At 37.9% G+C, this 144179-nt stretch overlaps 4 protein-coding genes across 8 annotated transcripts; 3 read left to right on the top strand and 1 right to left on the bottom strand.

The window, feature by feature from the left end:
* Window positions 1-42516: 42516 nt before the first annotated feature.
* Window positions 42517-84969, bottom strand: NNT (nicotinamide nucleotide transhydrogenase). 3 transcript variants are annotated; one of them, XM_068175817.1, is made up of 22 exons: window positions 84858-84969; window positions 83731-83925; window positions 76553-76782; window positions 75230-75447; window positions 74578-74665; window positions 73880-73968; window positions 72883-73070; window positions 72006-72139; window positions 70088-70279; window positions 69001-69154; window positions 67940-68101; window positions 67057-67167; window positions 66170-66315; window positions 64434-64629; window positions 63626-63859; window positions 61653-61813; window positions 60526-60705; window positions 56434-56593; window positions 54998-55079; window positions 47501-47619; window positions 46679-46794; window positions 42517-45439 (listed from the first exon to the last, which is right to left on the bottom strand). In XM_068175817.1, exons 2-22 carry the CDS (start codon window positions 83879-83881, stop codon window positions 45290-45292), a joined length of 3261 nt encoding a protein of 1086 aa, XP_068031918.1. In that variant the 5' UTR covers window positions 83882-83925; window positions 84858-84969; the 3' UTR covers window positions 42517-45289. The 3 variants fall into 3 exon arrangements, with proteins under 3 accessions (XP_068031918.1, XP_068031917.1, XP_068031919.1); XM_068175816.1 differs by lacking the exon at window positions 84858-84969 and adding an exon at window positions 84708-84847; XM_068175818.1 differs by lacking the exons at window positions 83731-83925; window positions 84858-84969 and adding an exon at window positions 78998-79250.
* An 88-nt stretch (window positions 84970-85057) lies between these two features.
* On the top strand, window positions 85058-112252 carry PAIP1 (poly(A) binding protein interacting protein 1). Of its 2 annotated transcripts, XM_068175822.1 has the most exons (12): window positions 85058-85187; window positions 86634-86751; window positions 90042-90223; window positions 95603-95791; window positions 98659-98771; window positions 101924-102035; window positions 103609-103734; window positions 105730-105836; window positions 107837-107954; window positions 108486-108540; window positions 109153-109246; window positions 110866-112252. In XM_068175822.1, exons 2-12 carry the CDS (start codon window positions 86721-86723, stop codon window positions 110957-110959), a joined length of 1221 nt encoding a protein of 406 aa, XP_068031923.1. In that variant the 5' UTR covers window positions 85058-85187; window positions 86634-86720; the 3' UTR covers window positions 110960-112252. The 2 variants fall into 2 exon arrangements, with proteins under 2 accessions (XP_068031923.1, XP_068031922.1); XM_068175821.1 differs by lacking the exons at window positions 85058-85187; window positions 86634-86751 and adding an exon at window positions 88452-88680.
* Window positions 112253-115271: 3019 nt separating this feature from the next.
* On the top strand, window positions 115272-125780 carry CZH5orf34 (chromosome Z C5orf34 homolog). Of its 2 annotated transcripts, none has more exons than XM_068175820.1 (12): window positions 115272-115347; window positions 115769-115858; window positions 118004-118638; window positions 119243-119338; window positions 120394-120517; window positions 121343-121434; window positions 121647-121716; window positions 122012-122182; window positions 122585-122673; window positions 123411-123503; window positions 124390-124430; window positions 125182-125780. In XM_068175820.1, exons 1-12 carry the CDS (start codon window positions 115300-115302, stop codon window positions 125373-125375), a joined length of 1743 nt encoding a protein of 580 aa, XP_068031921.1. In that variant the 5' UTR covers window positions 115272-115299; the 3' UTR covers window positions 125376-125780. The 2 variants fall into 2 exon arrangements, with proteins under 2 accessions (XP_068031921.1, XP_068031920.1); XM_068175819.1 differs by having other exon boundaries at window positions 115272-115494.
* A 295-nt stretch (window positions 125781-126075) lies between these two features.
* Window positions 126076-138560, top strand: TMEM267 (transmembrane protein 267). Its single transcript, XM_068176175.1, has 4 exons — window positions 126076-126190; window positions 128217-128406; window positions 129916-130303; window positions 136349-138560. The coding sequence occupies exons 3-4, from the start codon at window positions 129980-129982 to the stop codon at window positions 136682-136684; spliced, it is 660 nt and encodes a 219-aa protein (XP_068032276.1). The 5' UTR covers window positions 126076-126190; window positions 128217-128406; window positions 129916-129979; the 3' UTR covers window positions 136685-138560.
* The last annotated feature ends 5619 nt before the right edge of the window (window positions 138561-144179 follow it).

Genomic DNA, 144179 nt, shown 5'->3' with positions numbered 1-144179 from the left:
ATGCACCCAGTATAAACTGCATGGATCTCAGGATGAGGTGACTGAACCTGAACTGAGTTCCTGTGCAGTCCATAGAAAGGCTGCTGCTTTTTTTTCTGGCACTGTCACAATCACCAAACAGTTCATCATTACTGGTTGTATAAAATATTATGGAAAGTCTAACATAAGCAGATATACTCCTGAGGTTTAAAAATGTTCTTTGGTGCCCCAAGTGTGTGCTCACCTGTTTTGTTACTTGTTCATAATATTCCCAGATGGAAAAACACGTAGGTGAATTGTGAAACAGTGTGATGAGCTGAAGTGAACTGTGATGAGCTGGACTGTCTGAAAATAAGCACAGTTTTCTAAGCATGTTTTTGATTTAAATGCTGCAACAGTGATTATTTACTGTGAGGATAATAGAACAGATGGTGAACATTTAGCTGACCAATATTTACTGGTTGCACATGCAGTACATCAGGACTTTTATAAGCATTGAGGTAATGACTCTAAATCACAGCTTGTTTTCTTCCTTTTAGGAGGGAACTGTTAATAAATAGAATGGAAAAGGAAAGGTGATTACCACTTAAGGATTACACTTACATCTCAAGTACCTTGCATTTGATTCGTTCAGTTTTCATAACATAAGCCTGGGCTGTCAAGTCACAATGAAAGCACTTATTTACAGTCTATATTAAGTTTAATTTTAAAAATGGGTGATGCAAAAAATCTGATTGCATGTTCTGATCTGATCCCAGATAACAAGGACCCGGGAGGGGTGCCCAAAATGGGCCTATCTCTACTGGTAAATTCTAAAGGTGCTTTGTTTTGGACTACTCATTTAAGGGCAAGCTTTAATTTGTTGAGACTGTGCTCTGTTGGCATTATCACTAGAGATAATCTACATCAATACACAGGTTTTAAAATGTCAGAACCTTCACTGATGGTGTTTTTGCTGCTTTCTAATTACATTTTGAAACAGGTGAACTCATTCCTTCCAGTTACCTTACAGTAGTTAATTGACCTCTTTGTGTTGTATTTTCAAGAACCATTGAGAGATGTTTATATTGCAGCTGTGGTCTGTCTGTGATGAGACGATTTCAGAGAAAAATTAAAAGCCACATGTGTTTTTCTTGGTAAAGTGTCTGCCTTATCTTAATGATCTAAAGCTGCTTTGCAACATAGATATCAAGTAATCATTAAAAGGCCTGGCTTGACACCACCAAGGATGGAGTATCTTCCCTATCCATGGAGCAAATAAATAACAGCACCACAAATACACTAAACTAAAAACACAAGGCCTATTCCCTAACTTGGTCCCCAAATGGAGCATGCCAGGTGGCACTACTGTGTGACTCCTGTTAATTCTCATTCACAATTATCGTGACAATTTTGTATTTCAACAACTGAGGCTGAACTTTATAAGATTTTGCCAGTCTTTTTCTTCATAAACTTATCTCCTTACAAAGCTCTGTATTCAGGTTCCAGCCTACTTTTTAAAAGCTTTTTTATTTCCCTCTTTCCAAATTAATTTTTGCTTTTATTTGAATAATTTAAATTTTTCTTCTTTAATTTCCAAACTAATTTATTTAGCTTATAATTTTTACCACCTCCTGTTCCACAATGATGCCCACATCATTTCAACTTTTATTATTTTATATTTTTTTTTACTTAAGATTGCTGTTATCTAAAGCATTCTAAAATTGTTTGAGAAGTAACTGCTTAGGGATGTGGAAGTGAAAGGTCCATGGAGAGTTTTGTTAATAATTTTTACATAGAATGCACAACATAATAATTTTATGACAGTAAAAGGAAAGCAATTAAATCAATAAAGCAGAAGAAATTTATTTTATTTTATAAAATATATATTAAGGCTATTTAGATTCCCAAATTCTAAAATAAAAAACTCTAAAATAAGTACTACTGTGCAGTATGATGAGAGTGATGAAAAATGAAACACACACAGAAAGGAAGAACTCCCAACACCTAGGAGGAGTGCCTTCAACCACAGACCTACAAAGAATGGACAACTCATTGGCTCACATCCACATATAGATAAGCTGACAACAAAGAGAGGGACTTGAAAATGGCAGAAAATAAACATACAAAATTCAGAGGTCATTTCTGTTGAGAGAGTAATTCAAAACTTGAAGAATTCAACAAAATCTGTAGCTTCCCTGTCTCATTTTCTTACACACCTTTTTGATTCTGTAATGTTGCAGAGCATTTTCAGGGCTGTAAATAACAGTGATGTAGAGAAGGGATTATTTTAGCAAACCTGTCAGACACATATTATCACAGATGTCTGCCCTCAAGTAACTGGTTTATACCAGGTTGTGGTTTGACTGCCCTTCAGGTAAAAAGTGTAAGTGGGATTTTCCTCAACATTTACACTTTATCTTTAACCCAGTTGAAGCTTCTATGGATGGGGTACGAGTAGCAGCAAACACCAATATGTATGCACTGATATTGGCAGAAGCCCTGAGGAGGCAATGCCCTGCTGAAATTGAAACAGGAGGCTTGCCAAGCAGAGTGCATTGGAACAGGAAAGCAAACCTTGTCAACATAGGAAAAATAGGATGAAGCAAAGCACTGTAACTTTGAAGTCTTGTTTACACAAAGGCCTGTGGATTACTTTGCATGAACAACTGCTTTTCCTCTTAACTGTGATACTTACCTATGCAGGAGTTCTACTATCAGCTTTTGCAACACCATTTCACACTCCACCTCTTTATCTCTAGCAAGCAGCACATGCTTGCATCCATCTCTACAAGATAGCTTGGACCAAGACATAAACATGTTTTCTACCAATACTATGGACCGTATAATATATCACAAATGAACAAACTATTGTCAACACTAGGAACTATCACTATATTTATGGTGACAACTGTGTGTCAAATGGGCAATTAAAATAATGTGTTATTTAAATAAATCAGCTCATTTTCTTTTCCTTATTTCTTCTCTGAATATTTAGTCAATTTCTAACCCATGGGTGGTTTTTTTTTTTGGAAGTAAGGAGGTTGTTTAAAAAAAAAAAATATAAGAAAACACTTCATTCTCCACTTTCCCTCATAGCACTGTTCAAAGAAGCAGTGAATATTAAAATAATGTGTTATTTAAATAAATCAGCTCATTTTCTTTTCCTTATTTCTTCTCTGAATATTTAGTCAATTTCTAACCCATGGGTGGTTTTTTTTTTGGAAGTAAGGAGGTTGTTTAAAAAAAAAAAATATAAGAAAACACTTCATTCTCCACTTTCCCTCATAGCACTGTTCAAAGAAGCAGTGAATAAAATCTAGCTTTCACGGCCTTCTCAAGAATCCCAGCTCCACCAGGTAAGCTTCAAAGATACCTTCCTGGGTAAGACATCAAATGTTTCATTCCCATCCTCGACATGGTGCTGCCATGGTTTGATACTATCATGTATGCAATGCTCTGATCTCCTATCTGCTTGATTAGAAGTACACAGTTCATCTCAGACTGAGCCAATAATTTCACAAGAGATTCTATAAGACCAAATGCCAAGCCAGCTGGCTATATTTTCCAATAAAGTAATTCAGTTATGCTGTCTAGTCAGAAATTTTGTTCAACACAGTGTATCACAGAACAACATCTTTTGTCATGTACCTCACAAGCAGCCTGTGATCCTCTACTACCTACACACCCCACACAATAAAGACTTTACATATGGCAAAAAGAGTTCAGCTTCTCTGCTGCCTTCAGCAGGGTTCATAGCCTATGAAAATGGTAAAATGCACTTCTGGATCAAATATCCCTTCAAACGCTCTGACAGGGAGATGCCTTGTTGTGATAGACTGGCATTTACCCGTGCCTGCAGGGAGCACATTAGCCACTTTCCTTCTAGCAGTAAGTAAACAGCAAGCCTTCATGTATGGCCTCCAAAGGAAGGTTCTTTGCAGTCTTGTTTGTACTGACAGCTGCTATTTACATACCTTTGAGAAGGGCAGTGAGTCTCACTCTCCATATAAGTCAATAGGCCTGCAAGAGTTCTAAATCAGGGAACAATATTTCTTGCAAATAAGCCTAGAGTATTTAAAATAATCCTAAAAAAGACAGCATGATTATTTCTCAAAATAGAAGGAGAATGGATTGACTGGAAAGCTGGATTTCAGTTCATCCAGATGTATGCAACAGAATCACTTTTGTTTTCATACAGCTGTTAAAAAGTTATCCATCTTAGCTTTCACCATGGAAAATTACCAAACTCAGGGCTAGTCATGAATGGCACTAGAGTCAATTTAATAGAGACAAAAATATGTCTGAGACAAAACTGATTTAGAGGCAGAAATGATTTATAATGCTCTTTCCCCAGTTGCAGCTCTTCTTTCCCCTACAGTCCCTTTAGGCTCAAATATCTGTAATCTGGCATGTAGTTAAAAGAGTCCTCCATGGCCTGTTTGAAAAGACAGAAGAAAGAAGAAGTGTTCATGTATTAGAACAAAAGAATTTGAATAGGTCTCCAAATATGAAATAAGTACTTACATATTTTCTTTTTCTACCACACATGACCAACATTACTGGGGCCTTTTCCCAGCTGAGCAGAAGAAATGGTACTCTATCCTGTATACTCAAACAATTCCTGTGTCCCTTCTAGCGGACAACAAACCCCATAAAGCCAAAAGATGAAAGATAGCAAAACAATATTTGGTTTTTATTTTTTCCCCCCACTGAAATCACACATTTTCTGTGAAGCATTCTTCTGTGAAAGCACAGCAGTATTTAATAAGTAAAATAATGCTGTGGGGGAAAGATGTTCACCTGTTATCTTCTCCATTGCCTTCCTCTGTACCAGTCTATTCTAGATTTTCAGCCTTAGTCCATTCATCTTAATTTAGGACAATTTAGTCATCTATTTGCCAATTCTACAGTGTAGTTCTAAAATACCACTGCAAAACAGCATGCTTCAATCATCACAGTAAATTATTCCCATGGTGGCATTTACAAGTGAAAACTGAAATAACATTTTAAGAGCTTTTTCCCACTTTTTTCTTTGATGCAAGTGTTCTGCTACTTGGAAACACTGCCAGACTCAGCATTGGGTGGAGTCCTCTGTTGAGCAGACACCAGACCATGCAAGAGGTAACAAAAGAATTCAGTCCCATGATAAATTAAATCCTTGGCCTGTCTTCTCAAAGAGACAGCAAGGATCTCAGCTAAAGCCAAACATAGTAGCAGTTTTTCTCTGTGGTGCAAATCCGTCTTCATGATGATCTGGACCAAGGCAATCTAAGAAGCTTTAAGTTAGCTACAAATTGAACACTTTGAAAGAAAATAAATCAAACTAAGATGAAAAAGGTCAATAAAAGAAATCATTACAATACAGATGATGCAAGAAAAAGCCTGATCTCTGGAGTACATGAGAGCTCATCATCTTCTCCACGATTTGGAAAGAATCTGACCAGCAAAGAGGGTTAGAAATTCACAGGCACCATTTTTAAATACATCAGGAAGTTGCTAATGTGTAAGTACCATTAAAACAGGGGGGTTGTGAGGGAAAAAACTTATGGCGCAGAGTGTCATACTTGCACTGAAATGACTGTGTTCCTCCTTTTTTAATATACAGACTGAAAGTGTACCTCTGCACTGGAGTCCATCCACATTATCCCAGGAATGACTCCTCCTTTGGGAAGTGCCATTCTGGCATATCATTTACTCATATCCTTGCTTTCTTAAGAAAGCAGCCAAGATCCATTGGTCTCTGATAACCGTTTTTTACTGGAAAAGTGGGGCTTATACCAGTAAAGTCATTGCTTTGACAAACTGTGTAGAGAAGCCAGTGGAGGGTGGAGAGTATGCAAACTACACCACTCCCAGCTGAAGAATGTGAGCAAAAGAATGACAGAGACTGTGATAAAAGTTGATCGTGTGAGTAAAAAGGGCAAACCACTACCACATGCATGATGAAAAGTCGGGAAAGATGTTGTCCAAAACATGACTCCCGGGAGAGATGAGATCACATGAAGCGGGGGAGGAGGGTATGTAGAGGATGTTGTTTTGTAACTGTCTAGTGTTTTCCAGAGTAAAAGTGATTGTGGCTTGGCTAAACACAAGTTTCTTACCTACCCAAGGCTTTATCCCTAAAGACTAGAAACAAGAGCTCCACCAGCAGGTAGACTCTCTGGAAATGCATCCAAGAAACATGGTGCTGGGAATGCCGCTTGTCATCATAGTCTGTCGCAGTCTGTCCTTATTGAGATGGGCGTGACTGCCCAAGAGTTTTAGGACTGCCTCACAGCCCTGAGGGATAGAACTAGACTAACCAATAACCAAAACTCAGAAGCTGAATCAAACTGATTTGGTCATAAAACATCCACTCTCACAGTAAGGAAAGGACTAACATCCTGCTTCCAAGCTAAGTCTACATTCAAAGCAAGTTAACTGCTCTTTTCCAAAGAACTGACAGGTTAACAATTATGCCACTTTAAGAGTCAGGAGAATTTGTTATACAATATTTCATGTGTTCTGTAATTTGCTAGATTTTTTATTTGTGTTAAATTGCTTTTGTGGGGCAGAGCTTTAGAAGAGATTTTAGTAATTTTTAAATTTTCTGGCAGTAAATTAGTCCAAGCTGCTCTTAGAGGCCCTTCTTCTTCCTATACTGACTTGTCATCTCTCATGTACTATCCACTCTCCTGGAAATTCTATTATCTTTATGTCAGGGTATTCATTTCATTTGCCAGTATTGCTTTTCTTATCTTTTACACTCCTGACTTCACTATGTAATCGTTAACATTTCTCCTCCGCATTTAATGTTTGATTCCATGGCTATATCTCCTTCTTGCTTTGCATTACTTTTCCTAGTTCTCTGTTTCATAAGGCCTTCTAGTCTGTTAGTTTTTGCAGAGTCAGCTTCCTTAAAGGACTCAGCCTCTGTTTCCATTACTGTCAATGATAAGCTCTGGAATTCTGTTCAGAGTATGAATACTGATACTAATTATTCTTTTATTCTTTATCTTTTGTTTATCCCTTAAAATATTTTATTTCATCTTGTCAACTGCTCTGTCATGCTACTAAAATTTCCTCTCGAACAGCGTAGTAGTTTTGTTTCTCTAATTTTTTAGTCTCACTGTTTACTCAATAATAAGACTGGTTAAGTTCTAAAAACTAGAACTCTTGTACCCATTTTTATTAATATTTTGTTTAGGAATGGTACTCTCCAATCTAGTGTTCCCACTGAAACTACACCAAACCCTGCAGTTCTGCTCACTCCTCCCTCCCCCTCTCCCTTCCTTGAGGCAGGGACAGAGAATTAGAGGCACCAAAGGTAAAGACCACAGGTCGAGATAAGAACAATACACTAGAAACAGCAGTGAGGTAAGAAAATTAACAGTAACAGTAACAATAACAAAAGACCACAAGAAAGGCAATTGATTCTCATGCAAATGCTCACCACTATACTATGTGGAACTTAAAAATAGCTGGCCCTCCATACCCTGGCTTGGAAGGGACACCCTCCACCATTCCTAGCAAATGAGATGAGGTGCTGTAGTAAGACCTCTGGATCCCAGCCCTGCCTCCTCCTGGTTACTACAAACATTAACCCTGTCCTGGACAGAGCCAGGATGTGGTTCTACCTGGCAGTGTTAAACTTGGGTTTTACTTCAGTTAGAAAACCACAGCACAGAAGTGAAATAATTATCAGTAATTATCAAAAGTGAAATAATTATCAACTGATAATTATTTCACACCACTTGTTATTCACATCACTTGTTTTATACTTAAGTCCACATTTCACATCATTTGTTTTATACTTAAATCCATTACCTTCCCTTGTATGAGAGAAATAACCCTCTGAAACCTCCCTATTCCCTAATTTTCTAGGTTTTCTTATTTCTACACATTCTCTGATATTGCAATGCATTAAAGCCACTGTAGGCTTTGTAACTACATTCTGGAAGTCTGCAAGCTTAGACAGTTACACAGCAGGATTTCATATTTCTGCTTAATGTTTGTTATCCCAGTCTCCTCTAAAGCAAGCTTACGCTACTAAAATGTATTTTCCTTGTGAAAACTATTTATTGTCTTTATTTCAAGGTTCTGTCTATCTCTGTTACTTTTCATCTGCAAAGACTTGCATCTATCTGCGTCTGCATGCCATTTTTATTTCTCTCTTTGCTATTGATGCAGTTTAGTAATCACCCCATGGGAGGAAGTTGTCATATTATTTTGGTTTACAAACTGCTATAAAAACCTTTTGAAGAAAGGAATTTGGGGCAGAAAATGTCTTGCTTTTTTCATAATTCACTATATAAATTTGTTACTATTAAGCATATTATTCCAAATTACAATATACTTTCAGTTACAACTGCTCTATGATTCATTACTTGGGACAATCAGAGCTCTGAGAAAGTTATTTTGTTTTCTTATATGCCATGCAACAATTAACGCGGTCATACAGTGCCTATCAGTGGTTAAAAAGCTCTTCTAAGTCCATTAGGGTGACCCATTCCGTAGGTTCCCAGGAAGGTTTCAGAGGCCCTGCACAGAATATGTGTGAGTCTTACTACACTCCCAGCATTGACCTAGAGGCCAAAAACAGCTTAAGGATGGAACCAAAGTGTCTGATGTCCTGTGTTCAGTTCTTGTAGCTCCACACAGATTGGAAATTAAGTGTCACTTGGCTGAGACATCAAGTTCAATGAGGTCTCAAGAGCATCGAGCGAAGCAAGCTGTTTATTATCCACCTGACTTCTCAAGAGCACAAAGAATGGGACCAAATGTTTTGCTAGCAAGATCGATCTGAAGGTAAAACATCAAGATATACAGAGTGCATATAAGGACAGTCTGCCTTGAAGAACAGAGTACCTTACACATCATTAGGACCACACCATGCATGAAATCACCTAAAGAGGTGGATGAAACAGTACAAAGGGTTTACACAAATATTAACTAATCCAAATGCATTTCTTTTTTGGCTGTGTCTGGAGTCATTACAACAAGAATCCAAAGTATACAGTTGTCCAACATAAAATGCATGTAAAAACCATCACAACTTATCTGATGATCTGAGCTAGTCAGCTGAAGGCAATTTTATAGCATCATAATCATAATTTAGATTATGAATATATTTAGTGGATCTTTCTTTTGGGGACAGTTACAATAGACAGCCAAGATCAAATATTTGATAAGATTTTATGGCCACAATGGCATGTAAAAAAAGTACAGGCTGCAACCTCAGACTCATGCAGTAGTAGACCAAGGTGAAGATTTTCCAGACATCCAAGTCAAAGAAGAATGCAACTCCCTTGGTCAGTTAACAGATATACCCAGACTGGGTGAAGGACAGAGCAGGAGGAGCAGTGCATTTTCCTGTGACAGAAAACAGCTTCCAAACACATTATCAGTTTTAAGCTGTATATTCAGTTTCCACAAAGGTCACAGAGAGCAGTGCCTCTATGTGGAGACTTTTAGTACTTTTCACACTTTGGTAGTGCAGGATAGAGAGGGAAGAGTAGCATAGAACATCAAGTGGATTCCTACTTATTGTCTTTTCTCTCAACACGCACAAATAAACTTTCGTTCTTGGAGTGCCCCTTTATGCTTAATCAGTAGAAACCCTTTTTTTATTAATGTGGGGGAAAGAGCATGTGGGGTCTGAGTGAACGAAGAGCAGGCGATGTTCAGACATACTAAGCTGGAAGGTCACACACCATAGGCCAACAAAAAGAGAGTGGCATTGCTGGAGATAATCACCCCCACAACTCAGAGCTCTTTTCCATACCATGACATACCCCTGAATTAATGTAGTTAACTTTTTGACACAAGAGAGGACATTTGAAAATTAGAAAATTCAATTGTATAGCTAGAAGAGCTACACAATTTTGGTTTTACTCATCAATGGGAAGGTAGTTTTTATGTCTGTGAAATTGGCAAGACTGACTTGCCTATGAAAGCAAGATTAAAATTTTTACATTCTCTTCTGCAAAAGAAAAACATGTACCAATAAATAAGCTCAGAGATATTAAAGAGAGATGATTTTCCACTGGGACCTGAAATGAAACTATCACTACAAATTTATTAGATTTGGAAGTGGCATAAACAAAGATTCCAAACATTTATTATGATGGTCTTAGCAATGTTCATTACCATCTGTTGTAAATAGCTGCAAAGAGAGGTTTTTAGCCAGCTAGATGGAAAGAACACCAGTGGCCTTGAGTCAGAGAGGTCAGTGAAAGCATTGCTTTGCATTAACATAGCTCATAGGCTTCCCGATTCCTGCCCCAGCTGCCCAGAGTTCCAGCGCTGCTGTGGCAGCTGTCAGTAAGAGCATCAGTAAGAGCATCGTAGCAGCCCTTGTTTCCACCATCAGTTTGCAGTTCCTGAAGACTTGCTTCATCCTTCTCTGTAAAAATTCCCTAACAAGAAGTGAAGCCAGTTATTCTTCTGCTTACTATTCACAACATCACATAGACTAGGAGAGGAAATCATATTTGGTAGCAAATGATTTCCAGATATATGACCAGCAAAGGGACTGAATTCAGGAGCCTCCAATTCTCAGTGGCATTGTATCTTTGCTAATCTGCATTTACCTCTCGTTGACATGAACATATTTTCAACTAGAAGAGTAGATTCTGTCATGCTGCATGGCCTCTTTAAGTTACATGAGCTGCTGTAGTTTTCTGGTGCCTTGCTTGATAGAAAGAGAGTTTGCAAGCAAAATCTCTTTTTGGTCCTTACAGCATACTGTGCATTTTTCTCTTTCATCTCTGGAATGAAATTTCTAAAGAAATTAAATGAGCAGGGCAAAGTAAATCAGCAGAGCATAATGTGACCATTAGCGTATCAACTGTAGTGTGTGTGTTGATGAACCTGTCGCTCAAAGATTAGACCAGACATGAGTCTCTCATCAAAGGCTTCAAAGTCAAGCCTGAATACTCAACTGACTTTCCCAAGATGGGATTCTCCTACTCTCAAAACAATCATGTCATTTCTGTCTGTGCTGGAGAACCCTCTCATATAATGCCACATCAAGTATCATTCGTTTGCATTACTGAATCGAACTGCTCCAGCATCAAATTTTGTGTTAAGTTCCAGTGTGGCTGACTTCCTGCCTTGCAATTTACTGACAGAGAATATTAAGGCATCTTTTCCATATGTGTTAGGACTGCTGTAAGTTCATTTACAGTTCCAGTGAACTGTCATCCACTGCAGCACAAAGGCTTAGAGCATTTGCTGGAGAGCTGTATTCCTAAATCAAGCACTGGGTTATTGTACTGGCACATTGTTTAACATTTCGGGTAATCTTTCATCTAAACTTAACATCACTATATTTATTACACTTACTTCACAAGAATTTTGTAAAGCTTAATTAATATTTGTAAGTCTTCTGGCTTAGATCAGTTCCTGATAAAATGCAAAGTATAATCACACATATTAAAACGGCTTTACAAATTTATAGCTAAATCTAAAAGTAGTGTTGGAACCATGTTAGGGCACTCTTGTTATCTTGTCAAGAGAAGCCAGACTGCTTGCACAACTAATAAAACTACCAGCATGATAAACCTTTCTGCTCATATGTCATAAAGATGGATGCCATATTTTAAAATGTGGAAATTTTTCCTTTTTTCACTTCACAGGTTATTTAGGGCAAGGCAATGCTTTCAAACAGTTAGAATAGAAACTCAACTTTTATTCATAAAGTTCAAAAGTTGTTCTTCTCCAGGTTAGTAGAATTTTACCCTTGTTAGATCCTGCTTTTTACTTCTGTATTTGAAGTCCTGAACAAAGTCAAAGGATACAGTGACATGTAGGAAAAAATGAAATAGACTTCAGCTGTTCATGCTGGTCAGATGCTAACTTGGGCATAGTGACTACAAAATGACAGTTTTTGATTCTTGCCAAAGTAAGAAAGATGACCAACAAAACCTCTACCTTCCAGATGGTGGTGTTGGCCTCTTTAGGACATTCCCTTGGAGAGTCCCCTGGGAAACAGTCCATAGAAACAAAGGAAGACTGAAAATACGTAAAGAAGGAAATCTTAAGAGAACATGGAAGCAGGCCATACCTATATGCTGAAAGACAAACCATTGAGGATGACTGGCCTGCATGAACAGGGAGCTTTTGACAGAACTCAGAGAAAAAAAGGAGTTTATGACCTTTGGAAGAAGGGACAGGTGACTCAGGAATTGTACAAGAATGTCATTACGCCATGCAGAGAGGAAATTAGAAAGGAAAAAGCTCAGCTAACACGCCATCTGGCCACTGCTGTGAAAGGTAATAAAAAGGGTTTTTTATAAATGCATTGGCAACAAAAAGACAGCCAAGGAAAAATCTCCATCCTCTATAGGATGGAGAGGAACACTGTCAGGAAGGGTGAGGAAAAGGCTGAGATACTTAATGCCTTTTTTGCCTCAATCTTTAACAGAAAGACTGGTCATCCTCAAGGCAACAAGCCTCCTGAGCTGCTTGACAAGGATGGGGAGTAGAATGAATTACCCATAAACCAGGAGGGAGTAGTCAGTAACCTGCTGCACCTGAAACATCAACAGCTCTAATGGGCTGGATAGGACTTGCCTGAGGGTACTGAGGGAGCTGACAGAAGAGTTTTCCAAGCCACTCTCCATCCTTTATCATGAGTCCTGGCTAACCAGGCAGATCCCAGTTGACTGGAGGTTGGCTATTGTGATGCCCATCTGAAAAAAGGGTCAGAAGAGTCCAAGGATCTACAGGCTTTTCATCCCAACCTCGTTGCCAGGGAAGGCTACGGAACAGATCATCCGAAGTGCCATGATGCAGCACATACAGAACAACCAGGGGATTCAGGCCTTAGCACACATTTAGGAAGGGCAGGTCCTGCTTGACCAACCTGATCTCTTTTGATGACAAGGGGACCATCCTGGTGGATCAGAAAAGGCTGTGGATGTTGTCTACCTGGTCTTCAGTAAACCCTTTGACACTGTTTCCCATGGCACTCTCCTGGAAAAGCTGGCAACCCATGGCTTGAACAGATTCACCCTTTGCTGGGTTAAAATCTCATGGGATGGCAGGGCCCAGACAGAGGGGATAAATGGGTATAAATACAATTGGTCACAAGTGATGTTCCCTAGGGCTCAGTGTTGGGGACAGCCCTGTTTAATATCTTCACTGATGATCTAGACAAGGGCATTGAGTGCACCCTCAGTCAGTTTGCAGATGACACCAAGCTGGGTGAGAGTGTTGCTCTGCTGGAGGGCAGGAAGGCTCTGCAGAGGGATCTGGACAGGCTGGATGAATGGGCTGAGGCCAGTGGTGTGAGGTTCAACCACAAGACAAAGCGCTGAGTCCTGCCCTTGTGTCACAAGAACCCCAGGCAGTGCCACAGGCTGGAGAGCCACTTGGTGGAAAAGCACCTGGGGACACTGATCAACAACAGCAGCTGAACATGAGCCAGCATGTGCCCAGGTGGCCAAGAAGGCCAATGGCATCCTGGCCTGGATCAGCAATGGTGTGGCCAGCAGGACCAGGGCAGGGATTGTCCTCCTGTACTGGTGAGGGCACACTTCAAGTGCTATGCACATCACAGAACAAGACACTGAGGTGCTGGAGTGAATCCAGAGAAGGACTGGAGCTGGTGAAGGGTCAGAAGGGCAAGTCCTGTGAGGAGCAGTTGAGGGAGCTGGGGGTGTTTAGCCTGGAGAAAAGGAGGCTCAGGGGAGATCTCATCAGTCTGCACACTGCCTGAAAGGAGGTTATAGCCACGTGGGGGTCAGTCTCTTCTCCAGGCAACCAGTGGCAAAACAAGAGGAAATTAACTCAAGCTGTGCCAAGGAGATTCAGACTGGACATCAGGATGAATTTCTTCAGAGAGAGGGTTGTCAAGTATAAGAATGGACTGCCTCAGGGAGATGGTGGAGTCACCACCTCTGGAAGTGTTCATGCAACCGTTGGACATGACAATTAATGCTGTCTATGATTGTACCTATGAACACACCAGGTTGTGTTCAGTCAAAGGTTGGGCTTGATGATTTCAGATGTATTTTCCAACCTAAATGATTGTGTGACTGCATGGGGCAGGTATACATTATTAGCAGTGATAGACTAGCTAACATTACAGACAGCTTTTATAAAATAAACTGTATCCACCCTACTGAAATTATTTCCTTTTTCAAAGAGCAAGACTAATCACTGAAGGTGCTTGCTTCCAGCATTGCCCAGATAGTCAGGGACTGAAAGCAATAATGCAATGCAAATTATTAGTTTTCAACCTGAAGAAATTCCTAACCATAAAGCAAAGAAACAAACAAACAAAAAGTCATTATCTCTCTTTTCTGTTGTAAGTGATGGGAAAATTTCCTTCCTTTCTTACCTTTACTCTTAGCTGTTAGCTAAACAACATCTGTCACACACATTCACCTCATAATCACAAATAAGATCATTAAAAGATCATCTTAGCCTCCATGCAGAGGGGAGAAGCACCTAGTGAAGTTAACTGATGGGAACCAGAAGACTGCGTTCCTGTTTTACCTGTATAAGGGCCAAATAAAGTTGCGAGAACTGGAAAAAAAACCTGCATTGCCAATTCCTAGCAGGCACACCATAAGATTCTCAATAGAAGATTATCCAAAGGCATGTGAATGCACATAATCCGTGTGTCCATCCACTGTGGTAGGTGCAGTCAGTAACAATCTTGCTGCTCTATAGACACAATGCAATAACACAAACAAGTTCACCATTTGCACTTTCAGAAAGTATTGGAAAATCAACTTAGGACCACTGGTAGCCATATATGCTACCAGTACTTCTATATACTTCCATGCTATATACTTCTGATTACTGTTTTTGGTTTGACAATTAGTAATATTTAATCATAATATAAAAAAAAATTTTAATCATAATTTTTGATTGAGGAAGAAGGTGAGGAGGAAAGGAAAAATAAGACAATAAGGAGAAGGTAAGGAGAAGGTAAGATAACTATACTTACAGCTGTGGGAATTTAAGGGCCCTAAGTAATCCAAACAAAACTGTATGGTTATTCTCATCTTCTCTTTCATAGTGTTAGCAACTCACAAGTTTTTATCAAGAATATTCCATTATCATTTTCTCATAATCATAACTCATGAAGAATCTTAGTTTATGGCTTACAAGAGTGGCATTCAGCCCTTACCTTAAACACTCAGCTTGTATGCCCAAGACATTAATCCCTTCTACAGCATTTAAGCAGACAGAATCTCCCTCTACAGGCCTTCAAAGACATTCCTTGATGGGAAAGATACCCTGGAAGACTCTTCTGATGTGGTTCAAATGAAGCCACAGGTTAGGTGACTTGGGCACAACATGAAGTTTCTTATGCTGAGGTTTAAAAAATGCCTAAATGTCCTTTATGTCTAAAAGCTCAAAGTCCAAGGGGGAAGCATGGGGCATTTTATGATGCATCAAGTCATGATTTTTAAGTTACTCTCATTATTTTTGAAGTCTGTTTATTTAACATCCAGAAGTACTGCATAAGCTCTTGGATAAATATTTCAGCTCTCAAGTATGGCCCATCACATGTTTTTCTTTTTAAATGAAGACTGAGCAGTTTCTTTGCTTGATGACATTAATGACAAGTGAGCAAAAGACTGTCTAAGAGTAAAAAGGGCTGACCACATGCTTCCATACACTCTCAAAGCCAGAAGGGAATTCAGTGTGTTTGGATGAGCTGCAGTGTTTGGTGGCTGATGTTTATGGCCTGTGCTGTGTCGAGAAACAAAATGTGACTTAAACACTGAGGAATTTTCTTCTGTAACTTCAATGTTGATGATAGGGATTTCAATGCTGCCGTGTGGCTGACCAAAAGCTCTGCTCACTGTGAACATGTGTAAACACAAACACGAGCATGTCAAGCTTTGCAAAAAACTTGAGCAGGGATTTTATTTTCTTTTTTAAAAGTCAGTGAACTTACAGGTGCATCTCGAGCACTTCTGGGAGTGCCTCTGCCACTCTGTTCCTCTCCAGTACCAAGAGCAGTTTTGTGTGTTTTGCCTGCCTTGATCACAACGCCCCATAGAACAAGGGCCTAGATCCTTCCCATTTTATGGTGTTAAAAATGGACTGTCACAAGGCCATCTGGTATATTCTTTGAAAGGAATTTGGAACATATTGTTTACTGGATGTTAGCAGCTACTTGAAATTGAACTTTTTCTGTGTGTATACATTATTATCCTCCAATCCCACAGGAATTATACACAAATATCCAATTCTAGTGATGGGAAACATGACAGGGTGCATTTGGCAAGGACTTTTCATTTAGAACTGATTCCCTTGCCAGGAGGTTTCAAGGCTCATGCAGCATTGTTCATATGGCACCTACCCTTCTGCAAACCATCAGTGTGGCTGAAAAAGCTTCCTGATTACATAATTTCTTTTCATTTTCATACCATTTAGTAAAAGTTTTCTCTGGTGGGAAAAAGGTAGGATTGTTTGCCTCAGCCCCATTAAACTTTTTCACACAGCCTCCTGAACTTGTTCAAATAGATTTATTTGAAAAACTCAGACGTAATAATAGGAAGAATGGCCCAAAGCAGTGATTTTTGGCCTTTTCAATTTCTGGATCTTCAAAGTTTCTGCAGAAAAGATGGGAGATGTGTATGGCAAACATAAGCTAAGCAAAGCCTTGATTTCATTAACTGTCTTTCACAGACTCCTCATAGAAAAACATTGTCCTAAATCATTAATCACAGGACTTAACTTATCCAACATTTTTTTTCTACAAAGCCAGGAAGTTAGTCCTGTGCAGGATTACTGCCCATGATTTAGCCTATATGGCCTTTGCAGGTAGGTATTAACAAAATCCTATCATGAAATAAAGGAAAAGCTGTCTTCTCTTCAAAGAGATACTTGTCCATAGGGCCTCAGCCTCAGGAGTACCTCAGAGTCTGTAGGTTTTGAATGTATGCTATACGTACATGCAGTCTAATAATTTTTAACAGTGGAGAATTAAAGAGCAATGGGATACCATTCCATGTATTTTCAGAAACTTAATTTCAAAGGAATTAGAAGCACACCAGAAATTTTCACTTCACAGTGGAGAGAAAGTTCACAAGATGTGAGTGAAGCAAGATGCTCACCTAGAACTATAAATCATAGAACATACTGAGTTGGAAGGGACACATCAAGATCATACAGTCCAACTTCTGCCCTGCACAGGACATCCCAAGTGTCACACCGTCTGCCTGAGAGCATTGTCCAACTGCTTCTTGAATGCAAACAGGTTTGGTGTTCTGACCCCTTCCCTGGGGAGCCTGTTCCAATGCCCCTGGTGAAAAACCTTTTCCTGACATCCAAGCTAAACCTCCTCTGACTCAGCTTCAGGCTATTCCCTCAAGTCCTGTCACTGGTCACAAGAGTGAAGAGATCAGTGTCTGCTCCTCCGTTATCCCTCATGAGGATGCTGAAGACCACAAAGAGGTTTCCCCTCAGTCTCCTCTTCTTCAGGCTGAACAGACCAAGTGACTTCAACTACTCCTCATCCAGCTTCACCTACAGACCCTTCACCATCCTCATGGTCCTCCTTTGGACACTCTAATAGCTTTATACCTTTTTTATATTGTGGCACCCGAAAGTGCCCCCAGCCCTGGAGGTGAGCCAGCCCCAGTGCAGAGCAGAGTAGGACAATCACCTCTCTTGCCTGCCTGGCAATGCTGTCCCTGATGCCCCCAGGGCACCCTGATGCCCCCAGGACACCCCAGGAGGCACCCTGCCTCCTGGCTGCCAGGGCACTGCTGGCTCATGTTCAACTTGCCATGGACCAGAATCCCCAGGCTCCTTTCTACAGCACTGCTCACCACCATCCTATTACCAGTCTACACACACAATCAGGGCTGCCTCATCCCAGGTGCAGAATCTGGCACTTTCCCTTGACAAACTTCTTATGGTTAGTGATTGACCAGACTTGTAACTTGTTGAGGTCTCTCTACAGGGACTCACTGTCCTCAAGAGGGTCAACAATTCCTCACAATTTAGTGATGTCAAAAAACGTACTTGATATTCCTTTGAGTCCTGCATCCAAGTGATTTATGAAGTTATTGATGAGCACAGGGCTGAGGATGGAGCCCTGTGGAGCCCCACCAGTGACAGGTCAGCAGTCTGATGTCACCTCATTGACTGTAACCCTCTGTGCCAGACGCAGCTGCTTGCCCATCACATGATGTGTTTGTCCAGTCATGAGCTGGACATTCTGACCTGAAGGATACAGTGAGAGATAGTATCAAAAGCTTTGATGAAGTCCAAAAAGATTCTATCAACTGACTTTCCTAGACCAACTGGGTGGGTTGCCTTGTCATAAAAGGAAATCAGATTTGATAAACAGGACTTTCCTCTCATGAAGCTCTGCTGTCTGTGACCAATGACTGCATTGTCCTCCAGGAGTTTTTCAATACCTCCCAGAATAACCTTTTCCATAATTTTACTGGGCACTGAAATAAGACTGATAAGTCTGTAGTTTCCAGGGTCTCCCTTCTTGCCCTTTATGAAGATCAGGATAACATTCACCAGCTTCCAGTCAGTTGAAACCTCTCCAGATTCCCAAGATGGCTCAAAAATAAATCCTCAAGAGAGGATTTGCGATTAGCCAGCTCTTTGAGAACATGGTCCCTTTCAGTCCCCTAAGGGACAGCGGCCCACAGGTGACCAAACCTGCAGCAGGGACACCCCCATGGGACTGCAGCCTTCAGGAGACCCACACTGCAGCAGGGACATCTCTGCAGACCAAAAGGCCCAGGTGTTCCACAAGAAAGGCAGATACCTGATAGACTATGGCCAACAGGAACCTACATAAAAGACACTAAGAAGCAGTGTAGCAAAAATAAACCCAAAACAAACCCAAACAAAAACAAACAATGAAGAAGCAAATAGCAGCAAAGAAAATTATTAAGAAACAAACAGCACCAGACAAAATGCTGTAAGATACAAAGTGCAACAGAACAAAATAAATAAGTGAAGAGCACAGCAGAAAAAAACAGTTATATAGACAACCCCAGACCTCCTGTGTCACCTATCGTCTTACCAGGGTAAATGGGACAGACTGACTTTGGCCTCAACAAATACAGGAGAAGTCAAGCCTGGGAAAGAGGGAGGGAAAAGTTTTTCGCACATGATTTTTTTTATTGCTGATTTTCTCTTTTTTTTCCTCTCTAGCTATATTGATGTTCAGAAGTTGATGTTAACTGGATATAGATTAAGTAAAAATGCCCTGAGAAGAAATGTTTTGCCCATGACTGATTCTTGGGTGCTCTAGACAATAAGGTGTGTGCTTCCACAGGACAGGTCAGCCCAGCAGAGGCCCCATTTCTCCATGTTGGAGCAAGTATCTCTCTCCATAAACACTGAACAGGAACCACAGCGCCTGACTCCCATCAGATGTCCCAGCCAACAGTTCCCTTTAACTACTCCAACATAAAAAATCACACAGAGCTTATTAATCAGCCCAGCCCAAAGCTAAAGGAGTATTGCAAAATATTAATAATTAAACTCGGAGGGAAAGGGGAACAAGGAGTTATATATGGTAGTAAAGAACTGATGCTGAATTTAAAAAAATACACACATTAGTATGAATACTATCAAACACAGAGTTAGGTGTTTGTCACATGACATATGAGGTTTTAGCATTCAATTCTTCTTTCACCATGATCAGTAGTAAAACCTGCTTTTATTTCAATTGGAGGTGAATGGAGCCATTAAGTGGAGTTGAATTGTTGGGCCATATGGTCTCTCTCCTTGTAGGTTTCTTCATGTTGCAGGTATTTATTTCTGTTTTGTGTTTGTATTTACATATTCTTGGCCCTTTTAGTGCCCTAAGGAGACATTTATAAATGGTCATAACACAGTAACCCACAAAATTATAGGCCTATAAATTATTCCCTCAGGCATTAAAAGAGCCTGGGAAAATACAAATGCAGACAGACTCAAAACTTTTATTTAACAAAATGTACACCACATTGATGGTGTTGAAAAAAATTCAAGAAGTGAAAAACTATTTGTCTTATGGACATATGTCATTTGGTGTGTAACTTACAGCACACACAGGAACAATCTAGGCCTTCCATAATTTCTTACCAGGTCCTAGCTGGTGTTTTTCTAACATGAATGTTGCCAAATGACAGTGTACTTACTTACCACATCATTTCCAAAGTGAAACACTTAAAAGCCAAGAAATTAATAAAGGACATCTGAAATCTTAGACTTTTCACATAGACGAAAGGAAATACACTAATGGCCTCTATTGCAATGGTAGGTACCCTAGAATATTGCACTCATTGGTACCTTTGTTCTCAGAGCTCCCCTCTAAGACAAGGGCATGATGTCTTAAATCAGTGGGAAACCAAGGCATGAAACAACAGATTTGGAAAGATGCCTAACTTTGTAGAATCAGTAGAAACATTTGATCACTCTACTTTCTACACCAAAGGGGCTCCCTGCAGTCCCTCAAGGCTGTATTCACAGCCCATAGGAGTGCAAGCAGGAGGGTGATGAACACACTTGCCTGTTTGGGTTGCCCATACAGGCCCCTAAAAGAAGAGCATAAATATCTCAGTGATGTACAACCACCCCATTATGCAACAGCTTAGGACAGTCCCAGCCCCCATACTTTGGCGATCCACTCAATAAAAGCCTCATAACCAGCTTGCACAATATCTACCATGGGATGATGATGATGACGTGGTAAGGATAAGGGTAGTGTGGATGCAAAGCATTTTGACACAAAACTGAGTGACCCAAAAATCTGGCAGCTGAACTTGGGAATGTGAGCAGATACTGCCTCAATCACACCAAGAAACGAGAAGTTGCATGAAAAACTAAGTGCAAGCCCAGGAAAGCTATGTTGTGACTGACTTGCTGATTGCCCTTAGTTTCAACTGTAGCCTCTCCCCAGAAGTTTCCCATCATGCCCTACCCTACTTAGCCTGCCAGCTTTGGGAAGATCCCAAAGGAAGGTAGTGTAGCCATGAATAGTCTCAATTTTAAGGTCTAGTCAGGAGATACTACTTTCTTCACAAGAAGATTCAGATTAGAGATGCAGTAGCAGAACACTTTGAACTAAAGTTTGCAGAAGACAAATGTCTCCACACTAATCCCAGAAACAGTAACAACAAGAAAATGCCTTTGTCAGTTGTTTCCAAATGATTTTTGACCTCTTAGTCCCAGAGATTATGAATTTCAGATGGTGATACTGGAAGGCCAAATATATTATTACTCAAATAATTGGTGCCCTGGGGACTCACCTCTCTCTGGAAGACTGAAATTATCAATAGACTGTGTTGCAGGTCCTGATTTTGGCACACATTAATGAGAAATCAAGCTCAGGGGAAAGAATCTTATATTTCACCATAAATATTTTATGCACAAAATTCATGGTTATCCATGATTTTTCTTGCTACAGTACTACTGTCATAAGATTTGAGGATTTCTTTTTTTCACTCTTTCTTCAGAAAGGGATGAAGAGTGGTTAAAAAACTATGTTTTTCAGTAAGATGAGCTACTAAGAAGAGACAGTACATCTGCTGGAAAGATAAATGGAGCTGTCTGTCCACCTGCATTTACGGGAGACTCTGCAGGATAGATTCCTTTAGATCTGCATGATCTGCAAAGAAACAGTCCCAGCTTATGTCAGGAGTAAATAAGGCCCAGAATGGCAAAGGAAAGATACATCACAGATTCTCAGAGGGGAGACTTTGGGCAGAGCAGAGAGAAAATGAGCTGCTAAGGAGCAGACTCCTGCAAAATACACTTCCCTGCTAAAGCTCTGTGCACAGATTTTTTTTCTAGAGCATAACAAAAATTTCCGATTCAGTGTTTTTCAAGAAGGTACCGATAAATTGTTCCTGCCCACAAAAGATTTCTATAAGCAAGAGGGAGAGTGCTCCATTCAGCCCTGCTGAATGTTTTTGGCTATAATCACAGATGGACTGGTACATTTTGCTGGCCCTGAGGCCAGCAGCCATGCACAGTGCACACCACATGCATCCCCTTCCCTATCCACCCATGAAAATAGGGTAGAAGAATCAAAACCAGCTCCTGGGAATGGTTCCTGGAAGGTCTCACAGCTGGGTCTCCTCTGTGAGTGTACCAGCTGGTTTGGGCCACAGCCAAGAACTATGAGAGCTCTTTTATTAGTACAGCTATACATCTCATTAATATATCTGTAGCCACTTAGAGCAAACTTGGACCAAATGAAGGTAAACCAGATCTACTTAAGACCTTGATGCTTACAGTAATTTTGCTGTCCTCAGAGGAAAATTAAAAAATCCCCCTAACCGTCCCATAAAATGTTTTTCTGAGTCTGAAGCAGAATTCCATCCAGTTAATTTTGTTTCTAACAGCAAACAATTTTAAAACTCAAGGGTTTACACTCATAGAAATGAAAGGTTATTGGCATCATAAATTTTATCACATTAATACTTATAAACCTGCTTTCACATTGAATGCAGGTTGTACACAAGTACCAAGTACACATTCTACTGGATATTTTTATAAAATTGGTTACTTCAGCAAATATGCATTATCAACATTTGATAGCTGAGATCTAATTTTTATTTGCAAATGTATGTTCAGTAAAATTCACAGAAATAAGATGTGATTTACTATAGACTGCAGACTGATGGCTTTAAACAACCTCTTACATTGCAGAGGTCCCATAACAAAACAAATCAACAACTGTCTGGAACTTGAAAACCACATATTACTAATCTAAAACTTGTATAGAAAAGTTAAATTATATATAAAGTAATATAATTTAATCAAAACCCTGAATTCAGAACTTCTCAGAAGTGACCTCCATTTATATTTTTAATGAAGTTATCACACTCTTTTAATTATTTGGTATTATTAGTGTCAACACAATAACATTGTTATTATAACTGTCAACATCTCAATTTATACTATGCAAAGTAAATTGAATACAATGTATTCCACAAGGAGATTTCATTGAAAATGTTGGATATTCTTATGCTACATAAATTCTTAGAGGGCACCAGATCATGCAAGCAGATGCAGAAAATATCAGTGTTTTACTGGAAGAATATGCACACACATAAAAAATTTATTTATCTCCAGGGAATGAACTCCATTTAGGGGTTACAACAGAGATCCAGTTGTATGAATTTAAACTTTTCTAACTTGAGTTTTATGATTTCTAGCAGGTTTTTCACTGACAGCATGAGCATGCATTTCAGTTCCACATCCATCTTAAATTTAACTGAATCTCCTTTGAACACCATTTAATTTATTCTCCATGTAGAGATGAAAGTTGGAGAGCCAAAGGCAGTTTTCCTACAAGGAGCAGAAGTGAAAGGCATCATTTTGCAAGGTGGCCAAACCAGTTACAGGCAACAAAGGTAAGTAAATTCAACGCTACCCATTGTGCTGTTACCTATAGGTTACCTTAGCTGTCCCAGGTTGATGAGCATTCAGCTTTAGGAGGGATGCAAAACATTACTGTGGGATCTCCACCAGCCTGCCAGAGGTATCTGACAGTTGGCTGGTGGGAAGAGGTGAGAGCCAGACTGCACATGCTAGTTGTCTCAACCACTGCCATGGCTTCAGAGAAAGTCATTCTTGAAGACTGTCCCTAGGAAGTGGCTTTTTTTCATTTAAAAGTTATTGCACACCAAACCATGTGACCCCTTTTATGTAAAAAATTATTTTCTATGTTTTGGTATAATTTTAAGATGATACTGTCATTCATTTATGGCAATAGTTTTGCTGAGGAAGACAGCAATTATATACAGAAATCTCATACCAACTTTTGCCTCAGTTTAGAAAATATAAAATTTAGTCATTATTTGGAACTGCTTAGTCCCCAGAGCACTTACTATGAGCAATACAAGAAAAACCCTCATATTTTCAGAATCCACAATAATTTGCATTCTTAGATATTGCATATATTTATATGTCTACTTTGCTGTCTATGTTTTGCTGTGCCTGGCCATCATCTTCCCACACTGTCTCTGTTCTCTGCAGTAAAAGGTAAGCTCTTGATTTGGGGGTTTTTGTGCTGTACTCTTTCCAGTAACAGTATAGGCAGTCCTCCAGTTTAACAGAATGAGGCTAACCACATTTGAAACAGACAACATCCAAAACATGAATGAGTTTGTTGCCAGCAATCTATTTAATACCTGTGAGCTAAAGAGTTTAGTTTCAACCTCTTGGTGTTGTACAACATTCAACCTCAACACAGGATTAATCTTTTGCATTGGCTGCAAGACAGATCTTCCCAGTTGTTGCGTTTCAGTTCAAAATTAACCCATTTTATTGCATTTTTTCTAACTGCCCTTAAGGGGAGAAATCTTGCAAAAAAACATTTTTTCCAGGGATGCATTCTGGTAATACCTGCTTTGCAGAAGTTACATCCAAGCCTTCTATGTCAATATTTCTGGTTTCAGCAATAGTCATCATCCTTGATGATAATAAAATACAGTTTTTAGCAGGCTGAAAAATGTTCCATAAGAGAAGATGCAGCTCCACGGTCCCCTTCCTCCAGCCATTTCTGGTTTATATCTACCTGACATTCTTTATTTGCATGCACCCTCTTTCATACATTGTTTAAATACACAGTAAGGTTGCTGCTTCTCTAGCAGTATAAATATACTGCCTAGAGTAGGTAATCTCAGTCTCAGTTCATTATTCAGTCAAATAATGAATTAGCATAAGGTTTCAGTTCAGCAGCTGAGGAGTCAAGCAGCATATTACAAAGAGCTTTTTGTCCTGATTTTATGAAGATTTAAAAGTGGAAGAAGAAAAGTACTGTATTTCTTAAGGCTTCATTTTAAGTAGCATTTCAAGACTTTGATTGAATACATAGTTCATTCAAAAAGGTAAAGTTTTACTCAAAGATATTTTCAGTTCTATTGCTCCATTTAGGTTTTAGCAGGATTTTGGCTTTCTTTCATTGTCAAAAAGTATTGTTTCCAGAAATCATCATTTATTAGAGCAGTAAGTCCTTAAAAAGTTCCAAGATAGGCCAAGAGGTGAACACCATCCTTTCTTTTTTGAAGTTTTCTTAGGAATAAAGGAAAGGTAATTCAGCCTCTATCATCATGCCTGGATCTGCATTCCTTCCTTACGAAGAGCTTTATTGATCCCTGTGTCATTCCTCCCAAAAGAATGGCTTGGGTGCCCCAGAAGCCCTCTCATTATGTAACATGCCACAACATTAGAAGCACGCTGGGGAATAGAGGCATCATTATGCAATGTCAGTCTGTGAATCAAGGCTCCCTTGCAATGGCCAGTGCTTCACAACAGTTTGGTTGTATCTCCTGTAGTATCTCTCTTCTGGTAACTAAATATTTTAGAATAGTTTATATTGACTCCAGGGACAGCTGTTGAGGAGCAAATTCCTTATTTCAAGCCAAATATGGAGTTCATGGCTTAGCTCAGGAATTGGACAATACCCAAGAATTTGTTAGGTTTTCTTCCCCTATGCTCTGAATTGTCCAATATCCCTCCTGCCTTCCCCTCCCCCAGAAAAACCCCTCTACAATAATAAAATTTAAAGCATATCCAGAGTGCTGACTATACACTGACATTCCCTTAAAGAAACAGTGTCAGCATAGCTTAGACCTAAATCTTGAATTTAATAAAATTTTAAACAAAAATGTGAAGTTAATACAAAATCTAAGGTGATTTTAAACTGTCCCAGCAAAAAGAACAGTTCAAATTTTAAGTGTTCTCTAATGTTTTTGCATTTCTAAGAAACATTTTATGGAATAAAAGCTAATAATTGAAACCAAATAGATTTTTTTTCTGAAGTCCAACACACAGGCCTGCTCTCTCTTCATAGGCAGGAAAAAATGCAAGGGAAAAAACCTAACTAAAATATATTCAGAATTTTCTTTTTTAATGTTTTTTCTTATATTAATCACACACCATATCAATATTTCTTTTCATTAAAGCACCTACAATCTGGAAATCTATCACCCTTTAAAAGAAAATACATTCCTTTGTCCTAAAAGTGAAGCTACCCTTGGTAATGAAAACAATATATCTTCCATTTCCACTAGCTAAATATCTAGCTACTTTTCCTGTGACCAATCATAACAAATACGTCAAGAGTATTAAAAACACAGGAAATACTGATCAAATTCTTCTCCAGAAAAAAAAGGAAATATGTTTATAAAGTGAAGCATTTCTTACAGGAAATATGTTCATCTGAACTTACTGTATAAAACCTGTGTTGCACATTTAATTTCTGACAATTTTTACCTTTGTTTTAAAATATAGGACAACGTAAGAAAGTTACAATTTCCACAAGGTGTTTGGAAAATGCTGCTTATCAATATATCACTCTGCACAGCTAAAATCAAAGATTTTCTGTGAATCACATGCATCACATAAATAATGTCACTGGTATTTTGTCAATGATACAATACATCAGTACCAATAGAAAAGGAATGTGCTAGCAAGGAAAACCAATATTTTTTCACTAAAGTAAGGCACTATCAAGAGTAAAATCAAATCTGTAACTGCTGGCCTCCAAGGCACAGGTGACTCAACCCAAATAATGCTTAATCCTAGTGATATGTAAAGTATTTTGAAGATATGCTGATGGGAATATCTGAGCAGTTATGAGTTTTAAAAAATGCTTCTTGGGTTTTATTGAGAATTCTTGGTGGAGGCGATTTACCTGCGGGGTGTTAGTCCAGTGAAATGAGCTTTACTTTGGCCACTCATAATGGTTAGAGACCTCCACCCCACAAAAGGTTTGTTACAGATGTTTATTTGTGCACAATCAGTTTGGGACAGACATGGCCAGCAGAAGCAATAAATTTGATTACAGCACTAAACTCACCAAAGATGGGGATGAACCACCTCCCCTCTCGCAACCCATACTTGTGCACCCCTTTTCTAAAAGTGTGTGCCTGGTATAATTACAATGCCAATGTGTTAGGGGTTAGTATTTTTCCTTTGGCTTCTTTCTCTCAGGAAATTTTGTCCCATTTGTTGACAATAGAGACAATAATGAGCGATACTTAAGACGAGACAAAAAATATGCTCCCACGATGGAGGGGGAGGAGTGCACCTGGCTGCACTTATCTTAGGTGTTTCTCTTAGAGGAGTACAGACACTGCAAGATTTGGCTGGGGTTGGGTGCAGCTCCTAGCTTGCTCTCGCTCTCTCGGCATTCGGTTGCTGTGGGAAGAATTCCCCACCACTGCGGAGCTCCGTCTCCCGCTGCCTTTCTCCCACCGTGAGTGGAGCTCTGCTCATAGGAGCGGCCGCTGCACCGGGACCTGAACACCCAACATCACCAAGGGGGACCCTTCAGCATCTGCTGGGGCGTCTCAGGGGAAACCCTGGGATCCAGAGCTCCTTCCCTCTCCAAGGGAGCCTCTCCCTGCCCTGTTCAGGAGCTGGGCTGCCCCTGCCCAGCCACTGTGGTTTCTTTCACACTGCTCTGGGTTTTTTGCTACAGTGTCGCCACACACACCCTGCCTGCTGGGACATCCTGTGGTTCCTGCCACAGCTGCTGCGTTCCTGCTGCCTCTTGCTGCCCCGGGTGAGCCCGCCCTGCCCTGCCCTTCCAGCCACAGCTCCGAGGTTCCTATTGCTGCCCATCTTCGCTATCCAGCCCGCCCGCCATCGCCACGTGAGGGAGACGCGGCCGAGCTCGCGCCACAGCGCCCCCTGCAGGCGCGGGAAAACCGCGCACCCGCCTGGCCGGGAGCCTCCAGCGCCCCTGCCGGCTGCGGTCGGAACTGCACCGAAGGAGAAAGCACTTAAAGAGCAGAGCGAGTTCACTGGGTTTTCTGTTCCTGTTTGTTTTTCTTGTTATCCATACACAAACTAGTAAAGAACTGTTATTCCTTCTCCCATATCTTTGCCTGAAAGCCCCTTAATTTCAAAGTTATAATAATTCAGAGGTTAGGGGTCATAGTCTCCATTCCGAGGGAGGTTCCCGCCTCCCTTGATAGACATCTGTCTTTCAAACCAAAGCACAGGGTTAGTCTGAAATACAGTAAAAGTGTGAGATGCTTTTGAAGTCCATTCTTTAAGTCCATTCCTTGGAGACATATCTTAGTCCTCTGAGGAGGCAGATGTCTCCTTATGGCTTACACATTCTACTTCCAGAGCCTGCTCTGAGCAGGAGGTTATTTTATAATTATTGGCTGACATTTTGTGTGGCAATCTTGTTTTAAGATAAAGCATCTGTATAACTCTATTTTGAAAGGAATACAGTTTTACTTGGCCACTGTGGTTAAGTGTCCTGGGAGAATTCCCGGGAGATTAACATCCCAAAGTCATCACTCAGCCCAGGCTCAAGATTTTATTTGAAGAATTCTCTGGTAGGCAATACCAGAAATGTTAGGAGACTTGTTTTACATATAGTGGGCCTCTTAACATTGATGGAGGGGGACCCAAAGAAAGGGAAAAATCAAGGGTGTCTTTCATGGATCTCATAGTCCCACACTTGCTGAATGTGAGCTCCTAAATCCTATTCTGGTCTGCCCTTCTAACACGGATGTGGTAAAACTATTTGCTCTGACAAAATTTACAGTGCTCCTGTTTAGCAAAGTACATTTCGTAACACCTCCAGGTTATCACCTACCAGTGCTTTGGCTTGTATAAGAATGGGGCCATGATAAAAAGGTCACAGCTTACACATGAAGGAAACGAAAAGCATGTAAGTGTTGCTGCAGTTTTCTAAAGTGGAGTCCTGGAAAAATTCATGTAAACTGTGCATAGCTGTAATGTGAAAGGGGACATTTGTTTCTTCAGAAGGAATTACTGTGGTGCAAGAATTGTCTTGGCAGATAAACAGAACATATTTGCCCAGTGTGTAAATAACTTTTTATTCTGTAAAACTTCTAGTGAATAAGTAACTTTTTGAAAGGCAAAAAACACTCCATCTCTTTAATTTCTGTATAGAGAGACATACCTGCTCCTTAAAAAAAAAAAAAAAAAAAAAAAAAAAAAGGAAATAAAGGAAAAAGGAATTTTGGAATTTTTTAATTCTACCTTTTGACCCCAGTGGTTTTGGCACAAGTTTCAAATGTCAGACCAAAGAGTATTGCTCATGAAAAAAACTCCGCTGGCAAAAGTAATTCTCCTATCACGGTCACATTCTAGAGTTCAAAATGTGGGAAAAATAATCATTTTTTTCCCCATTTTCCTAAGAGATTATTCACATAAACATTTTTTTAATTAGAGAAAGCACTACACATGACTTTGCCTATTAAAATGCTTTAGAGTGTCTATTCGCACAGTTTCCCTGGAAGCGATCCCTGCCTTTCACAAACTGTGTGCAAGCGGGTCCTTCCCCACTGCCCAAACCCTGGCAGCTCTATAGACAGAGATTCTTCATGGCCTCAAGCCCCGAGAGGTCTGTGCCCAGAGAGGTGCAGCATGAAATCCAGCGTTACCTGCTGGTCCGTGTGAATGCTGAGGTGCATCGGCTGTGTTAACACCAGCCTGGAGCTCTCAGCTGGGCCTGCCCTCCTGAGCCCACAGTCAAAAATGTTTTCTGCTGCAAAGGGATCATTCACACAAGCATAACAGAGCTGATGCTAAAATTTGTCTCACCGGAGGGAGAAGGATGGGAGAAATGAGTTCTGCTCGGCTGAGTCAAGATACATCTTTCCTCTAAGCTATGGTCACCTCACCAGCCTGGATCCTCTGACAGAGGATGTTCACACTCCATGCAAAAACATTTTTCCCAATTTAATGGTGAGTCTATTGGGACATGGAATTCAAAGCTTTCCTGGGTGTTAGCATGGAACCTAAATGTACCCACTGTTACAACATGAGTCATTTTGATACTTGCCAGAATTCAACAAAATAGTCTCATCTCCTATCCTGTTTTCTTTGGAAAAATGACTTTTAGTTACACTAATTTGTCTGAACTTTTCTTCTCTCTACATCTTTTCTGAGTTGCCAGTGGCAGAACTGCTTCATTATTTGCTGTACAAGAAAGAAGAATTGAAAAAGGGAAAAAAGCCTGTTTTAATTAATAGTCTATCAGGAGCTTAAAGTACACAGACACACACGCTTTAAAACGATTGAACAAAACAAAACCTAAATAAGTTTTTCTTACCATTTTTTGACACTCAGCAGGTTGGAAGTACTTGTTAGTTTCTCATGATTCACAGGCAGATCCACCACACACTTTAAAAGAATTAATGAATATATCACCCTGCAGAACACTAATGGATGCATTACTCATTTTGCCTCAGCTTGTTTGAAATGTTTGCATGAAGAGGAACTCAAGTAGGTACTGTTTCATTTCATCACTTACAGTGTCTGTAACCTGACTGTAGTAAAATTTACTACAGTCAGCTCTTGTATGACTAAAATACTGCTAGCCTAAGGATCTGCTGTATTTTTGGTACTGTTATATGCATGTGTTTCTGTTGATACCAATCTATGACTTCACATAATGTGAATTTAAAGCTAGGAAATGCTTCCTTAAATTATGTTTTCAATATTATGAATCAGAGGTAGGAGATACTCTGTGATACTTGTAGAAGAGCTCCTTTGGAAGCAGCTGATACAAATCAAGGCAAGCAAGTTGCTTATGTCTACTCATCTGTAATTTAAAACTGGTCATTCCACAATACAAAAAGACCTATAGGACTCCTAGACAAGTCAATTAATAAAAATCCAGCAAGGTGTCCCTCAGTTATCCAGCAAAGCATGGGTGAAGTGGAAACTTCATAACACACTAAGCCTGCCACCTTTTTGTTCTTGTTCCTGAAATTCCTTATCATGTGAAGTAGAAAGCTGCACAGAAAAGCCCCAGCCAAAATAAAACTACTTGGAATAGCTTTCTTGTGGTGAAATCCACACTGCTTGGAGGAGAAAAGGCAAATGGGGGAAGAGAACATGAAGTCATAATACATGTCAATAACTACCTGCAGTCCCCTGCCCTCCCCAAATGTGAAATGAGACACAAACTGAATACTAGTGGAGCCATCACAGGAAGTGACAAACTGGGAATACGGCTCCTACTGAAAGGAGGGAGGAAGACCTAGCACATGAAAGCCTTCCTCTGTGAACAGCTGTCATGCAAATAGCTAGCTGTCTCCTTCCCTATCTGAATTACATTGGGAATACGTGAAATAATATGGTATAGCTGCTAGAAGAAAAAATACGTTAAAGTGTACAACTATAAGCTAAAGGTGAATTTTTTAATCTTTTTTTTTTCCAGTCCTCACACGTGTGTGATTACAAGAGGTTCCCTCATATTTTTAATTAAAATTCAGTGCCAAAAATGAGCTTAGAAACTCCTACAGCTCTTGTAATCCATAGTCCTTTAGGGCATCATTTACCAAATTTGACCAATATGTTTAACTGTTGAAACAAAATTAGCCAAGGTTTGTATTATACAGTGCTTGAATTGTATGTAATTAAGAGTAAACAAGCTCTGTTGTTTCCATTGGTATCTAATATGGTGTTATAATAGCCAGACAGAGACAACCTTTGCTGTTGGGAAATTTATACTATACAGAGTCATGAACAGCTGGGACTTCAGACTTCACTGTAGAGTATTAAGACACAACAGAACTGAGGAGACAAAACTGCTTTATAAAAGATGTGATCACTGAAAGACCCTTGGAAAGAGACCATTCTCTAAGAAATCATTCTGTAACAACAGCAAAGCTGGGCAACAGCAGCTACCTGAGACTCTACAATGCAGTGACCCTTACTTGAGTTTTAATGGCTGATGACATCAGATGCAGAAAATACAAATAGAAGGGAAACAATCACTATTTCAGTTTTAAATACCTGCAATATTTGATAACATTGCTGCAAAAAAACCTAAACATTGTCCAAAGCAGTAAATAAAACTTTCAGAAACAAATTTACTATAAACAGGTGAAAACACAATAAAAACATACAAATACAATTAAAAATTTATTCGTGTACTCTGTAAAGACATTATCACGACAGTGTTTATGCACTGCACAATGCATAAGTGAACTTATGCATAAGTTTCAAGGGAATAACAAGTAGGAGGCAATTGTTAACAATAATTACTGGTTTTTAGATTGGATCCACACTTGAACTCCCATTCTTCAAGTCAAATGCACAGAATTGTGTAAGATGCAACAACATGTGTTTTCATTTTGAACAAGTTTTGGTTAGAAATAAAAATCAGAATTGATTTTTCACTGGATGATTTTTTAAATGCTTTTTCCCAAATGTCAGGGAACTATTTTGCTTGGGTGTTTGTTTTTTATTTCCAAGAATGCAGTAACACTTCAGAACAACTCAGTTCACATGAGAAGAACATGCTCAGCCTGAAGTCATTTGAAGAGGTAGACCTTACCTCACTAAGGACAAAGTATCATTTTACATCTGAAATACCAGGAAAATTTTAAGAGCTGACACCTAGACAAGAAGTAGAAAATATTTCAGTAGAAAATAATATTCTGACACTACACAAAGTCTGTATTGACATAAAGTCACTAACTATGGATATTATATATACAAATAATTAATATTATGCATTCTACATATTTTAGATTATTTTACAAGTCTTCATATTGCATTTCACGAATATATCTGGATTTATTTTTTATGTAGTTATACAAACTTATAGTGTACAAACGTTTACATAGTTTATATACATATAGAATGATGAAAATTTAGCCAGGAAAAGAAGTGATGGGACAATGTGCTCTGGCGGAGGGTTACCTGCATGTGCATTGACACCTAAGTGAAAGACTTGACACAATTATCTGAGCATCTGTCAGGAAAAGGCCCTTCCTCTTTTTATACCATTTTTTTGATCGCTATCAGGTAGAGGATGCTATTACAGAATCACAGAATCAGTTAGGCTGGAAAAGACCTTTGAGGTCATTGAGCTCAGCCTATGATTCAATATCACCTCAACTAAACCATGCCACTGAGTGGCAGTCCAGTCTTTCCTTAAACACCTCCAGGAACATTGACTCCACCACATCCCTGGACAGCCCCTCCCAATGTCTGATCAACCCTTCTGTGATGAAATTCTTCCTGATGTCCAACCTGAACCTTTTCTGGCAGAGCTTAATACTGTGTCCCCTTGTCCTGTCACTGGTTAACTGGGAGAAGAGACTGACCCTACCTGGCTACAGCCTCCTCTCAGGAGGTGACAGATGGGCTGTACATCCAGGCACAGCACATGACCAGATGTATGGGACTACATAAGCCAACACACTTTTGCCTGTTATGACAAAAGGATGGTAAATACTTGACTGGTGTTGACATTGCCCACACATTTTTTTCCAAGATGTGAATTTCCTTAGCTAGCTTTTCTGCAGTGAATCGTCACTACCTCAAGAATAGAATATTTCCTTTTGGGCTTTGTTCCTTTCTATCTTTTCTCTCTCTTTTTGGGAGAGAGTATGGTTTTTCTTTTTCTCAGTATAGTGGTTTTTTTTTTGGTTTATTTGTTTGTTTGGGGTTTTTTCATGCTTTTTTTTCCTTTTCTGACTTAGATGTATCTTTCTCTACACCCACATTTTCATCTTTAAGGCAAACCTTCAAACAGAAATCAAAAGCACTGTTGTGCAAACCACATTTCTGTTGACTCAACTCATGGTGCAAAGTCACTGTTAATACTACAAAGGGGATGGAGACCAGCACTGTAGCACCAAAAATAGGATCCTCCTGATGGCTGCCTCATAGTTCCACATTCCAGGAAAAGCCAGCATCTAAACCTGAGAAGGGTAACATAGGCAAAAGTCAGCCACGAGCATCTTGTGCTCCAAAGTAACAAGATGTCACTTCAAATTAAGCTCTCTTGATTTTCAGATGAAAAAACATAAAGGAGGGAAACAAAAATTCTGCTGCCTGTGCTCACTTAGACACCATTTGCATGTTCCCAACAGACACACAAACTATTGTCTCTGCAGCCAGACAATGAGCTTCTCAGATGTATTTATGTGGAACAAGTGACATCCAGTGGCCGGTACAGTCAATTACCATTCAGCTATCAAGCCAGGTGCTCCAGCATCCATATCTTTCTTCTTCCGTTGTTCTGGTCCTTCTTTAGTCCAAGTGCCCAAACCAGTTTTTCTGACTGAAAAGAACTTCTTCAAGGCCCTCACCAGAAAAATCACATGGGAGACTGACACAAGGATTAGGGAGGTACAGAAAGAGCCCAGATCATATTTAAATGAGGATTTTGATATTCAGGTTTGCAGTGGAATTTGATTGCAAGGCTATTCATTTTGCATCTTGTTTTAATCCTCAAAAAGGCAGAAGAAAATTGATTTCTCAAAGACAGTCTGATGAAATTTGCTCTATGTGATATTCATCAATTCTCAAAGTGCTGCATAGAATACTCTCAAAAAACACAGCTGAACTGAGAAGGCATATTAGAGATTGAGTCTAAAAAATCCCAGCAAGGCTATTCTAGGACTAGGAAACAGAACACAGAAGCTACATTAGGCATTTTTCCTAGGTATTCTGTATTCTGTTATGGGGCATTTTCATACTTATAAGCTACATTCAACCTCCTATTTATGAGCTCAAAAATCAAGCATTTTCATACTAACTTTCTCAGAAGAGATGGTTACATAATGACCTAGGAAATAATCTCATTAAATCTGTTTATTGAGTACTACTCACAATAGTATCACATGGGCAGAATGTTTACACCAGAGAAGACGGGGATGGGCAGATCTTCCACCTGGACACTCTAGTGTGACAGTCACAAGCACAAAGCCCAGTCACAGCGTCAGGGACTTCGACCTTGCTGTTGTTCTTACTTCCAGAACTTAGTGAAAAAGGAAACAGCATAGAAAAGGAGGCCAGATCCGATCAAAAGGCAGCTGACCAATTGTGCCATGAATGCTACTACGTGTCACTTAATGACATGGATGAGTGTAGGGTTTATGGTTGGAAGCAATGACCCAGGTAAGTAATGACAGACAACATATATGTAATTCTGTAAGAGGCTGAAGTGTTTTAGTTAACTTTAAAGACATATTTAATAAAATGTTCAAATCAAATACTCTAGTGTGAAAGACATCAAAGGCCAAAAAACACTCTACAGTGTTTAAAAATTTAGCCTTTTTTTCTATACCTATTTACCATGCACACACATACTCTTTTATTTGCTGTTGCTTCCTTACAGGAACATGATTAACATTTGCTGTGTCAATAGAAACATGTGCATTCCATTTTAAATTCTTAATTAAGAATTTTCAAGACATTAGGATTTACAGTAAGATTGACAAATATTTCTGCTAGAGGAAAAGGAAAACAGGCATTAATTTAAGAATAAATACCAGAAAAAACCACACTAGATATATTTAGTACCATATTAGTGTTCAATAATTTTAGATCCCACAGCAATAAGAAATTTTATAAAGGTTTACCTGACATGCCATGGAAAGCAAGTTTTGTAAGAAAAAATAATGTAAGACCTAATGATATAGCTTGGAAAAGGACCAGAATATTTCAAGCTAAGCATACTTCAAAGCTAAGTGCAAGGCCATTTCTGACTAGAGGAACAAAATGAGGGCTGAAAAAATGTGTCTATTCTTTTCCCAGCTACAGCAGCTGCCTAATAAAAGATGTCAACTCTCCCTTTCATTTTTAGTCTGTTATGACAACAGCAGACCACCAAGCAATAGCAACAACCAGCCCACCAAGAGGAAAAGGTCGTTTTCAGAAGACAATGCCATAGTTGCTCCATTACACATTCTGCATGAGGTTAATTCCCAGTGGTAATGCAAATACAAGCTAAGCCAAGGCAACCTAACTGATGTTTCTGGAACAAGCTTTCAAAAAAACTCTCTAAATATGCAACCAGGCAGCAACATATATAAAAGTCTTGGATACTTGAGCAAAATGTGTTTGTGGAGATACATATCTGCTGAGACATGGGTTTTGACAACATACTGCAATACATGCAGAGCACTCTAATCCCACTGTTTAGACCTCAACAGTATTTATTTCTACAGGATTTTAAAAAATGATGGCAAAACATTAGCCTTTAAAGGTCTTCTTTTTTTTTTGTGGGAATTTTTGTTCCACACCCTGAACACTTAAGTAGTGGTTGAGGTGACAAAGATCGTAAGCCCTCTTGTAAACTGGTGCTACCATCACAGGGCAGACATGAGGCAAACTGGGACTCCCCTGCTCAGAAAGATCTGTTATTAAGGAAAGAAAGGTCTGTTATTAAGGGCCTTTCACTTCCACTATCCTTTGATTTGGTATGCTGGAAATATTTTCTACATAGTAAATACAATCCAGTAAGGGGATAATGGTTTATCTACTCATTAATCAGAAAATATGAATGTTGTATATAAACATGTCAACGTTTACATTTCTTAAATGCCTTTTTCTTTTTTTTCTTTTTTTTTTTTTTTTGGAAAGCTTGTGAATACTGTAACAAATCACTATAAACTATTTCCTATAAGGAGCACAGAAATTTTTGGATACAGCATCAAATTTAGGCTGGATAAAGCATCTTCTTTCCATTTTTGTGGAAACTTTCTTATAAAAACACGAGAAGTTTTTTGGTAAAAAAGATGCTTTAGATACCCAACTCAAATTTGTCTCTGTTCCCTTTCTATTATATTTATATTCAACACAATTTAATTGCTTGCAAAGCATGATAATTCTTTCCCATGTTTTTATTCCTACAAACTATGGCCACCTCCTCCAACACAAAACGCAGACAATAAGAAAATTACCAAAACTAATTTTCACCCACAAAATGAACGCATCAAAATTTATACTGCAAGATCATCAGAATCATTCCCAGGGCAACTACAATTAGTCTTAAAAGTAAAAGCCATGAGGGGAACAATCTTTGGAGCTAGGTAGACAAAAGCAAATTGATACCAACTCTCCTTGGAAATAGAAAAATATTAATGAATTTAAACTCTGGCAGAATGCTTCAATATTTCCTGCAAAGAACATAAGTCTTCAGGTATGGTAAATCTAATGTCAAACTGATCAAAAACCGAGCTACTTCCCTGTCCTAACTTTTTAATATATTAGGTAAGTCTGGACAAGAGTCAAATCAGTATATTTTGAAGACAGAATAAAAAAGATATTGGTTGAAAACTAAGGCTCAAATACTAACTTTTGCACCTCACTGGGGTGGGATTTTTTTGAGGAAAGAAAAAGTATTGTCTGCAGGAACAATTCTAACAAAACATCATCTCAAATACACGTCTTTCATATAATAGAACTTAGTCCTAAATTAAAGAGACAAGTAGGCTAAAAAGCTTTTACAGCTATTTGGAGTGAGAAGTTACCTTATCCATGGAAGCCTGTGCTCCAGGTTTATTAAGATCTAAGGGTTGAATACCACCTTACAAACACAAGAGCAGCATGGGACCAGTCTGTAGACTATATGTGTTCCAGGTTCTGGCTGGCAAAAGATCCAGCTTCCTTCTTTCTCTTTTTAAGAGCTGACAATTTTGAAAACAATTATTTTGAGAAGAATGCAAGCACAGAAACAATGTGTTGCTAAGGCTACAACTTACTTTATTTAAAAAATGGTTGCTGTTTGTAAGCCATTGTACATTTTCTGAGATGGAAGGATATCATGCCCCTCCAAACACTGAGATTTAACTGTTCAGCCCAAAGCCACAGAACTAGTCCCTGAATAGAGTGAAAGAGAATTGACTGTTACAACAGTCAAAATCACCCCCTCTTGAAAATTTTCTCATTTCTCATGTCATCAGCAAAGGACATAAAATGTCAGATGTCTCCTTCTTATTCAGAGGGATGCACTGCAATTCATTAGGGAGATCAATCCAACACATCTGCAGGATAACCAAAGCAAGGCTTTTTATGGGCAGTGTTACACCGTTTATTACACAAAGGTTTTCAAACTGTATTTTGGTCTTCAGTTACCTCAACTTGATCCCCATATTGTTTTACTTAAACTTTTAATAAAATTAATTTTAACAAACCCGAGGAATTGCAATGTATGTCTAACATGAAGACTATGTAAACCCAAAGTAACAAAATACACTAGGGCATGTTTCCACATTAAAACTGAAGCTGCTAACTCATATCATCTCCCATCCAGGCCATATTTATTCTATTCAGATCTGTAATGAATGTAAGGGACTACCTGTGCCAGCTCCTCACCACCCTCACTGTAAAGACAAATGAGCACTGGGCAAGTAACATTTTAGGAACAACCACAATAGCTGGTCCAGAAGAAATGGGAAACTCCTTCTCTTTTCTAAACCTGGCAGCAGAGTTAGAGATACAGGGCAGTAAGGTAGGGCTACTGTAGGGTTTCCTGTAAGAATAACTCCATTAAAAACTGAATGGACAACAGAAACTAGATGCCTCAGAAAGAGTTAGCATTTAAGTACCAAATGTCATGATAATTTCCCAAAAAACAGAAAATGGAATGAGTAGGCAAAAACGAAACAGATGCTACTTGATATATCATCCTGAAGGAAAAAAAAAAAAAAAGTGGTTCCAAGGTCTACAGCCAAAGCTCAGCAACTCCATGGATCAGCTTAAGAGTTTTCACAGATCAAATTAACCAGGTATAAAGTGTGGCTTATAGTATCTCTGAAAAGCTAAAAAAGTAAGTCAGTGTTGCATCAGCAATATGACATGAAAATTATATCAATAAGTAGCATATTGCATTTGTTGGCATATTTTACTTTTTTTCAGGTTTCAAAACTCAGATATAATTCAATCATATCAAATTATATGGTTCACTAAACTAACATTCAATTATTCAATTATTATTTTGGGGGACAAAATTCTAGTGAAAAATGAGGATTGTTGATGTTGATTAGAGACTTCCTGTGTTGTGTCTGTACATCAACAAATCCACCATAAGACTCTCAAAAACTGAAGTTCATTGTTCCATGGTCCTTAACAAAAATGAGCTTCTGAGAATGTAAAACCAGAAAATTAAATAGCTTTTCTTACCCACGTCTGTAATATTTGAATGGGAGAATAGGCAACTGCTAGTTATTACTGCATGAGATAGCTTTAACATCTGCTTGAGCTTTTTATGTTCATTAGCTGTTAGTTTCCCTTCTGTTAGGGATTTTTTTCAATTATGGGTTAGACTGACCATGTAATAGAATAACTTAATTTCATGCTGTGCTGGAGTTCAACCTCAATCTTCTTTCAGAAGACACTTCTTATTGAGTGTGAAGCCCCTTCAGTCCTTCTTTCCTCCAGTTCCTTTGTTGCTTCCTTTCATAGGGAAATGGTTGGATAATAACCAGTTTTATGGGGTTTTGTCAACAAGGGACAGGAAAAAATGGTCAAGAGACAGACAGGGCCTTTTTCATAGCATCATGTCTAATTGCAAAACATCATACTTAGTAAAAGTCATCCTTAGGACATCTAACAGAACCGAATCATGTACAAATTTAATTTAAAGCCATACTTACATGTGAGGTTGGATCTTTACAGCATGACTGCTTTAATTCTCTGACATACAATTATTTTCCCCTTTTCTGGCCCATTTCGACCATCTTATCAAAACGAGTAACAGACATATTTTGTACCTTGTTTACATAATATTCTAAAAACAGTTGTATTTCTAAATAAGGTTTAATAGCTATTTTCCATATAATTTTCCAATTAAAACTGCTTTGCAGAAGTACAGTCTACGGAGTTCAAAAAAAGCAACAAGAGGTGTGAATTCAGAAATTAGTAATGTAGAATTTACACAGCCACTTCTCTAATAAGTGAGTAAAAATGGGTATTAACATGTAATTTATATACGCTACGCAGAAAATTGAAGTGCCAGGTTTCAAATTGATGTAGAGGCCTACGTCCAGCCTGGGACTGTATAGGGTAAAACAAAACTCATGAACTGTCATTAAAGGAAGAACATAAAATTACCTCTTCATATGGTCAGTTGAAGAATATGATCTTACTCATTCTCAAGTAAAACATGTCTCCAGGAAAAAGTGAAAGAGACAAAGCAGAATAGCTGTTTCCTCTAACACTTTTTCCTGATTGCTGTCTTCCCATTAGCTAGCATTCTTCACTATCGCTGGAACTGGAGAAAATGCTCTTTCCTTAGAAGTCATTAGGATGATCACCCTGGAATAAGGGCTATAAATTAGTCCCTTAATTTCTCAAGCAATACCTTAAATTAGTATTTCAGGATTATTTCTGTTGCTCCAAAATATCACCTCTTTGAGAACTTAGAGCTTGAAATACAATTAACTCAATTTATGGAAACATCTAATTATGTATTTTCCTCTCAGGAAGAGCCATGTAACACAACAGCCTAAAACAGCATTGCAATATATCCTCTGGGCAGCTGCAGAGCAGTTGGATTATGCAAGCTATCACCATTTGTAATTTGTTTATTCATAAACCACCCCACACTAACCATATTGATGGAACAATACCCATTGCAAGTCTTATGAAATGAGTATTTGAACTGCACTTAGGTACAGAACAGAGGACTCAGATCTCTTACTACTCAAATCCCCTGCTGTAAAGATTTCCTGCAGAATTTGAAAGCTTAAGCACAAAATCTCACATGTGCTGGTAGTGAAAAACACTTTTGATTTTGTGCGTTTCTTTGAATTTAAATGTTCCATTTACTTACTACAAATAACTGAACCTTGGAATGGAAGAAACTGAAATATATTCCCTCACTGTTTGTCATGTGCTGCAGCTCTGGAAGAGTACCTCAGCAGCAATTTGGGCACTCTAGAAACAAATCTAGCAAACAAGACCTTCTGTGCTGAGGATATGAAATCCATTCCTACTTGTCTGAGGATGTTTACTACGGTCAACCTCTAATCTAAGTCCTACAGACTAAATGTTCCTTCATGGTGCTAATATATGTTCTAGCTTAGTTTCAAAGACATCCAGGTTTGTGTGCTCCAACAGTGCTCTGAAACAGAATCCAAAACTTAGCAAGTGGATAAAACTCCAGATGCTGGGGTTTTCATTCAAACTTAAATACAGAAGCAGGTTCAGTCTCCAGTTTTTCTGTTTGAATGGACCAGAATTACATGATTGCTGCATGATACCAATATAGTGGGATACACATGACACATTAGATTGGAATTTCAGAAACCACATCATATACTAAAGCAAGAATCTGAGAGACAGGTTGGTAGATCACATAACATAAACCCTGTCATTCTGTAAACAGTAAAATTGCCCTACTTACAAAAAATTTCAAAGCCAGTTTAACAGCGCAAAAAATTCTGCACTTCTCAGTACAGAAAATAAGTGTTTCTTCAAAATACCATATTTTATAAATTTAATTTTTGATCTAAACAAGTCTCTGGCTCAAGAAGCATGGAAAAATGATGAAAGATAGTTGGGCTTCAGTTCTGTTTTCAGTCCATCTTCCCACCATGCAGCCCCTCCCGTTCAGCCATCTCTGATGTTCAATGTGGTTTGTCTAAGAAAAGAACACTAGTTGGGTATTGCAAAGGGGACTGGATGCTTGCACAATCAACGCATTCCTGATATGGGGGAGCACATCAGCCTGCTAAAGGGTATGAAGTGCTGCTGGAGACTGGGACAACTGGGCAAACTGGTCTCCTGATTTTGCAGGCAATTCCAGTAAAGGAAATTCTAATTACAGTTGAAAAGGGAATTCCAATTACAATTTTTAAAAACTAATTTGTTCCCAATTGAAAGAATTGAACACTGTAACAACAGGAAGGCTGACATCTCCACCAAGAAATTCAAATGAAGTCTGTACCAGTCTAATCAAATTGGATCTGTTTTCAGCAGGGAACTGGCCCAAATTAGCAGATCTTTCCAAACTAAATTTCTCTGTAGCTTCAGTACTGTAACAATTTGTATTAAAAGAAATAAAAATTAAAAAAAAAAAAAAAATTAAAGTTCTTAGTGAGTCATGGGCACACACTGCAAACTGCAAAAGCCCCACAGCTGAACAGAGACAAGTGCCCTGCATACTCTTGTTCTTGCTGCGCTGCTTTGCCATGACCTGATTAGATTTCCATAGCCTGCTTGAGTCAGGCTAGAGCAAACACCTCTTGGGTGATAATAAGAAGCTGAAGATAGGGTAGAGGGAGGAAAATCTTCAAAGCAGCAGTCAGATTTACAGGACATAGGCTAGATCTTTACCCTCCGTCACACTACAAACCCACAGGCTCTGTGTAAGTGCTTCCCTTTTTCCATCAAGAGGGAAGACAGGTTACTTCATGAGCCAATGCCAAGCTGCAGCCTCTGGAAGAGACCTCCAGTCTGGGCTTCACCAAAGCTTGAGGAAAACATGAAAGCTGCATGTCAGAATTGTGAGATTACTGAACAGACTGTCAGATGGCTCAAATTACTCACTTATCACTCACTTTGAAGGTAGAAACTGGAATCATCACAGCAATCGACTCAACATTCTTGTAAAACTAAAAAACAGCGGAAGCAAATCTATATGGTACCTGGCTCAAAGGGACAGTATTCATCTCAAACTGCAGCCACTGGAAAATTAACTACTCAGACTAATCAGTTATTATAGTTTTTCTTTTTATCTTCTTTAATTTCAAAAAACCAACACATATCTTGTTCAATCACTCTCAGTTGTCTAACCCTTTTCATTTACTAGAAAAGCTAAGTGAAGTTGCTACAGTCGGGTGACAGTCATACCTAGAATGAAAAAATGTAAAGAACCAATGCAATTAGAAAAGAAAAAAGAAAAAGAATATTTTATTATGATTTCCATTCACTACAGCCTTCAATCTTAACATCCTTTGGTGGCAGCTTGATTCTTTTAACTTTCAAAAGTAACCTTGGACTAGTTAACTACTCAGGAAAAACAACAGGAGAAAACAAATACAGTGATCAACAGAGAAAAATAACTGACTTTTTATTAGCACTTCAACAATTGTCTAGTGTTCCACGGTAAAGCACATGTTCAAGAGAACCATGGTACTCCTGATCCAAAGTAACAGAATGGAAATTTCTCCAAGTACAAATGAAAAAGTGTTCTCCCTTCCCCATTTGCTATTTTTTAAAGAAAAGATAGATCTTTTCTTAGCTATCTATGAGCAGAGACATGATGCATACTGCAGCTGGATACTTGTCAAACTATTTGTTTGACAAGATAAAAATTAATGCTTTAGCTGGTAGTGAAAAACACTCTCAATTTTGTAAGTTTCTTTGAATTTAATGTTCCATTTACTTACTACAAATAACTGAGCCTTAGCACGTTAGATCCCTTCAAATCCCCTTTTTTTTTTTTTTGCTTAGTTGGGAGGGAGATGGAGAATTAAGTCTTTGTCTTCCCTCTTCTCTAAATTCCCTCCTATTTTTTATAGATGTGAAGGAAAAGTTGAATACAATGAAATTGAGAGGCCATACATGCTACATTCAAATATAGCTGTCACAGTGTTTTAAATTAAAATGCAATTGCAAGCCTTTTCCTGCAGTATACAACATATTAGTACTTGCATGAAAAATTTTATGTCAAACTATAGAAAAGAGATCTGCAAAAATGATAGATCTGCTGTATGTTGTTACATTTTTAATGTATTACCTGTTCAAAATCTGTGTTTTAAGTGATCTTCACATAAAAACAGAGGTAGCCAAGAAGAAATGCTGTATTTTATATGAGGTCTCTATGCATGATGTAATTAAAAAATGCTTGTTCTCTCGACCAAGAAATGGAAATATGACAAATCCATGTTATTAGGCAAATATTTGAATTTCAGTCAAGGATACTTACTAGAACAAAAACAAAACAGCAATCTATGTCATAATTTAAATTTGCTGGACTTATTATGGAACTTATAACAGTGCTTTTAATTAGATTAGTGAAAAGTCAAACAATCAAAACACTGGCTTTTAAGTTTAGTATGATTCTGTGTTGTCCAAACAATAGCTTATTTTTTTAGAAAAATTCTAATGAACTCCAGCATCTTAAATATAGAAGCATAGAATGGCTTTGGTTGTAAGAGACTTTAAAGACCATCCAGGTATAATTGGAACCCCATGGGCAGGGAACCTTCCACTACACCAGGTTGCTCAGAGCCCCATATGGCCTTGGTCATGAGCAATTCCAGGGATGGGGCATCCACAGCTTCTCTGGGAACCTGTTCCAGTGCCTCTCCTCCCTCACAGCAAAGAGTTTCTTAACATCTAGTCTAGACCTGTCCTTTGCTAGTTTGAAGCCATTCCCCTTTGTCCTGTCACTACATGCCCATGTGAAAAGTCCTTCTCCAGCCCTCTTCTGGGCCCCTTTTAGGTACTGGAAGGTGCTACAAGGTGTCACCAATGCCTTCTCTGTTCCCTGCTGAGCAGTCCCAGCTCTCTCAGCCTGTGTTCACAGGAGAGGTGCTCAGGGCCTGTGATCAGCTTAGTGGCCTCCTCTGGACTTGTTCCAACAGGTAAACATTTTTATGGTCTTGGGGGCCCCAAAGCTGAAGACAGCAATTCAGGTGGGATCTCACAAGAGCAGAATAGAGAGGGAGAGTTCAAATGTAGTTTTTTCAGCATCACAAAAATATTTATTAAGAAAGCATCACTAAGCATCATTACTACTAAAGTGGTAAGTACAATTAAAAGCTAAGTGAACAAACCAAAACACTGTGGTCCAAACTCTGTGAACAGATCAGGTATGCAAGACATTCTGCCTGTGCAGAACTGGACCACATTTTTTCTCAGACACTTAAAAAGGCAATGACTGGAAATTATGGAGAATTTAGCAGCTGCTTATAATAGGTAAGCAGTGCAAGTAAATGTACATTTCCTTCTCAGACTTGAAGATTACTTGGCAAGTGCCTGATATCCTGTGTTTCATTTAACATAAATGTGCACCATAAAAAGTGGAACCGTATTTTAAAGAAAAGTAATTTTCCTAAAACGTTCCTGATTCACAGCACCCATACAATCCCCAAAAGAAAAAGAACATTATGCTTAGATCTTAAATCATGTAAGCATCTATTTCAGAGAATGTCCTGAGTTCGAAGGGGTATGCAAAGATTTGCTTCTGCTTGCATCTGTTTAAAATTAATTTTTAAGTTTTGATGAAATCAACAGTTGCATTGTCCATACTAGCCAAAAAACAGCTTTGATGATAAGACTGAATACAGTTTTGGCACAGTATTTTTTTAGTGAATTTCCATGATAGAAGTACAGACAGTAAGGAGAAGGATGTGAATAACTATTTAAAGATGGCCATGAGTTATTAGTTCCTTCTTGTACCAGCACGTTGACCTTAAAAAGAACATTTCCATTCTTTTATGCATTGTCTCATTGGAGATTTAGTTTGAAGGGCTAATCTGCCCATCTTTTTATAAAAGTCTATATCCCCTGACTGAACTACATCTCCTAGGAGTCAATGCAGTCTTCTCCAAAAGCCAGCTGCCTTAGGACATTGAGAGATTCTTCCACCTCTCATTTTCTGTGACCTCTGTGACAAAACTGTAGTCGGAAATATGAGCAGAACACAAATCAGTATTTAGCTTTGGTACGATTCCCTGACTTTAGCCTGCAGGGCATCACAGGTCTTTTTAGCATCTCCCAACAACATGGCAGTATTGGGCTTGTAGAAGATGGGATTGTCCACCGCTGCATAACCAACTCCCAGAGATCTCTTCATTACAATGACCTGCACATAAAGAGTTCATGTTTGAAACAGCAAAGCACAGCCACCAGCCTTCCTCAAACACAGGCAACTCAAAACCAACCTCCACAAATGCAGAGAAACCTCTGACCAAAACAGGGTTCTCACTGCTATGAAAATGTATTTCAGATTTTAATATAGCAGATAAATTGATATCCAGATCAATTTCAGAATAATTTTTTTGTTAAAAACAATTTTTGTTAAATATTTCAGATTAAGAGATTGTGGACATTGCACATGCATTTACTTTATTCCATGTAATAAAGTCAAAGCAAGCATGTCCACTGATGAGCATAACATTGAAGGGTTTTGAGACTTTAATTTTGCAGTGGTCAATTCCCTGATAGCAACAAAATTCAGATAAGTGTTCCCATCAATACTTGGCGCAACAGTCTCTTTGCTATTCATCTATATTACTTCATACATAGGACATTAAAAAAATCAAAAATCAGCCAGTTTTACCTATTAAGTGTCAAATTAGTTAACCGTGACATCTTCAGCAGAGAAACTGAGAAGCTTTATCTTAACTGTGTCTGTTTTTATTTTTCAAATTGCAATATATAGCTATACACACTGCTGATAAATGCATATGCCTGTGACTGAGTATTTGAATGGACAACCCACAGAACAACTGAGGCCACGATTGCATTCAGAACAAGGTATCAGAGATTCCACACCAAGGAAACACAAGTATACGTGCTTTAGATCAGAGTAAAACTGTTAAGGTAACTAAACTGTTGGTTCAACTTAGACAGTCTAAGCGCTCTACTTGACTCAGCCATGCATTGTTTGGGTTTTTGGGAGGGGATGTTTGTTGGGTTTTAATTATTATTTTTTATTTTATTTAAGCATATTATTCATTCTTGTATTTCCACCTCAGTATTCAAGTTGTCAACTATAAACTTAAAAAAACAGGTATTAGTTACAGAAATGTTTCAGGGCTCTGGATGTAAGCAGACCACCATTTATTCTAATCACATTCTAGTAGAAGCAGTCTAATTGATCTTTTCTATTGCAGTCATCATTGGTCTCACTAAAGCACTTGATTCTAAAATCATGAACAGTGCATCACACCTGGAAAGCACTGACCATTTTGTTGGACAACTTGGAGGAAAGTTTCTTGTAAAAAGCAGAATAGTAAAATAATCCTGTTATCTTATCTTACAAACAATGTTTTTAAAAGATTGCTAAAGGTAGGTGATAATTCAATTCTGTTAATCTCACCTGCTTGGACTTCCAGACCTCAAGAACCGGCATTCCAGCTATGATAGAGTTTGGATCTTCCTGAGCTGCTGAATTAACTGTATCATTTGCACCAATTACAAGGACCAAGTCAGTTTCTGCAGCAAGACAAAGAAAAGAACACTGATGAAAAATTATCTGAAATCAAAAGCCTGAGGCTGATGCACATTCTAGGCAGAAAGACCCCTAATGGTTAAGCATGCACACAAGTATTTTACAAACTTCTCAGCCAAATTTTATGTGAGAGTTCAAATGTGCTGCCAGCTACCTCTAACAAACTACACACATCCACAATCCAATTCCAAGGGACTCATTAGACCACCCTGCCACACAAAATTTAAAACCTTTTGACATTTAAATGTGGTTGAATACACACATCACTTTCAAATTTTTTTTTTGCCTGGCTTTTCTTTTGAATGTTCTTCTGAAAAACCTTTAGCAGCAACCTTCTGCCTTTTAAATGAATAAGTAAAAAAGCAAGAAATTGCCAGTACAATGCAGTACATGACAGGGTCAAGTCATCCACAATACCTGAGGCTAAAAAAGTAATAAGAATTTTCCTCTGCAAGGATGGGGCAGTAACAGAGATAAAAAAGATACAGCATTTGCCATTTACTTCACAGCTACAAGCAATTTAAAAAAAAAAGCTCCACCTACCTTCCCCCCTCAAAAAAAAACTCTTGTCCTCTACAAAGAGAAACTGAATGGCTTGACTTCTTTACTTTCTATTGTTAAAATCCCTGTGCAGTGCAAGAACAGAATCAAATAAATCATCCAATCTACTGGAATGGCTTATGTGCTAACCTGGGAAGTCTTCATTGATTTCATCCATTTCCAGTACAATATCATAGGGAACGCCAGCCTCTGCTAGCAGTACGTTCAGCTGACCAGGCATACGGCCAGCCACAGGGTGAATACCAAACCTAAAAGGGAAGAAACCCCATTAATAAGTCTGGACTGCTGCATTTTACACATTTAAATTGTCACCTGTGACTTAGAAGGCTGAGAAGTTCTTAAGTATAAACACAAATGGCAATTAAAAAATGAAACTGTTAAACTTTAACAGTGCAGCTTCCAAGCAGTACCATATTTCAAAACTTGTGACAGATTCTTTTGGACTTTTACAAATGATCCTTTTAACTCCAAAACTACCATCCACATATATGTTTTTCAGGTCCTTTGCATCACTGAAAACACCACAGACTAAACAAAATTGCCATGAAAAAGGCAAAAGACCATGCCATCTTTCTCAAGCAAAACTACTCCTAGACCTAGAGATGCCCTTAGCAAATGACTTTATTGACTCAGAAAACACTTGTATGAACACTTTCAATCCAACAGAAAAATTAACAGCACAAGACTTCAAGCACAAGACAATGCCTTGCTGAATTAGGTTAACATGCCACTTCCTTCTCGGGATTGAAACCTTAAGAGGAAATGAAAAGGGGACAAAAAAAAGGATGGGGAGTGAAAAGGTATAGAGCTAAGACACTGTAACAGTTTAAGCATAAACATTTTTAAGTGTTTTCAGAACAGCTTAAAAACAACTTAGAGAGAATACACTCATGAGTTACTAAAACCTCGGACAGACCAACAGGGCGGCACCTGGGGTGCTCAGACATGTATGCAGTTCCCTAAGAGTAAAAACCTGAAAAAGCCAGAATGGAGATGTTAAACAGGTTTAGCTGCAACCACCAAAGACATATTTGGTTAGAAGCAAATCTGTTTCCTGTTGGCACTCTTCTGATCATCTACTGGCCCTTACAAGCAAGGCATACCCATGCCTACTGTCCTGTGCACTTTCTGTCTTTCCATCTCCAAAGCTATCACCAGATGGAATGCTGACTCACACACACCAGAAGCGCCTCAGATTAACATTGTATGGGGCTGAAGATATTGTTTAATTCAGAAGTCTACAGATACTTTGGAAGAGAAGAAAAATAGTCAAGAAAAAGGTTGTATTTTTGAATTCTTGGATTTTGGAAGAGAATTTTCTGAACAGAAATCCAAGTAAGCCAGGAATTAAATGAAAGCAACTCAGAATTCTTCAGAAAGGAATTACTAATAAATCAACTTGCCATGACATATGGATTGTCATATACTTCTATTTTCAGCTCCACTGCTATGGGAATGACTGACGGACCACAAGTCACAGTCCAATCAACACAGATCACTTGTGAATTGAAGACTGTATAAATACATCCTTAAATGGGCAACTGAGCACTCCATCATCAAGGCAACATTAATACAATAAAACATGAGACAATTGGAACTCCAGCAAGAAAATTAAGGACATATGATTCATCCACATAATACTAGATATAGTAAAACTTTAAGCTCTAGGTAGAAGAGTAGGAAAAAAGCTAGTTTTAAAATTAATGCTTTTAAAGAAGAACAGGAATAGATTGTATTCAGCTAGTAAACATTTGGGACCCTATTGCAAAGGCTAATACCTAAAATCAGAAGGAGAGCAAACATACAGCACAAATTCCTAACAGCTTATGTTTCACACCACTCACTCAGTAACACAAGCCATGTGTAGTACTGCAGATAGATCTTAAGTATACCAAATTTGATCACTAACAGTACAGTAGGAGAACTCTTATTCTGAAGTACCCTTGAGAAAACTCATCACTCCTCTGGCAGTGAAAATAGATTTTCCAACAAAATTCTATTTTGTGTCTAATAAAATTATTTGAGTGCCTTTGTGACCAAAGCTGCTTTGGCAATACACAAAACAAAATACTCGTGAGGTTTCTATTAAGTACTATATACATATACAATCTTATTTCAAGGGCTGGAAAGCCAAAATTTAAGCTGCCAAGAGAATGAATTTCACCTTTGACTTCGCCATTCCTGGCAAGAGGCAAGGAAAGAAGAAAGGGACAAATTATCTTCATACAGGAAGAGTTATGGCAGGAAGCATCAGTAGTTAAGAGACTTCTGACAGACTCTGCTTGAAACCACATACTGTGTATTCAAAAAGTTTGAGAAAGCTGCTCATACAAAAGCTTTTTTGGACAAATATTGAAGTGACTCCCAAAAGTCTGTTTCTAAGAGTCTGTTAACCAAATATGACAGTAGCTTGCCAGTACTACTCAAAATTGGATGTGCAAGAATGTAAAAAAGAATAATTTTAAATTCTAGCTTCTCTAAGACTCTCATTATGTCAAAAGGTAACATTTGCACATCTCTGGAGTGAAATCATCCTATCCAAAAGAAACCAGGATTCAGAACTCGGGTAACTATGCAAAATAGATACCTAAAATCCTTGATGGCTCGTAACGCGTCTAACAAAAGCAGCAATCTTTGCCTCCAACTCCTAACAGCAGCAGTTCTTCAAGGCCATGTGCATTGCAGCAGGAATATTTTGTTACATATGCTGTCTCAGATGTTCATAACATGAACTTCATTCATATTCAAAAATTTAACATAAATTATTTTAAAAGGGAAACATGTTTTATGGCAAATTTCTTTCAAGTGAAAAATTTCAAAGTTTCTTTGATATTCTTTTGCCATCAGCAATGCAGAAACTCCCTTAGGTTGGTTGGTTTGTTTATAAATCAAGAAGAAATCTTAAACCACAACACATCGTCACAGTCATGTTGCGTATAACTTGAAACATTATTCTGGTATTTCACTGAAACACAGAACTCAACAAGAATTTTTTCTTTTGACCCTGACAACATAATGTGGGGCTTGCTTACCACCAACAGTTGTCAAATACTGAAGTAAGTGTACATCACCTTGCTACTCACACTTCACAGGTAAACAGCTTGAGGCAAGCATATTCAACTCTTAACCAGCCTCTACTGAATACTTTTAAGTATTATAAAGACAACACAGCACACAAGTTTACGTTTTGAACTTTTTAAAGTAATACAAAAAGTGCAGCATTTTATTTTAAATTTAGACTAAATATCTAAAACTCCTGACATACACATATCTAGCACTTTCAGCACAGAAAACACTTCATCTGAAGTTGGGGGGATAGAAAGGACTGAAGGTGGCCAAAGTAGTACAAAGTCAGTAATATCAAAAAGACAGCTATAGCATGAAAAATGACTGAAAAATCTCAGAATAGTAATTACTTTTCATACAGCTCATAAAATCAGTATCTACCTTTATTACAGCTGACTAAATAACATTTTTATAATCAATACAGAAAGAGCTGGCTCACAAGAGCAGCACCTAATTCAGTACAGAGGTGTTTCAAGATCACTTCATCAATGTGTTCATCAATGTGAAGAATGGGTTCTTGCCATTATACCAAAGTTGGGCAGAGCAAAGTAACATCTGCCTGGTGCCTAATTTAGCTTACTCAACACTTTAAATGTTGTATTTGCCCGAGGGTTTTGCTTCACTTACACCTCTGCACAGCTCATTCACTTTATTTAGACACCTCTCTGCAGCTCTGTTTTAAGTACAAACAACAATCCATTATTCTAGGTAATGGGAAGTGAAAAAAAGCCACCAACAAACTAGATGACCAGAGAAGTACATCATTCAAGTATTTCACAGCTTGAATCCTGCTATGTAACAGTTGCAGTGCAGGATGACTCAGAGTATAATGTTTATCACACATATGGATACCTGTAGGTTACAGGCATCAACACACAGAGCTAGACCAGCTAGCTTAGACCTACTCTTATGCTGAAGGCAACACACGCCCCCAGAACCAGTCCTATGGCACGGATCAAGCTCAATGGCTCTGCTGCAGTCATATCAATTAAATTTAAATTAAGTTAGACAGCTAAATTACACATACTTAAATAAGGGCTGATACTGGCTCCCTATTTCCAACCACTATGGTTTATTACAGCAGGGGGAAGATGCAGATGGATCTTAGCTCTGTGCACAATTACAGCTGCATCCTTGCAGAAGCCATCAGGCACTGCAGGGTTTGCAAGCTCTAACTACAGCAATAAAGCACTGGAGCTAAACAGACCTGTTGGACTCCAGCTATCCCTTCATCTGCAGCATTAATAATTCAGAACCCACACCCCAAAGTTGATTACAACAAAACAAGAACTGACACACAGGTAAACAGTTTGTGTTTTTGTGCGGTGTATAACTCAGCTTCCCAGAAACCTGTACCAGCACACATTGTTCTTATACTGCCTATCATCATTGACAGTATCTTCCATCTTGCATGTGAGCTACGCAGCCTATTAAGGCTGCTTGGGAAAGCATCTTAACAGCTCATCCTTTAAAATTCTTCTAGATTTTCTGTTAGAGCCACAAGACATGATGGCTTTAAACTGATACCATAAACAGTTGTAGGTAATCAGTCTTATTTATTAATTTGCAGATAAATGTGTAACTGATACTCATGCACATGTTCTATTACTTTCAAGAAATTAAAGAGTGGAGAAAAAATCAGAAACACTAAACACGTTTGATTACAGTTCAACCACTAAGGTATCAATAAAGAAAAACTTAAAACCACAGGTACAATACTAAATCAATGCTACCGTATTTTCAAAAATGTAGAAAACTGTTGTTTTCATGTGTTCAAAAGTAATTACATTCTCCAGCATCAAAAGACAGAAATCCAAGTCCTTCAAGATATCTACTTTTTAAAAAGTTAAAAAAAACCCAAACCAGAACGCTAACTTCCTAGCAACTATTTTGAAAGGCTGTTAAAGAGGCAATATGCATGTCTCTCAACTATGAATTCCCAGAAAATCAACTTATTAACTATGTAATTATTAAGAAAGTCTACACAATGCATAATTTTAAGAATCCTTCCATACCAAAGTGCATTTTTCTTATCAAGAACATCTTACTATTCAGGAGAACAAAACATGCTGATAGAAAATGTCTCAAGAAAATCATAATGTGGTAAAAACTAAGACAGTTAACTGGATGTGAATATGGAGAGCATCAACACCCTTGCATATATGAGAACATACAGTTTTAGACTGCAATTATGTTTCTATATAGAAAATTACTACAGACTATAGTTTTATTATATAGAAAAAATCAGAATTTCACAACTAGGGTTCAACAAACAACATAACATGTGGCTGATGAACTTTAGTAAGGCAGGAACTTTCAACAATTTACTTACTTCTAACTTTGCAGAAATACAACACCACTTGTAGAACAGCCATTTCCTCTCCAAGGCCAATAGATTCAGGGGGCTATGGGATTTAGCCTATAAAAAGTTTTGTTGTTTATCCATCCATGACAAGGGAAAGCTATACTCAAGGCTCAGTAATATCCAGCTTTCTCTGTGACTTTACTAATGCATTAAAGATGTGATCTGCTGCAAGACCATCTCAAGTGAGCAATGACGTTAGCTATGCAACTGAGTAACTAAAACAGTCTAAAGTTTCCAAAATCTCTCCTGTATTTCTAAATTTAAATCCTAGTCAAAGGTTATGCATCATGTTATATAATCTGTGGTCTTCAATGAGAATGTTATGGCTATAGGCAAAGAAAATTAAAACAACAGCTTCTCTGGATCAGTGGTGAGCCATGAAACAAAAAACCAGACCATATGACAGTCGCAATTTTTCTTGGCACACGATGGGTATTACAGACTGATGCAATCCTGTGTCCATGCTGGCAGCCCTCCACAGCGTGTGTGAGAGTGTCACTACATCTGGATGGTGACTGCATTAGGGTCCCGAGGCATTCCAGGCCTACTGAAACCAGAGGACAACAGCTGCACTCAATGAACACCATGGGAGCTCAGCAAAGTGATGAAAGGCCTGAATTACCACAAACTGTAAATACAGATTTATTTCATTAAAATACTAGGTAACCACTGCAGCGATCCCTTCCTGAAATTGATTCATTTCAAGTATAAGCCATTTATTTCAAGGACTCATTCACTTTTCTCCCCTGCAAAGCCAACATAAAAGGCAAAAACAATCTTTTTTTTTTTTTCTTTCACCAAGGTTGGTCAAAAAAGAGCTAACCCCCCACAGAAGCACTGAAAGGAAAGCCAGAAGTATACAAGACTGTCATCGCATTAACCATGAAAGGGTTTTTTTGTTGCAAAACTAAGGCGTCCTCAAATGTGATCTGAACACACACAGAGCTGCTGCTAAACATGGAGAAACAAGGTGTCAAGACTGCTCCAGGAAACAAACACACTTCCACACACCCTCATTTCTCATGTATGCACAAATAAATCCATCCATAAAGCAATTTTATATGCAAAGTTGCAAAATCCTGGTTAAATACTAACAAGTTATTGCTGCTAAACCCTAGAACTCTACTGTTATCCAACACAATACTGTAATATGCTGCAAAAGCTTACATGCAACTTTTTAATACGGTTGGAAAAGTAGTGGAAGAAGAAAAACAAAACCAAAAAGCCCTAATTACTAGAGGACTGATTCCAAAGGGAAGTCACCATCTAATTGAAATAAACATATGGAAATCAGAGAATGAGTCTGGTTAACCAGCATCAGCCAAAATGCCATGAAATGAAAACTAAGCCTCGATTGATTTTTAAATATTAAGTTATCATAATTAGAAAACAAGCAAAATTTCAAACAATCAGCAAGAAAGACATTATGTTTGCTTTCCAGTACTTTCAGATTCTATAAGGTCTACAGAAAAACTGAAGGAGGAAAGGATTGAGGCCAATACTGGAAACCTAAGAATTCTCTGTTTTTTGGATCAGCACTCCAGCAGAATAAATTCATGAGACTGGAGACATGCACACCCATAATCCTTTCATGAGATGCTCAAAAAACTCTAATAGCAGCCTTGCCTGCAACAGCAAAATCTTACAGGAACCCCGTAAGTGTAGGTGTAAGTTGCTTAATGGTTTGGAGTATCTGCCATAAGCGGAGAGACTGAAAACTGGGATTCTTCTGCATGCAGAAGAGAAGGATCAAGGGAATCTTATCGATGTGTATAAATACAGATGGAGGGCAATAAAAAAGATAGAGCCAGATTCTTCTTAATGGTATCCAGGGAATGGGCAAGAGGCAAAAGCTGCAAATTGCAACACAGAAAGAAACAGTTTTACCCTAAGGATAAGGACTGAACATCATAAGAAACTACCCAAAAGAGGCTGTCAGTCTCCATCTCTGGAGACAAGATATTCAAAATCCAATTGGACAAGATTCTAGACAGCTTCTCCAGTTGATTCTGGTCTGAGCAAGGGGGATGGATGAACTACACAATCTCCAGAGACATCTTTAACTTTGTTATTCTGTGCCTCTGTCAATGCTGAAGAAAACGTTAAACCAAAACTAAGACTTTTTAGGGGTTTTAATGGAATGAAAAAACCAAACCAAACCACCTGTAATACTTTTCATCAAGGAAAGCACTTACCTGACATTTTTCCCTTGTTCTCTCAACATCTTTACCAGATCAGCTATTGGGTACTGAGCTTTTGCTGCACACAAACCATAACCTGAAAGAATTTTAAAATTTTAACCTATTTTCCTGTTTTAGTGCAGAAAGACTAGTTGCAGACAATAAGTGTACCTACCACACAAAGAAATGCTCTCATAATTAAAAATAAATGAAAGAAATTTAAAAAACACACATCAGATTCTCATACATTGCCAGCCTGACCACTCTGATTGATCTCTTTTTTGATCCCCTGACCACTTATAGGGCAGTGATTTGACCAGTCAAACAACAAAAGCACTTATTTCACCTTCACAAAAAGACATATTACTTTCTCTACCAGAAAAGGATTTTCAAGTAGGTATTTTGAAAAATTGATAAAAGGGCAACTGTCAGGTTATTTCACAATCAATATCCTCAACAGTATTTCAATCTGCATAATGCAAATCTAGTAGCTGGATGTGGCTTTTAGCAGCAAATAATTTTTTCAGTCTCTCTGAGCTAATTCATCAGAGCAACTATAGTCAGGAGAAAAATAAAAAGCATATATTATTAATGTACTCAAGATCTGACCACAGGAAAAAGAGCCAAACTCCTTATAGATGACAGCAAGCTTCCTTAGAAACAAAGGTAGCTTCCCAAATTAGAACCCTACCTCACTGATGGTCTCTTTAAAGTTGAAGCAAAGTGAAAGATAACTTTGTATTTTAGCATTCTTCACATTCCAGTGCTAAAATGAGTTTAACCTGATAGTCATGCCATTCAGTTGAAGGAGAAGTCTTGAACTGTCCCCTACCTGAGTTTTCCTTTCAGGGAACGTACTACTAAACAACATTAACAGCCAATATAATCATTTCAGACAATTCAGGTTTTGGTTTTCAGGTTGGGTTTTTTAACTTTAATTACAGTATTTATATTAACTAAAATTTGGATGGGGTTTTTTGGCCTTTCTTTTTCATAAACCAATGTAGAATTGAGCAAGTACATGAGAAGTGTAAACAAAACCCTGTCTTTCAGGATTTAACAGACCTGTTGGTACAATTGGTACCACTGGTACTACAGTTGTGCTTGGAAATTCAGTTAATTTTGTGTACAGCTGTTGTGGTGGAAGCCTAATTTACAAAAGATACTCTTTGTTCTGAAGAATTTAAAATGGAAATAAAAAGAACAAACTTTGAGGACACATACACAAAGAAAAATGAAGTGGCACGCATCTCTGCACAGGTGAATGATACCTGACCAGGGAACAAAAACAAATCACATGGACCCAGTCAAGATTTGATATGCTGCTGCCATGCTGCAACCTCTTTGCTGCTACCTTTTTTTGGTTTGTTCTGTGTTTTTGTTTGGTTGGGGTATTTTTTTTTTAATTACATCCTCTGAACATCTTGCTGTATAAGTCAAGAGAGTCTTACCTGGAGTAATAATTATACTATTGGCTTCTTTTATAATTTCAACTGCATTGTCCACATTGATTTCTGTGTGAGTTCCAGTAATTTCCATGGGTTTCCCACCAGCTGTTGATGCAGTGCCATAGCCCCCAAGAATCACATTTGCAAGGGAACGGTTCATAGCCTAAAAGACAGGATGGTTTTGATTATATAAAGATGAAATCCAAAAATAAAGGTGAGAGTCCACAAAGAAAAATTCTGGAAAATATTTCTGAAAAGATTAAATATTTATAAATTTAAATATTAAATATTTATAAATAATATATATTTTCCTGACAATAGTCTTTATAAGGTGGTTTTGCCTTCTTATAATCCAAAGCCTCTTAAAACAGGCTCTTTAAAACAGTTTACCGCAGCCATCACCAAACATAAGCTTTGAACACATTATATTACACATGCAGTGGGAGAGCGCCAATATTTCTCCAAAACAAAGAACAAAACTATGCAAATAGCAAATACTGGTCTCTTTTTGTTCTTAAAAGGGAAGAATATGATAGAATGATTGTTTGATGACAGAGTTTCTAAAAATTTTTTTACATTGGTATATACACACACATTTTTGCAAGATACTTTCCATAGTTTTTAACCAATTCAACATGTAAGCACAGCACTGCTCCATGACAGCGTGGAATCCACAAAGCTCTTACAGGTAGTACTGAAGCAAAACTGCTACAGCAACAAGAAAGGAAAACACAAAAGCAGCTAATCAGCCACACAAAACCAGCCACATTGTAAAGAACTGAAGGGGGCCATTGACTTACTAGCTGCCCAAAGGAAAACAAGAGATTTTAACTAGAATGTTTAAGAGGAGAACACACCCTAAAAATCTGGCTCCATTAGACACATAGCCAGGAAAAGCCATTGGCTAAATGCTTTCTTTGGCACATCTACTTGTGACTGTGGTCACAAAGCAATATCTGTCAATAACTAAAAAATAGGCAAAACTTGTAACTGCAGGGGATAAAAAACTTTAGAAGCAGGAAAGGAAGAGGATAAAATGCTTCTTTAATTACACATATGAGTCATACATCTTCTGTATTAGCTGAGAAACCACAACAAAATTTAGAAATGGATCTGGAGAGACACAAATATAAGTAGGAAGAAGCACAAAATTGTGCTTCCAGATGTCCATTCTCCACTGACATTTCAAATCATGCAGTTCCCCAGGTATTTTGCTATAGCCTCAGAAGATGTGCCATTCTTTGAAATTTATTATCTAGCAACTAAGCAGAATGATGATGTTAGAACATCTGTTTTTCCTGGTAAATCATCACTGTTTCAGATACTGTAAGGAATGCACACAAACACAGTGAAATCAGCATCTTTTACTGTCTGCAGCACCCAGTAGTTCACATACCCTAAGAACACACTGCCTTTGGCATCTATCTCAATATTATAGCAGCTGTGTCAGGTAAGACAGCCTACACAGAAGAAAACCCTCTGCAGATGTTGCACATGCCAAGCTTACAGGAAGCAAAGCATACCTAAACCAAAAGACAACAGACCAAGTCAAAGAGGGAAAAAAGAAGATAAAATATTATTAGAAATCTGAGAATCGGCTAAAAGAAAGCATGACATTGAATGACCCTTGCCCGGCTCTGCTGAAAAGAGCCAAGAACTTCCAAGAGAAAATGTGGAAGGCGCAGAAGAGCCAAGACCTTATCAAGCAATCATTAACCAACATAGCTGGAATGGTGTGACAGCTCTTCTGTAGCCTCTTCCACCTTTTTTACCACCACAGACCACAAATACAGAGGTAAAAGGGCAAGCTTCATCACTCACTGATAATCCAACAAGTTGCAAAAAACTCTTTGTGCTGTGCATAGACAAGTAACAACAATGGTCATGAGCTTACATTCCAGGGAAAATCAAATACCTGAATCCTGAAAACTGCAAGTGCTTCCACTGTGCCCACAGAAACTTCACAGCTAGTACACAAGAATGGCCAGCATACAATTTATAAGACTAACACATCTGAAGAAGATGTATTGTGTTGGTGTCTTACACGAGTCACAATACACAGGATAAGCAAACAGTACAGGCCTTTGCTTCTTGAAGTTAAATTCTCTGTCCTTAACTCACTTATCAACTGAAGCTTTAAGAGATTAGCTGGACTGCCTTTGGATAACTAAGCTACAGTTTTATCACAAAAATTACTTGAAAAATGTTGCAAAAATAGGGTTTCAACTATTAAGATTTTCTCACAAATTTTTTAAGATTTTCTCACCTTTTTACCTGTGCTAGGTAAGTATCAATAAATATACTAGTTTTGACAGAAATCATACTAAAAAGTAGGGGGAAAAACCAAACCAAAACAAAAAAAAAAAAAAAAGCTAACAAAAGCAAACAAACAAACAAAAAAAAAAAAAAAAAAAAAGACCAAAAAAAAAAATAAAAAATAGGAAGAGGAAACATTTGCTTCATTAGCACAGGTTGAAACACCAAGAGCAGAATTTTTTTGAAACTCTTGAGCATTTCCTTCTCCTGAAATGCAGCTTCAAGACAATGATACTGAATCCCCTGATTATAGCTATGCTTTTAAAAGTAATGATTTCCATTAAAGGAAGTAAAGTAGAAAAGAAAAATTCTGGGCTAAGAGCATGTTATTCTGCTTACTGCGCAGAAATCATACAAAATCATTTTCATTTTACTGGTTGATAAACTTCAGTTATCTAAGCTTATATAAAGCAGCACAAGATTTCTAGACACTATCTCAAAAACTAAACTTCCTGTAATCTGAGAAATATTGAGGAAAGCCACTCTGTCACTGCCTAAATATTTTGCTAACTACTCCCCCAGGCTTCCTATTTACCTAGGTTCCTCCAACCAACTCGGTATTTAAAAACTCTCATATGAGTGCTAAGAGAGGTGAGCAATATTAAGAAAGGAATGAGACAGTAAAAGAAAAATGAAGGTATAGATAAATTACTGGTAAATACATACCAAACAGTTCAGATTTTCCCTAAGGTTTACAAGAATTTGATCCTTAAAGAACCGAGTTTTCATACGTGTGTTATCCATAAGCACTATTTTCCACTGATATGGACTAAATTCCTGAATGTACACAACTAAATATATGAGCTACATAATTTGATTTCCTTTTGATTAGGAGACATAAAATGTTCAAGAAAGAACAAGATTCTTTGCAATTCATTCCCAGAATTGTTCATTTGAACTCACTTTCATGTAGCTGCACAAGAATACCTTTTTAAGCTTTTCTGAAATTCTTCCTCAAGAATGATGAAAAAGAATGATACTGAACATTCCTAACATGGTAACAATACTATTTATCAGTGAAGATGAAGTAAAAGATGACTGCCAGAGCTGACCAGAGGAAAACATCAGACAGGAGAACAGTGGTACCAATTGCACAAGAGCACAAGGGCAGAAATGAAGCACAATAGAGAATGAGAAAGCTGGCACCTGTAGCACTGCAAACAGTTTTCTTTAAACCATTACCTCTTCATCTTTGAATATAAGACTTCCATACAAATGTTCCAGAGAAAAGGAGGTCATTACTAATAACACAATACAACTCTCACACCAAGATGAAGCTCAAGCTTGATGACACACAGGCGCATCAGCACTGAACTCGTGCAGGCCTGCTGCCACCCCGTGGTACTCCAAAATAGCTGCTCTGAAGAAAAGGGCACACGTTTCTGCACTCCAAAAACCAAACTGTAAATCACTGGCTAACCAACGAACACATTTCTTAAAGTATCTCCTGCTACATATTAAATCTAGCTTAAATCTAACCACATTTCAGAAGCTGTATGACTGGAAAAGAAATAGCTGACCACAAGTAATCATACTTCCTTGAGCCCAGATCCAAATCCTTAATGCTTAAGTCAATGCAAGTGCTTTTCTCAGTTTTGAGATGTCTCTCACCCAATCAAAGAAAAATGACTGACATCCAGTCCAACAGTTTCAATCAAGAATTTTCTAGTCTATAAGCATTTAACAGTTTGAGATCCAATGGCTTATCTTCCTAAACACATGGTTAAGTAAGTTTTTTCATTACTCAGCAAACCAGCAGAGTTTCTCTTGACATCTTACCACACACATGATGTAAGAGAGGATGGCCCCAGAGGAGCCGATGAGTGCACCAACAATGGTCAGCAAGTTGTTGTTCAGGAGAAAGCCCTCGGCACACAAAGCCCATCCAGAGTAACTGTTCAGGACAGTAATAACTACAGGCATGTCAGCACCTCCAATAGCTGCTGTTAAAGTGACACCCTGGAGAAGGAAAGAAAATACTTCACATCAGCAATGACTAAGGAGAACACCCAGAAAAGACACACAGCCTGCAGCACTGAAAAATAAATATAGAATCATAGAATGGTTTGTGTTGGAAGGGACCTCAAAGATCAGCCAGTTCCAACTGCCCTGCCTTGGGCAGGGATATTACCAATTAAGTCATGTTGTTCAGGGTCCCATCCAACCTGGTCTTGGACACTTCCAGGAATGGGGCATCCACAACCTTTCTAAGCAACTATCAAGTTACTAAGAGGCTATTCAAGTATTGTCAGTGTAGGTATTCAGGATGAGGATTGGACTTACCAAATCTGTCTTTTCAGAGAGGACAGAAAGGTACCCATACACATGCTCTGCTTAGCACCATAAACATGCTCTGCTTAGCACCATAAACATGCTCTGCTTAGTCACATTTTTTTACTTGCAAAAATTATCCTACTAGCTCCATGGAACTATTCATACCGTTAAGGCATTCATATTGAACGGTCTTTGCAAGACTCAGTTTACAGAATGGCAATATTCAAGGTAAATTTTGCAACACTGGCATTCACTGGTGTAAATGAATGGCAGAAGTTACACATGGAAGTCATCTTCAATCATAATAATCTGTAAATCCAGATCTCTTTTAGGTATTTTAGGGATTAACTTTCTTAAAGGTCTTCTCAAATATCACTCTGTCATATAAAAAACTTCATTAATCAATAGCTGCAAAAGTATAAAAATGCATTCCAGTTCTCTGGAACAGTTCTGGTTTACAGCTAGATCTAGAAAAGTCAATTGCTACTTGTTACTGCAAGTTACCACACAGGCAGGCACCATGCCCACTGTGACTCAGGATGGTAAATATAATGCATAAAGAGGAAACTTGCAAAACTGGAGAATAAACTCCTTGTGTAACTTGTTTCACTTTCTACAATTCCTCAGCTTACCATTATGGCTGAGAGTGCTGACACAGAACCCAGGCAAGTAATTCCTGTGGTGTAAGAAGGATCAATCATGTAGGGAACCATCCCACCAATGCTAGCAACCAGCAATCCTGCATTCAATGCGTGTCGACCAGGCAAGAGCAGAGGGGCAGAATTCAGGATACCTGCAATCAAACATTCTCAGACATGAACATTCAAGGAAGCATGTTGCTTACCTTCAGAGAAGACTGAATAACTCAGCGAAAGAAAAATTAAAAAAAAAAAAAAGGGAGGGGTAGAAAATAAAACAAGTTAGTTGAAGCTTAGATCTTCTGCTGACTCAGAACTGCAAGACAATCAAACCTCCTCTAGATTCTCAAATACTCTTCTTTAAACTCTATCTACTTCCTAATTTCACTGAAGTGCTCCAGGAAAGTTAGAAATTTTTTTTTCCTTTTGAAAAGCCTTTATATTTTTCCTTCAACAAAGTCCTTCCACATTGTCTCCAGGTCTTTGTATGTTGAATATGACACACAGTAGAAAGAAGCTTTTAGCTGGAACTAGGATTATCTCAGTCTCTCAAAAACAGTGTGCTTAAAAAAACATGACTACACAGATAACACCAAGTACGAAACACTCCTGCTTTCAAATGCATTAATTTCACAACTACCCTCAGTCACACGGAACTCCCACAGCTTCCCCCATCTGCAGAAACTTGAGGGGAAAAGGCAGTTCAGTATTAGTGTGATTCAGTTCAAAAAGACAGTCACACTTATTTCACATTTATTTCATATTAGAGTTTTTTTTTCAAACCACATGACAAAGAGTTGAAACAATGCAAGTTTCCCAGTAATTATTTACATCAGATATAACAGTGTCTCATTTAAATTTGAGAAAAAAATTTATTTTAAAATTCATTTTAATGTAATTTCATTTCATTAATTTTAATTTTCTCATAAAAATTTGAGAAAAGTTGAATTCAAGGGAAAAAATGAACTGATGGTGTCAGCCAGAGGAGTCAAAGTGTGTGACTTACTACCCTTTTCCATACCATAAGATCAGTAGTTCACTAGTATAGACAAGCTTCGTATTTCATACCACGACAATATGAAAATGTAAGGGAGAAAAAATTAAACAGAAATAGGAAAGCAGGCTCAAACAGGCAGTGAAGTTCACCAGGGACATGCGCACAAATCACTGAGGGGGTAAAAATGGAGAGAAAAAAAAAACTGAGAAATAAATTAATAACTGCTTAGCAGAGATACATCAGAAATACATACTACTGACAAATCCTTCAAAAGATTATTAGAGAAGACAGCTTTCCATCCTTGTCGTATTTCCTCCTTCAATGGCTGGTCTCACAAACACTGAAGAAAATAAACAGATGTTTCCCAAAGGAACTATTGCAAAGTTAACAACAGGATTAGTAATAGGAAGCTCTCAGCCTGAAATTCTAAGTACAAGTATTACCTCAGCTTCTCAAAAGCTCTGTGCTTAGAAAACCAAAAATAAATGCATTAAAGAAACCTTCACATGCATAAGAATCAGGAATTAGTGAGCATTTAACTTAGAAAGCATATTTGCTAAAACACCAAGAGGCATGGAACATGGAGTCTGCACAGCAGGTAAAATAGACAGTGAACTGAATAGTTTAAAGTGAGGCAGCCTCAATATTGCAGGCTGCCTAACTTAATGCAGTGTAAAGCAAAAAATCCTAGAAGTATTACTAATGTCTTAACACCAAAGCAACACTTTTTTCTAGACAAGATGAATAGTAATAATATGCTAAAGCACTGAAGACAACCTTTCATAACTAAAGCTGTACACAAATTAAATAGAAACAAAAAAGCATACTTGCAAAAATTAAACATATAAACTTTTACCTGGTCCAAAATACAGTGTTTCTTTCCAATTACATAGCAGTCTAAAAGTAGAGCTAAATCTCAGGGGAAGGAAAATCTTTTAACAGATATTTAATTCTGAATAGAAGGTCTCACCTTGCAGTTTTCCATACGCAACAAGAGAGCCACTGAATGTCACTCCACCAATGTATGTGCCAAGGTATGCCACAATCTTGGTGAGGTTTGCAGCAGGATCAGTGGTGAAGTGAGGATATTCAATCATGTACTCTGCTACACAGGTGAGCACAGCAGCCAAACCGACCAAACTGTGGAAAGCAGCCACTAGCTGAGGCAGATCTGTAATCTGGATGCGTTTAGCGATTGTCAGACCTATTGAGAGTTGAAGACAGAAGGGAAGTCTTAGAAAATACAGCCCACCTGTTCACCTAGAAATTAGTACAGGATGGTTCAGTGTGCAATGATTACACATACACAAGTCTGTTCCAACTAGAATTTGCTATGGCATTGAACTGAAGGTTGCACCTGTGCATCGTGAAAAATAGAAAGATTAAAGCATATTATATGCTGAGAAGCTTCATTAAATATTGAGAAATTCATTGTTTTCTGTGACAAAGGCACAGTAAAAGAGAGAATTTAGCAGTATTTGGTCAGGAACTGAACAGAAGTATGAAGCTGGGCAAGATCATTTACCTCTGGACAAAAGTTTCCCTATCAGAGATGATGTGGTCCCATTTTTCAGTCAGCCTATTCCTTACCACATTGTGAAGCATTAATAAAAGCCCTGAAAGTTACGATAATTTGTTCACACATTTGCCAAATAATTTTGCACAAACCACAAATGTCAGTTAGTCAATTCACCTGCGAGCTATACAGTATTTTACCTATATACAGGTTGCATATATGCATGCATGGAACACAGATTGTTAGTTCATCATATGCATACCTATGGTTCCACCAAGTGCCATTGCACCTGACATCTGTGCCAACAATTCAGGCGAGGGATTAAGGCTTCCAAGAGTTGCGGCCAAACCTCCTGCGACACCAATCATACCCAAAGCATTTCCAAGACGAGCTGTTCCTTGGGTAGACAAACCAGCTAGGGCACCAACACAGCACAGTCCTGAGCCCAAATACATCACCTTTAAAATAAGAAAAACCATCAGGATGAAGTAGTGACAAATTGCATTTCTATAAAAACATCTCTGACAATTACACAAAATAGCTGATTTCTCCAGAATGTGTGTTAAGTCACAATTCTTATTTGAAGTCGAGAAACTGTCATACAGGATGAGTTTTTGGCCAATTAAAATGTGATATCTATAAAGTTTTTCTGTCACTTGATGATCCTTTTCTACCCGTAGAAAGAATATTAACTAGAGCCAAACCAATTTTCCACATCATTCAGAAGCAATCTTTCCTTTATCACAAACCCAAAACTATATGGTCCTATTCATTATAGGAATAGTTTCAGAATTTGTTTATGGCAAATTTGAACTAAGAAACAGTTCAGATAGTTCTGAACTACCAGCAAGAGTATGGCCAGAAGGAGTAAAACTGTGATCATTCCCCTGTAGCCAGCACTGGAGAGGCCACACCTTGAATCCTCTATCCAGTTTTGGACCCCCACTCCAATAAAGATACTGAAGCAAGTCCAGAGAAGGGCAACAGAGCTGTGAAGCATCTGGAGCACAAGTCTGATGAGGAAGGAGTTGGGGCTGTTCAGTCTGGAGAAAAGGAAGATCAGTGAAGACTTTGTTACTCTCTACAACTCCTCAAAATGAGATTGTAGCCAGGTGGGAATTGGTCTCATCTTCCAGGTAACAAGTGAGAGGACAAGAGGAAATAACCTCAAGTTGCTCGTGATGGATGTTATATTAGATATCAGGACTTTTTTTTTTCCGTGGAAAGCATGGTCAAACCTTGGAACAGGCTGCCCAGGAAAGTGGAGTCACCATCCCTGGAAGTGTTTGAAAAACTTGTGGATGTGGTCCTGGAGGACGTGGTCCAGTGGTGACCATGGTGGTGGTGCAAGGCTGACAGCTGAACTTGATCTTAAAGGTCTTTTCCTACATTAATGATTCTGTGGCATTCTATAACTGTTGCTTGCAAAAAGTATAAACAAACATACACGAACTGAGCTATATATGTCCAGATAATTGGCAAAACACAAATACATTACAAGCCCCTGCCATAACAGTATGTTTGGATTCACTTTTTCCAAATGTACAAGGCAATATAGATTGATTTTTCTTACTATTAAAACAAATGTAAACAAAAGTTTACTATAAAAGGTGTCATAGATAAAATCCCTCTATATCCCTCTATGCTGAAAACTGATCCCATCCTTTTTTAACTGTCATGCCAATTTGAACTTTCAGAAACATTTAAAACAAAGACTGATTTCTGTAGTTACTGTATTATTTAGACTGCGGTTTAGGAAAACAGTCCAATAAATAAAAGTACTGCTATGTTAACACAAAACCAAACAATAACAGAGCTTTTGAAGTATGTTAGCTACGTAACTGCAAGCTTACAGTGGATCAGCTTCAGATTGGCCTTGTGGGAACATGCAGCTGATGAAAAGACCTTGGATTATTTGTTATTTACCCCTTAACAAAACAGGCATGAAGAAACATAACACTGAGCACTGGGCTAAGACCCATGAAGTTATCTTCTTACTTGTTCAATGTTATAACCACCGCTGAGAGCAGCTGCATAGCCTCCTACAAATACACCACCAGGGAGCAGGTACAAGTAGTTGTACTCAGGAGGGTCTGTGGGACGTTTGAACATATCCAGCATTCTCTGTGTAACTAAAAAACCACCTGAACAAAGTAAAGGAACAATCTTAAAAAAATAAAATCTGAAATCAAGCACATTCCAACTTATAAGAGAAATATTTAGTAATACCATATTACCACACAATTTAGCAACTAATAAAGCTAGTAACCTAGAAAACTATCAGGAAACAAAGGTATAATCAGGGTTAGATCTTGCTGTCTCTTTTAGCCTATGGAAGAAATTCAGAAGAAAAGGAGGACTTGCTCTGGGCTCCATACTCTACACTGACTGTAGCATATGGCTTAGTTTATGAGTGTGTTCTTTTACCCATCTGCTCTAGTAGAAGCAGTATTTCTAAGTCACCTAATGCTCACTTTATTGTCTTTTTATTATTGAAGTTGGGACTTCTGAAGCTCAAGGAAACAGAATTTTGTTCTATGCCACGAGTATGTATTTCAAGGAGGAAAATTAATACAAGTACAAATCCTTTACAACTACCCTCTTGGGTTATACGGGAAATATATTGTATATAATCACCACCCAAAATAATGAAAGGAAAATGCACATTTAAATAATTCCTAAAAGAGGTTACTCCACAGGCTATGCAAAATACCTATAATAACTACTGTGAAAATTGGAGGGCTAATGGCTTTTTATTCATAAATGCTCTCAGATTCTAGTCTCAGACTAGTATTTCTGGAATTATACAATTAAAGAACTAGAAGAAATTTAAAAATTACACTAGTACTTGAAGTTATCATTGGGAGAAAAGCTAACATTCATACCTGCAATATTGACTGAAGATATAAAGGCTGAAAGCACTGCTAGGCTTTGGGAAATATTTTGAGGGAGATAGTGGCCTCCCATCAGTACCAGCCCACCAACTGCAGTCAGACCTATTTAAAAGAGAAAAAAAGTGTTACTGGAAAAGGTTACTGTGTAACCTTAAAAGGCTCTATACCTATTGGAAGTTTCCTTTCAACTGCTGGACACATACCAGTCAATTCAATTTTGATCCCCACTTCACACATTAATGTTTAAAAGAAGACTACCACAGTCTTTTTCAGGAATACAGACATGTTTCAAAGAAAAAAAAAAAGAGTATATGAATGTAGTTTTAAAGAAGTGCCTCAAGCAAAGAGTTAGCCAAGTACTTGTTCAATAAAGGAATTTTTTTTATAATAACCAAAGTAGATCACTTGTGACCTTCCACATATAGCCAAACACAGATACATAAAATCCTACTTATAAGAATTATGAATTTTATGGGTAATTTAGGATTTGTTTTATTTTTTCCCCTGTCTCAAAACACATAGTTTGAGGAGATGAATAGAAGAATGCAAAAAATAGAAAAGATAAGTTGTTTTCAGGGCAATCTTTTGAAGAGATGGGAGGAAAGATGTAGTCTACAAAAAAAGACTGCATCACTCCAAGTAAATCTAACTTTTAAGTAAATAGGTCAAGTGTAAAAATTACTTGTGAAAATTATAAGGATACAGCATCACATTGGCCTTTCTTTTGAAAAATCATACCCTCAAAAATACATTGTTTCAGGCGTCCTTGCTATTTATGAAAGTAAACTCAAACATGCACAGCAGTACTAATTCAGGTAGAAGAAGTTGTTCCTACTTCAAGTAGAAAACAAGCAGCTGTGTGACAGCCACTTACCTGAGATAGCATTAGTCACAGACATGAGTGGCGAGTGCAGAGCAGGAGTCACACCCCATACTGTGTGGTACCCCACTATTCCAGAGAGGCCAAACGTCGTCACCATTTGTGTGAAAGCAGCATTAGGTGCTACAATGCCCAGCCCCAACATACCAGCTAAACCTAGAAGGAAAGCACATGAAAACTCTAACTTTCCAATGGCTTCTTACATTTAAACTGTGTAAAACAGGAGCCTAGAACTGACACAAAAGCAAAATGGAATTCTCTGCATGGATGAGTTTCAAAATCAGGGTGATAATCTTTTCAAATACACAAAGTTCTTTCAGTGCTAATCTTTCCTTTGTAACAGAAAATAAAGCCATAAATATAATCCACACATATTTGTTACGCATGGACACAACGCAGCAAAGATAGGTTTCTACACCAACACTGAATCCTGTCACTCTCCTGTTCTATAGAAAAAAATGTAGAAGTCACAATTATGTTGAGATATGGCTTGGGTGTATCAAAGCATATGTATGAAGAACAGGAATTAAAATTAAGACTACTGAATTCATTAATTACTTCATGCAAAAGTTCTGATGCACTGAGAGTAACAAATGAAATTAAGAGCCAATATGTATTTGTCAAAGCAAAGTCTTATTTCCAATACTTCAGTAGACTGTGTCCACTTAAGTCTCACACAATGCAGTAAAATCTGAAGAAAGCAAAGACATTGAACTGATTCTGCTGCAAAGTATGGGCACAGTCCCTGGCAGGAGTCCTTCAGAATTTAAAGCATTTTACTAATATTTAAGTAGAGTTAAACACATATATATGCAGAGAATCAGCACTTGTTGAAATATCAAATACTTTTGGTAAAATTTCAGAAGTTTTATTTTCCCTCTGAAGCAACTCTTACACTATGCTGATTTTGCACCAGGATACACCAGCCCATCAACTGCTCTCCCAAACAGCTATTCAATTGAATGAGTTAGATGATGGGTCATTCAAAAGTATTAGTACTTAGAATTAGTGTGAGAAGTACTCTACACTATTCTCCAGCTATGGAAGTTGCCCACCTGCTGTGTACACAGATGCAGTAGTCATGGTTTTTCTAAAAGGTGTAATAGTAGCTGCTTTTTCTGCTTCCAGCTCTGCTACAGTCTTCTGCTTCACTGGCGCTCCCTGAGGAATGTTATTTGGTGGAGGTGCTGGGAAAATCACTTTGCCATCCTGACAAGAGATATTTACAGTTATGCCTAACATGGCAGATGCTTAATACTTAGAGAAGCCTTTTCTTCTTAATCAGGCAATTCAGGCAAGTGCTAACATCCTACAGCCATGCTCAGGAACAGGCTCTTTTTCTGCATCAGCAGAAGTTTGCATGGCATGACCAAGTTAATCATACTGGCTTACACATTCTTCAGACAAGATCTGATATTAGTGTCCAAGAGTTCCTGGTGAAGAGACAGCACAAGGCTCCAGAGCAAAAACAAGAGAAAAGCAAAGAGATAAAGTTCCTTAAGTGGAAAACATCTATACAAAATAAAACTAACCCTTGGAAATAACAAAATCTGCTACAGATGTGAACTGTAATCATAGTCTTTCCAGACCTCAGATAGGAACAATTGATGATATCCCACATTTCTTGTTAATTTTCAGGCCTTTGTGGAGCTATCAGCACTGAGTTGTACACACCACTTCAATGGTCTGGGAGAGCTGAAGTATATGCCATGAGTTTTTATTTTATTATTTTCTGATAAAGCTTCAAGTATTTTGCATGTTCTAGTTTCACCGTTTTTTATCTTATAAAAGGAACACTTTTTTTTTTCCTTAAAAAAGGAAGAATGTTTTTCTGGAAGAATGTTTTGGTCTGGTAAAGCCTCAAATATGTTTTCAGTAGCTATGTTTTTTTCTCATGAAACAGACAAACTTTATTTTTTTCCTATTTTTCATTAGTAAATACATTAGATTTAACCTTGACAAGATACTAAAAAGAAACAGAGGAATTTTCATCTGAATAAACTCACAGTTATCCACACACTCCACCAAGCCACCTCTGAAGTCTGTTGACATGCAGTATCTCTGAATGCATTTTGAAGAAACAGAAATGATAAATGTTAGGTCTGTACTCACAAATTAAAAATAGAGTATTTACTGGCTTACCTTCATTACTACAGTTCCTCTAATAACATGATCTAGAGTCCCATAGTCAAAGTCATCTTTTGGATCAAAGTAGAAGTTTTCTTTGTCAGGACTAATAGCTTTTAGAAGTTTGATAATATTATTAGAATACAGGGTACTGGCCTGAGTAGCCATTCTGCTAGGCAGATCTGTGTACCCAATGTGTGTAACACCCTGAAAAAAAATCCAAATAAAATAATAAGGATTTGTACAATCTCTGAAAAAGCATAATCTCTTCCAGTATATCCTTTTGGAAATACCTATTCAAACTGTATCACTTTTCTCAGTTTATAACCCCAACTAAATTGGCTACCTGCAGCTCTGACACTACTAATTCAGGGACAGATCACAATAGCTACAAAATCCAACATGATCAAATCCAACACCTTAAACTCTATAAGCAACAAGACTTCACATAGAGGAAGACATATTGATGCAAGAGCTTGCCCTTTCAAAATCCTACATTCTCTCAGAACCTAAATTCTTTAAGCAATCAGGTAACAGATTAATCTGCCTAATGCTTGGCATCTTCTCAGTTTTTCTGGAAGGCATGCACTGGAGACAAGTTTCGGTATGCCAGTGGAGTGAAGGCAGCTCCCTCAGAGCTCTGCAAGAGATGTGTCTGAGTTCATATGAACGTAAAAATGTAACCTAATATATCCTCACTGCTTAAAGAACTAATGAGAACTAAAGGATATCAGGCTTTAGGAAGGAATGGGAAGCTAAGGCTGGCACACACTCTAGATGTTCAAAAGAAGGCTTGTGTTAAAACACTGCTCCCACAACTTGCAGCTAAGATACATACATGCTTCCAGAACTCTGGCTTCCTAATGCAATGCTCTGGCACAATCCTAATAGTTCTGATATTTTCCATAACACAGAGCCAGAACACTAAATCCCGGGGTAATATTCCTCTGACTAAAAGTGTTCCATATAAACCCTTCATGCAAGTATCTGCTTACTTGTCTTCTACATTCTCTAGTTTCAGGTTTTAAGTAATGACATCAAAAGCCCTAGAAAGCCACAAAGACAAGTGCAACATGTGATTCTTTGATATATACAAACAGAATTCTGCTTATGTCAATGACAACCATGGCAGCAGTGTCCCACAGGCAAATAAAGGTATTACATCCTTGCATTACCAAATTACTGCCTAGGAAATCTGCTACTATAAATCTCATCACCCAGATTGTTGTAATTGTTAGCAGACTTCCTATAAGTACCAAAAACAAAACCCAAAAAGCAGAAAGACAAGTTCTCAACTGAGCAAATGAACACTGAAGCAAAACCAAAGTAGTTCAGTCCAGACCAAAACTGCTTTAAGGAACCAATTTATGCTACATCTAGTTTGGGTTTCAAATGCTTTGGATGATCTATGGGAGACACACTCATGTTGTTGAAGATAAAGAAAAGCAAAGCCAGCACCCTCCTGAAGCTGAAATAGTACTGAGCAAGCCAGAGACTTTGTACTGAAGTAAACACTGAGAGTCTGAACCTGCTTAGCTTTGCCTATGACAGGAAATGTTAACCTCATGGGAGGTGATAAGCAAATCAAAGAACCTATTGCTACTGCTGTGTTTTTTAGATAGACCAAGAAATAGATATCAAATCCCACCTTCAACTCAGAAGAGACAAACACTGGACTTGGAAGTTTAATTAGCAAGAATTCTGTAATATCTATTAACAACCAAATTAACACAATACAAAGGTGTTAGTTTCTTTAGAAATATTCATTTTTTTTAATTTAAATAGTGACCAAATGCAAATCTAAAGGATTACTTTCAGCCCAAAGCAGCTGAAAGATTGTTGAAAATTCAGGTGCTTCTTTTCAGCATATAGTTTACAAAACTCCATGGAAGTTCAGGTGAACTGAGAATGAATTGCAGATTAAAATGCTCACCTTATGAACATACATTTCTCCAGGCTTTGTAGTCTCAATATTTCCTCCTGCTTCTGCAGCTAAATCCACAACAACTGAACCTTCCTTCATTGATTCAATCATATCTTTCTTAAACAAGATTGGGGCTTTTTTTCCTGACAAAACAAGGCATAGTAAGTTAAACACAAAATATAGCTTTCTATCTGTTGAACTCAGAGATGACTTCTCCTCTTTGCTGTATATATATGCTTTAATTTTGTAAGCAAAATTTTCAAGTACTTGGTACCTACGATAAAAAGGGTTTTTTTAATAACAACAGAAGTGCTAGAACATCCTGCTGCAAAAGCATACAAGAAAGTTATGCATAGTAGTCTTCCAAAGATTAGTCCAATTCTGCCAGCAAACTGACAATCTTAACATCCAATCTTACAATTCCAGCCATAAGGAGAACAAAAAATGCCACCACATTGCAAGCTAATAAAATACAGACATTGTGCAACATGAAGCACTAAAATCTAAGCTCTACCTTACTATGTTTCAATTACAAAGGACAGTTCCATTTCAATCAGACTTGTTTCAGAGCACAAGTTGTGTAGCAGAAGTAGCAGTGATGCAATAGATATGCAAGAGAATTATATATTCTCACTTTATTACTAAATACTCCTTTTGTAGTAAGAAAAACATGACAGTATTTGATTCATACTGATAGTCTTTGAAAACAAAAGTTGTTTTAAAAAAAAAAAGACTCACTTTAAAACCAGGCCTTTTATCACAGAAGTGAGGCACATGCTCACACAGACATAATTCATTAACCCCTATGTTTTCATGCAGATGCAACCTCAAAATAGAACAACTTACCTAGAAGAATGAAAATTAGCATTTTTCACATAAAACATACCTGGAATAAGTGCTGTAGTGATGATAATGTCAACATCTTGGCACTGTTTGGCAAAGAGCTTCATTTCAGCTTCAATAAATTCTTTGGACATTTCTTTAGCATAACCACCTTGTCCCTCTCCAGATTCCTTTAAGTCTACTTCCAAAGGCTCAGCACCAAGAGACTTGAACTGCTCCAGGGCTGCAGCTCTAGAAAAAGAAAATTGTAGGTGACAGCAAAACCACAAATTTAAAAATACATCATGACTTCACCAGTGGTTTTAGTAGCAATCTTCAGACAAAAGATGTAAAACTTATTCTAGTATTAAGGAGACCATAACAAAAGTCCTCAGCTTTATGTATTTAGTGTAAAAAATAATTGCATTGATAAATTTAGGTGCCAGTCAGATTTGAATAATGAATGAAGGCAGCCTATGGTTTCCTGTATAGTCAGCAGAATTGCTTCAAGAAAACCTCAGAGCTGAGACCTTGCTGATTAACTCTCCTCATGCATTTCTGTTGTCATCTCTTGGTAAATCTACAGCCCAAACTAAGGTGCCTAAAATGGAAGATAAGCACAGAACCCGTGACCTTGTCTTTAAACAGTGAGATGGGAAGTACTAGTAAGTCTTATTTTCACAGGGAAAATTGCCGGGGGGTGGGTGTTTGTGGCTTGTTAATATCCTGTAATTTACTTTGCATCATATGACATCAGATTAAACAAAGAGACTTAATTTCAGTGTTAGGTGAACGCTGACAACATGCAGAGAATTAAACATAAATGTTCTTTAATCTCAAGATAAAAGTATCTAGCATGCTTAAGAAAGGAATTAAAATAAAAATAGAAAATTTTTAGACAGATTTTAAATTAATAAAAAATTAAGGACTAATGATGGCATAAAAATGGTAGGAAGTGAATTATGACTCAGTGTAGTACAAATTATTTCACTCTAACACAGCCATAAACAACTTAATCTTCAAGTAATTTCAGACTGATATTACAATTTTCACACCCTTACCTCGTATCAAATCCACGAACCACTGCACCCATTGATTTTGCTGCTCCTGCAGAAGCCAGGCCAGCAACCCCTCCTCCAATGATCAACACCTAAAATGATAAATCTCATTAGCCAGCCATTTAAACAAGGTACCTTAGGATAAAACCAAATTTAATTGGGCAGAGTTGCCCCATACATCCAAAAGTTTAAAAGCTGTACCTCCTAATTACACATATTTAAGAGTCAACTCTTCTGTAGCTTATAGTTTATCTAAGTAAACACAGGTTTTTTCCTTGATTTATCTTCCTTTTTTCTTCCCTAATTCTACTTTCATTTCTCTTCAACCCAATCAATCTGTAATTCCAAGTAAATTCTTTCCATTGCACTCCTCAATGCACCAGAAATACCAGTATCTCTGAATTTTCTTAACTGCTTCCTTACCTTCTCCTATTTTGAAAAAAAATCCAACCCTTTATAGCTAATCTGATATTTAAAACTAAACAAACTTAAATAAAACTCAAATTATTCTATTATTCCCAAAACAAATCCAGAACAGATGTGAACAAAAAGTGGCATGAGAATAATTACAGTGATTGCTGAAGTCTCTATAAACAGCCCAAAGGCAGGAAAAAAGCCTTTTAACGTAGTTTCAGCAACAGCTACCTTTGCTCAGAAATTCACATATTCTTTTGCCACAGTGTGTATTTAATTTCACATACCTTAGCTGGAGGAACTTTACCAGCAGCTGTGATTTGACCCGTGAAAAATCGACCAAAGTGATTTGCTGCCAGGACCACAGCCTTGTAACTGTCAATCAAGGATGAACACACATCAGTGTTTTCTCAGATTCAGTAAATTCCATTAATTACACCAATCTAAAAGATGAACATTTGACCGGAATATGTGTAGGATAAAGCAAGCTTAGTATTTTATCACTGAACACAAGATTAATAGTCTTTATTCATATTTCTATGGAGATGTCTGACAATATTTGATCTTTTGTTTGTAACTACCATGGCAATTGCATTCATACTGAGTGTTCTTTGGGTTAGTTAGCTCCTAACAACACCAGATCCCCATGACAGATAATCAGTATTCAAGATAAGTTAGCTCAGAGCAAAACGGTACTAGACAAAACAGTCAGGGAATTAAAAGAATTGTGTTCAATTTTGTTTATTTTAAAAGCATTGCTCTGATCTGCTATAAAGCTAACCATAAAAAACTTTAACACCACTCTGCTTGAAACAGCTCTATGAAAATAGAGATGTAGAATCATTTTAGATATACCTAGCATCAAAGCACATGATTTTAAACCAGTTATACTTAATGAAGCAAAAAAAAAAAAAAAAATAAAACCACCAAAAATCATACCCAGCAATGTTGGCCATGGAGCTAAGTGCATCATATCCCTGAGCAATGGTGACCCGTGGAACCTGATCCATAGCCAAGACAGTAGCTTTTTTTTCTGCAAGTTTTTTCAGGAGGTCTGGATTTTGTGCTGGGTAGATAAAACTAATCAGGGTCACTGCTGTCTTGAAAAGATCTGCCTCATGTACACCTAGAGATGAGTTATATATAGGAGCTCTCACCTGAAAAAAGACAGAAGTTTCCAAGTTAATCAGAGGAGAGAAATCAGAACACATTCCACTTCCTTTCTCTCACGTTGCAGTCTGTTCATTCCCATCCAAAAAGTACAGAAAGAAGAATGTATATCAAAGACTATTTACACAACTGAACTGAGTAACTGCACTTCTCAGCAGCAGTCCACATCATGGAATTGGCTCCAAGTAGATTGGTGACGGGGCAAAAACTGTCAGCACACACTTTCACAAAAATCTGATGATTTCCAACTAGCAGTCACTCGCTTTTATGACAGCTACCCTCAAATCCATCATTTTTATGCAAAATGATTACTCAACAGATATGACAATTAAGCTCTACAAACTAAGAATCACTAATAAGGTTGCAGTGCATGACTACATACAGGGCATTTCATGCCAGATGTCCAGGAGACACTGATCTGCATCTATATTCACTTCTGAGTTTCTCACTTTTCTCCAAACAGAAACCTACTTAAAAGTGTGGTTCACAAAGCAGCTCACAGAAATTCTATGTTCAATGCTGATGGGATAATTTTTAACAGAGCAATTGAAGGAAGCTTCAATAAGGTAAAGGTCTTTTTTTTTCCCCTTCAGACTCTGAATAACCTAATACCTCTCAAGTAAGATTGCTTTTAGCTCTTTTCTCAAATTTTTAAACACATCTTTGCTGTGGAATTCAGAGCAGTTACACAATCATGTTTTCTAAATCCCAAACCACTCTATTTAAAGAGTAACTAGAGTTATATGTCACCAATTTTGGATAAAAGATTTCTTAGGGCAGGTTTCTCATCTGATTAGATTGCAGAACTACTCTACCTCACTCTAGAAAACACAACAACTCTTAGGTAGTTAAAGACTTGCTAGAGATATTATCCACATTTTTTCAACACTCTCATTTATTTTTCTTTAGTGTAGGTGCATGCCTGAGCTATTAAAAAAAAAAAAAAAAAAAAAAACTTGAATCACAACTCAAAATGGAAAACACTGATTTAAAGGACCTTACTTACTGAACTTTCCACAGATTATTAGAAAAAAATTACCTACACATTTCTCAAAAACAATGTAATAGGAAATATACTAATAAAGCAATTACTTTCACAATCAAATCAGAAGCCAGGACTTCCTTGGTCCCCTGGATCTTTGCTCCAACTTCTCTGTAATGGTCATCAGAAAATTTAGAAGCTTCTCCAGCACCAGATTCCACCACAACATTGAAGCCTTGCTTAACCAAGGCTTGAACTCCAGCTGGTGACAGAGCCACTCTCTTCTCATTCTCAAATATCTCCTTGGGGACTCCCACAGTCAGTTGTTTATAAGGAATCCCTGTAAGTGTGGCAGATAAGACAGCATTAGTTGTACTAAACATTAATTAACTGGCATAAGGGACACTCTTCAACGTTGTACAGACACATGCAGACACATGTCACAGTTAGCAATTCTCCCTCCTAAGGGAGGGGGAAGCAGAATGCTATTTTCTAGGAACATCATTTATATTTCCTTAAATTACACCATCTTCCTAGGGATCCTTGTTCTCTCAGCGATCAGCAGGTGAGCACAATCAGCCACACAAGCAATAACAAGTGTTTGGTGCAGTTCATACTCATCGTTAACACAGTTCTGATTGTGTAACTGGCATTCTGATTTACACAACACCTGGTGTACTGGTGATAACACATTCTGCCTCAGGCCAGAATTTAAATCGCTTTCTAGTTACTTCCAGGTTATTGTGAAGACAGCAATAAATGAACTTGAACAGTGGAACTGCATTTTAACTATGTTTGTAATACATTACAAATTATATCAAATCACTATTATTGAATGCTACATACACACCACAAAGTACACTGAAAGGCATAACTACATCAATAAGCTACTCTAAAAGTTGCCAAAGAAATGAAAAATGTCAATTCAGAAGTAGTTAAAGAATAAAGGAATATCCAGCTACTAGTTTCTTCAAAATATTTCTGTTCAAAGTTATTTCTTTGTCTTAACTTGTTCAAAGCTCCACTAAGTAACACCAGGAAACTGCTGAAGCTGAAATTTATGTTTTAGTTAAAAATTTTCAAATTACAAACATCTAACCTCATTCTAGTACAATTTGGGGGCTTTCAGTCTCATATCTGGGAGGTAAACTTCTCTGATCCAAACAAGTGTTCATATACATTATTTATGTATACACAGGCTCAAGCAGAATAATCATACATAAAACTATTACAGTGCTTCAATTACACTGACAGCATGCAGTCCAACACATAGGCTGAATCCTGTACCAGCTTTCACTGACACCTATCCAGAATTTAAACCTGGATTGTGACATTATTATGCACAACATTTATACCACATGAATATTAATGAACTATAATTTGAGCAGTCTAAGCAGTCACTCATATTAATGATCAAGCAACAACAACAGCAACAACAAAACCCACCAAAGAAACCCCAAACCTAAAAAAGGGGGAGGAAGTGGATGAGAGGCCTGTTTAAAATTACAAATCTCTTTGAAATAGTCCAACAATACTATATATTGTGCCACAAAAAATTGTACCAGGCAAAGAATGCAAATTTTAGGAAGGCCTCCTTTTGACTTTGAGATAGAAACAAGCAAAAAAAAAAGCTAAAAACATACTACAATATAAGAGCTTTGAGGAACTAAATTTAGATTTAAAATATCAAAATTATTTATCTGTTAAATTGAACCTGGACTATAATGTGCTTAAAGTTGACAGTCTGAAAATGTTTTTGGTTAGAAATTTTCAAGGTACTGTCAACTTACTATGCTATGAAAAAACAGTACAGAGTTGCTAAGAACTGGAACTTAAATACCTACTTATACTTCTCAGCCTACTAACACATTAAAAAAAATTAACACATCCAACAAGACAGAATGAAAGCTCACCAGACAAAGAAGTTCATTACTTCTAATTGCTGCACGAGGGAGGTTTTACTGAGACACAGGTGACACAGGTGGTTCAGGTTGGACACCAGGAAGAACTTCACTGAAAGGATGATTAAGCACTGGAATGGGTTGCTAAAGGGAAGTGGTCAAGTCACCATCCCTGGAAGTGCTCAAGAAATGAATGGATGTGGCACTTAGTGCTATGGCTTAATTGACAAGGTGGTTTTCAGTCAAAGGTTGGACTTGATCTTAGAGGTCTTCTCCAGCCTTAATGATTCTATGATTCTAATTACTTCTACTTTTTTTTTAGCTTTGCCTTTGAAATTTGACTAGTAAAATAGTAACAAATAATTTGAAGACAGAAGTGTTTTAATGTTTTATATGGTGGGGAAAATCTGAAATATTTTAATCACAAGACAACACTCAAATTCAGAAAAACATACATTCATAGAACATAAAGCCAAAACAGGAGCAAAAATGCACATCTAAAACAAGAATCCCACAAAGGTAACAGAGCTTTGCAATGATTTGTTCCACCAGCATACACCAAATCTAATCACCGTGCAACTCAGGCCATACCCACCACAGCAGCACTGACCACTTGTTACCAGCTGTGGTAACTGTTGCTGTCACTCAAATTACCCTTCTCATTTGAAGAGACTTTTCTCCTCATCTCTTCAAATTACTACACAATAAAGTCCTGCTTCTGATTTTCACTAAATCAACTCGGTGGAAATGAGATCTCTTGTCTTTTAGAAGCAGGAATGAAACCTAGAAGATTGAAATTTGTTAATATAACAGAGACCAACCAGAATTTCAGAGAAGAAGTAGTTCTAGGGTAGGGTAGAATGCAAAACACTTTTCAAAAAGCACTGAGAAAAGTTAAGAACTAAAGTCCTACCTTCCCTTTCTCCTTTTGGAAGGTTTTGTAGCACAAAAATGCCGAAGGGGAAGAAAGGAGGGGGCAACATAGGGGAAAATAGGGGAAGGGAAAAACAAGGGGAAAAGGGGGAGGAAAAAAGGGAGGGGAAAGAAGGAGCAAAAAGGGGAAGGAATAAATTATAGCATAAAGGAAATAGATAACTGCAAATTTAAAGGCACAAAGACATTAGACTAAAACTTTTTTCTCAAGCAAATCTTTTAGCTCCTAAGGCTCAAATGACAATAGATGCTTCTAATTTTCTTCTGCTCATTTGCTTCTGTGTGGAGTATCAGAACAAAAATGGCTAGGAGTAAAAGGACAGAAATATACATTCACTAGATGCCACATGTGTCGCCTCATTCCTCACTTGTTCTTTATTGGTACATCTTTCATGCAATAAAAATTAGTAGAACTTTTTCAGATGGCAAGTATTTGCACCTTATTTAGTAAACAGAATGATCACAGACCAGCACTGAGGAACATGCTCTTCTTCAGAGCTTCAGGAGATCAAATCCAAGATAAATATTCAACAAGTCTCATTTGCCTCACCCACTTTTCTTCTCTGTCCCACTACCAGAACTCCAGCAATCCATAAATAGAAAAGCAAATGAATACATAAGCAAACTGTCAGTTTGCCAGCTTTTAGCCAGAGGACATGTTTTAAGTAGACTTCCCTGAGCTTCCACGTGATACAGCTCCAAAATGGAGCAGATATTTACAGCTCAAAACCAAAGATCTATCTTAAAACTGCAGTACAGGTCTTGGGAAGAAAGGGTTAAAAAGCAGGACACCGGCACAGAGGATTGTAAAGCTCCCTTTCAGCTGGAAATAACTCTTGATAAGCCTATGTGAACAGCAGGTCTGTGATGATTTACTGGTGCTTGTGTCTCCACTTGTTTTCCTCTGCCCGGGTGCTACTTCAGCAATACCCCGTTAGCGAAGTAATGGAAATAAACTCACCCTTTGGATTCTAAACATGACTTTGTGTCTATACCACCTGTCTGTCTGTGCTGACACACACAACAGGGTATGATCAATACTCTAGCTGGCGGAAGATCTGTAATTAACACAGATTTGGTTTGCTGGATTTAGCAATTTCATCAAAGTCAATAGTTTTGAAAAGTTGAAATCTCAGATTATAAACTTAGGACCTTGATTTAGGTTTTATTCTGAGGAAACTCATCTGCTATCCCTGCCAGGGTTTTAAAGTTATGTGAGAGTGTGAAGCCTACAAGTTGTCTCTCTAATCCTTCATGTCAGATAATCTCTTTAAGTACTGCCTTGAGTATGTTTTACTGACTAACTACTTTACAACATCATGGACATCTTCCTAATACTGAGTGATATACACACACCTAGAGCACCTTTTTGACTCGTGAAGTTTTTTAATATATTGAGTAGAAGGTACACAGTACTTAGATTCTGCCACTATCAGAAGGAGAATCATTAAATTTCACAGGTCTTAGAATGGAATACACATTCCAGTGAAATGCTCTGGCATATACATAACTTAGAACTTCTAAAAACTACTAAGAAGCCACTCTCTCATTCCCTTACCACAATCCTGTGTAATGAAGACATATTTAAACTTCAAGTCAAAAAAACTGTAACTGTGACTTTCTCCATTTAACTTCTATATACAAGAATCTTAGAGAACATTCTGAGTCAAAACTATAGCAGAAAATACAAGTTTTTCATTTCCTTAACCTGACTTTGAGAAGTAGTCTGCAACAAAACAGTATCAACCAATAGAAGCTGACTTAGGGAAAAGATAAAGGAGAAGTTTTGACTATATGCCATGTGTTCTGGGATTGAAAACAGGATGCCTGTTTTTTATGTTACTCTAATAACCTTTAAACAAACCATCTCACCTGTTCTGAAGATGAGGACATATTCCGAAGAACAGCAATATAATGTTGGCAAAAAGAAACAAAATGGTATAGAAGATGAAACGAACACCTGATCCCTCCCATTACATAAATAAGGAATTAAAAAAGATAAAAGGGAAATTAAAGGAGACTATTTCTTGTTTATAAATAAAATAAAGCTCACCTAGAGAACTAATTAAAAATGAACTGTTATAGGTTTAGAAAAAAACAGGAAATTTTAAGAAATAAGCCTCAAAATAAAAAGGATATTTAAAATTCCAAAACAGAGAGGGGTAAAAGTCACAGAGCTGTAGGACAAACTAATCTGAAGTATACTGGGAAGCTCAGTCAGTCACTCCATATGCACCTTTCCCAGGGCTTCAGAAAGTTTTGTATCTGTTTCTCAAGTAGCTGGTCCTAGTGACTACCTGGCACATATTATAAGAATACTTGTTTACACCTGGATGAAAGTTCTTATGTTTCTATTAAGCAAGTAGCAGCATAATAGCTGGCAGTAAGAAAATTATCCAAGCTCTAAGTTCACTTTTCAGCTGACTCTGTATCTCCCTATTTCCAGTCCTCAAGCAGCAGTTATGTTCTTGTACATAACATAGCCTGGATGGAATGAAAGCTAACCTGAGACAAGTAAAAGTAATAACTACCGCCTTAAGAAGAATCACTGTGACACTAGTCTTTTCAGAAAACTTACTCTTCTTAGTAATACAGCAATTTTACCAAGTGTTACAATAATCAAAGCTAATTTCTGAAAGACTAAAACACAGGTATTTTGAATTTGTTATATTTTGATTCAAGAGCACTTAAAAAGTAAATATAAGAAATAGCCCTGCATCTAATTTGTCAATAAATTGCTGTTTTCTCCTTGATTTGTCCTCTACTGAATGACAAATCACATGTTACCAAAGCACACTACAAGGACAGATTAATTATCAACCAAAAGACTACCAAACTTGTAATTCTCCATATTAAATAACTGCATTTCATGAATACTACTAATCCTTAAATAAGGGCATCCACACAACAGATTTGACAGGGCAGCACTGAGCATTTAAACATATGACACTAATCAGAATTCTCCATCCTTGTGGGAAAATTTTTCAAAAGTTATTTTTAAAAATGAGAAAATTCACACACACACAGAGTAGCATACCAATTTCAATAAAACAGAAGAGATTCTTTAGTTTCGTGATGAAATTTGTGGTCAAAGCCAAATACAAAATTGATTCCAAACTCAAACAAGGACACTTACCTGGGATATTTGAGAAAGAACTTTGAACCTAGTTTCCTATGTTCCAGTTTATCCTCCCAACCAAGGGACAATCTGCCATATGAAGACTGACAGATGTCTCTTTCATTCAGATATTTAACATGGAAAAAAAATTGAGAGCATCTCAAATCTATCAAAGAATCTCTGGTTTCAGCACACAACTGTGATACAGATTTATCAGGAGCCCTCAGAGTAAAGAAACTTCCCCGCATGACATTTCTTCAGAAGTTCCAATATCTTCAGTCACCAAGATGAAAGGACCACAAAATGCACCATTCATTGTTAGTACTGTCACAAATTCTACACAATACAGGCTTCTCTGAGCTACTACGTGCTACTTGTGTGGCCCATGTTTTTTTCATAATCAGACACTTCTGTTTCCAACAGCACTAATTTCTTCATACTCTCAAGTACCTAATGCAGTAACCTACTGTCTACATTTGGAAGAACAAAATATCATGTGTGCAACCAGTCCAACTCTCCGCATTAATCTTTTGCAGACATCTGCACAGAAGCAGGGTCTCTAAATTCCAAGGGAGACATGACCCATGCAGTAGTAATGGGTAAAATAGCATTAAACCTGCATTAGGTATTCCTCAGTCTTCCTTCCAACTGTCAGGTTATATACAGTATAGAATAGAGAAAAAAATTGTCAGTTCTGATCTCCATATACCAGGCTCATACTAGAAACTGGAAACAAGGGTGCCCGCTTTCCCAGGTTTTTTTTTTCCTGAAAATACCTGAACTTGTCCATCTGCTGAAATGCAATTTGTGCAAATACACTAACAAACCCTACACAAGAAGATACAGATCAATAGTTTTTCAAAGTGATACAATGTGTTTCCTAAACAAAGAGATATTTTTTTAAGGTGGGATAATAATGTCTACATATGCTAGTAGATGCCGTCTTTGTGAGGTCTGTATTTTCTCTCACATGCACACAAAGAGCTGCACTACCAAAACAAATGGGGAACTCGGGATTTTAACGAATAAAAGCATTTATTTAAATACTTCCATCAAGCAAGTATTAGCAGGAGTTCAAATCCTCTAACCACAAAAACAATGTGGATCTAAAGTATTCATAATAAACACAAACACCTTCTGCTTAAGTCCTCTAAAGCCAGTCTAAAATTGTGCTGCAACTGACTCAAGTACGCTGCTGACATGATTTAAGAGTGCTCTTTCTACTTTAAGTCTTTTCTGTACTAATGCAGATCTGAAAGAAAGAAAACAAAAAGAAACCATTTAAATTCATGTTTTAAAATAAAAAAGATTGCTTACAGTACTTTAATCAATTTACCTGGCTTTGGAGCTGCCTGAGACCCAAGCACCTGGTGGGTTCTAAACATTCGCAAGCACAGCAGCTTAGCGGAATGCGCCTTCGGTGGGAACACATTGCCAAAAACAGGAGCTGAGCATCCACTCACAGCAACACGCAGAAGGCTTGCCATTGCACCCAGACCTCACAACAAATTCCTTGCCACGTATGGAACCCCTACAGCAAATGTGAAAACAAATCAAGAGTTATTAATGGCACTGGACAGAAGGCATGTAAACACAGCAGGTTTAGGACCAGTCGACTGCCAGGAGCCACGAGACAATCATTCCTCACCACCTTTATCTTTCAGGCTAGAAAAAGAAATCTTTTTTTTTTTTTTTTTTTTTTTTTCCCCAAATTAAGTACGACAGCTCTTAACCAAAGCAACTGGCATGACCAGCCGAACTGGGGATCGCATTTCTGCGACTCAGGGCCATTTTCACTTTACACCGTTGCTTTAAAACGTGAACTGTGGTGGGGGAAACAGCGGCGCCCCAAAGTACCAAACAAACTACTCCAATCCGTGCCATAGCTCCCTAAGGAGTCACTCTGGGTGGGAGACAGCTTGCAGGCGCCCAGGAGACTCAGTAGAGCACGAACTCGGGGCGGGACACGCAGGGCAGCGGACAGGGGAGCCGAGAACGTGCTCTTCGCCCGGAATCCCGCCGGGCCCCCACGGCAGCGGCCCCTTCTCTCTCCTGTCGCTATTTATAGCCCGAGGCCACCGAATGACCTTGGGCGGGCGACTCGTCCCAGGCTATGCACTGTCCCTGCTCGGGGGTCACCCCGCAGCCGCCACCTCCCCGCTCCCCACTCCCCGTTCCCGCGGACCCCTTCTCAGGCCACCTGCTTCCTCCCGCACGTCCGTCCCGCCACGCTGCCTTCCCTCTCTCCCTCCCTTCCCGCGACAGCGTGGCACCGCGGTCTTCTCCCCACCAGCGGCTGGCCCCCACACGCACCGGGAGAACGAGGCGGTGCCGGCGCAGCCCCTCACGACGCGGCGCACACGCCCCGCGCGGAGCCCCGCACACGCTCCTCCCGCAGCCCCGCACCGAGCCCCACTCCACGGGCCCCCACAGGGAGCTCTGCACACAGCCCCGCACACGCACCGCCGCAGCCCCACACGACGCCGCGCTCTCGCCCGCGGTACCGGCGCCGCGGCTCCGACCGACCTTGGGGCGGGGCGAGGGCGGGCCCGTGGCCGCCAACCCGGAAGGACTGAGGGGCACGCGGGGGTCGGGCGGCCGCGTCACGCGGCGTCTGAGGGGCGGTGGCGGGGGCTGCCGCGGTCCTGGCCAAGCCCGCGGCGCCGGCAGCGGGAGAGCGGGATAACCGCGCCGAACTGCCCGTGGCTGGCCGCGGGGAGGAGGCGAAGGTCGGGGCTGGCAAGGAGACGTGCTGAAACGCGCGTGTTGGACGTGGGGCTAACGCCACAGCACGTAAGTGGTGTCCTCTTCATTATTGTTACTTCTTAAAACGCGTGATAAAGCAGCGAGGTGTCGGAGTGGTAGGCGCAGTAGGGGAACAGAAAATGGGGAGCTGTGTCAACTTTGGACATAAGGAGGAATTTCTTCACAGAAAGTGTGATTAGATACTGGGATGGGCTGCCCGGGGAGGTGGTGCAGTCACCGTCCCTGGGGGTGTTTAAGGAAAGGCTGGACGTGTCACTCAGTGCCATGGTCTGCTTGTCGTGGTCATAGGCTGGACTCGATGATCTCAGCGGTCTTTTCCAACTTAAACGATTCTGTGCTCCTGTGATTCTATAACTGTTGAAATAATAAATGTCTGGATGAAGAGCACATGGGGTTGGAGAGGCAGTTCCAGAAGAACAGCCAGCCACACTGCCCACTGCCTCCATACAGTGTCTTCACACAGTCCTGCATATGTTGTCTTACTTCACACGATCTGTGAATTCCATGTATGAGACATATTTTGGGGTTTTTTTGTTTGGTTGGTTCTGTTTGTTTGTTTGTTTTATTTACTTAAGCGTGTGCAGTTGCTCATGCAAACTGCATGTTGCTGGAGATGTCACACAGCTTCCAGACGTGTAAATGGTGACTTAGCAAGTAAAGTTAACCACTGAAAACATGAGAGTTATCCTGAAAATAATTAATAGGATTCTCTACCACTAAATGTTCGTTACTGTGCTTTTAAATAAGCTTGTGTGAAATCTGTAGAGCTTGAGAGCTACAGATTATGCCCGTGCTTTATGTTTTTGGCTCAATAACCATTGACTCCTACAACACCATGCCTCATCAGTATGGTAGTGATTGGAATAATTCCAGCTATTAACAATAAATTACACTTCAAAAGCTAGAACCGGCCCTCTCCTTTTTTTTTCTAATTAGAAATACGTTATCAGCATTTAAAAAAAAATAGAGCAAATGCCTATTTTCTGTAAAAATGCCTGTGTTCTGAATAGTGACAAGGTTACATTGTGTGGCTTCTTGGCACCAGGCACTGAAGGTGTGTGTGGATTTGGTTCTGAGCTAAGTTTTAGATTATTAGGTAAGACACTTAGGACAAAGCAGGTATCTCCTAGTGGCTGCCTAGAAGTGTTCATAATTGTATTGGGTGAAAGTTTCAATCCAGTCATTGGGTGCATAGGTTAGGTGTGCCTAGTTTAGTGATCTCTGGGGTTCTGTATTGGGTGAAAGTTTCAATCCAGTCATTGGGTGCATAGGTTAGGTGTGCCTAGTTTAGTGATCTCTGGGGTTCTGCTGTGTGGTCTCAGAGGCTTGAAGTAATTCACAGGACTTCAGCTACTCAGGCCAAAACCTAAGCACAATCTTAAGCAGTCTAAAGGGGTGTACTGTTGTAGGTAGTATATGGGGCTTGTTATTTTGGAATTAACTACCTGATTATTTTTCTTAATTTTGTTTTAGGTGTCTACACTGGGGAGAGGAAATTGGGTTCCTAACCAAACTCACCTGTGTTCATGCAAACTTAAGTAGTACATCTGTAAGAAAAATATGAATTTCGGATCACATTCCACTTTAAACGGTAAGTAGTTGCCAAACAGTTATTAAATTAATATAAAATGTCTGCTAAGCATAAAGAATTCACATTTATGTCCAAAGGTGAAAATTTGTCTTGTTCAATAACTTAAGGTATTCAGTTCCTCTTAGGTGCAAACCTTAAAGAGTGAGATTTGCTAAAGATTGGCATATTCATAAGTGATCCCAGTATATAATGATGGAGAAATTAATTTTTCATCTTCACATTAATGTAAGGTTTTCATTCTTCTCCTGCTAAGGCAAAATCTACAGATGTGGACAGAGGTCACAATACAGGCATTAAAACTGGAGCTGATATAACACAAGGACACCGAATATTCTTAATGTCGAAATTCAGTAGCTAATTCTTGATCTTTAAAGAATTGATAATACTACTGAAATTAGTTTTGACAATGGTCTACACAAGTGAAGTACTATAATTTTTTTTTGCAACTCATTCAAAACATCCTGCATCGGCTCACATTCCAGTTGCAGAGTATAGATGTATTAGTTTACCATTCTATATTTCCAGAAGGGTTGCCTAGGAGCAGTTTCCCCAGGAGCCTCATTAATTTTGACTTATGACACCTTTAATGTCTGGCCACCTTTTTATCTTGCCAAAAATCAGTCCAATTCATGCCTTGGGGAGCTCACAAATATTTTATACCCTGCCCCTCCCCTGTTAATAATTGAAAATGGTAACACATAATAATAAACCCAATAGAAACTTGACTTCTAAAGGCACCATTTTACAATCCAATTGGATTTTTTTTAAATACAAGACAACACTATTCTGATTTTTTTAATAATGTTTCATACATACTTGCCTATTTTTTTCACCCCTTCATGAGTAGTAAATGGAGTTGGACCCAGTGCCACACAATCTTTTGATTTTTTTCTGTGGCAGGAACAAGTGGCAAGGACAGCACAGACCAGACTGTTCAGGGAGACAAAATATAAACTCCCTAGCAGGATCAGGTGAGATGTATTTATGGCACACCAGATTACACTTGCCCTCCTCATCTTGAAAGCTGATTGTGGTACAGAGTTTGCAAAACAATGAGAGCAAGACTTTGGACTGAAATTGAAGAGTAGATTAATTAAATTGTAACTGGACATGTGAGTTCAACCGTTCTGAGTTTATGTGATAATATTAGGAAAAATGAATTACATGGACCATGTTCTTCATTTGGTTCCTATTGGTGTGGAAGGTGGGGTTGTTAAACATTAAATCAGAAGAGCATTTGTTATCAAATCAGTGTAAATTATAAATGAAAATATATTTTTCTGAACAAACACAGTTTTATTAAGTAGCCCTAACCGTACAATAATATGGTCACGTTAGAGGCTTAACTTTACGGGGTTAAATTTAGAATTTCTCCTGTAGCTTTCCCATCCCTTACTGGTGGAAACAGCTGTGTATGCACAGCGTGGCGTGCTGCACCTGTGGCTGCAGGTCTCCTGTTGTAGCTGAAGCCTTGGCCCTGGCACGGTCACCTCGCCCCGCTCGTTACCGTGGAGATGAAGTCGCAGGGAATACGGTGCCTTTGGAAACGCCGTTTCCAGGCTGCCGCGGGCTCGGGGCGGGCGCGGCCATCGCGGAGCTGCGCGGGGGTGAAACCGAAAGTGCGAGGCCGGGGCGGGCCCGCGCTCCGCCCGCCCCCCGCGGCCCGCCCGCCCCGCTCCTCCCTCCCATGAGCGCCCGAGCCGCCCGGCCTCAGCATGTCGGAGAGTTTCGACCGAGTGCCGGGTGCCAGCCGGGGCCGCGGGTGCGGCGCGCCGGGGAGCGGCGGCGGGGCCCGCCCTGCGGGCAGCTCGTCCCGCGGCTCGGGCTCGGGCTCGCCCGAGGAGCAGCAGCACCAGCCGGGCGGCCTCTTCCCGCAGCAGGAACCATTGCGGCCTCCGAAGACGGCGCCCCTGGGCACCGGGATGGCAGGTACGGGCTGCTTTCCCCGCTCTTTCTTTTCGCGGGGCACCTGTGCGGCTCCCCGCCCGCCGCAGGGGCACCGGCACCTGCCCTCGGGAGCGTGGTCCTGTTCCCGGTGTGCGATGCGTGCATCGCGCTGAGGCCGGGTCAGTGTGGTGAGCCCTGGGGGCCGGCGGACAGCTGCGTGACTAGAGAGGGGTAAGAGGAAGAAAACCAAAGAAGAATCATATGATGCACGGTGCAGTCGCTCACCACCTGCTGACCCATGCCCAACCTGTCCCTCAGCAACAATTGACAACTCCTGGCCAACTCCCCCCCAGTTTATATACTGAACGTCACATTCTGTGGTATGGATTATCCCTTTGGCCACTTCGGGTCAGCTGCCCAGTCTTTGCTGCCTCCCTGCTTCTTGTGCATCTGCTCACCATCAGAGCATGGGAAACTCACGTTATCGACACTTGCCTCATACTGAATCCAAAATATAATGCTGTACTAGTTATCAAGATGAAAATTAACTCGATCCGAGCTGAAACCAGCACACTGGGTTATGGACCTGGACCGGGTAAAGGTGTGATGTTGTATTGCAGCTGCTTGCAATACTCTCTGTCCTTTCCCCCCTTTTGTGCCCCCACATCTGAGTGCCTTTTATCCATCTGTTAATCTGACTGCAGATGGTCTCAGCCTTCCCCCTACTGAAGAATTCCATCCTATTTGCAAAAAAATAAACCAAATCCAACAGTAACACAAAGCAGTGTTTGTTGGTCAGCGTTTTCAGGTAGGTATCAGGTTCTATTTTCAATAAACTTATGAGCCAGTCTGTAAAGAGAGGTTTGGAAAATAGTGTTTTATAAACACTTCAATTGGATGTTTTGGTAAATGGTATCTAAGAACAACAATAGCCAAGTGTCCCTGAGCATTTTGTTGAAAATAAGCATTGGTAAAAATCAGTGATGTCTTTCATTTATCGACCTGACAAATGTATCTTGTATTTGTATCTAAAATCTATGAAAAATCACAGGATAATTAATTATACTATAAGCAGATGTACTAGTTGCTTAGGTTAACTCTTAGACAATGTGTTTACATGGAAAAGAAGATTTTTTCCCTTCTCCCATTTTTTTTTTTTGGTCCACCTGCTCAGGAGCACTGTTTACATTCTGTCATGTAGAAGGACATGTGGAGTGTGCTTAAATGAACATCCATTCCTAAGAATAAACAATAAAAGCTATGTATTTAAAGTAAGCCTCTGTATTTAGAGGAAGTATATTTATAGCAAAACCATACTTATAGTAAAAAAAAAGTGTTTACTGTGTGTAAATACATACTAATTTAGTGATTTCTAAGAGAAGCTGTTAACAAAAACTTTTCAGAACATCAGCAAAATATGGGAATTCCATCTGGATCACAAGATGAAGTTTCAGTTATTGATTCTGGACCAGAAATGGCTGAACCTCAGTTATCTGTGGATCTTGTAGCAACATCAAACTTGTCTGCTAAAGCACCTGAATTCTATCCATCAGGGTACAACCAAAACTTCAATCAGAATTTCACAGTGAGTGTTTTAACTTCATTCTTTAGTATGTGCCAATTTACTTGTATTCATATTAATAATGTTTTCTTGAAATATTTTATGTCAGATAATTTGAATTCTCTGTTTGCTGAAGAGATTGCAAAAATTCTGATTATAACCTCCAGAGTTGCAGCCAGGATGTTAAGTGTTAATGGGTGAATATTATGATGTACATGAGAGCCTCTCCTGCCTCTGCTGTGGGATATTTTGCCAAAGCTTGCTGCAGATAATCTTATTCCTTTTTGACTACACCAGGCATTGGTTACATTCAACATTGAGAGTAAGCTGTTTTTTGGTGACTACCTCTGTTGTAGTTACATCTGTACTGCATTTTAAATGAAAGCGTAAGTTCACTTTTATGCAGAATTCACAGGTTTTTGAAGAAAGCTTGGGAGAGAAGGCTTGAACTTCAGCTTTTCTGAGCACAGGCTTTGCCTTTCCTGAATTTCCTGTGCCACAGGTACCACTCGTCATGACTGCCTAAGCTAGTGTACCATCATGTGTCATCAGTGGTGTTGTATCACCAAAGGGCAAAAAAAGTGTTAGACTCATTCCTACCAGTTACCTACCAACATTCCTAGTAAGAAATGTATTTCCAGCCAGACTCAGATCAATTTGTAGATGCATCATGTAATAAAAGCTGGTACTTCTATTTTCTACTTCTTTGTCTTCCATGTTACTGCTTCAGTAATTCTACTCCAGGGAAGATATCTGTGAATTCTTGGCATATCCCTTTTGTCATGCAAGCAGTCAAACTCTGGTACTATATATAAACAGGTGGGAACTTTTACAAATACAATCAAGTGTTTAAAAAAAAAAAAAGATATGCTGAATCAAATTGATTTTTGATAACTGGTAGAAAAACTTCATTTGAATACTGAATATGGTGATTTGGTATTTTGAAATCTTTTCCTCACCAGTAAAATTGATGTTACCTTAGTGTTACCAGCTTTGCCTGTTTACTGAATGTAATTACTCTCCTGTTTAATAAACCCCACAGCCAATATACAACTGTTAACAATGCCAATGTAAACTTGCTTTTTGGTGAATTGATAATCTAGGAGAAAAAATAACTACTTTGCCCCAGCACTGGTTATATGTTTTCTATAAATAAAGTGTTTCAGTTTCAAGACAAAGAAAAAACCCAAACAACCTTTTGAATACCCAAGACAAAGAAAAAACCCAAACAGCCTTTTGAATGGCATACATAGTGCACTCTTAAAATTGCAAAGTTTCAGTGTCAACAATGTTGCTTCTCAGCTGTTTTGCAAAAACACAAAAGAATGTGGGAGTTTCTGGTTGCTATGTTGTTGGAATATGCTATGAATGTGATTCATCTATTAATAAAACTACCTCTGAAAATGTTAGCAAAACATGTTGCAGGGACTTTAATTGGAATATGACACACATAAAACAGTGGTATTTTTTTTTCATTCTTTACTATTACAAAATCTGTTGGTTTTTTAGTTTAGTAGCTGAAGGAATTTTATAAACTGGGCTCACTTGTCATAAAAATAAAAAATTTAGCACACTTTACGGTTGCACTGATTTTGACCATGAGTTTTAAAATTTGAATCAAAACAAAGTTTTGATAAACTTCTTTTTTTTTACTTAAAATTAGTATTTTATAGCTTTCATTTATGAAGATCCCTGAATTTTTAGATCTGAAATATAGTATTTCTCTCATAAAATACACAGTTTTTTTGTAATAGCAAAAAAAATTTATTACTTTAAAAACAGTGTTGATTTCTTGTTTGATTGTGCACCATTATAATTACTGTGTCTGTCCATGTAATATTTGCTATTGGGTCAGTTTATTTCCAATCTTCCCAGTTTTTGATGCTCAAAACTATCAATTACTTGTGAAGATGATTTAAGGAGTACAGCTTACAAGGTTTACTAGAATTTTCAGAAAAACTTTACTAGGACTTTGAAGAAAGGCCTCCATAGAATACACTATTTGCATACAGAGTCCAACCCATGGAAATTGTAGATGTCTGCAGCAGAACTAGTGACTAGGTAGGTTTGAATTGCCAGTAGGAAACACCAGATTTGTTCCTTGGAATGGCTGTATGATCATAATATGGCTGTCACTCCATCAGATGGGCATAATGACATACTTATTTCATAGCTTTAGGAGTGAGATATTTGTTATTTTAGGGTTCCACAATCCTTCCCTCCTGCTTTTTTCTTTTTTAACTTCAGTAATTTCCATCAGAAGACCAAGCATGAGAGTGCCACTTAACCTCATTCAGCATGAATAGGTGGTTTTGTATATGCAACAGTCTTTTTGTACTTGGGTTTGCAATGATTTTGTTGGAAACTTGTTGAGTTCATATAACTGAAGGGGAAACAACCTTGTTCCTAAGAAATCTGAAGAAAAATCAGTGATAAGTTATTTGTGACTAAGTTCATAAGTGAAACTGTGAATTTACTAGATAAAGGAAAACGGCAATCAGTACATATACAGAAACTGACTAAGAGCAGATTTGTCTCGTGAATCTTTGCTACAGACTTTGTTTTATCTTTATGTAAATCAGAGGAGTTTTAGTACCTATTTAGCCTTTTACTCTTCTATATGTAAACTCATGAACTGACACATAATAAAAGAGAGTCTAATATATAATCTTTTCTTCAGTTACTCTTTTGTTGTGAATAATCCAGGATCCCATCCTATAGCTATCAAAGATTAGAGAAAGAAATTGAAGCACTGGCTTGTTGGAATAATTATTGAAATTAACAGAAAATTTCTCGTTGACTTTTGTGGCTTTAAATTATAACTTTGTAGTGATGTGTAATCTTAGAGGCTTCTGTTAGCCAACTCCTCTTGAAAAATAATCAAGAGCCATTTGCTTTGTTTTCCTTGGTTTGATACATTGTGTGGTTCTACGTTTATGTTAAATTTTAAAATCTGACAATGAGACATGCAAGTACTTTATGTCTAGAAGCTATTGGGCTAAATTTAGTTAGTTTTAAAAGTATCAATTATAACTAATTTTAATAAAGTTGTATATTTCTGAATTTCTAAAGTATTCATTTTTCTCTGCCATTTGTTCAGTTCCCTGGCATAGTTTCTGAAACCTAGATATCTTTTGAAGTAGCTTATTTAGTACAGGTAGATGAATATGGTAGAGAGTTTAGTTCTCTGTGTTTAGCCTCTTAATTACAAACTGAAAATAAGAGTATACAACAGGGACACCAGTATACCAAATGGTACTGGAATCCCTTACAACACAAGGATGTTTTCCAAGACTGGATTCTTGCCAAGTGAGTATGAGAGGAAGATAGCTTTCTCTCTGCTGAAGGAGGATCTTGCAACAATCTGATGGCTGTCAGAAGGAGCAGCTTCTTTTACTAGCTACAGAAACTGCATACTCTGCAGCCTGGCTAGAGAGTTTTCAGACAGGTTGCAGAGATGCTAGTTCAGCTGTATGTGATTAAGCTGCAGTAGCTGCACAGTAATGTAATAGCTCTGTGAAACAAACTAGTTTTATATTTATTGTACAGAACTCTTACTGGACTGTTTGAAATTGCCTTATAAATACTTATTTTCTTTAGTGAAGCAGAGTATGTAGCAAGTCATACATAGGCCGATTAGCCTTTACTTTTTGGATTTGTAAACTCCAAGTCATTAGAATCATGGAAAACTTTCGGTTAGAAAGGACCTCTGGAGTGCCCATGCTCCAATCCTCAGGTTGTCAGAGGCTTTATGTAGTAATAATTTGCCTTTACTTCCATAAACCCATATTTTTTTTCCTATTTCTTGTGGGCAACATTAAGTTATTTAGTCTTTAGTGTTATTAACCAGCATGTCTTCTACTTAACTATAAGAAATCATTCTATTTTTACTTCTCTTACACTGATGTATGCCCCACCTCACTAACTTACGACATGTCTGAATGATTTTGGAAAGTCTGCTTTTTTTACCCAGACATTCTTTACAAGTCATGAAATTAATATCAAGATGTGATTTTCAACAATGCGTATCTTGTCTTTCTCATAGTTCATACCCAGCTAGGAGTTTTTCACAGATCCATATTGCTTCTCAGTAGAGGAGAGATAGGCATTTACAAGACAAAGTAATGAAAAATCCCTATTAAGGGAGTAGAAGGGGGAGAATATAGTTACAATCCTTGTTGATATATTTATGTACACTGAGTAATGGAAAAGTGCTTTATCATTTTAGCTCAGCTTTACTGTAGATACCCTTTAAGCATTTTGAAATGGTAGAACAGTTGAGAACTCTGATTTTCTTTATGTTACTCTTACATCTTGAATTGCTAATTGTAAGTCATTTTTTAAATGACTTAAGGCTCCTTCGGGCCTACACTTAAGGCTCCTTCTTGCATTTCTGAAATATATGAGGTGCTTTACACAACCTTTTGTGTAGTGTGACAAAACAGTTTATTTGGACTGTTACTTCTAGTGACATCACTAAGTATGCTGCTTTCTTTGCTATTCCCTTCATTTACCTGTATTGTAATCATCTGGAATAATATTGACTTTAGATGCTCTCACATAGATTCATTTCTGAATGGACAAAATCCGTGTTCTTCTTTTCCATCAGTGGGAGCATATATATCAATAAAGTGATACTGGGTAGCCCCTCCTCTGTTTAGAGAGCAAGTGTGTTTTCTGTCTTGTCTGTAAACCTCTTTAGCTGTAAATTAATGCAACTTGAAATCAATTCAAGTTCAATCAATCAATTTGAATAGTTTCATTTCATGCCTTGTAGTCTTTAATCTTTTGCCAAGAGATGCAAATACTCTGACTTTAAAATAGCAGTTTTTCTGACTATACTTCTTACATGGGAAAAGTACTAAGTATTTTTTGTATTTCTCTAATTACTCTCCCTTCTGCATATTTTTGGAGCACTGTGCACACTATCTAAGTCCAAAATACTTTGTTTCAAATTTTCCATTCTTTTTCCTTCTACAGTTTATAAATCCATAGTATGGTTAGTGTCCACACCAGGAATGGGTGTTGAGCATTAGTTTGGTAGTTCTACCCTTAACAGATAAACTTACTTTGTTTGCTAGTTAATTTTGCAACCAATTTGGGAAACTTAGTTCTTTTTAATCCATCTTTTTATGTATTTTACTGGGAGACCCTAATGTCTGTAAAAATAGTTTGCCTGGTTCTTAAGGTGATTGGTCTATAAGAGGCTTCTGAAGTCTACACTCCAGGAGGCATTGAGGTCTATGTTCTGTAAAAATGTTGAAGTGAACTGTGTACTAAAGATCTCTATCAAGCATACAGAGACTCAAAACTAAGGGCTGTATGGTTATTTCTGGAGACAGAAGGTGTAAAAATTATTCAAGGTTGTTTTTAAGTACTTGGCATATTGTTTCACTTCTACAGGATTCTTCCTTTGATGATAGATGTGATGGCTATCTGACCCTGGCAGAATATGTACAAGACTTCCTAAATCACCTCACGGAGCAACCAGGTTGTTTTGAAACGGAAATAGAACAGTTTGCTGAAACACTGAATGGCTGGGTTATTGGAGATGAAGCTTTCCAAGAACTTGTTGAACTTATCTATCAGCAGGTAATGTATTACAAGATGGACATTATGCCTCTGTTAACCAGTATTCAAGATAGGCGTTGCAGGTTTTGTTACATAATTGTATCAACATAGTATTTTTATTATTTGATATTTTTTCCTTTTAGACTGAAATATATAGGGAAGGATTTTGCTCAGTAAATTGAAATGGTAGCTTAGATTTGTTGTGTGTTTGTATCTCCTAGGTAACATACTACAGCTGAAGTTATGGTACTTAATTAAAGGAAGTTGTATTTTAATTTTTGCTAGTAAAGATTGAAGAAACTTATACAATATTACACACATCTATTCTCTTGTGGAAAAAAAATCTTCATAGTCCTATGATACTTTAATTCCTAGGTATTTAAAAAAATTAAATCTATACCTACTGTACACATCATCCTTTGGGAAGTACCTATTTACTGCCAGGCTTTTTTCTTTATTTGAAATATACCTATTTCAGAAAAGCATAATTGGAGAAAAGGAAAGCTCCTGTAAGGGTAACTAGGTCCAGTCCCATTGATGGCATGGAAATGAGGACAGAGACCTTGAGCTGAACTCTGCACTAATTGGGGGAGCCATTGGAAAGAACATCTTAATATGTGTTGCTTAGCAAATGAGCTGCTGTTACTGTCTTTTGGGCTCGCTGCAGAAAAGGAAGGCATGCTTCTGGCTTGCTCTTTATTATGTTGGATGTCTTTCATAGGTTTGTTGCTTTCAAGTTCTGCCTTGAATAAAAGTAAAAATCAGACTTTTACTTAATTGAAGATACTTGCAGAATATTTTAATGTGGTGTATGTGGAAGTGGAATGACTGGTTGGTCATTGTACAGAACTGTAGAGTCTCAGGTTTCTCATTATTATACAGAATTAATGCAAATTTAATTGAGACCAATTTAGTTAGACATGATGATCACCTGTGCTGCATTTGGCAGCATCATTTTCCTATTCTTTATTTAAACCCATGGAGGGTAGTTTATTAGAAGGGAAAAAAGAGGATTTTATGCTATTTTTAACTTCCTGTATTTTAAATACATTGACTTGCATTTAATAGAAGTCTTTAATGTTGCCTCTTCCTCTTTATCCCCCTTTAAAAACAAGTTCAGCATTAGGGTTTACTGTGACTTCCTCAACTCAGAAGTTCAATGTTAGTCTGAAAAATTTACATGAAAATGTTACATGAAAAATAAAGCTTAATGCCAAAAAGCTATGCTAGTATTTAAAAGCATCTAATTTTAGATATCTTGTGTGTCAGGCTAGCATAATGTCTAAGCAAAGCCAACTACACTTATTATTCTTCTGTCTTGAGCAGAGGCTCAAGCATTTGTCTCCTGGTTTTTCTCAAAACAATTAAAATTGCTGAAACTTATAAGCATCTGCTTCAGTGATACAAATTTGACCCAACAAAGCAGATTTACAGATGTTAGATTTGTAAAGGAAATATACTGAAATGAAATAAAATTTAGTTATTTCAATGTTTGGTGCAACCACAAGTACAGACCAACTAATAAGGAAGATAATGTTTGAAAAATACAGATGAGAATTGAAGACTTTGTGTATATGTTTGGATGTTAAAGTTTTTGCTGGGAGTTTGTTGGGTTGGGGTTTTCTTTTGTTGGAAAAAGTATTAAAAAGGCTCACCTTATAAAAAAAAGGGGTACCTCTTCTAGTCAGAGCAACTGATTGAACCACAGCATCAAAATCTATTTAGGTAGTTTACATGCCCCTTACTGGAAAGTGAATTCCATTTGCTGTATCTTCCAAAGACACTTAATTTTTTTTAATGTACTATGCACATATGTATTTTTCTCCATCTTACAGACGGAGAAAAAGCTAGGTATAATTGCATTAGCTAGGTATAATTGCATTAGCAAGACTTTTTTTTTTCAAACATGTTTGAACAGCTTAAATATGCAAACATATCTGTAGCACTGATAGATGCTACAGAAAAAAATATTCACAGATTATAAAGCCAAAGTAGAAGTTTACTGAGTTCTTAGTATCCTCATTTTCTTTTGGGCAGAGCTGGTGAAGTTATTTGCAGCAGAACCTCTTTTCCCTGAAACTGCATCTGAGAAATAATCTGAAATTCAGGTGTTGTTAAAAGAGGCTTGAAAATGAGTGGACAAAATAAATTTCCGCCTATTTAAAGTTTGAATTATCAGATTAAAACGTAAGATTTTTTACACAATATCATTCCTACCACCTTTTTTCAGATGACAAAGTTATAGATGTTCAGCAGTAACAGGATTTGTTTTAGAAAAAAAGGATACATCAAGAGCTGTTAGTTGTACTCTCTGATTCAGAAGTTTGCAATTCTGCAGATTGCTGGAGCATGTATGGGAGAAAGTAGTTCTCTTTACTTGCCACTCTTTCCTTGGGTATTAACCATGACAAAAAAAGATTATGGAATAAATAGCTTATAGACTGAAAGAAGACAAGTTTTTATGATGTTGTTTGAATGTACTCATTGTTCCTTGAGAGAGTATGTGTTCTTGAAAAAGTGTCTTAATGTCCAGTGTTGAATTTTTTTGTATAAGCAGTCTGTAAGTGACTTTGAGACACTCTTCCATTGTAGGTCGCAGTGGAGAAGTAGAGTTACATGAAGACACATGGCATAATGGTGGTTGTTTTCTTAGAGCCACAGAATCAAAGTATAATGAACTTTTATGTTCTGCTGAAATGCATATAACAACATACTGAAGCAATACAAAAGTGAACTTGGCAAATAATAATTAATTATCATTCATTTTCTGCTCTTGAGTTGTCTGATCAACATTAAGCATGGATTTCAAAAAAGCTTTTAAAAATATTTTCTGATAGCCTAATCATTAGTTTTAGAAATAATTTATTTTTCTGTTTTTATTTTGGAAGGCCACATCTGTCCCAAATTTTTCATACATGGGAGCACGGTTGTGTAACTATCTATCTCACCACCTAACCATTAATCCACAGAGTGGGAACTTCCGACAGTTGCTGCTTCAAAGGTCAGTATCAGTCACTTTAAGTCTTATTCTCTTCAGTTACATCTTTCTGGTTTGTGTGTTAACTCTTTCTGTTGCATACAAAGAGATACTATTTAAAATAGTAGTACAGATTAAGGAGTATCAAAACACAGGTACATTCTGAGTATAGAACACAGGCATGTTAAAATATTTTAATATTTTTAAACATAAAAATAGGACTCCGTTTGAAGTTCTGAGGGATCTTTTGAACTGAGTATATTAGACTGATCCCCAAAATAGTGCAAATTGGAAAGTTAATCTACTTTAAAAGTATACTAAATGTGCATATAGGTACTGTCCTCGTCCTTTGACGCTTGCCAGTACTTACTTAATTGTGTTTTTTTAATTAGTGCTTTTGTTTTTTGCCTGGAATTTGTGTGTAAGGTTTATTCACTGATAGGCTAACTGACTTTGTATCTATGAAATAGTTGTATAAAATCCAGAATGATAAATTTCTTCAGTTTCAGTTACTGCAGTTTTCTGGGGACCACAGCTTAATAATGATTAGACTTTGTAGTTGACAAAAATGCGACATTTTTAAATTGTTATATATCCTCTCAAATATTACTGCATGACATTTGAAGGAATACTGTCTTGGACACTTCAGAATTCCTTAGAAATTTGCCTCTTCTTTTTTTGTTTGAAGACATCTGGCTTTCTAAGCCTCAGGTTTGCCTCTTGTTTGAAAAGTTTTTACTTAGTCCAGCAAAAGTGTAATAAACTTTTACTGTAGTGTATTCCAATGGTCTTTTGTCATGAGTGGAATGTTGTGGTTTAACCTGTTAGGTAGGTAAACAGCTTGCAGCCCCACACTCAATTCCCCCACCTTCCCAATGAGATAGGTAAGAGATTTGGGGGCAGAAAAAATAAAATTCATGGGTTGAGATAAAGATATTTTATTAGGACAGAAAAGGATGTGAATATAGTAACAGTGATAAAAGAATTAGCATATACCAAACAAGAGACGACACCATGCAATCGCTCGCCACCCACGATGCCCAGATAGTTCCTGAGCAGCGGCCCCCAGGCAGCTTTCTCCCTGGTTTATATGCTGAGCATGAGGTAATGTGGGATGGAATAGCTGTGTGGTCAGCGCAGGGTCAGTTGTGTCTTCCCTCATCTTCACCCCAGCCTCCTTGCCGGTGGGCTGGGGTGAGAAGCAGGAGAGTACTTGATGTTGTGCAAACACTGTGAAGCCAAAGCTAAAATGGGGGCCTGGAGAAGCTGAAAACACTCATTTTTCTCTCTTTTTTTTTTGTTGTTGTTCTCTCCTTTTTGTTGTTGTTTGATTGGTTGTTTTGTTTTTTCTTTTAAAGTCATTGCTTATGATTTTTTTTAACTGTCTTACTTGAACATGAAAGGAAATCCCTGTTAATGTTGTATTTTCTGGTTCTTGGTTTTGAAGTAAACCCAATGGATAACATTAATGATAGCACCCTGAACCTATTCATTTAAAGTTGCTGATGTTTTGCTCGCTAATATGGATGAAATTGGGAGTGGGGAAGGTGTGTGCAGATAAACAATAATGTGACCACAGAGAGGTCATCTTCTGTTCTCAACAAAGTTTCTACCTGAAATTTTATATTTCAACTCTTGAAGATTTTTCATTTTCTCCACTATTTCTCAATCCATTACACAGTCATTCAGAATACATTAAAATTTGTCTGGGTTTACTTTTATCTCAATTTTTTTTAAATTTTGTTTTGTACTGTTAGGTAAACTTGTGTATTTTTGGCACAGTTGCTAAATACTAGAAAAATTACTTCACTGCCATAGTATGTTAATACTATTTTTGTATCTATATTTAAATTACAGAATCATAGAATTATTTGGGTTGTAAGAGACCTTAAGAATCATCTAGTTCTAAACCCCTCTGCCATGGGCAGGGAACCTTCCACTACACCAGGTTGCTCAGAGCCCCATACAGCCTGGCTTTAAACACAGGGATGGGGCATCCACAGCTTCTATGTGAACTTGTCTTGGTGCCTCACCACACTAACAGTAAAAAATTTCTTCCTAACATCTAGTCTAGACCTGTCCTTTGCTAGTTTGAAGCCATTCCCCTTTGTCCTGTCACTACATGCCCATGTGAAAAGTCCTTCTCCAGCCCTCTTCTGGGCCCCTTTTAGGTACTGGAAGGTGCTACAAGGTGTCACCAATGCCTTCTCTGTTCCCTGCTGAGCAGTCCCAGCTCTCTCAGCCTGTGCCTATAGGAGAGATGCTAAGGGCCTATGGTCAACTTAGTGGCCTTCTCTGGTCTCACTCAGTATGTCTGTGTCCTCCTTGTTCAGAGGACCCAGAGCTGGATGCAGTGCTTCAGGTGGGTCTCATCAGAGCAGAGCAGAGGGGCAGAATACTCTCACTCACCTGCTGCTCACGGGGCTCTGGATGCAGAATACAATTGGCTTTCTGGCCTTCAAGCATGCGCTGTCACATTGATCTTCTCATCACCCAACACCCCAAGTCCTTCCTGGCAGGACTGTTGTCAACCACTTCCTGCCTAAGCTGTTCTTAATGCTTGGGATTGCCCTGACCCATATACAGAACCCTACACTTGAAGTTCATGATTTGCACAAGGCCACCTCAAGCCTGTCAGGGTTGAGCATGTGTGCTATCCCTTCCCTCTAGAATGTCACTTAACACCGCTCAGCTGGGTGTCATGAATTATGTATCACTGTCACTTAACATGGCAAGATAAACAGTTTAGCAAATAAGTGTAAAGGCATCTAAGACAATGTGGTAAATACCCCGAAGAGGGGAACATATTTACTTCATTTCTTTGGGCATTGGCTGCCTGTGTTACTGTTGCACATCCTAGACCCATATTCATTTGTATAAATTGTGTAACTGTATTCATTTTTACATGCTTTAAATTGTTCTGTTTTATTTTGCTGCATCAGATATCTCAGTGCTTAAAGACAAAATCATGCAATTATATGTGTTTCTCTAAAAGGATGCAGATCCACTGTTTCTTTGTGAAGGCTTCTCATTCCCTTCACAGATCATACATCCCAGCATTCAGCTTGTAACAGTTTTCATGCAGTTCGTAAGTTCTCAGTGTTCCTTTAAATGAGTAGCATGTTACATATGTTGGAATGACTACAGATGGCGTAATTGTGTTTTAATTTTTACAGGTGTCAAACAGAGTATGAAAACAGAGATGAAGCTACCAAAGGGGATGAGACCACTAGAAAACAATTTCATGCCTTTGTGCTGTTCTTAGCTGAACTTTATCTTAACTTAGAGGTAAGAAGAAAGTTGGCTGTCACATGGCTTTTCATTTATTTTTTGTTGTGTGTAGGTAAACACTGAAGTGGACTGTAATTTGAGGTGTTTTTCTAAAGGCAGAGGGCAGTAGAGTAAAATAACTTTAGAACAGTTTCATTATAATGCATATGTCCAAGAAACATATAAACAAAAAAGGACAAGATCATTAGAAGAGAAATGTATAAAAATGAAAGTGTAAGAATTTGTGGGAAGAGCCAACCACAAACATCTTTGAAATTAAGCTTTTATTTTCTTTTACTGGCAAAACCCCTAGATGGCTATACTTGACCAACATATTAAATGTTATTAAATGCCTAGCAGAAGCATATCAGGCTCAAAAACATGTAATTCAATATTCAGATACTAATAAGAGGTGTTAACAAATCCTTGAGGTAGATGTGAAAAATCCTCAAAATGAGGAATTAAAAATGTAGACTTTTAAAGATACTTCTTCTGATGGTTTAGTCATTGGCTGATGCATGAAGTATGCAATCTTGTATTTAGATTTGTTTTCTGTATGTGTGATATGTACAAAGTTTTTTTATTTTTATGCCTGTGCATTTACCAAGTTCACTTCCTGCTGTAGTGTAGTTAAAAATACAAGTTTGACTTGATTGTTTCAGTGTTTTGATTTAAGCAAACACTGTAAAAAGGTTCTGCTGGCATGGGGAAATTCTTTCTCTGACTCTTCCGTAAGTGGTCTTCCGTAAGCACCGTAAGTGGTCCTTGAAATCTATTTTTCACTTGCTAGAAATAAAAAATGAATATTTTCAAAGACTTTGGAACAGGGGAGGTTGTCCATTTGTGGAGTATACCATATTCCTTGAAGTATACCATTTGGTTTTAAACCATTTTCTGTATTTTTTTAATTATATAAAGACTGCTTTCTAGAAGTAAGCTACCATTGCTGTAGAGAATATGTAATGCAGTGTGGAAAAGAGTATGAGGTTCTGGAAATTTGGTATTTTTTGGACCATTGGGCAGGCATTTGGTAGCTTTTCTTAGCAATTTGTTAGCAGAGAAACAAAATTCTAGACCTGCATTGTTATGCCAGAATTGCAAGGAGATTACACAGTAAGTTTTCCACTGACACTGAGCTATGTGGTGCAGTCAACATGCTGGCAGGAAGGGATGCTGCCCAGAGGGCCCAAGACAGGCTTGGGAGGTGGGACCATGCAAACGAGGTAAAGTACTCATCTGGTCCAGGCACAAATACAGGCTGGGTGGAGAATCAGTCAGGTGTAGCTCCGCTGAGAAGGGTTTTGGGTGGTGGTGGATGAGGACCTCAACCTAACATGTATCAGAAGATGTATGACCAGCAGATTGAGGTAGGTGATGACCTAGACGATGTTTAAGGTCCCTTCCAGCCCAAACTATTCTATGATTCCATGAAAGTCAGTGTTCTAAAATGGTTACACTATTTGGCATATAGATGTCAACTATGTTGATCACAAACCAAATAATACAGCATTCAAGAGAGAAAATGTGCCCAAAATAATTTCTAAAACTTAAGTATTTTAAATATTGGGGGGATTTTGATTATGTTTTGCAGATTAAAGGAACAAAGGGACAGGTTACACGGGCAGAAATTCTTCAGGAAGGCCTTCTGGAATTACTGAATGCACTCTTCTCTAATCCTTTGGACAGTAATTTGATATGTGCAGTGAAACTGCTGAAGGTGAGACAGTAGTTTTAAAAGAAAAAAAAAATCAGTCTTTTTAAACTGCCTAGTTTTAAGATAGGGAATAGTAGAGAAAATTACAAGTGAGGAAGTATTTATAGGGGTTTATGCATTACAGCATTAGCAGAGCAAGCTACTTTTTTTGTTTTCCTTAGTACCATTAGGAAATTGAGACAGTAAAAAAAGTAACAAGATGCTCTAAAAATAAATTCAAGGCCTTTTGTGTACAAGTGAGCAATAGAACTGAAGTTAAGCTGCAAATGAGTAAATGCTTCCTCTAGATCTCATTTTGCTACTTCTGGTGTGGGAGAAAACTGTAACCAGTTTAAATGAATTGTGATGTCTTAGGTATGCTCTGTGTTCTGAAGGACACGTGGCCATTGGGGTCCACCACTTTTTGTGGTAAAAGGTTCTTAATATCTCTTCATTCTGTGCTGTGTCAGTACTATTATAGAAATATATAGATTCCTCTTTCATGTTGAAAATAAACCGGTTTGTTCATAACCCATATCTTTTCTTATAAAATGGTTAGCCTCTATGTTGGAGAAATGCTTATCTTCAGTAGGTATCATTATACTTTTTTTTTCCATTCTTTACCCTTCCTCATACTAAACTGCTTCTCAGCCTGTTCCATGTTGAATTTCATTTCTGACAGCTTCTTTTGATATCATAGAGTAGGGAAGAGAGATTTTTGTAATTTAAAACCTTCATTTGAAGTTTGGATGTTTAAGGAGGTTGCCTCACAGCAAGTGTGAAATTGTGCTCAACGAGCACATTCACTCCTGTAGTCAGTCCTTACGTTGGCAGTGCTTCCCTGAGGCAAGGCCCATTGAAGAGCCTTTTTAAGCAGCAATACACAAATCAGGAAACTTCACAGTGCAGTAACGAAGAGGAAGAAAACCATTAATCTAAATTGTTTTATGACACATTACTATATCTAAAACATGTTACAGAACAGAGACTCTGTTTTTTTCAATCAAGTGTTTTCTGATGTTTATAGTATCTCAAATGTTGAATATATATGTAGCTAGACTGGGCTGCCTCATGAAACCTTGGTTTCACTACTGAAGCAATAAATGTGTCATTTTATCTTCCCCATTTAATACAGTAATAGAGGTTTTCTCTGTTTGCTGTGCAATATGTTATTTTTAATTAATCTTGATGCTATTTCCTAATTATCCAGGATTAAGGTGAGACCACTATGGAATACTATGAAAGCCAAGCAAATGCTGACCAATATACTTGCTTTTCTCTTGGGATTTTATCCCTTTGTATCATCAAGTGCCATTCCAGGTGTTTTTGATCATGTAATATTTATGCTGAGGAGATTGCTATTAGTGGCAAACTATTTTTTTTTTCTGATTTAATGCCTCCTCTGCAATTATTGGGCAATGAAGTACCTATTCTTGTAGTAAAAAGCTTTTGTCCACAGCTCTTCTAGACTGACTTCTGCTAAAGCTTTCCTGACAGCAGCTTTAGCCTTGTACACTTGTATAAATTACAGTTCAGCTTGGCTTCATCAGATAATTCTGGTGTCCTTTATATATACCCAGAAGAAATTCTCTGGCATGTGTGATGCTGGCCAAGTTGACTGAAGTGTTTCTAAAGCTCAATAAAGTATTACCTGTTGTTGTGCTGGCATCAGCTGCAAAAATAAGATTTGAAGGAAATAAATACTGGTAGTATGTACTTAAATCAAGTAAGATCTGACCAATGTCACTGAAGAGTTGTTTCAAAATCATATTTCAAGACTGAAACAAGTGGCTGTGAACTTCTAGGCAACATAAATATTGGACACGGAGCTCCTATACTGTTTGTAGTTTAAAATAAACTATTTATGAGGTCTATTAACCTGTTTAGCAAAGAGATACAGCTGGGAGTGTCAGCCGTCCGGTGGTCCAAGTGTCATGAATTGTTACAGAATCTCTTGTTGACTGTTTATTAAGGATTTCTAATTTTCTTTTTAAAAAAATACTAATCCCTTTTCTTTAGTTGACAGGTTCTGTTTTAGAAGATGCCTGGAAAGAAAAAGGAAAGAATGATATGGAGGGAATTATTCAGAGAATTGAAAATGTTGTGTTGGATGCAAACTGTAGCAGGTGAGAAGATAAGTTTATGTGCAGTGTTTTGTTTGTATGAAAAAGAACACCTTGAAAAATCTTCAAATATAATGAAAAAATTATCTTTCAAACTTAGATTTATGAAAATTGATGTGATGTGTGTGTAGGTCATTTTCCATGTTAAAAAAAAATAAAAGGTGTTTTTCAGTTGAAGGATAATGTGGCTTTCTTGGCAGTTGGGTTGATTTTGTTTTGGGGTGGGGTTTTTTGTATTTTAGTTTTTAATAGAGATTCAAGTTCCTGTTCAGTTGTTTTTTTTTAACCTATTAGGTCTCAAAATCTTTGGTAAGTGCTTTAGGCTCTTAAAGCAAGTATATGCAAAGAGGAAATAGGGGCAATATCTCATAGTTTATACTTTTAATTTTGAATTGAAGAGGCTTAAATACATACAAACAGTACTAAATATGTAGCTGTATTAAATACATACAAATTACTATAAATGTAAAGGCAAAAATGAAATATACTTTGTGGTTTCATTTTTGTTTGGTTTTCTTTCAGGAGACCACACCTTTTTGGCAAGGTCTTAGTTTTAATCTGGAAAAAATCAAGTGGTTGACTAATCTATTAGTAATAGATTAGTGAAAAATCTTAATTTATTAGTAATAGATTAGCAGTTGACTGTAATCATAAAATTGTCATAAAACCACCTGTATGCATGAGGTTGTCTGATTCTGCTGTGCTTCATCCTCAGTTTCTTGCAAACTTACTAAAAACCTGTAGAGGGCTCATACACTGATCTCTTGCCATATGGAGGGAGGTCAAAAGTGACTAATAACATCTGTGGGTTGTAATTGAGCTGCCCCCAAGGAGGATGAGGAAATTTTTGCTTCAGGAACCAAAATAGATGGCACAAGCTGAGGCTTCAAAGATACAGAACAACAAACTAATTTTGATGCCTTTTCGCTGGTCCTAAAATCATGAGCCAGACACAGTTAGGTGACAAAAAAGGGGTTATCTTACAAGGATCCTTAGGTGCTCAGCTCACTAGGTGGAAAAGTGCTGAAGATGCACACCCAGCATAATGTGTGTACAACTTCTGTACATTTAGCAAATTAGCATAACTGACAGGGATCCCCAGGTTGAGACATAAGTGGTGAGGTAATTCCCCCCAGGGCAACCTTTCTGAATTCCTCCCCTGCTCAGATAGGAATTAAACTTTGTTTATGAAAATGAGTCTGGGAGAGCTGTTTTCAGCCTTGGCTTCCCAGAGAATCTAACCTTGGACCACCAGCTTGGAGCTGCCGAGGAATTTATTCTGTCTTTCTGTCTAATAGAGTAGATAAAATGCTAGCTGCCAATACTGGAATAGGCTACAGAGCTACAAATATACAGGTAAAGAATATAGAGAATATATAAAAGAAAAAAAGGCAAAAATCAATTTGGCATTAATTTAAGCTGGAAAAACAACTGAAAAATTTATTAATTTATGTGTTCTTTAATGATATTCTTCTCCATAGAGTAGCTTAAAAGAAGAAGGAATTTTCTCTTATTTTAGGGATAAAATGGGTGTTGGTATCTAATGTACTGGGGGCATTACTTCTTACTTTTGACTGAAACTTTAGTCTTCATTATGATGAAGACTAAAGTTAGGACCATAGAATAGATAACTAAAATAAAATTTGAAGATCATCTGCCTTTTTTTCCCAGTATTAATCCTTTTATCAGAAAGGATGGTGTTTTTCAACTTGTACTGCAAGGTGTGGTATCAGTAAAAACTACAGCAATTTCCTCTTTCATATGAGCTCCTTACTTAACAGCTGAAGAAGTGGAGAGGGTGAATATCTCATAACTGACACATAAATCATCTAGACTTGCAGTTGTAAAATTGAATTCAAAATTATCTGTATAATGGACCAAATTTTATCCTTCTTGAACTTGTTTTTTTGGATGGATTTAACTGTCTTGTATTTGTACAGTAAGAGAAGCCAAAGTTCTTGCTTGGCACAAATTCTAACTTTTGTAGTCCTTCTGTATTTCAGAGATGTGAAACACATGCTTTTGAAACTAGTAGAACTGCGATCTAGTAACTGGGGTAGAGTTCATGGAACAACTCCACACGCAGAAGCTACCCCTGAAAATGACCCAAACTACTTTATGGTAAGAATATATGGACATTTCAGTTCCTTAATTTCATGTGAATTTGGTTTGATTCATATATGTAGGCGGTGCGTTTCAGGGGGGGGGACAACACCCCCCTAGGCTGCGAGTTGGCTGGTGGCAGCAGGCAGGCAAGGAGACTCCACACGGCTTCTGAGGGTGCTCATTAGATGAGGGGTTATTGGGGGTCCTACCCGGGGGAAAGGGGAGTGAGGGGGAAAGGGGAGGGGGAGAGAGGGGCTGAGGGAGCACAGCCAGGAGAGCCGGCAAAGAGAGAGAGAGAACCGTCCCCCCGGCACACTGAACAGGGAGATTCAGAGTGGGTGCGGAACAGATCGGGCAATGGGATTACAGACACAGGATACTGCAGGGGAGGAGCACAGGTTTGGAATAAACCGTACATTTTCCAGGGGTGAGACAGAGCATACCATTCAACTAAAATATAACACCACACATAGACAATTGCATTACTTGAAACTACAAACCTTTCTCTCTGAATACATATAACTTTCTGGATGACTTTATTTTTAGAATGAACCAACATTTTACACTTCTGATGGCATTCCTTTCACTGCAGCAGACCCAGGTATGGCACAAATTTAGCTTGCTTGTCTTCTCAATCTTCTTTAAATGTTGTAATTAAGTTTACAGCCTGTTGAAGAACATAAAATGTTATTCTTCAAGAGTCTAAAACCTATTCAACTTAAAAGACAAAATTTGGCTTGAATCCCTGGTTTGGTAGAGCACGTGATTTATTCTTGGTTAAAGAAGGTAGATGTTTGAAATGGAGAATGTGCATTTGAGTTCATATAGGTCAGAAGAACTTGTTCAGTAGTCCACAGCATCTGACCTTTCTAGAAAGCCAGGTATATTGAAGTCTTCTTTTGTTTGTCCGTTGTTAGTATCAAAATCAAATCAAAATCCTTGGTCTCCTTATCTGTAATCTGACCACAATGTGGCATAACATCATTTAAAGTAAAGACATGTGTCACAACTTTTACAGTTCTATGGGAAGTTAGGCATCATTCCTAGACATTCATTCATGTCCTGAGAAAACATTGCAGAAGGATCTTTTCCTGTTAATATGTTTACTGCCTTTTATCATTTTGTTAACCAGCCAGTTTTCAAACTTTATATATTTCTGTTAATTCAGCAGACTAGTCTTGTATGTTACTCAGTCTCATTTTTACTTTGCCAGATTATCAAGAAAAATACCAAGAGCTGCTTGAAAGAGAGGATCTGTTTCCATATTATGAAGAAAATGGTGCAGATCTGTCAGGACCTGGAGAGCTGTATGTTTTCTTTTTTAGTGATGTATTTTTTTAATAATAGTTATTTTTACTGTGATGCTGTGATAGTTCAGATTTAGGATTCCAATGTCGACAAAAATGGAACTAAGTAATGTAATTGTTACTTAGTTCTACAGTGGATTTATTTGTTCAGGTTTAACTTGGTTTTTAATCACACAAGTTTGAAACCTATTTCATGTTTATTCTGCTGAGTATGGTAATTACATTTCAGATGTTAATGCACATGTACAAACATACTTCTGCACTTAAGAAAAAATTTGCAAGCAAAATGAAGCACCAAGCCTTCAGGTGTTTGTAGTAAGGCAACCTAAATTTGACTGATGTGCATGAACATCCCAGCAAGAGATGATTACTGAATTTCCAGTGTCTTTAAAAGGGAGAAAGTGTTAACTTTCTCTCTTCAGCCTAAGGACTATTCCCTTCAATTAGAGGGCTACTCAGTATTCCTGTACCGCAAGAAAAGCAACCTAATGGCAAAAGGGGAAGCAATAGTTGAGAATATAGCCTGACTTTCTGGCACCGGTTTATAAGAAAGAAATATGTAAAATAAGTAGGAGAAATATGGTCTAAAATAAATTGCTCTGAGCTTTATGCTCACAAGAGAGGACTTTTCAGACCATGATTTGACACACAAATCATGTGTAGGCCTGGATCAGTATTTTTTTAGTAAATTAGAAAACTTTCAGTATGTATCTAGCTGAGGGCAATGTCAACAACTTTGGAAGTTATATTAGAGGTGTCATCAGACATCAACAAGCTCATACTGAAGGAAAAAAAAGACACATGTGAACCTCTGCTTAGAAGAATAATACAAATTGAACACAGACACCAGTTAAAAACCAGCAAATCCTAAGAGTGATATGTAGAACACTCTGAGTCAACCTTCAAGCACGGTGACTGTAACCTTCTTTGTTGAAGGCTTAAGAAAAGCTTAGGGAAATGTCTGCTGATTCTTGGTCAGCTATTTCTCATGATAACATCAGGGTGGAGGGTTCTGTGTTGAGGGCTCTTTCTTCTGAAGGCTACACTTCTACAAGAATGAAGGAACAAATGAGAAATATGTAGACTGCTTCCTCAATGCACAACACTTTGAAGCAAAAAAACTTACCTTACACATTTTCTGTGGCCTTCTTTTACATATCAACAAACAGGAATGCAGGGTTTCTATATTCATGTATTCTGTCTTTGAACTAGGATGTTGACCAATCAAAATGACACTAATATGTTAGTAATTATGGTTTTTCGTAATTGGATCAGTAGAGACGCATTATTAAATTTTGGGACATGTGGATTGAATGATTGCATTTTCTGTCATCTTGGAAACTATTTCTGTCTTTTAAACTGGGCAGCATAAGATGATCTAAAAAGGTGGCAAACACTGTAGGTATTTGAACATATCTGTGCTGCTTTGAGGTTTCTGTTTATTTGTTTTCCTAGTGCCCAGTATTTTTTCCTTTTCATTCCCTTTAGGAAAATGTCATAAGTAAGTCATTTATAAAACTTTGTTGTAGATGTTTGACATCTACACAAATTCTAAAAATCTGTTGGCTCTGAAAATCTGTATGTAAACTTAACACCTTTGGTAATTTTTTTCCCCTCAGGTATTTTGATGAGATTGATGATGAGATGGATCCAGAAATTGAAGAAGCTTTTGAAAAATTCTGTCTAGAATCAGAACATAACAGAAAACAGTGAGATGTTATGTATTAATGTTAGTTTACTTAACCACTTAGGTATGGTAAGAGTGAAGGGGGACACAAAACATTTGTACCAAATGAGAAACTTGAGTTTCTCCAAGTACTAAAGTTACACAATTTCCTTTTTGTTTAACAGAACCTGCCAAAAAATGTAAACTTAAGCCCTGTAACTTAAAATGTTGTGTATATATCATAGTTTATTTTATGAAATTTTTTTTGAACACTGTTTTGGCTGCAATAAAAATTATTTAAAAGTTATAATTGAAATTAAAATTTAATGGGGAAATGTCCCATAAAACTTTCCTTGAGGAAGAAAGGGAAAGAAGAATAATCTGAATTTGCTTGCTTGTTTGATTTAGTATATATTGGGATTTACTCATCCTATTTACCATATACAATATATCTTGCATTTACTTCCTCCACTTCCCCCCCAAGAAGAGTATGATCCAAATAAGAAAGAAATTTTTTTCCTGTATATCACAATCATGAAAAGTGGCTTGTGAAAGTTTTGTGTATGAATTTTTGTTTTGTTCATTTCCTTTTTCTTCTTCTTTCAAAACACACATGGGTGAAGTCTGGACTTTTCTTTTTTTCCTGGAATAAATATGTTACATGTTGATATGTGAAAAAGCAAGCAGTATTTTGGAAGTGAGGTGCTTTCAAGATCTTTGGTTCAGATAAGCTTATTTTCAAATCTACAAGAAAAAGCTATTCTGTAATTTGTTGTGTTCTTCAAGGCAATAGTAATACAGTTATGTTCTAAACCATGCTTCTCAGAGTATGTGCAGTGCTTTTTTTCTTTTGCTTTTTTTTTTCCTAGTAATGTATCTAACATGTCTAACCTTTCCCAACCCTTGTAACTTTCTTTTATTCTTCTACTTTTGTGTAGTTTGAATTAATTTTGTAGTTGGAGTAAATTCATATATTTCATAAATGTTAACATTCTGAAGCCAACTGCTCTTTTGTTTTGACTCCATATAATGATGTTAGTTTTCCTAGGATACTCCATTGTTGTTGTTGCCAAACTCAGTTTCCTGCTACCTGTTGCTGGTTAGACTTGAGTAGAAATCCTTACCAAAAACAAACAGAAGTATTTCCCAACAGTTAGCTACTCTAAAGAACACGCATTGTAAATAGGCATGTAAATAATTCTGATAACATTTCACTGTTATTTGTTTGGTTAAATAGGTTGTGCATCTGCTAGTAGAGTAAGCAGTGGCTGTTTTCTGGATGTTTATTTAACATACTTATTTAGGTTGGAGTTTTGGAAAATAAAATTTAACTAGCTTTATTTCCTTTGGTATAATATCACTACCTTGTCTTCTTGCTTTAAAACAAAAACAATATTTTATCTTCTTCTATTTCTCCTTCACTGAGCACTCCTTTCTGTTCTTCAAATTACACAGTTGCAAAGTTGATTATCTTTTGATTCTTGCTGGAAAAATAAAATGTATCAAAATACAGTATGCACATAAAGACTGTATTAGCATTCCAAAGTCTTCAGGCTAAAATTCAGAAACTAGAAATGTGAAAACAAGATGACTTTCAAATACATATTCTCTAAGTTGAGCACAATTTTCATACAAAAATTTTAATCTAAATACAGGTCAGACTTTCTGCTGGCTTTACAAGCAGATGTGGAAATTATATTTATTCAGAACTTAAAGTCCCAAGGAACAAGCATTCATATATGCTTTGCAGTAAAGTAACAGTGACTCGAACAGACTGCACTTTACATGTTTTAGTTTTGCATGATTTGTGGTGAGTTGTCATCTTCTGTCAGGTAGTTATCTCCAGATGTACTGTCAGCTTGTGGAAACAGTAATTTTATGAGTAGATAAGAAGCATGCCAAATCATTGGGTAAAAAAAAATCAGGAACTAGGAACTGTATATATAGGGACAACTCAGGTCAAGTTTGCAATAGTAGGTTTTTCCTCCACTGAAAATACTAAAAATCATAAAGTGAGACTTTCGTTCAAACTAGCATATAAGTTTACAGTCTGTATATATGAACTTTGTAAGTGCTTTCAATTCTTTACTGCAGCAGGGAAAAATTAATTTTAACTCTGTCCTGCTGCATTAAATAAACAAGATAATATTTTCATTAAACAGTCAAGTATTTCCCACTTGTCTTAAATCTCACAGAACTTCAATACAAGCTAGTGAATGTGAGAGAGCAAGAGAAAGCAGGTTTCTCACTGTCAGGATCCCCTTGTCTGCTGCTTGTCTGCCCATTCTTAATCGCCCATTGTTCTGTGTATGATAGAGATGAGTCACGAGAGATTTAAAGGTTATTTCACCTGAGTTTGAGCATTTACAAATTTCAAATGCACTGTGTAAAAGTGTTTCTCATCTACAGGTTTCTGACCAATCCCTTGCAGAAGTACAATTTTTTTAAAATATGTATTTTCTTAATGGCATAATGGTAAATCAGTGAAGGCAGAGAACCATGGAAAACAAAATTTGGGGGAGATGTGAAGTAAGATTCTTTAGCACTCGTTCTGAAAAGAAACAGGCTTCACATTCAGATTTGAGCATGAGACCCAGGCTTTGCAGATCAGTAAAAGTATGCACACTATTTCCCACTCTTGACAAATGATTATGATTTAGCAAAAATGTTTAGTATTTGAAAATCGCACTTTGTTTAAAGGAATCTCAAAATGGGCTGCAAGAATTGCTGCTTTGCATGTGCTTTGCTGTTGCGTGATTTTCATTTCCAGAAATGCAGCTTGTTCTCAGTATTTCCCTTTAAAATCTGCAAAGAAGTTCTTGTTACTGGCCTTTGGCTTTTTTTTTTTTTTTTAACAGATGAGGTCACTGGGTTTTAACTGTTGGGTTTTAGAATAATTGTGCCACTAGAGAGAAGCAAGACTGGCCCAACCACATCAGGTATCACAAACTGCACATAGCTAGGATTTTTTTTTTCAATAGAATAATCCATTGTGGCACTAAATGTTAGTGACACTTGGTCTAGTTTGTACTAGTAATCTTTATTTTTCACTGGGACATTATTTCCTTATCTTTCTGCCTTTCCTTCCTACTACACACAACTCATTGAATTACTGACAGCTCAAATTTGCAACTTCTCTCTGAGTTATAGTTCTAATCATCCATTTGATGCCTTATAGTTGTGATCATTAGTTGATACAGGAACAGAAAATTACATTCCAGCCAAAACTCAGGGAAGATACTACACTGTATCCTGAGCTGATGATTTGCCACCTCTACTTCAGCCTGTGTGACCTACTTCCACAGTTCTTATGCTGAGGCTTCCAACCAGAGCAGTGAGATTGTGATCAAAATTCAATGTGTCATCCATAAATAATAATATTCATAACTCATTCATAATCCCAATATATACTTTGAAACTTGCTTCAGACAACTACTGAACAGAATAATACTTATTGAAAAGGGGTATTGTGAATAGAATCAGGTTATTTTGATGCATGGCTGTGTCAGCAGCCACTTGACCTGGTGTTGACCTACTTTCTGCCGAGACAACAACTGTCAGGAATGGAAAGTTGAACTGAATGCAGTCAGTCGATGATTGCACTTACCTGAGAAACCTGTACTTCCCTAAGCAGTAAGGAAGCTAAGAGAGACCGTATGGACTACTGGGGATACTCAACTGCATTTGCTGAGAGTGGCGGTTAATAACAACTGTCACTTAGCTGTGAACTGCCAGTCCATTTAAAACAGCTTTGATTAAACTATAAGTATTGGTCGGGGGTGGAGGGTGTATATAATAGTCAAAAAAAGGCAACTAGGCATCATGTTAAAATTGTCCTTTGGCATCTTGGTCTTTCTGTTCAGACAGGGTTTCTACTGCCCAGTTCTAGGTACGGACCTGTGTGTTGGCTCACCACCCCGCTTTCAGCAAATAAAAAATTATTAAAAAAAAAAGTACAAGGACACCGTGTGCATTTCCCTCAAGCTTATTTTACAGATGTGTGTACAGAATGCGCTCATCTCGCCTGAGAGCAGGAAGGCGCGGTTACCTCGCTGACGTATAGAGCTGGGGCGGAGTTTGGCAGGAGATTCGGTCGGCAGCAGATCCGGGGAGAGTTTGGCGGGAGCTCGGGCAGAGCTCGGGCGGAGCTCGGCAGGAGTTGGGGCGGAGCTCCGGCTGGAGCTCGGGCGGAGCTCGGCAGGAGTTGGGGCGGAGCTCCGGCTGGAGCTCGGGCGGAGCTCGGCAGGAGTTGGGGCGGAGTTCCAGCGGAGCTCGGCGGGAGTTCTGGCGGTCGCCCCGCCCTGCGGTTCCCGCCAGTCGGCGGCGCGGCCGCCACCGTCGCTTCGGTGCGCTCGCTGCTCGCTGTTCTGGCTCGGTCTCCGGTGCGATGGAGGCGGAAAGGCTGATGGTGCTGTTCGAGGATGGCTCGGTGGAGGTGTACTACGCGGGGGGATCCCGCCTGCTGCTGTCTCCGTGCGGCTCCGAGTATCTGTACGAAGCGGCGCTCCCTCCGGCCGCCCACCCGCTCCAGCCGGCGGAGACCACCCGCCAGCGGGTCGCCTTTGTCGTCAGTGCCTACCGGGTATGCGGTGGGGCAGTGCCTTTTGGGACGGGAGCGCTGTCCCTCGTCCCTGGGACGTCCCTGGAAGCATCCCGTGGGCAGTGCCAGACTTGCCTCCTTGCTCGGCAACGGGTCGGCCTGGGGATCACGGTCCCAACAGTTCTTGTTTCTTTCTGTAAAAAACAGAGCGGGTTTCACAGCCTCATCTCCACAAGAAGTATGAAATCAGCGTAAACTTTTTATCACTGCATGTAAAAAATCGTAACAGGGTTTGTTTTTCTCTGCACTTCAACAGGAACAACTTCTACGAGCGCTAGATTTCCGGAACGCGTTTTCTTCTCGCCCGTACTTACCTTCGCGTGTTATACCTCCGGAAAGAAAAAAGGTGGGATTAAACATTAGGCGAGTAATTCTTTCGTAAAAAAAAACTACTCTATTTGGTTTAATATAATTTCACATGCATATGTGTGAGTACAGGCTGTGGAGATTTATCGAGTGCAGTTTGGCTAATGGAGCTGTCATCTTTCTTAAATTACTGCCGTTTTAAATTACAGTTTTAACTGTTACTTAGACTCGCTTAGTGCTTTTTTTTTTTTTTTTTTTTTTTTTTTTTTTGTGGAAAGAAACACTAAAAGCTAGTTTATTCCTAGCAAGGATAAAATCTAGGATTTTGTACGTTATTACATTTTGGCAGTAGAAACCTTTCAGGGAGGTCACAGTGCAACAGGATGGTGTTTCCGAAGCTCCCCATTGGAGTACCCCTGCGAAAATGCTGCTGGGGTCTGTGAGAGGAATGGAGCAAAGTGTCTCTCTGTGGGAATGGCTGCTCCAGGTCACACTGAATATCCATGCAGAGACTAATTTAGTATTTCTGGAAGCTTTGCTCCAGATCAGCATCTCTCTGGGTGCTCCCACTGAATATGAGTGTCTGCACAGTGTGGTGGGAATCCTAAGACAACTGATTAATCAGGCGAGTTTTAAACCTTTTAGACTGACCCTTCATGTTGGTGTTTAGCTGCCTAAAGCACTGTCACTCAGTGTCACTATATACTTAATTAAAAGACAGCAATCCTTACCAATCATGCATTCAGTGCAAAGTACAGCAGCAAAGAGTTGATGCTCTGTTCTTAGCACTGAGGAGTAAGTTCCACCTTCTCTGAGGCCTTGAAAGATGTAGCTCCTTTGGAGGTTGGCTGGGTTTCTAGACTGTTTTTAACTTACAGCATCCCTTGTGACTACTTGCTTCAGGATGCTGAAGGATAACTTTCCTAGGCCGCAGCAAGCACCTTACCATTTTGGTAGGCTTCTCCCCCACGCCCCTTTTTTGTTCCTTTGGTTTCTTCCCCCTCACTTTGAGGAAGACTGCTTTTCTTAAAGCCAAAATAGTCTTTTTAGGACTCCTATAATTCTCCTTCTCCAGCAATTTACTGTCACTTTATTGTTCTGTGGCCTGTTACCAAACAGTGCCCATGTTTTCAAGGACCTTGCTGTTTCCTACACTCCAGCAGTCCACCATGATAAAGTAAGAGTCAGTAAGCTTCAGCTCTCATAACAAATTGTTAACGAGCCTGACGGGCCAGCCCGGGGCCTAGCAGAGTTAACCTGAGGCCTGTTACTTCCATGACAATACCTTCATGGGCACATAAACACTTCCACTGTGTTACTTGCCTTATGCTTGAGTTCAAAACAACCCATTCCTGTGGTGTGCTTAGGCACTTTTTCGGCCACTCCAACCATCCACATATCTAGACAGCTCCATGAGGGGGATCTTGTCAGTGTTCTGGCCTGTTCAGAGCTGCAGCTAGTATTCAAAATGCAGGTTAGCTGTGAGTATATATTCAGTAGTATCACTACACTATATATTCCATTTGCTCTTGTTCCATTCCTAGAACTTTCAAACAATTTCTACTGATTAAATTGCTAGTGAGTAGTGAGTGTGTTTTCATGGGACTGAGAATTACACCACCAGGATTCTGGTTGGTGGCAGTCAGCTCAGAGCCCATCCTCCTATATACAAATATATTTAATTATATGTAGTTAGGATTGCCTTTCCCCATTGAGATCACATTATGTTTATCTCAGCTGAAGTTTTACCTGCAGCCTTGTTGTGTTGTCTGGTATTGATTTTTTTTACTGTTCTTTTGCAATTCTTTATCAAATTTACTGATAATTGCTTCGAACAAGATAATTTCACCATTCTCTCCCTTGTTTCTGAAGAAGCCATTGGAAACACAAACACATACAGTTGTGCCTGATCAGTTGCCCATGTACCTTACTAATTTAGGACTGGATAAAATTAAAACATTATTGCTAGATAGAACTCTGTTAGTACAGGAGGAAGCAGATGTGAAGATTAGATGTTTTGCTTCCTCTGAGTTCATACATGCAGATAAATACAGAGCAACATTTCTTGCCATACATCACCTTGCAGAAGGACTGAATTAATTTAAATGTAAATGCTCCATTGCAGTTTCTGAGAGGAAGGTCATTTTTATCTTGCTGCACATTTCAATCCTTTTTCTTGTATTAGATTCTTCTCAGTGATATCTTAGAAATTAAATGGCCTGACCCTGTGACAGCTGATCTGACAAGATGTTTTGACAATGGCAATGTGAAGATCTCATCTGTAGATGGCTATGCTCACCTTTACTTGTCAGAATTGCAGCAAGAATTTACAGTGGAGTTCTTATGTAAAGTCAGCCAGTCATCTGCAGCACCCTCATGCTCCTCTGAAAAGAGCAGCAACTATCAAAGCGGAGATCAGTGTGGAAAACCAAGTGAAAATTCTGCAGCAGAAGTCTCATCAAAACAAAGAATAGATAATAGGAATAAATGTGGTTGTGCTGAAGGTAGATATAGGGAGCCAACCAAACCAAAGGACCAAAGAGATGGAGTGCCTTTGTTCCACACAAACTGTTCTTCTGAATACACATGGGTTACACAGCGTTGGACTGTTTCCTTGTGCCCAGAAGAATGGAAATACCCTTTGTCCTTGGCCCTAAAATGCTGTAACTTACATACTGCGGAAAATGTAATAAAGACATATGAGACAAACAGCTGTACAGCTGTTGAAGGTGATGTTTTAGCAGACCCTGAAACACATGAAACAATTTCATGTTTACCTTCAGCTTTGCCACTCAGCTGCAGAGCCCCACATCTACACAGGTAATTTAAACTCTTTACTTTGTAGTTGTTAACATATGCTTTACAATTCTGCAGTTTGGAACTTCAACTTCTAGCAAAATAATTGAATCTTAGCTATTAAAAAAAAGTTTAAAATTACTATCAGTTGTGAGTTTTTCAGGAACTTCTTGAAATATGACATTGTAAAACAAACATTCTGTAACTTATTGTAATGAAGCTATAGTAATTAGTTTAGATTAAAAAAAATATTTTCTGACATGCGGTATGAATATGTAAATGAAAAAGAGAATATTGAAAAAAGAACACAGGTTTTGTGTTGGGGTGGGTTGGTTTTTCCTCTTCAGTTTTGAAAAGATAATACTTTTGAGGTGGGCCAGTGGCATATGTTGTCTGTCAGCAGCACTAAAAATAACAAAAAAATTTGCTGGATTGAGAAGTTTAATTTGGTAACTTAAGTGGATAACTAAGGAATTGGAGGACTCTGAAAATATGTGTCCATTTATCATTTGAATAAGTGTGCATGCATCAATTCTACTTACAGAAATGATTACCAGCAAACACACTCACACAAAAGAACGACCAATATAGGGACTTAGTGAGGCTGTTCTTCTGTTTTACACAACAGGTGGACATTCTGTGACTTCTTTCAGAATGAAGATACGGACAAATACTCATTCCATCAGCTAATTCAAGTTGTGTGGTGCCAGGGTGTTTTCTACAGGTATGTAGGAGATCATCTGTGTTATCTGGAAGACTTTATTTGTATGGGAATTAAGATCTAAGATGAAATGTCTTTCTCTGTCCCTTTCTCACTCTTTGAGAAATGGAACACAGTCTTCATGTCAGAGTCTGTTTCTGCTGTTTGTTCACTGGACTTCACATTTTCTAGCACGGTATATTACCAGACCTGAATCTGAAGTCATGTTTAAGTGATTTGATAATCTAATTTCTTAAAGGTTTACTGGACAGCTGGAGTTCCCACAGATTTCACTTAAAATAATGGTACTTGGTATCTTTGCAAATTATATCTCTCCTTTTGTTGCTGAAGATTTCACAGTTTGGAAATGTTTATCTTGGTGACCTACATAATTCACATGTTCAGCTGTGGATTTTCCAGGCAAGTCACCTTGTCCATATGGTTAAGGAAAAATAAAAGAAAAAAACCAACCAACAACAGGACTTTCAAATTGAAATTGCTACAACTGCTATTAGCACCTAAAAGTCTTTCATAAAAGCATCACGGGTGTTTAGCCCTTTGATCTTTCTGCTGAGTGTTCTTAATTTTTCCTGAGTGTAATTCCTAAATTTTCATCTCATCTAAACAGCAGCACTTCAGATTTTTTCAGAGTTTTTTTTCTCAATTAAGACCTTTAGATTGTTCAGAAATTGTTCCATTCTGCAGTTTTCTGTCTACACAAGGTGTGGCTGGTCTACTAAGAAAGTTGGATTTTTATTTTCAGGATGACTATGTTTTGTGGTCAGTGGAATGTGCAGCTCTTAAGAGGTGTTAACCTTGACACAAAAAAGCTTTCCTTAGCTTATTTAAATCCCACCCCCATGCACATGTGCAAACAAAGAGTCTAGTAACGTTCATATTCTGTGTTAAAAGACATTATTGCTACATTCTACTGTTTGTGAAACAGTAGAAACTTTTCACATCGGAGTTGCTAAAAATGTGTCTCTGCTTATTGTTTTTCTCAGGTTTAATAACCTGTTTTCCTTGTCCAGTGACACAGCATTTTAAATACTTGCTAAAAATCTTATTATTTTTCTTAGATTTATCCATGGTAGGACAAACATCACAGAAATTTATCCTGGTGATAAGTCATTTTTCAAGTCAGAGGGAGCATTTTTGGGAAAATATTTCATACATTATGCAATCCAGAAAGGAACAAAAAAGGTATGAGATTATTTAAAAACTAGAACTATTTAAAAGGATGTTCCAAATTCCTTCAAATTAGCAGCTTTCTTAAGACATTTGGCTATGCAATGTGTAGTGAAGTCCCTACGCTGGTAATTACTATAATGCCTTAATCAAGCCATCAGTCATACAAAAAGATGAGATTATTCCTTCTGTTTCAGAAATTATTTTTGTAAATTTTACACAATAAGAAAATTCTTCTCATTGTAACATTTATTTTATCAAACAACCATTTCTCACAAATTTAGAAGCTTAGTCTTGAAGCTAATGTATTGTTTAGAGTTTCATCTCTTTGTACTTGGAAATGTTTTCTACTATATGAAGACAGAATGTAGAAGATGCAGGCTTTGTTCTGGCTTTGCTGCAGACCAGCTGTTCAGTGCTGGAAAAGGATTTTGCCTTAGTGCATATCTGTTAAGTTCTCCCAGAGGAGAGGTCCTCTCAAGTGCTAATGCAACACCCTGAATTTTTAAAGCAGAATTAAGGATAAGATTTGCACTCTTGGAACCCAGCCTTTAACTTATAGTCAAACATTGCCGCTCAATAGACCTGTAGTCTACTGTCTGACAAGAGGACTTCTGGTTCTCACTGATTGTAAAGAAACTGAATATTTGAATATTTCTTCAAAGAGACATAGGCTAAAGGAACCAATTTTCAATCAGATTTTTGTCTGTGTTCTGTGGCAGATTTAAATGTGATTACAGTTGGCTTATGGGAGGTTAGAAATTCCATAACTTGCTCTTAATTCTGTTTTCATGCTATTGTACCTGTAACTAACTCATCTTCTTTCTGCTCTTTATTCAGGTGGAAGAAAAGATGTATTCAGTGAGCAGCCTACCTCCAGATGTGCCAGGACATCCATACTCTATATCCTCCATTATTACTCAGGCAACCAAGTAACTTTACCTTTGTTGCGTTAATTCCACTGACTTAGGAAGGACAGGAGTTCAAATTACACAAAACGCTTACTTTAAGTATAAAAATTAAAGGAAGTTAGCTTAGTATTGAGGGCATATCTAAACTTACAAAACAAAATTTTCAAGTGCTTAGAAGACACAGTAGGAATTAAATTCTTAATACTTTGTTTGTTTTTTTTTTCTCTTCTCAGAATTCTTCAGTATTGCTGCAAAACAAAACTGTCATTAAGTCATAATTATTATCTCTGCTGCTGGAAAGTGGTATGTAGCTGAAAATTTGTAAATCTTGCAGTTATAAGGATGATCGTACAGACTATAGGGAATAGGACTTAATATAGAGGGAAGAATGGTGAGTGTATCCTCACAGATTGGAAGGCAGATATTTGGGAACCAAAAGCATGCATTTAAAAGTTATATTTAAGAAGCAATTGTATGATGAAGAGAGCTGGTTGTGATCTCGAAAAACAAGTGGATTAAAAATCTGGAACAGATACAGACAGTTGTAATGATGTAAATAGCCTTTCTTCAAGTTTTTAATGTATTTGTTTGGTTCTAGGTATCTGAGACTGATGGACGAGAAATGTTACCAGTTTTGCTGCATGAAAAGGTTATTCCCAGCACAGGAAGACTGATTGTGTACTCAGATCATAAAGTCCATGCTGTTTTTTGGGATAGGATGACCCTGACTATGGTTTGGGATTTCAGCTCTTCCTGTAGTGAGATCCAGGTAACACGTGACTTAGAGGAAGGACTATTCCTAAAAATTTCCATGAAAAAGTGTTACTAGAAAATTAATGAGAATACAAAAACAAAAGTTCTGGTGCCAATAAAATATAAAAAAAAAAAAAAATTGAGAATTCTACAGGTTTGGAGACATTTTTACACACTTTTAGAAATAATTCATTCTTGAATAGCACAAAGCAAGAGTTGTGACTTTGCCCGGTGTTTTTCCCCAGCCTTTGTTATAGCAGACTATCCCTAGGAAACCACAGACTTGTAAGTTTTTAAAGTGGATTGTTTATAGATATTTCATTCTTAAAATGGCATATTGTACTTGCTTTTTTTTTTTTTTTTCCTTTGGACTGCAGCAGAAAATTAATATTTGTTTGTTTTTTTTTTTTCTTCTAAGATAAATGAAGATGTAGGCTGGTGTAAGTTAACTACTCCTGATGGGCTACAGCAGCTAATACAAATAAGTAATCCTGGAGTCTATGAAAGGTAATTTAAATTAGTTGTTCAATTTAATTTAAATATAAAAATTATTCTTTATAAATCCTCTTAGAAGAACAAACAGTATTTACTGACAGTAAGCTGGTAGGGATGGACCAAACATGTAATGAATGATAAAAGCTCCATCTTATTTCTGGCAAAGGTTCAAGACCTGTGTGACTCAGGGCCACTGCATGCTGCGATTCCATTATAACTGTTAAGACAATGTCTTTTTAGAAAAATAACAGAGCTGCAACTTGGCATTTACTTCAGTAGATTAAAAAAAAAAAAAAAACAACCCAAAAGCATTTGTCCTATATAGAGCTGATATATAGAACTGAACAGCACTTTATCCAGTTTTTGCTTTATTACAGATATTGACCTCTGCCTGCAGATTGTTTTCTAATCTGCTTGCTATAATTACAGCCTCATTATGGGAATTATCAAAAGTTTTCTGTGCTGCATTTTAGCAAGCAGGTACTCACAAACAAAAATTTACACTTGTATGCTATTCATTGCAAAACATACAGCTTTTTTATAATTTGCTATAACTGTATAGAGCTAAATATGAAGAAGATTCTAGACAAAAAATGGCAAGGCAAGCTAGGAGAAAAAGCTAGATTTTGAATCATAGCTCTTTTCTTTCAGATCCAAGTGTATTCCTTAGTACCTTCAGTTCTTTGCTCGAAAATTGAATTTATTTCTCATATAAATAACTAATTTTTTAAATTATCTTATTAACACAGGTACATCAGAACAGCAATAGAATGGTGCAGAAGTTTGAATGAAAGGAAAGAGATTGCTGAATATACTGCACACTCTGTAACTGAAGAAAATTGGTATTCATCTTTATCCCAAATACCTGACTATAAATAATGTTGAAAACAAAACCAAAAATATTATACTCTGAATTTTATATCTTGCATTTCCTAATGTTCAAAAATGAAAATTTGCTTTTAAAGTACATTTATTTTGTATATGGTTTCACATTTTTTATTCAGTGTTTAAAATGTTCAGTGAGTTTCAGGTGAAGGTTGTTTCATTGAGCTTTGCCTGTCTTAAAAATCAGAATTATGGTGACTTTGTCAAAGGACAGTTAATGTTACAAAAATAATGACTTGCAGTAAAAAGATATCAGACTAACAAAGATGGTTTTTAACAGAACATCAAGTGTCTAAAACAGTACTTTGAACTGCCTAATGACATTTGTATCTCTTGCTGATGTATTTGTCCTTTTTAATACATGCTACTGACCAAAAATCTATTGACATCATCTCTAAACATATTGGGATATTAAAAATGTGCTAATTGAAATAAATTGCAGTTGCACTTGCTACTTACCAAAAATCTACTGACATCATCTGCAAACATTGGGATATTAAAAATGTGCTAATGGAAATCAACTGCAGTTGCACTTGTTACTTAAATTATAGCAGATTCAGCTGATGGATTTTACAGCATCAGCTATATTATATTTATAGCATTTTATAGCTGATGAAATGAAAATTCTATCTATATTTATACATACTTACAGCAAAGAAACTATTCTTAGAGCAGAGACCAAATTTTTGGAAACACAAATGATTGACAAATGTCAGCCATTGAATAGTGGTATCAAAGACAGAGATTTTGCTAATCTAATTCTCAGTATTGCTGGAAACTGTTAAAAATTAAAATCTGAAGTAGAAAATATCCTTGAGAAATAACTTTTATTTTTTTCGACAGGTCTGCTGATGCTGAGCTTGAAAAAATACAAAGATTTAATTGTATCCTTTTAAAAGCTGTAAAGATTTTTTTCACTTTTATATTCTCCTGTTTATCTGCATGTTCAAAACTGCAGTTTAGATAATCAAAGGCTCTCTATCCTGATCTTACCTTCTTTTACTGTCTCACTTAAAACAACCTAATTTTCTTACTTATCTTCTTCTGTTTTATCACTTATTTTGTGGTAAAGATTTAAAAAAAAACCCAAAAAGAGTGTTGAAGTACAAAACTAAAATGAAAACTACCAGAAAACAAGGCCCTTTAATGTGTATTGCATCAGTTTTGCTAAGAGTCATCTGCCGATCTGTTCTTGAAAGAGGAACAAAACACAGTTGCCTTTGGGCTTGTTGTTGCGATACAGTATTTTTCTGTTTATCAGCTACCTTAGTATTGTCCTATTGTGTTCAGCCAGCTGGAAATGTGCTCTGTGCTGAATCTGCTTAAAGCCACTCTGAAACTGTCTTCAAGCCATTGTTCAATTCTATTAGTATGAAAAGTGCATGCTGTTAAAACTAAAGTGTAACATTCTTTTTCTTTTCAAAGTACCTATTGGATAAATTGAAGTCTAAAAGGCGTTTTTCTATAAATGTTGTAGATGTTTTAAGTAATACAGTCCTTTTCTTTTTTTACCTGTATGTAATTACCATGCTACAAAACATAACACTTTGCAAGGCAGAATGATGAATACAAATGACTAATTTTTCTCTTCTGGAGGAAGAGTCTGACATTTTTTTCTTAACAAAGTAACACTAGTTTTATTAGACAATAGCAACATGCTGAAATTGACATCTGCTGCAAAATCCAATCCGTCTGGTATCACTGTCAGAAAAAAAGAAAACGGGATTAAGACAGAAGAACTCAATGAAGGTTGCATCTTGGAGGCTTTGGAAAAAACTTCTAAAGTCATTCAGGATATTGAATCTCTGCTTGCTACTTCTGGGAGATGAAGCCCTGTGTTCCATGTCCTCTCAGGAGCTGTCCCAGCTGCGTCTGAGGCGGCTTTGCAGGGAGGGAGGAATAAAGGCTGAAGCCAGAGGAACAAGTTGCCGGTATATTCCCGGTGAAGTCTGCCAGGTGCCAGTGTAATATCACTAATAACGCCAGTGCTATATTTGGTGTAGGCAAAGAGAACAGTTGAGATAATGGAGCACTGCTGTATAAATAGATCAGGCCTGACCTGACATTGCTGCTTTTAATGTTTGAATATATGTTCGAATCAACTTAATTGATGGATCGCTGCTGAAATGACCAGGGTAGACACGGGTAGTTTTCACTGTAAAAACGTGCTTTTATTCAGGTGCTTACACAAAGAAGTCTTAATACCGAATAAAATGTTTCCCAAATGCTTTCTATAGTGCTCTCTTTGAGTAAATAAGTACTCATTTGAGGGCAGAAGATACTTCTCTGGTTCTGTGGTCTGTCAGAGGCGCACCATGTCCTTCATGGCAAAACACTAAACTCTCATCATCGATTTCCCTCCCAGCACATAAAGGAGCCAAAGCGCGAACACCCAAATCCTGCATTTAATAATCGAGGAAACACTTACGCCTCACACCCAAGCCGCGCTGCCCGCGCCGCTCGGGGATGGGAGGAGAGGAGGCGGCTCCGGCTCCCAGCCTGCTCCGCGGCCACGCATGCTTCCTAACCGGCTCCCTGAGGCGCTTCCTGCCCGCTGCCTCAGGGCTTCCCGGCCCGCTCCGGCAGGGATCGGGGCGGCCGAGCCCCATGGGGTGAAGGGCGGATGGCGGCGGCCGCGCTCCAGGTGGGCTCCGGGGCGGGCGGGGCGGGCGGCGGCGGCTCGGGTGCCCCTCACCCCGCCGGGGCCCGCGCCGCCCCTCTGCTCCTGCTGAGCTCGGGTTTCCAGGTTGATTTCCTGACCGGTTTCATTTAGTTTGTTCTTCAGCGTCTTGGTAAAATCCTCCCGCTTCTTTCAGGGCTTTTGCCCTCTCCAACCCCAAAAATGCGTTATAATTATGTGGCCCAAAAATATTTGCTACATCGCCGCAATGATGCATTGTAATTATCTGGCTCAAAAATATTTCGGTGATTACTCCAATAATGTGTTATAATTATCTGACCCAAAAATGCTGGCACTATCAGTTGTTCACAGATAGTGTTAGGCTGGGATCTCCTTTTCCATGAGATTGTATGCTAAAGGTTTGAGCTGGTGCCTTAATTCTGCTTCATGCAGTTTTTAATATATTAATTAACATCCAATATCAAATAACAAGGGGTTTACGAGATTATGGAATTCTAAGGGATCACAAGGCTTTTAACTTCTCGAGTAGAATGCATAATTCTGTTAGTTGGCAGGGTGTTGTTCGGTTGAAGGTTGGACTTGATGATCTCAGATGTCTTGCCCAACCTAATTGATTCTGTGATCCTGTAACCTCGTGCATTAAATTCCTATATGTGTTCACATATCTGATAGCGTCATGCAAAACTGGGGCAGAAATTATGCAGAGCAATATTTCTAAGTGGTAATTTTAGTAATTGGATTTTTATTTTGCTCATACACCATGGCCTCTTAGCTGTTTTCCCAAAAGTGTATTTACAGTTTTGATCTAAATATCTTCTTGTGACAGTAATTTAAAGTGTTAACTGTGTGTTCATAAAAATTACTTGGATAATTTCCTTAAATTAAGCATATCTACAAGATTCCATTTCGAGACTATGGACAGAGATCATACTCAGCGTTTTATCTCATGTAAAAATGTCATGGGAAACCACAACTCAAAGCTGGGTTACTGTATCAGCTGTTGTGTTTTATGTAAAACACACCTAGAACTTCCCTTCAGGATGTTAACTGTACTGACCACACAGAGGTTTATAAGCATTTTTGTGTGAATATTCCCCACTCTTTTGTTTTAGCAAGGACATAAGCTACACAACTGCTTTCTGAGATTTATAGGTTGGAAAAATTGACGCTGTATTGTGATATTTTGTAAAGAGCCTGAAAAGCATCATTTTTCAGGGAGAAAAAAATGTTCTAGTTTTACTTGAAAATTTATAGTTTCAGATTATTTTGGTTGACCAGAGTTTTGCCTTCTCTGGTCTGATTTCCCTCTTGATCTGCAGAATAATTCTGGGAAATTCTGTTGTACCTGGGAATGTGAGTTGATTTTTACACAGGCAGCACTAATTTTTGTCTCAAAAGGAGGCTGAAATAGACAGTTTAAAAAGAATAGTTGGACATAGCTCTTGACTATGGTCAACCTGAAGCCAGTTTTGCATCCTGTTCTTCATTCTGGCTCAAGAAACATGCTAATACTAACTATGGCAAAAGTGTAAGCCTAACACAGAATTGACATCAACCTCTGTCGCTATATGAATTTCTAGATCTGTCTTTATCTATTCCAGGGTCACTAAGTGATGGGGTGGAATTTAAAAAGAGATCCCTGAATGGGACTCAAAAAATGTTTCACGAGGTGGGAATCTTCTAGGCACAAAAAGAAATCTGTGAAAATGGATTGCTCTATCCATTGAAATGCAGTTGTGTAGAAGACTGGAACAGTTGTTTTTTGGACTTTGTGTTTTATTATGTTTTAATTATTAACATGTTCCCTTTTTATTTCTGCTCTTCTCTTGGTTTATGGTCTTTTTTCTGCTTTCTTTTACAGAGCTTCAAAGCTTAGCTGAAGTTGCTTTTATCTCAGTTGTATTTGTTTACAAATTATTTAAATATATGTTTGTTCTTTCTGTATTTTTTTTTTACTGTTGTTTATATTTCATGTATGCTGTTTTGTCTGATATCGGTGCTTGCTGGTGCCTGGTTTGTTTCTATTTAGGATGGAACAAATGGTGTTTGGTATTTCGTGCACTGGACTGGGGAGGCTGGATTCAGAAAGCACAGAGGCTCAACCCTGAGGTATAAACTGTAGACATTTCCTGCTGGAGTAAGGCACCTGCAATGGAAAAAAAAGTGTTCTCCTAGTCGCAGAGGAAGTTTGATTCTGATTACTGGTGTGCATTTTAAAGGTATGTTGCTACACACCCCCTTCACAGATTGGATTCTTACGCAGCCTTTTTGGTAATTTTAAATGAAATCAAATCTGACATGATGGCCATATAGAAGAAACGTTTGTGAAGAGATTGCCATTTTTTTCCTTAAAATTGAATTTATTCAGCAATGTCCTGTGTAGCATAAAGTCACCCACCAGAAAACAGCACTTCCATTGTTTCAGGAAATACTTTGTGTCTACACATTCATTCAGAAGAGGCACAGTCATGGTTAACAGACTCTAAACTTGACCCACTTCTTTTATCTCTGTGCAAAGTGTGTGTATTATTCATGCTTTCTTCTCTTTTACTTTTTTAAATGTTTTCTAAGTAAATTATTCAGTGGGCTTTTTCTTTTTCTACAGACACTACCAGTAGTTCTGTCTTGTAGATAATTCTACAACAGGCAGGCATGTAAATAATCTGGAAGCAACATTTATGTCTTGTGAGATTTATAATATGTTTAAAATCATGAATTGTGTGTCAGCTTAGAAAGTCTGAATACATTCAAAAAGGCCCTTCAGAATAAGAATTTACCTAATAAAGAAGGATTGTCAAGATTTAATATATTGCACAAAAATGGCAAACTCATGGGAAATATCCATTTTTAGGCAGGATATAGGCTTTAAAACTGTGGTCTATCTGTTTAACTTCCCAAAAAGACTAGCATAGCAGCTGGGACAGTTAGCACTTCTCTTGCAAAAAGAGGAGTTATGAAGGTAATGTGGCAGACAATAGATAAGTCCTGAAAGTAACAGCCAACTTCTCTGCTAGAGCACATGCTGAGGAAAAGCTTAGGTGTTTTTGCTCTGTAAGGAGATGGTTTTGATTACTTTGCTTGACTAAATGGTTGTTGTCTTTCTGTTTATTATAAATAATGAAGATATTTTAGTGGGTTTGGTTTCCCTAAGGTATATTCTACGTTCCAGTCTTCAAACTAAACAAGGCATTTCTCAGGAAAGGGTAACAGGGGAATACTACATACATTAGCAAAGAATGTAAATTAAAGGAGTGGTTTGGATTATAGATTGAAAACTGAATTTTAACAGTTGTTTTATAGAGATATCTGGGATTTTGAGCATCAGTCCTAAGAATCCGCCAAACTGAATCTTCTTTTGTTATTACAGTGTTAAGTATTTCATTGGATTAAATAATGTATTTAAGATCAGAAGGAATCTTGAAACACATTCAGTGTATTATCATAGATACGTTTCAAATTATTTTGTAATATTTAAGATTTCAGTAAGTGGAATTAGAGCTCTCCATGTTACTTGTGCTGGTTCTAATTAAAACAGGGCAGGTGTTTTAATTCAGAGCTGTAGTGTTCAAGTCAATAAACTAATTGAAATAAAAAAATTCCCTGGGAGTGTTAAATGCAAGCACTGCATTTGGGGTCTTAGTGCCCAGTTGTAGCTGTGGTAGCAAATGTTTTGTGCAAATGGATTTTCTTTGTTTAATAGTTTTCTTTCTGATCTCTGACATTTACAGAACAACTGACGATACAAAGGACAATGCACAGTGTGTATCCTGATGACATTTTGTGTGCTGCAGCATGGTTCTTGTCATGGCATCTGAGACTGAAAAGGCCCACGCTCTTCTCCAGACTTTCAGCACAGCATCAGTTATTTCCAGTCTAGGTTTGGGGATATTCTGCTTTGTAGCAGACAGACTCCTGCAGTTTTCCTTCATTCAGCAAAATGACTGGCTCCGAGCCTTATCTGATAATGCAGTGCATGGTATACTGGGGATGTGGTCCTGGGCTATAGTGATTGGACTCAGGAAAAAAAGTGACTTCACTGAGGTCACTCTGGCTGGCTTCCTTGCCTCTGTCATTGATGTGGACCACTTCTTTCTTGCTGGATCTCTGTCATTAAAGGTAAGTCCATAGATCAGTAACTTGTTAATTTATCACTGTTTATGTTATTGTTCTTCTACCGTGTCCTAGACAAAAAAAGTTCTATTGATAATTTAATCAAATACATTTCATAGATATACAGAAATTATGTTTTTATGCAGTTGTTACGATTTTAAAAGCCATAAAAATATTTTACATCTAGTGTTCAGTTTCTGCTACTTAGAAAGGAAAAAAAGAGAGTTTCGCGCATGTACATGCTATTTATTCTACATATATCATGTAGTTGCTTTGTTATCCAGCTTAAGGAGTTAAGGAGTGTGCTGCCTTGCACACTTTTGTGGATGAAGTGGATTATTCCACTTCCCTTTACAGTAAGGGTTAGAAATATCTGAAATGTGGGGTAGATATATCAGAAACTTAAATGATAGAGCTTATGTTTGATTTAATTCAGTCATTATGAGTAATACATTGGTTTTAGCCAGCCCTAAATATTTCTCCTATGAGCAAGCTATATGTGAGCTGTCACGTTTAAAAAGGCAGGCTGAGTTGCATTTAAATATAGTTCATTGGAAAAAAACAAACCCAAACCAAAAAAATAGTAGGAAAGCAAGCCTCAGCTTATTAATAAAAGTAAAAAGGTGAATTTGCTCCTGTTAAGCAGTGAATGGATCATCATCTATTTGCAGAACTGCTTTTTAGGACAGAGTTTCTCAATAAGATTAGTTCTACCAGAATATGGTACTTTTTTCCAGTCATTTTCCTCCTCTAGTGTGCTCATAGGGAAAGGGGAAAGGGAAAGGAGGAAGGACAGGGAAGGAAAGGGAGGAAGGGAAAAAGGAAGGGAGGTCCTGTTTTTTATATTCATGTAAGTAAAGAAGAACAATGGTTTACCAGTTTTTAAAAAGTATTTAGGTGACAGCTAAGTGCAAGAGGCAAATATTGCTTTTAGTTGAGATGTAAAAATCAGACTTACAATGCAAAAATAGTTTTTGTTTACATACAGTATCACTATTTATTGTAGAGAAAAGATGCTTGTTATTTGTGCATTTGGTCAGTTTTCCCCTCTTGGCTTTACCAATGCTGAGGAGAAAGGGAAGAATTGGGTCCCTCAACGTGCTGGCCACATTCACAGTGCAGTCCAGGACACCACTGACTACCATGGACAGTCTGACTCCGGCATGTCCTGGTGCCTGGCATCATTCTCCCCTAAGCAATCCCTAGTTCTCCCCTTTTCTGTACTTCTTGTATGTGGAAATGCTGTACAGTTAAAAAACTATGTAAAGAAAAGGAAAGTTAACTTGTTTGATTAATGGGTCATATAGCATTATTACTGAATAACAATATAGAATAGGAGTTAAATCTCTAATTATTCTCATCTGTTTTTTCTTATTTTAAAATCAGTGAATGTAAGTTAATGAATGGCTAGCTATTAGAAAGTATTAAAATTTTATTGCTGCTTTTTCATGCATTTGAGATGATTACCAGTATTTTTCTCAATTGCGACCACTAGATGTCATACTTCACTGATGTCAGTTTGAGAAGTTGACTGTTGAATTGTGTTATGGAATTGGGAGGTGACCTGCCACTTGGTAGTGAGGCAAGGTTAAATATATTTACACCTTCCATGATGGGGAACGTTTTGTAGTCTAGCCTGTCCCTAGTCTGTGAAGTAAATATTTGTAATTTTTTGACTTAATTTCTTCCTGTGTTGTTTTAGTTCCCAAGCAGATAGCAGTTCATTTTCTAACTGCTGATGACAGTTAGATCTAGTTCTCTTGTTCTTTAACTCTTTTTTTTGCAGAAGACAGCTGATTTCTGTGCTCTCCCCCAAAATGTTTTTCAAATCAGAAACACAAAACATTGCAGGTAGAATCATAGCCCTTTTAGTAGCCAAATGTATTTAGCTGAGGTAAAGAGAGGACAAGATGCCGAAAGGCTTTTTCAAAGTGATTTGCCTACCAACTCCTTTTCTTTCCATATATTAACTGGGCTAATAAAGGAAATAATCTGGTATAGGTCTCTTGACTCTTAGAGCAAAAGCATCATTAAAACTTGTAAAGCCAGTATGCTTTGCAAAGACTCTCTTCTCAACTAAATAACTTAAAAACAAAAACTTAAGGAAAGAAATTTACGTTTTCTAAATTTCATACTATTTATGTCCTGACCTATGTATTCCATTTTTGCCTAAATTACCTCTAAAGGGTCCAGTCCCAAACCATGAGTAGTATTTTAGGTGAGACTTCATTTGAGGTAAATGCTGTAGTTTAATTCCTTTCAATGGCACAAATGTACAATGCTTCTGTCCTATAAAAAAGAATAATAATCTGTTGCAGGTTTTGTCTTCTTACAGTGCCATCAGAGTCCCTTTGGTTTGTGATGTAGCGTAATCCCCATTAACTTTTCTTCTGTGTGCTATCTGGCCAGCTAGATCTGATTGCAATATGTAATTTTTCTTTCGTTGGCTTAATATGATGTGCCTGTCAGTTTCTTGGCATAATTTCAAGCTGTCACCTGTATAATTTATTACTTCATGGGATACTTTTTACTACATATTTGGTAGTTACAATCCCATTCTTTGTATTTAAATTGCATGGTTGAGAGTAACTGCTTTAAGAGACTAACATGTTTACTGCTTTTGCAACACATTACTAAATAACTAATAAATTAATAAGTCTAATTAACCAACCACACCACTATTACTAATTTGTACCTATAGTATATTTCATATTACTGTACACAATCACCTATAAAGCTCTTGATTATCACTTTTAAATCTGATGACGAGTTATTTTTTCTGGAGTAACCTTTCTATGCAGCACAAGGAAGTGCTGCCTTCTACCTCCAGTTGTTACCTTCACACTACTCTAGTCACCTACTTCTGTTCCTGCTGACACCACTCAGCGTTTGGATTGTTTGGCCATTGGTCTGTTTTTCATGGTCATCATTATTTTTCTGCAGTATTCAGGGTAAATCGTCACCTGTGGCATTTGTATATTTGCTCTGATAAATACTTGTGTACCAAGTACCATGTGATCTGACCTTTTGCCCACATTATTTTTGCAACAAGTATGAAGTCTACAATGACTCCACTATTTGAAATTTGTAGTTCTTTGTGCTCCATGTAGTTTTTACTGTGCACACAAGTATAGAAGCACCTGTTTCACTGACTACTCCAAAGGTGGTAGTTCCTGCAGCCTGTTGTCAGTCAGGAGTGCGGGTATGACATGATGGGCTGCTCCCGGACTCCACCAGGATTGTAGCCCTGACACTCATGTTGCGGAACAGACATGCAGAAATTGTTGTCTTGGTGCAAAAGACTCACCAAATTCTAGAAGTGTAGAACATGCAGTCGTTGGCAAACATACATAACACTGCTGGGAAATGTGCTGCCTCTGACTGACCTGTGCTGTACAGGAGCGTTTCTGGAACTAGAGAATAAGCTTTGCACAAGCACAATTGATGTAGCATTGAATATGTTACTATATTGTTAATATTACTACTATATATTACATTGAATATGTTACTATGAACTAAAGACTTCAGGTTTGTGAAGTACCACAGAATATCAGTGAGGGAGCATCTGTTGTTACATAACATCCATGGTGTCACCATGAGCATTAAAGCAGATAATTTGCATGGGTTCTTCTGCATGCAATTATTGTCTCCTGTCTCCAGCTGCTAATTGTAGTGAGAGAGGCTGGAGGAGCAGCAACTGCAAGATGATCTTGCATGTGATTGAATATGTAGGCAAATGGAAAAGGTCATTTGCAAATAAATTCTATTTGCAACTTTTTCCAGGAAGTTTAACGTGGAAAAGGCTTGTTTTTTTTGGTATTTTGCAGTGGGTTTTTTTGTTTGTTGTTGTTGTTTCTTTGGGGTTTTTTTGGGGTTTTTTTTTGTTTGTTTGTTTGTTTTGTTTTTTCGGGTTTTTTTTTTAAGATCTGGTGCTTTCTGAAGGCAAACAAGTTTGCCTGTTAGGAGAAAGAGAGTATAGCAGCTTATATTAGCAAACAGAACTACCTGTCTGTCTTCAGGGCTTGGCAGCTCAAGGATGTAAGTTCTTTTAGTCACAGAATGTAAAAGAGGAAACAGACTGTTCTCTCAGACCTTGAGCAACAGTATATCAGAAGCTTGATGGCTGTACTGCAGTTACAGAATAGGACTTTGTCTTGCTGAAATTGAATACTCAGGTTTGCTATATGAACAACCCTGCCATCTGAAATTTATATGGAAAGAATTTAAGCATCACCTTGGCACCAATACCAATAAACTGAGTACATTAGTAACATTAAAATTTTCCTTACTCACTGTGTTGCTGTTGGCATCTAATCTAAACAGCCAGAGGGAAAAGACTAATTTGGACTTTACTACTGTTTTTTTTTCAAAGTGCAGAAATAGAGGCCAGTCAATAGATTATCTGCCGAAACATACTACTATTCAGGTTTTTTGAGAATTAAGCTAGTATCTACTTTTGAGCCTCTTGTTGACAGTAACGAAACTTGGATTCTTTGTAAGGCAGGTGATAAACAGTTTCACCATCACAAGATTTTTCTACCTTAATCCGTGAACAATCTGCTTGTGTGAAACAGATATGAAGTTAAAGAAAATACAGCTTTTGCTTCAATTTAAAGGAATTGGGTCCACAACATTAGAGTTAAAAATTGTTGCGTTTGTGAGCTTTTAAATCCCATTATCTGATCAGGAGTCACAGACAATCGTGTGGTGGGAAGCTAATAGAACAAAGCTTTCTGCAAGCCTTTTAAGGTTGGCTGTGGTTTAAAGCATAAGCTGTTGTATTTCAAGGTAGTCCATAACTTCCCATCTCTACTCAGTTAATAAACTGGCTAAGGCTACATCAAAGTTTCCTTGCAGAGAAGATTGTGTTCCATGCAGTTATCTAAATTATGCATGAACGTGATGAACCTATTCCAGAGTCCCACTGCCCTGCCCTCTTGCTGTTGAATCCTGCAAAGATTAACACATTTGAAGAATGAACAGGTTAGAGATACTTTGTTTGCTTTCTGCAGTAGGTGCAGTGAGGGATGTGTCCAACCCAGGAAAAATACGCTGTTACCTTACATCTCTGGGGCCTTGTTACAGGTTTTCTGAGTGTCCCACAGTGATGAATTGAGCCAGTGAATAACACATCAGCACTTCCGTAGACCTTCTGGTAGTGTGCTGTTGTTTCTCCTGTGTTTACAGACACAATAATCTATTTATTTGTCAAATAGAAATCCAAAATGTTATTTCAGTTTTTTTAAAGTGTTTGAATTTGTGCTGTTGCTACTGAGTACACCCACAGAATGCCTTCTCTAATTAAATAGACATTATCACTCTTAAAATGGCTAAATCTAATCTCACTAGCTAGACATTCACCTTATTAAAACCAAATATCAGGCTTTGAACTGAGTTACTGTTAAACAAGTTGTTGATGCAAAAATCCCGGTCACTAATGTTTCAAATCTTGGTATGAACTTTGTTTTGCCTGTCTATGAAGAATACTGTCTCAAGATGATCAAAATACATGTAACTTTACTTATATTTTTGTCCTATTGAAAATTATTTTTGTGTTTTAAACACTGTGCAACTAAACAACTTTACAGTTTACAACTGTAGTAAAATAGAGGATGTATTTTTGGGAGTAAATGCCATTAAAGCACATGATTTATTTCAAGTAAAACATATTAAATATTTCAAGTGTATTGCATGGTTGTTTTCCTTTTAATTGTCTTGAAATTAAATACATATAATCAGTGCAGCAGATTATACAAGTTCCTGTGTACCACCTGACTATGTGACAAATAGGATTCCTCATCCCTCTCCCTCCCTGTTTTGCTGATGATAGTACTTAGTAAGATGCATGATTCATATCATACGATAGAGACTGGGCAGCACACACCTCTCATGCCTAAAATTGGCTTTAAATTAATTGCAATGGAAAGGAACAGTTTGTTTTTCTTTCTGCTTCCACTTAGCCACCTGACAATGCACCTGTAAACACTCAAGAAACATTTCTTCTCTTGTCACAGTTGTAGCAATTGGCTGTAATATTTTTCTCTTCTGCAGGCTGCTCTGACTCTTCCACGGAGACCACTTCTTCATTGTTCTACTGTGATTCCTGTGGTGGCTCTAACATTAAAGTTAATCATGCAGCTTTTCAGGCTTAAGGACTCATGGTGCTTTCTTCCATGGATGTTGTTCATATCCTGGACTTCTCATCATGTCCGTGATGGGATTCGTCATGGCCTCTGGATCTGCCCGTTTGGAAAAACTCCTCCCTTGCCGTATTGGTTGTATGTGGCAATTACAGCATCTTTACCTCATCTATGTTCATTTATTATGTATTTAACGGGCACTAGAGAATTAATGTCCATAAAACATGGAATCCGCATTGATGTATAGGAATAATGACATTTAAAGGTGGTTTGTGCTAGCACTTGAAATAACCTGCCTGTCTGTCACTGAAGGGTTTCCTTGTGTTTCCTGTACCTTCTGAATTAGGCATTTTAAGGTTGTGGAGCCAATTACAGCTCTTGTGTCAATTCCTTGTGGTCATAGAACCTATTTAATGAATGATAATAATTTTATATCTGTACATTTCCCTTGTACAGTGTGTGGTCTTCCATGATAGTTCATGCATAGTGAGCTGATTATAAAGCACTTAGTTCCTCTCTGTTGTAATTACATTACATTTTACTGTTATGGTGCCCTTTATTTGATCACCGTTCAATTTGGATTTGTTGTCTGCCTCTGGAGTATACATTTCATCCAGATAGTATTTTTATAGCACTTTAAAATGTGAAGTTCTATATAAATGCTAGGTATTATTGAGGATTTAATAGTGTATGGCAATTCTAAAAAAAATCCCTCTGTTAGCCTTTCAAATTTATTAATATGTTAGGACTCCTGCTGGTCTCTTGTATTCAACCATTTTAAAAGAAATACCGCCTGTATTTCACACTGTCTATCCACACCTCTTTGAACCTGTAATCTCAGAGTATTTTCCTAAATTCTACATCCCCCTGTAGTTGCATGGTACTAAATTTGCAGATAATTACTAGCTTCAAAATGAGAAAAGAGTAGACGGTTTGGTTATAGTATTATGGTGTGTTGGCCAAATTGTTTAATTTTTAAAAATACACTAATTATGAATACTGTTTAATTTGGAACCAAGGAATTTTAGTAAATATTTAAGAATTATGTGAAGATTCAGGGAGGCACAAGAAAATAAAAATTGCTTGTAACACAGGTTTGTTTAAAGACGCTACTACTCAGTAAAGCATTTTCCATTAAGTGCAATATCATCCTCATAAGTGTAAAATAAAATGCATTATTATTATACAGAAATATAAATTTCCTCATAAAGAAGATCCATAAGGAAAAGTGTTATTATGCTGCAGTTTATGAGGTAGTAATTTGCACTATGGACTATTCAGTTTTCATTTATAGACATCTCTCAGAAAGAGTCCCAAATTAAAAGTTGCCTGGTCTTGTCTAACTAGACAAGACTGTCTAGACTTGTGTAGTTTATGATGTACAAGCTGAGAATGTCTGTTGATAATTTTTAAATTTTTTATTCACTGCCCATTAAAGAGATGGGGCCTTAACTACTCCAGCTTGTGATGAATAGCTGTCAAAGGGGATCATTTTTATGGAACTGCATGTATAAGGTAGCATGTGTTTAACTTAGGTTACCAAGGGGTGTAAGGGTTTACATGACATGTACATTTACATTATTAAATGTATACTAGAATAAAGTTTAAAAAAATTATTAAATGGCATGCCTGTCGTAATGAATACCAGAAACTTTCTGTGGCTGCAGAATACTTAAGGGTCTTTGCAGCACTCTATGCTAATCACAGAAAATGTTGCACCTCTTTTAAAATGTGTCTTTGCACCAAAAGAATAGTCCTGGTCCTGTCTGTTCTTCATGTTAGAAACATATGCCAATGCAAACTTGCCTGATAGTACAGTGGGCCTGTCTAGCCTTTATTATAAAATTAATGAAAGTTTTCTTTGTTGGAAAGAAAATTGGAAGAGCAAAACATTCCTTTGAGGGTTATACTCATGCTGTGGATTTCTGTCCTTTAGAGTTTTCCAGAAATAACATAAGAAATGTCTTGCTTTAGAGCCCTCAGATCAAAACTGGTTTTCATTCAAAGGCATGATGGTTTACTAGAGGAGCATTGCTCATTCATTTACTTATATTCTGTATGTTAAACTGCAGGCTATGAAATGCCAATAATGAATAAATTTTGTGCAAGGGGTGAACACTGAAGCCCGTGTAGAAAATTTTCTGTATTCTTACTTCATGGTACAATGTTTGTATAATTTTGTGCTTTATCTAGATTATTTGCAAAGGGAAATGTATATATGAACAAGATGTAGAATTACACTTTCTCACTTTCAGACTGTAGCTGTAGCGTTTCTGGTAACTGTATGCCTACCCACAGTCCTTAAGATCAGTACTGTACTGTTCTAGCTATGTTTAAGGACCAGTTAATGGATACATCTTCAGTAGTTTAAAACTACGTATTTTAATTCTCCTTGTGTCTAGATATTTCTGTGTGAGCTTTCACAGTACCTTTGAGCTGTATTTCAGAACACTATTTTTTCTAGCCATGTTCTTACACCAATTCTACCACAGCAGTAGGTGAACCCCACTTAGACACATACCAGGGAAAGTGGCAAGTACTTTGTACCATGACTTCTTTCCCTCCAGATAGACATGGCAGTCTCACACCTCAGCCTGACATTTAGGGAGCTTTAGCTGAGGCCATCAGCAGCTTTTCAAGATAAACTGACACGTGGCATGTACTGCTGTAATTTGTGGGTGCCACGGTAGGGTACAAATGGGAAGGTAGGTGTTTCAGCCTGTGTGTCGTGGGCAGAGTGAGAGCTACAGAGATTATAGAGAAGCCCCCCCGCCCCAGCCCATGTAGTCACGAGGCACAGACAGGACCCTCTTGCTTTCTGAACTCCTCATAGAGGCCTCTGGGTGCAGCTGGATCCAGCCTTAGCCCAGACCCTGTCAATAGTTTATGTTAATGGATTAAATAGTCATTATTAACCTTTTCACAGCTTTGCCCCATAGGATTAAGGATGACAAACCAGAAGTACTTATATAAAAATAAATTAGAGTTATTATTAGGGTTATAACTTACTATGATAATGATGAGACTAAAAGATCTTAATCAGAATTATTTACTACAGAGTATAGGTAGCTATAACTACTAGTCTAGTTCAGTCCACTATCTTTGAAGCAATATTGAACCAATTATATCCAAGGTAGCAAAAGAAATTATGAAGTAGAGATTGGTTTTACTCACCCATAGCAATGACTGTGGTCAAATCTCTTTCCCTCAGCTTTGAGGTGTAACCTTGAAGCAAATCCCAGCTCAAGGAAGGAATCTCCAGACAGATTGTTGGAAGACCTTCCCCACTCATTAATAAATGGGAGTGGGCCCTATGTTTCCAGGCCAGCCGTGTCAGTTCAGCATCTTCAGATAAGTTTGTAGTAGTAGTAGTACCACTTGTTTGTTGCTTTATCCTGTACTTTACCAGGTCTGTCACAGCTTCACCTTTCTGTCAAGAGTGTTTAGCTCTGGGATTGATAAGTCAGGCTGGCTTCAGCATTATTCAGCAACAAAAGCACCAGAACAACCCCCTCCTCCAGTCACTACTGATAACTTTGCAAATAGGGCATTATTCCTGCTGTTTTACTGCCATCCAGGCAGAGCATCCTGCTACACCTCCTCACCCACCACCTGCCTGCTACAGGTAAATTGCCCAACAATTCCTTACCAGTATTTCATGTGCATTTCAAACTCACTGATCTTTCCAACTATGGCATCAACACCATGTCTAGCAAAACCACAACAAAAATAAACCAAGATACTAAAAGTATAATTACTTTGTGCTTTACTGCATGCATTACTATAATGGGTAGATGTAAAATACAAAAAGCATGTGAATTGCACAAAACATGGCTTGCAAAGTCAAGCTAATGGTGTTGTGCACAATGTATGATACATATCACTAAAATATTAGGATATTAGGTTTTTTTCCTTTAATATGCCAATCTAAAAATTTTCCATGTATTTTCAAGTTGAACATAAAAAGTTGAACAAAGTGTTGGGTTTTTGTGACTTAATTTGTTAGAACTGTGCTGCTTTTTATTCTTGCTTTGATGGATTTCTGCTGTAAAATGTAGGCACTAATAGCCCAAGTTAAAGAAAAATGTTAGACTGTTTCTTCTCCCCAGTCCTGGAGAAATATGACAAAATTTCTCCTAATTGCCTAGTGGCCTTAACAGAATACGTGAACATGTTTTCTATAGCTTTGTATTCTACTTTAAAATCTAACCTGTATTTTCACCTGTTGGTATCACTTTTTACTACAGTGCAGTATATATTATATCATGTGCCCTTAATAAGGTATTGGTAAGTGAATTACTCATAATTGATCCCATGTCACAAGGAAAATGATGCTAAGTTTGAATTAAACTGAAGTAATTTTTACAGCAGGCCACTGATACTGACTTATTATGAGAAGAACATTTCCTCTGCTAATGGAAGTAAAGTTCCAGAAAGGGAGAGAAGGGGTTAAAATGGAGTCTGAAGGAAATGTTAGTACACAGTTAATTTTGGACACATACATTTTTATTACATCACTATCAGTATGAAGCTAAATGATGAAATGCATCAGAAGAGTGTATGTCTGTTTGTGTAATTGAGCCAATCTGTATTCTGTCAATTATGCAAATTTATTCAGGGCAGAAGAAATTTTGTATTCTCAGTGTTACACATTGTGAGCTTTAATCAGCTGTTAATTTTGAGCCCACAAACTAAGTTTTGTTTTCCTGCTACAGGCAGACCTTGCATTGAAGCAAAGGAGGAGCTGTCAAGTTGAAGTACCCTTTGTGTTCATCACAAAAAAAACAGTAATGCTTTTCCTCAAAATTATAAGTTGGTGCCTTCAGTTCATTCTTAAAATTTCCCAAATTTTACACCCTCTGCATTGAATTTTTGAATTTATATTTTCAAATTGTATATTTGAATGCTGTATTGTAGAATTGTTTCCTGTTATTTAAACCCCCTATTAAACTGTGCTTGTATTTTTGTAAATACATACATATATATGTGTTTATGTATATGTAAATATATGTATCACACACTGATACATATATATTTTCCCTTCTATATTCATATAATAATTTTTCCATTTGTTTAGCCAGTTTTGTATTGGCTTTTCCTGGAGTGAGGAGAAGTGTTTGTCTCAGTGTCTGGGGAAAACAAGGCATGCTACAACTTAGCAGAAACATTTTAGTGCAAGGAAATCTTCAGAATATTGAAAACAAGAAAAGAGATTATACTGTCTTTTTGATGGAAGCATTCAAAGGTTTCTAGACAGTTCTTGAAAACAGATTTGTTTAATCAAAACTAATAGACTGAAAACATTTGTCTTAGTAAATATGAGTGAACAACGTGCATGAATTTGGATTTTTATAATGAAACTGTTGCAGGGATAATTGGCTGAGTTGCTGTTGCTATATCCACCACAGAAACAAATCCTTTGGCCTAGGAATGTTAGTAATATCCCTGGAGCTTTCCTCATGTTGCCAAGGGAATTTAGTCTTATTTTGATCTCATTTTTCCCTTTAAAAATTAAATTGAGCAAGGGCTTCTTGCCTGGTGTGGAGTAATTTCCTTAAACTGCTGTCCAGTCATTCACATCAGTTTTTACAAATGAGCCAAAGAAGCTTAGTACAGGAACTGTTCAAAAGAAATGAAATCAAAGGTAGTGGACATAATATTGACATAAGGAATTCAGAAGGTAGAATGCTTCTAGTTTCACATTTCCATTCAAATTGTTGATAATCAAAACCACCTCCTTTTTATGTATTACTGCCAGCAATTTAGAAGTAAAGTTTGAAGTGACTGCTCTAAAATTTTGAGGTTTTTCTGGACCAAGTGAATACCATAAGATTTGAGTAGTAAGGCTTAATGAATGTATTTCCAACAACATGTAGCTGTATACAATATGTAGCTGCAAACGCTCAGTTATTTCCTGGTCTTATTGTGGAAATATAGTTGTGGCTTGGGAAGTTTTGGTAGCAAATGCTCTAGCTAGCATGACCTTTTTTTGTTTCATTAGTCCATGTGGAGATAGATCTTCCCTTCTATTTCATATGTTTTGTTAAGGTGAAAGTTTGAGAGCTTTGACACTATATTTTGTGTGAGTGTTCTGTATGCCTTGCACAATATGAATAAGCAAAGCAGAGGCACTCAGAACTTTAAAAATATGTGCACAGGATTTATTTGTAATTTTTCCCCATGGTGAAAAATAGTTCCACATGCTTTAGCATCATGCAGGTTGCATTTAAATATCTATATAAATGTTGACCAAATGGTATTTCTGGTAATTTTTATATGGCTACAGAGACACTGTTAGTGTTTCATGTGCTCTCCTGGTGCTTGACTTAACTCAGGTTGGATGATAAGCATGATCCTACTGCCTTAGTGTATCAGATTGTTCAGCTGGGTGTAGCAAATGTAAGTGGCAGACATCTGTCTGGTAGTAAACAATCATAGAGACCCTTTCTATTCAATGTGTGACTGCTCGGTCTATTCAGTGGTGCTTAAAATCTGATTTATATCTTCCTAAGAGAGATGTATGCTTCTGGTGTACTGAATTGCCTTCCAGTCATCACAGATTGTTCTAACTAGATGTTACATGAATATAATTGGGATTGTAGATTGGGCTTGTCTTCCTGTCCTTCACGTGATTTCCCCTTGCTGGAGAAGGAAACTGTTTCTTCAAGGACTATATCCAGGGGTTCTTTGACTTGTAGCATAATAATGTAAACATAAAAAAGTGAAACAACTAGAGGCAGTTCTCAAGAGGCATTGATGCTATAGTTGCTTATGGACTGGCATACTTCAGTAAAGGGATGACCAGCTTTTAAAAATTAATTTTAACTTTTAAAATGCAGATGAAACATTTATTGTAAAGTTAGATAATTTTGTGAACATATGTCCAAACACAGGAGTATCTCTTTGAAAGATTTCACAATTTCAGTGAGAATATTTATCATGGCTGAAGTTTTCAGTGCTAAGTCTTTGCTTCAGTTTACTATTTGTTCTAGATTCAGTGTATGGGGACGTAGATTAGGAACATGAAATCTGTTAAAAGTTTGCACCTTTTTCTCCCTTGAAACTTGACACAGAAGAGGCTCTGTTTAAGTTTCCTAAAGTAGAGCTTGTATTAGGTGGTCTAGCTTGCAGTCTCTGTGGTAATATAGAAAAGCTGACCATCTGATACTGTCATGATATCCATTTATTGCAGTTAGAAACTCCTGCTACTGCTCTGCAGCACTACCAGGGAGGTGTGGGCTGTATTTGCTGCTGCCATCTGCAGACTCAATGCAAAGAAAGTGCTGCAGTGTTAGTTAAGGGAAACCATGGTTTATGGGGCTCCATGCTTCAGTGGTTTCTGTGAGTGTTAAAACCTGCTTCTGTTACAAAGAAAATCATGAGTTTCAAAAAAAAGAGGGATTTTTCCCCAATGAATTTCAGCCACTGAAAGTCTTGTTGGATGATCAAATTTCTTGAAAACTCATTTCAGATAAGAAAACCAGTTTGGCAGGGACTTGATTTACAAGTATATTCCTTCTGTCAAAGTGAGGAATGTTGGCACATTTCTCTACTTCTCTGTTGCCTGGATTAGCTTTGCAGAAAAGGAGGTTTTCTTAGTCACCAAGTGTGAGCATTTCCTCTCTTTAGTGAGCAGATAGAAAGCTTTCAAAGTGTTGAGGACAACTCTTTTTGCCTTTGGCACATATTCATAAGCATTCACCTGTCAGGTTATGAAAGGTATTCAACAAAAGATGGAAAAT

This window comes from Anomalospiza imberbis, chromosome Z (genome assembly GCF_031753505.1).
Source record: "Anomalospiza imberbis isolate Cuckoo-Finch-1a 21T00152 chromosome Z, ASM3175350v1, whole genome shotgun sequence".
NCBI lineage: Eukaryota > Metazoa > Chordata > Aves > Passeriformes > Viduidae > Anomalospiza > Anomalospiza imberbis.
Note: the sequence above shows the minus strand (reverse complement) of the source record. Positions and strands in the feature narration are given on the sequence as shown.

Coding starts and splice junctions, on each gene's coding strand:
- NNT (XM_068175817.1), bottom strand. CDS start 83,881: ATGGCAAGCCTTCTGCGTGTTGCTGTGAGTGGATGCTCAGCTCCTGTT. Junction 69,155..70,087: donor GAGGAACTGTAGTAATGAAG/GTAAGCCAGTAA, acceptor ATCTCTTGTCAG/GATGGCAAAGTGATTTTCCC. Junction 68,102..69,000: donor TGCATCTGTGTACACAGCAG/GTGGGCAACTTC, acceptor CTTTCCTTCTAG/GTTTAGCTGGTATGTTGGGG.
- PAIP1 (XM_068175821.1), top strand. CDS start 88,467: ATGTCGGAGAGTTTCGACCGAGTGCCGGGTGCCAGCCGGGGCCGCGGG. Junction 103,735..105,729: donor GTGCAGTGAAACTGCTGAAG/GTGAGACAGTAG, acceptor CCTTTTCTTTAG/TTGACAGGTTCTGTTTTAGA. Junction 105,837..107,836: donor TTGGATGCAAACTGTAGCAG/GTGAGAAGATAA, acceptor TCTGTATTTCAG/AGATGTGAAACACATGCTTT.
- CZH5orf34 (XM_068175819.1), top strand. CDS start 115,300: ATGGAGGCGGAAAGGCTGATGGTGCTGTTCGAGGATGGCTCGGTGGAG. Junction 120,518..121,342: donor TCCAGAAAGGAACAAAAAAG/GTATGAGATTAT, acceptor CTCTTTATTCAG/GTGGAAGAAAAGATGTATTC. Junction 122,183..122,584: donor CTTCCTGTAGTGAGATCCAG/GTAACACGTGAC, acceptor TTTTCTTCTAAG/ATAAATGAAGATGTAGGCTG.
- TMEM267 (XM_068176175.1), top strand. CDS start 129,980: ATGGTTCTTGTCATGGCATCTGAGACTGAAAAGGCCCACGCTCTTCTC. Junction 130,304..136,348: donor CTGGATCTCTGTCATTAAAG/GTAAGTCCATAG, acceptor TCTCTTCTGCAG/GCTGCTCTGACTCTTCCACG.